This window comes from Nycticebus coucang, chromosome 10 (genome assembly GCF_027406575.1).
Source record: "Nycticebus coucang isolate mNycCou1 chromosome 10, mNycCou1.pri, whole genome shotgun sequence".
Classification (NCBI taxonomy): domain Eukaryota; kingdom Metazoa; phylum Chordata; class Mammalia; order Primates; family Lorisidae; genus Nycticebus; species Nycticebus coucang.
The window spans coordinates 1950422-2094600 of record NC_069789.1 but is presented as its reverse complement, the minus strand read 5'-3'; the positions used below and the strand labels follow the sequence as shown (position 1 = coordinate 2094600).

Here is a 144179-nt window from a genome sequence, read left to right as displayed (position 1 = left end):
TTTAGGAAATTATACATTTTCATTTTACTCTATCCCTTTATCTTGAGACTTTTATAATGTATTTTAATGCTGTTTAGTCTACTTTTACTGAATACTTTTTAAAATATGGATAAATTAAATTAATTTCTAAGTGTTCCTGATAGATAGAAAAAGAAATTGTTGGCTTGGCACCCATAGCTCAGCAGTTAGGGTGCCGGCCACATGCACCTGGGCTGGCGGATTCGAACCTGGACAGAGCCTGCCAAACAAACAGACAAAAAAATAGCCAGGCATTGTGGCAGGTGCCTAATCTCACAGCTACAAGGGAGGCTGAGGCAAGAGAATCTCTTGAGCCCAAGAGTTTGAGGTTGCTGTGAGCTGCGACGCCGCAGCACTCTACTGAGGGCGCCATAATGAGACTCTACCTCAAAACAAAAAAACAAAGAAAAAGAAAACTTTTTTGGATATTATCTCTGTAGCCTGCAATCTTTTCCAATTAAGTTATTACATTTAGTAGTTTTTTTTTTTTTCCCCTGACCTAATAATTTTCTACATAGATTATCCGGAAATAATGACATTTTTACTTTTTTTCTAATATGTATATCTGCTACTTGTTTTCTTTTCTTTTTTTTTTTTTTATTGTTGGGGATTCATTGAGGGTACAATAAGCCAGTTACACTGATTGCAATTGTTAGGTAAAGTCCCTCTTGCAATCATGTCTTGCCCCCATAAAGTGTGACACACACTAAGGCCCCACCCTCCTCCCTCCATCCCTCTTTCTGCTTCCCCCCCCACACCTTTCTGGAAGGAAGTATGGAGAAACCTCAAAGCACTCAACCTAGACCTCCCATTCGATCCTGCAATCCCATTACTGGGCATCTACCCAGAAGGAAAAAAATCCTTTTATCATAAGGACATTTGTACTAGACTGTTTATTGCAGCTCAATTTACCATTGCCAAAATGTGGAAACAGCCTAAATGCCCACCAACCCAGGAATGGATTAACAAGCTGTGGTATATGTATACCATGGAATACTATTCAGCTATTAAAAAAAATGGAGACTTTACATCCTTCGTATTAACCTGGATGGAAGTGGAAGACATTATTCTTAGTAAAGCATCACAAGAATGGAGAAGCATGAATCCTATGTACTCAATCTTGATATGAGGACAATTAATGACAATTAAGTTTATGGGGAGGGGATGCTACTTGTTTTCTTGAAATATTGCACCAGCTTTTATGGTAAAATCAGATATATTAATAATGGATTTATTTCTAATCTTATGAAAACAGAAATTTAGAGTTTTATACGAATATTTTATTTCATTGATGTTTTATTATTAATATGACATTTTCTGTAGTTTTTAAGTTCTTAATGTCACATTGAAGAGGTTATTTACTATACATGAGTGTTGAATTTTGTCTCAATTTTTCTGTATACATCGAGATGATCAAATATTTTTTTCTTCTATGGATTATCGAATGATAAATATATTTCCATTACTGAAATACAGAAACGCATCCACCTTGTTGTTCTTGTGTTTGGAAGTAGTTCTTGTTTCTCTTCTGATGGCGTACTTTATTTGAGATATTTTAAGTAACGTAATTTCTTCCACACATAACAGAAGAATTTACTAGCGAAGGCTTTTCTACCTGGTATAACTTTGGAGCTGAATTTTAAATATCACAGAAGATTTCCCTACGATTCACTGATCTATTAAAATTCAACAAAAAATAGTACTTTTACTACCTGGTTGGAGATGCAAGAACATTGTAATAGTTCAGTGTAATTTAGCTCCTTTCCACGCCTTGTGCTATGACATTCATACATCTCACTTTCACATATTTATTAATCCCAGAAGACATTATTATTATTGCAATTTTTTTTTTTTTTGAGACAGAGCCTCAAGCTGTTGCCCTGGGTAGAGTGCTGTGGCATCATAGCTCACAGCAACCTCCAACTCCTGGGCTCAAGCAAGTCTCCGCCTCCCAAGTAGCTGGGATTACAGGCCCCCACCACAACGCCCGGCTATTTTTTGGTTGTAGCTGTCATTGTTGTTTGGCAGGCCCAGGCTGGATTGGAACCCGCCAGCTCAGGTGTATGTGGCTGGCGCCTTAGCCGCTTGAGCCACAGGCACTGAGCCTATTATTGCAATTTTAAACAATCAATGTTATTTTTGATTGTATCTACCCACTTTTGAGGACAGAATTAAGAAGAAGGTTGACTCCAAAAGAGTAAACAATAAATGTTTGATATAAAATGTCATATATTTTAAAAAATGATGGTGGTATTATGTACCAACACTTTTAATATACAAAATTTAAAATAATGAAATATATTGTGGTGGATAAAAACTCACTGATACTGATTTTAAATACTACGTAATAATACATTTAAATAATAATTATATTAGTTAAATACATATCTATAAAAATTCAATATACATATTCCTGATATTTATCTATAAATGCTATGTGGTACAAGTTTATTCCATCACTTGAAGCATGGCTAGTTTTTTTTTTTTTTTTTTAGTTTTCCTTAATTACCTTGGGATTTTTGTTGTTGTTGTTGTTATTTGTTTGCTTGTTTATGTTTTTGAGATGAAGTCTCACTCTGTCACCCTGGGTAGAGTGGCATGATGTTATAGCTCACAGCAACTTAAAACTCCTGGGCTCAAGTGACCCTCTTGCCTCAGACTCCCAGGTCGCTGGGACTACAGACTCCCACCGCAGTGTTGAGCTAGGTTTTCTATTTTTAGTACAGAAGGGGCCTAACTCCTGCTCAGGCTGATGTGGAATTCCTGAGCTCAAGAATCCATCCACCTCAACCTCCCGGAGTGCTAGGTTTACAGGCATGAGCCACTATGCCCAGCTTAATTACCTTAGTTTTTAAGTTACGTAAATAATGATGTCTGATAAAATTGTTGCTTAATTCTGCAAGGCATCATATATACGACTATTGATGAGCATTTGTTTTAAAGTTTATATTTCAGAAAGTCTTAATTTCCTATTTTCATAAACTCTAATGGAGTTTATCACTTTAAAAATATAGTCTAAGTAATGAAAAATATTTTGAAAAAGTAGTAAACCAGCCAAACTGTTAATTTTTCCACTAATCCTTATATTATTATTATTTTGAACCTATGTTATACAAAGGGTGTCAAAAATAGTACACACATTTTAATGAAGAAAAAATGTATTAAAATTACAACACTCAGTGTATACTGGTAATTAAGGATGAATACAATTTGCGTTGAGCACCTCTTGTAATTGCAGAAGTCGTGTGACTTAAGTTTTATAAATCTAATAGTTCTTTTCTATTGGAAATAGTAATGCATGCATTTTGGGGCACCCTCTCTCTACATAAGAATATTTTGGGTTTTGTTCATTATTGAAGGTTAGTTTAGTCAAAATTAGAATACTCAATAGATCCATTTTTGGCATTAAAAATTTGCACTGCAGAGTGTTACCATGCAATGGAACCAAATTAAAAAAGGAAAATTCTAACGTCTTCTTCAGGATACCTGAGCGATCAGAGCAAATTAATATCAGACATAGGCAGAAAAAAAAAATGCTAAATATTCCACGGCATGTTTCTCCAGTCCTGTCATCAGACTTTTTTGAGTGAATAATGTGTTCTTGAATCACCACTATAGTTAATGAGACATTTTGCTGATTAGACAATTGTGTTCCCAGATAATTCAATAGTTCTAAGTTTACTGCAACTGAGTAGAATATAAATATACGTAATGCACTCGTATTTTATTTCACAATCAGATTCAATTTGATTTAATTTGAACAGCAGGCAGAAAATCCCATTTCATCAGATTTAAGCATATAAACACAACTGTCAACCCCAACTTACAATTTTTAACTAAAATTGCAGCGAATTTTTGATATGCCATACAAAAATTTATTCAAATAGCATATGCAGACCTTGGATGAGGTAACATCTTAAACATTTACCTTTCTTTAGACTATTTAATGTTTATAGGCCAGTCAAAATAATTAATTTTTTCTTGGGACGCATGTTTACATTTCTTGTATTATATCAGCGTTTCTCAACCTGTGGGTCGCAACCCCTTTGTAACAATGAAAATATATCCTGCATATCATATATTTACATTATGATTCATAACAGTAACAAAATTGCAGTTATGAAGTAGCAACAAAATTAATATTATGGTTTGGGGTCACCACAACATGAAGAACTGTATTAAAGGGTCGCAGCATTAGGAAGGTTGAGAACCACTGTATTATATAACAATGTAGTATAAAATTTTATTATATTAATAATGTCTTCACTGGCATTATTTAATAGAATCAGAATAGGAGATGTCTTTTAAACTAAAGAAAAATATTTGGGGTGGCGCCTGTGGCTCAAAGGGGTAGGGCACCGGCCCCATATGCCAGAGGTGGCAGGTTCAAACCCAGCCATGGCCAGAACCTGAAAAAAAAAAAAAAAAAGAAAGAAAAAATATTTGGACCTGGTTTCTCTTTGCATACCAGAAAGTAACAAAAAATATGATGCTGGTTACTACTAGAAAATGCATTTTATATCTTGTAACTATACATTTTGCTATTTTACATTTTTAATTTTTATTTTATCGCTGTTTTAGTATATATTTTTTTGGTTTTGTTTGTGAGTAGGAAAAAAATCCAAAATGTTGCCGACAACCATGTAAACCTAGTTCAGTGTGCACACTCACGTCCTTAGCCGTCCTTGCTAATAGAGTTCCATTTATTTATTTTTATTATTGCTGTGATTGACTTTGAGGCCTTCTTCATAAATGCTTTGCCTATATCAATATCTAGAAGTGTTTTCTCAATATTTTCTTCTATAATTTTTGTGGTTTTAACTTTCCATTTAAGTCTTCTATTTATACTTGAACTAAGTTTTGTTGGTTTTTTATTTTTATTATTATTATTATTATTTATTTATTTATTTATTTTTATTGTTGGGGATTCATTGAGGGTACAATAAGCCAGGTTACACTGATCGCATTTGTTAGGTAAAGTCCCTCTTGCAATCATGTCTTTACATCTTGTGTGCTATCCAATTTTCCCAGCACCATATACTAAATAAGGATTTTTACACCCAGTATCTATTGTTATCTGATTTATGAAGGATTAATTGTCAATATATGAATGGTTTTATATGTAGGTCCTCTGTTCTGTTCCATTGGGCTATGTCTCTATTTTTGTGTCAGTACCATGCTGTTTTGGTTACTATAGACGTGTAGTATAGTCTAAAGTCTGGGAAAGTGATGTTGCCAGATTTTTTCATTTTGCTTAAATTTGCTTTGGATATTCAACTCTTTTCTGGTTCCAAACTAAGCTAGAATTATTTTTTGCACATCTGAGAGAAATGACATTGGAATTTTAATGAGGAAGCATTGAATATGTAAGTCCTTTTGTGTAGTATGGACATTTTAACAATGCTGATTCTGCCAATCCTTGATCATGATTTGTTTTTGACTGAGCCTTGGGGGGTTGTGTATTCCTAGAAACTTGTGCATGTTGTCAAAATTGTCAAGTTTATATACCTGGAGATTTTTTATCATATTTATAGATGATATTTTGTATTCTTACAGTATCAGTTGTAATATATCCTTTGTCATTACCGATTAAGCTTATTAGGGTTTTTCCTACTTATGGTTAATCTAATGAGATGTGTATCAATTTTATCTTTTCAGAGAAATAGCTTTTTGTTTCATTAATCTTCTCCATTATTGTCTTATTTCAAATTTCATTTTTTTCTACTCTGACCTTAATTATTTCATTTCTTCTGCTGAGTTTGGGTTTGGTTTGGGTTTCCTTTTTAGTTCCTTGAGATAATTCATTAGATTATTGATTTTTAATCTGTCTGTGTTTTTTATGTAGGCAATTATGGCTGTGAATTTTCTCCTTAGAACTGCTTTTGATGAATCTCATTATTTTGATAACATGCTTCCCCTTTGTCATTCAGTTTGAGGCATCTTGGTTTTTATCTTAGTTTCATCCTTGACCCAATAATTGTTCAGCAGCAGGTTGTTTAATTTTTCTGACTTTATGTAGAATTGAATGTTTCTGCTGGAATTGATTTCTAATTTTAGTCCACCATGGTCTGCAAAATACAGGTTACAATTTCTGTTATTTTTTTAATTTTTGTATTTTTTGAGACCTGTTTTGTGGCCCAGGATGTAACAAATCTTAGAAAATTTTTCAGGCAGCACCTGTGGCTTAAGGAATGGGGCGCCGGCCCCACACACCGGAGGTGTTCATTTCTCATTGTATTTTTTCATTTAAATATTGTAATATTTGCAAGATCATAAGCATAGATGAGGCGATATATCTGACAATGTATCAATGCCTAAAAAATTTCCTGACATAAGATACGTGATAACTATTACACCTGTCAAGTGGAAATGAAATTGATAAATGCAAATGTGCAAACTTACTTATGTAAAGGAAGAGATGTTTACAAAAGCAAAACCTTATATGAGCTGTTCTGAATGATTAATATTTATTATCTCATTGAATCCTCACAATTACCCAATGAGCAAGGGACTAATCATTCTCATTTGATTAAAAAAAAAAAATAACCAGCCTGTATATTTTATACAATATAACACTGTCAGAGAATAGCAAAGTCAGTCTTGTTGATATTCTGATTTGAATCTCCTGTTCTCAACCATTATTTATAGGACTAATTAGCTGTTATGCATTTTAAATTTAATACCATTTTTAAGTATCAGGTAATTTTGAGAGGGCAAGAACATATACAGACATCAATCGAAGGAAATAGAAGAAAAATGAGGAATAACAATGTTAGGACAAGGCCTGGTCAAATTCATGGCCAAAAATGTAAAACAAAATGGATTTCATAATGAAAAGACACATGGTCATTGTGAAAGTTTTGAGATGAACAAAAATCAAGAAACTGAATCCACATGGATGGAAAAAAGCCTTCCTGGCAACACCAATACCAGGCAAATTGAAACTTATACAGGTGAATCAGAAAGAACGCTGTCCACTGTTTTTCTTGGAAGTGAACTATTGGACCATTATGCAGTCTGCCTCAAAACTTTCATAGTCCCCTAGATAAAAGAGTCCACGTAGAGACTCCTGAGTGAGTTCTTCCGTTCTTTCCCCCTCCCAGAAGCTCTGGTCCTTTTACTTCTTCTGTATCCCTTTCTAACTTCTCAAAAAAGTCCTATCTTACCACTGGAAAAAAAAAGAAAAACTTTCATAGTGACTCGTGTATAACCACAAAGACTAAACAACCAACTCTATATCAATTATCATAAAGGAGATGTATAATTCATAAATCAAACGTGTTATAGATACAGCTGAAATGCAAGATCTTTTCGATTCCTGTTGAAGAACTTAAAAAAATACCCAGCGAGTGGTCACAACTGCCACTTATAGTGAAGGGTTTTGAGTATTCAAACAAGAATCAAGTACTATTCATTTCTTTTGCATACTTCACAAAGAGATTAACTTCTCTCCTTCCAATATATTGTTATGAGGATTCTAAACATTTTGAAAATTAGGCAATTATATCTGAAAATATCATGCTTCCATCTTTGGCTCCTTTGATGATATTGCTAAAGTTGGAAAGCACTAATTTGTAATAAGAACTTTAATAGTTCTACATTATTCCTAGTCTTGAGGGGAAAGAGTTGGTGGGTTATAGCCAGCTGGTGGTGTGATTGTATACTTTATGGGAGGAGAAGCATAATTACGTGTGGATAGAGATGGGCATCACTTATTGCGGATGAAATTAAAAAGAGAGATATTGAAGTAGTTTGAAATCATTGCCAGTGACAATGTTATTTGAGCAAGGCTGTTGGATGCTAAATAACAAGTCAATTTTCATTTATTTGGCTTTAGCAATTATACAAGTCTGAAACATCAAAAATGTGATGAGATTTGAAGAACTTTTTCCAAAGATTTTAGCAAACAGAGTATTCATTTAGCAGATTTAAATATTAATGTAAGAAGAAATATTTGGGATGTCTCAAGAGTTCTGCTCAAAACTGAACTGTTAAAAGAAGATTTATATTCATTTTTGCCCAAAGGTGGAAACATGGTAGGACCATAATGACCCTGCTCCTGAAAATAAGTTAGCAACCATCCCTCACGTCCCTGCTATGAAGGGAAGGTATCGCTGGTTTTCCTAAGAAAGATACTCTTTCATATATTTCTTAGTGGGAAGGGTTAGTATATGAAACAGTTCTATAGGGCAGTGCCTGTGGCTCAAGGAGTAGGGCCCTGGCCCCGTATGCTGGGGGTGGCAGGTTCAAACCCGGCCCTGGCCAAAAAACTGCAAAAATAAATAAATAAATAAAAATAGTTCTGGAGGATAAGAAAGAATACTAGCATTTCATTCATTCCTATTTCTACAAGTCTTAAAGAGTTTAAAGTAGTGTTTTATGTTATCAGTCTGGGAATAAAAAATAATGAGGAAATTCTCAGGGATATCATTGCACCCATTATTTGGAACTGTCTAGGAAAGCGTATTATGTTATCATTAAGCTGACTTGTCCTGAGTGTCTTTTGATATTAGTGTGGTTGAAATGAAACCTTGTTAGTTGACGCTTGTTCAGATTAGGACCAGAATACATGAAATGTTTTAGAAAACAGAAAGAATTAGTGAATTTCTAAGCAGAATAAAGAAAGAAATTCATCTTGAAACTTTTCTGAGCCATGACAGATTCTGATGCTTCCTTGTAATGTTTCACTTTTATCCTCAGATAGAACGTAAAATGTAATGGCCCATTTTTAAAAGAACTATTTTGTACCAAGTACCACAGGGGGACTTTTTGTACACAATAGGCAGTAGATTTCTCTGAAAAGCTTCCTGTAAGCGAGTTTACATTATTATGTCAATTTTTCAATGTACAGAGGGAGGTTTGCATAGGATAAGAATATACTTTCATGATTGCAAGAACAGGGTCAGAGTTGATACTTAATTCAAAGTGTTTTTGATACCAATGTCCACACAGTCTATTTTTCATATAATTAAGCTTCCTATAGAGCATGTAAAATGTAAAAACTGAGTTTTTTTCAGAACTCCAAAAAATAAAAAAAATCATAATATTAAAATAAATAATTCCTAATTATAAGAACACATTCAGTTGGTGTACGGTATTTATCATCACCTATTGAAATTTACATCCTATTCAGAAAACTTAATACTTGATCTAGGCCAGGAATCATACATTACTCTAATTGCTGCTTAAAGACTATAATTTTCACCACAGTAGCCAAGTCACCTTGCTTATACTCAGCAATTCCCTCATACTTAAGACAGCATGAAGGACAAGTTCCACTTTTGATACAGTGGCTTTCAGCTTTTAGCCAATGCTTTAGGTCAGACTTGACTTTGGACCCACTGAACAAGATCTTGACAGAGAAGTTTCTCGGGATCCAAAAAGGTAACTCTCAAATGTTGTTGTAAGTAAATGGCATAAAATAAGTAACTTTTATAAACAGAAAAATTATCAGAATATTATATATTATATATATGATCAGAATATAATATACATAATATATATTTAAAATCCACTTACCAATAATTAAAATAACATTCCAGAAAGATTATAGGGAAATTTATTGTAGATGGATATGCATTTTAAACTAGATACATTTAAGCACAGTTAAAAACCAAAACTCTTTACTGAGAACCTGTGTTGGACCTAGCAGATACTGGGTATCAAATGAGTTATTTATTAAATACTGCCCTATTATAATTTTACTGCCAGTGAAACATGATAAATGTCTGGAAAAAGTAGCACTCTGTTTTTCACATAAGCACACAACAAGAATTTAACAAAAAATAGAAGTAATACTATAAGCAATTTTATAGGGATAACTATATTATCAAAATAAATGTTGGTATCTCTAAGTTTCCACAAAGATTCAGACTCAAGTAATGCAACCAGATTAGGTACGTGCAGGAGATTCATTAGATCCAGAGCGTCTTCAAGTAGAAGACATTAATATGGGGATCTACACAGCAGAGAATGCGTCCTTTATTTCTTCAATCCTGTAACTAAATCTCCGTATAAAATTCTTGTCTGCTAAAGCAAGGAATTTTACCCACAGTGTAACAGTCCTGTGTGCTTATATGTAAAATGCCTGGATCATAGGATTTCTATACATGACTTGGTTTAAAAGAATACAGGTGTTGTAACAACAATTGTAGAAACTCCCCCCTGCAGAATTTTTAACTACAAGGAAATAAGTCTGAAATTCTCAGCCTAGATCAGCCTAGTGCCAGAGAAAGACGTTCAAAGGAGCGAGGAAGGAAAAAAAGTATTTGTCTGCATTCTTTATTCTTTCTAAATGCCATTCTAGTTGGGTCACTGTCACAAAGCCAACTCTGATACAGAATTCCATACCAAAAAGTGTAGAATAGCAATAATCCATTCTGAACAGGTGACCTGGATATTAGCAACAGGTATTGAATAGAAAGGAAATTCTTACTGGGGCCGCCAAATGACCACCCGTGATTATTACATTGTAAAAAAGCATTTGACTGTCACCTGAACTAATTTGAAAGGCAGAATATTTGTTCGATGAACTTGTAACACTGGTATAGGAGATTCTGAAATCCCGAGTTGTAACTAGTAATCGTTTATTGCAATTAACAGGAATTTTGAAAATACTACAAAACAGAGATGCACTCAAAAAACTAATCACTAGTTTGCCAGACTTAAGAGGAAAGTTTAAAAAGTGAAAGTATTTCAACAGATCAAAGGTGCAATCATTAAAATGTGAATCTCAAGACACCTGGTGTCCTGACACCTGGTGCTATTAAAGCACCACTTCATGATGAAGACCAATTAAAAGCATGGTCATCAGACCTTTAATTAGCACCCGTTTAACATGTATGACGGCCTCTAGAGTCCTACAACTGGATAAAAGAACTCTTGCAACATTAGGATGTTGTCTGTTGCAACCTGTAGAGCCCAAAATTCACTTTCATTAACCTATAGGAAGGGACAGCTCTTAGACAGAAATGTTGCTCTAGTTGTGATTTTCATCAAATAATGGCGACAGAAACAAATCCACAGAAAACCCATCAAAGTTTCAAACCAATATTGGCAGAAGTGCTATCTGGCATAAGACAGACCATTTGTTTGACATAGAAAAATATTTTGGGACATCCAACTTTCTTGAGACAAAAGGCAGGCTGTTAATATCTTTCTTACATATAACTCAACAAAAACAAAAAAGTGGTATATCATTCCATGTCAAAGAGCACTGCTCGCTTGAGAATTTACTAATGAGGAGGATGGAAAAAAAGAACCATCTCTCACACGGGAGAAGGATGAACTGTTCTGTACCCACTGGGTGGAATGCATATCATTGCGGGGCGTGGGAAGGATCAGGTAACTTGTCTTTTTCATTCACAGGATTTTAAATAAAGTGGAACCGTATGTTTTCATGATGTAGATTATTCTTGATATTTCAGTCCAATGTGATGACTAGACACTGGAGATAGAAGGAAATATGTACTTAGGGGTGAGAAAAAAAGGGAATATTATGAATGTTGTAAAGAATGTGCTAGATTAAATTACTATTCAACAATTCTTGACTCCCTCTTCCAACACTTTCAGGGAAAGCAAATATCCTCCTGCTCTTTAATGTTAAATGATATATCCCTTTCTTCTTCCTTTTTTAAAATTTCAGATTGATATGAGAGTAAAAATATTTAGGTTACACTGTTTTCATTCCTAAGGTAAAGTTCATGTTGTAATCAACAGATGTAAAGTCTCCATCTTATGGCTGAATAATACTCTACAGTATGCCACAGTTTATTAATCCAGTCATGGGTTGGTAAGTATGGAGAACTCTCAAAGAACAAAAAGGAGACCTTCCATTTGATGCCACAGTCCCATTACTACACATCTACCCAAAAGAAAAAAACATTATTTACCCTAAGGACATTTGCACTAAAATGTTTATTGCAACTCAATACACAATTGCTATGATATGTATCTTAAGAGCAAAACATGTTGATAATATTATTAGATTTCTCAGACACCGGTATATTTTCTGACCCAAACAAAAGTATCACAACCAAATAGAAAATGGCTCCATTGCAAAATAAATGACTTGTTCAATTAATCATTCCAATCTTTACTCATTCCTCTAAATTAGCTGGTCATTAGAAAGCTCTCACAGAGCTTGTGAAAATGCACTAAAAATAAAACTTCCCCTCCATTAAAAAAAAAAAACCCTAATGATGATACCATGAAAGGTCTGAGTCTCATTTTCTGAGTTTTAAAACTATTTTGTTAGCGGTTTTAGTGAAATGGACACATGAACGTTGCCACATCAACAATTTATATGTCCTGATCCTTTGACAATAGCTGGACTTGGAGATGTGTTTCTGACACTGCTTTTCTCTCCTTCAGGGAGAGATAAGTTCTCAGTTGTGAAGCTGATGTCAGCAAACTGTACTACTTTGATCTTCGTAAAGTTCTGTCTTGAAAATTAATGGGACAGCTACATATGAAATCAAAATCAATTTACTATTTTCCACAATGGGGAACAAATGAATTATCCAATACGAAGTGTGCCGCACGGTAATGGCTGAAATCTCATCTCAATACTCTTATGTTTTTTAATAAACTGTTCATGTTTTATTCTTGTAGTTTATGACATCAAAGGGACCCTTCTGTAAAATTTCAGCAATAAATTTCACCTATGCTGGACAGATTTTCCTTTTTCTTTTCTGTCTATTGGTCATCCTGCTTTGCAAATAATCAGGACATGACAAAATGGATTAAAGATTTATCCTGCCTTCATGGAATACAATAGCTGCCTTCCTGTAAAAGCAAAGACCTAGGTAGACTAAGTTGCTACTGTGTGACATCACTCAAAGAGCCGAAATCGTGCTAGATAAGCCAAAATGGTTTCTTTTATTATCACTGAATATTTAATTCCTTTTAGTACAAGATAAAGTAGATTTCATTACTACCTCTGGCATTTGGCAAAAGTTGTTAATCAGTTATTTAAAAAGTGGATTGTTTAATACCATCTGCTGTCACATTTGTTTTGCAAAGACATAGCTCCAAAGAGATTAGGTATAGGGTTAGTGCAGACCAACATTTCTAGACATAATGTTACATACAGGCGTGGCCAAATTAACAAACACCTGCATTGTTAATATTGTTGGCACAAAAGCAAGAAAAATCAAGGGCTTTTTTTTTTTGTTGTTGTTGTTGTTCGTTTCTTTTTGTGATTTTTTTTACTTATTGTAACTATTTTATCTACTTTCTACAGTAAAAATGAACACTGGCACTCCATCACTTACTACGACTCATTATTTAATTTGAATATAAAATATTTACTTCTTATTGAAACTTCTTTCAAATTCGATGTTTATAGTTTATATTTCCCCCTTTCAGCTGTCAATGTTTTCCTATCTCACCCATCATTTCAATTCCCAAATGCCCATTCTTAAGTGTGATCAACTTCTGTGTAATTTTTTGCACCGAACTTTCCCTTAGAAAGTTTGGAACTTCCAAAACAAGCCTGCAAATATAAGCATCTCATCTTACTTCTAGATTCAACTTTTTTCTGATGTGTTTTCCTGTTTTATTTTTTTTTAATTCATGGACATTTTTCTGTGTTTTCAAACCTGTAATTAGCAAGCCCTCCCTCCTCTTGGCTCTCTGGTCACTGAAATAATCTGTTCTTCTTTTAGCCTACCGCGTTCTTGTCTCTACAGTGGCGCCCACCTTCTCTTGGAATTTTACCACCATCTGAAAGGTCTCAATGCTTCCCATTGTCCCAGTACTACAGTGCGGTAAGCACCACAGCCCTGCTACACCTAGGAATCGTTTTGCCTTCCCCTCCTGTTTCAAAAACCCCAATAAAAAAAGCCAAACCTCTCTTTAGGCTTTGAATAAAATTTAAACCTCTCTTTAAATAAAAATCTTTTATTCAAAATTCTTCGTATTGTGATTTAGCCTTTATTTCTATCCAATTTCTGAATACTTTTGCTAAAATAATAATAAAAAAGATATGAACATAGTATAAAACATCCCTGTACATAATCTAGGGTCAATGTTTCTCTCTGTCACCTCTGGTGACGGTTCAGTTATCCACCTGTTCACCTTCCTTTCATTCCAGCTGTTGGCCACATGCAGATGTTGCCCAACTCCTTCACTCCTGACCCTCTGCGTGTCCCGTGTCAGTTATGCTCATTCCAAGACAAATGTCCTTCTGGTTTTATATGATGAAGTTCAGACAAGAGAGAGGTTTAATCAAAACCCTCACCCCTCAGGAGAACGAGGTTGCAACAGGTGTACCCCAGACTTTCTGGCATTGGGAACCGGTTTCAATGAAAATGGTTTTTCATGGATGGGGCCAGGCAGCGATGCTGGGACCCAGCCTGGGTCTGACCCCAGGCCAAAGCCCAGGGGGTGGGGACCCTAAGATTGCAATAACTTGCACTAAGTGTGTGTGATGCACACCAACCATTTTTTTTTTTTTAATTTTTACTGCTGTACCTGATATTACTTTTAGCCAACCCCCTACGTTTCATAAAACAGCAGGACGCTGAAGGGCATGGCACAAATACTGGAGGGAGATGAGAAGCATTTTGCTATGAACAAAATGCTTTTTATGGGTCTCTCTTAGGAAGGAGACCCATAAAAAGAGAAACAATGAATTTTATAATAGAAATTAGATAAATCCCCTCCAGATTTAAGAGCCGGCTAACCAGGTCAGGACTTCCTCGTGGCTTGCTGCTTATAGAAGGGCGCTCCTTCCCCTTCAGCTCTACCAGATACTGGTTATTTTTTATTTATTTATTTATTTACTTTTTTGCAGTTTCTGGCCGGGGCTGGGTTTGAACCTGCCACCTCCAGCATATTGGGCCGGCGCCCTAATCCTCTGAGCCACAGGCACTGCCCAGTACTGGTTATTTTTGTGACGGACTCCCTGTCATATGTCCTGGAGGTGGGAAGTTGTTCTTCTTTATCTTCCATTAAAATATCTTTAAGAGGTGAAAAAAATTAAGAACTATGACACTTCACAGGTAAGTGGTCCAGAGTTATGACTGTTAAAATAATGTAGAAAATAATAATTATACCTCTGTTGATACTGTAACATGCTAGTAATGGAATAACTCAAGCAATATCAAATGCTATTATAATTTACTCTGAGCACAAAATCTTAAATGCAGAACAGGTAATCAGAGCTTAAGATGCTTGATGACAATTTTCTGCAATAGTTGTACCTGTCAACAAGTCTTCTGAATGAGAAATCTCGATGAAGATCCCTAACGTCTTCAAGGTTTATGATTGAAATAAACCGTTATATAATCTAGTGACTTTTTTCCACTGCTAATCAAAATATTTGAATGACACTGATGCTTCCACAGAAATTCCATGCCTCTTTAGAATGTGATTATTCAAAGGCCTTCAAATTATGGACACATTTAAAATCCGTAGTTCTCTGGAAGGTTTTCTTAGCAGGTACGTTTGGTAGAATACTCAGGGTGAATTGAAGATTTATGTGTCTGTAAAACTCATTATACAAAAAGGCTCAATAGTGTTCCAGGAAGAAGCAGTCCCTGCTTTTGTTTAACTTCTAGTTTGCAAAATGTAAATTTAATCTATTGAGCAGCTAATCCAGTAACACGCACTGGTATGAAATATTACACATAAAAACGAATTATGGAAAATGTCGACTCTGAAATCGTGTCTCTGCAAATCTTTGTTTTTCATTCCGAAACAAATGTGTTCTTGACATAATACTTATCCAAAAACATAATATTTCATGAAGATTCTATTTTAGAAAGAAACTTTATGGCTTTTATTTATTTTCAGAAAATAATTTAAACCTTAAAGATGGGAGATGCTTTTCTGAAAGAAGTTTACAGGATTACGAACCACATTAAAAATGGGGACAAAAAAGTAAGATAAACAACAGTAATAATAAAACTCTAATAACCTATAATCCCTTATAACGCTGGATTGTTCTTGAATAATAGTAAGCATTTTTAGTCAAATGCAAATAGACAAGTATAACTTTTTAAATCTAACCCTACTGTATAAGGGATGTGAGAACTTTGAAAATGGGGTAAGTTATATATAATTTATACAACTTTCAAAAATAATAAGACATATGTGTGGCTTGCTTAAAATGTGCATTTGTAATATTCTTCCCCAAATATGAATCTTCACGTGAAGTCATATCTATCTTGTATGAAAACATATTCAAGTTTAATGTGAAAATAAAATAGTTTTCTCACATTAAATGAAACACAGTTTTTGTGATAGAATACAATTTTAGACTTAATCATCGATGATGTCTGTCTAAGGAAAGTGCAGCGAACTGATTCATTTTTCATATTTTGGAAACACTTCTTTTTAAAATACTCAAGTATACACGTAAGTACAGATGACAATGACTTTGCACAGACTAATCCTTTATCTTTGTTAGTTAGCTTTCTGCTATAGAAACAAATGAACCCCCAGTTTCATCAGCTAGTATAAGGTTTGACACTTTCTGCGTTATTCATTCTGAACAACGGGTGAGGGAGACAGTTTCTATCTCAGTTTTGAAGTAGAGTTTGGAGAAGAGTGTGGCATCACCATGAGAAAGCTCTTTACTCTTTGGCTGTAAAGTAGCACAGCTTAACACTTCTAACTTTTTGTTTCCCAAAGCAAGTGGCCGAAGACACCTGTGTCTCACTCAGTAAGGTGTGAAGGTCTGGCCCACCCTCAGTGAGATAGGACAGGTCACACGGCAATGGTTGGATTATATGGAGGCCTTTCCAGAGAGCACAAGGAATATGTTATACATTTATAAATTGATTTGGGTAAAATCAACTTTTCTGAGTCTTCCTATTCAAGGACATATTTATTATTAATTTGTTCTACTCTCTGTATCTTTGGAAATTTTCTCATTTATGTTATGAAAATCTTTTCTGAGATGTACTATCCAGATAACTCATACTTTTTACTGTTATATTAAATAAGACTTTATTAGTGTTTGAATTTATGTTTAAATTTATTTTTCTTACTTAGTCTTTAATGATAAAATTTTTTAAAGAGTCCAAGCATTCTGGGAGACAGCAGGAAATGTGTAGAATACATAAGAGCGTGCTTCTGCTCCTACACAGTTTATAATAATGGAGAATGGAAGACATATACAGGGAGGTATTTTATTTCTTTTCCTTTTTTTTAGAGACAGGCTTATTTTGTCACCCTCAGTAGAGTGCTGTAGCATCACAGCTCAGAGCAACCTCCAGCTCTTGGGCTTAGGCGATTCTCTTGCCTCAGCCTCCCAAGTAGCTGGAACTACAGGTGCCCACCGCAAGACTGGGCTATTTTTTGGTTGTTGTCATTGCAATTTGTCCAGGGCCAGGTTTGAACCCACCACCCTCAGTATATGGGGTCAGCGCCCTACTCACTGAGCCACAGGTGCCGCCCAGGTATTTTATTTCTAATAAAATTTAAAATAGTAGGACGTGATGGATTTAGGCATATGTTGCTCCACAGAGCAGTCAATTTAACTGAGCTGAGTTGGTTAATGCTGTAAAGCAGCCCTTTACTACCTGAATATATCTTCTGAATCAGAAAATATAATTCAATAATACATGAATATGGAAAAAGAAAAATTTTTCTGTTCAGTGATATGATACCTAATAGTATCTGTCTATAATAAATACAACTGGGGGAGATAGACTGTAATGGAACACAAATTAAAAAATGGAATTTGATCATCATGGTTGCTAAAGTTTAATGAAAGTTATTTTAAATTGCCTGAAGCTAAACTAAGATTTTAATAATCTTGGATGATGGCTATACTTAAAATACCAATAATTTTGATCTGCTCCAAAAATAACACACGGTTTAACATATCTGAATATAGGTGCTTCAACAAAATTATTATTATTTAATTACATAGACATAGTTAAAATAATGAAAGCCCTTAGCATTTGATTTCAATTTAATACTTGAGTACTAAAAAAAAAAAGCCTGTAATCCTGTAGAAAGATTCTGACAATAACTCCACCAAATGATGGGTTAATATGTATCTCAAATATTTTATTTATTTATTTTTTTCTTCCCGTTAACATTCATTTATAATTTTTAATGTATTTCTCTTTGAAATCATATAAGAAACCAAGAGTTACAATCAAACATTTTATTAAGTACAAATGCCCATCATCTTATTTAATTTTAATAAAACCTTAAAAAATAAGAGTTATTAGTTCATGTTGAGGATGAGAAATCTAAGGCGTAAGGTTTATGCCTCTGATTTGAGAAGCAAAGGCTGAAACTCTGTTTTGACTTTTTCACTTTGGTGTGTATCTTGTGTACTGGATAGTTTGGAAGATAAAAGAGTAAAAGTTAGGAAAATACCTACCAAGAGATAATAGTGCATCAATTGAGAGAATCATATGGTCTTTGTTTCTTATTTTATTTATGTGATGTATTATAATTATAGATTTACATATGTTGAACCAACCGCGTAACACTGGGATAAAACCAATTTGATCATGGTGTATAATTTTTTGATGTGTTGTTGAACTCTTTTTGCTAGGACCTTATTGAATATTTTTTCATTGGCATTCATTAATGATGTTGGTCTATAGTTTTCTTTATTTGTTGGGTCCTTTCCTGGTGTGGGGATCAGGGTGATATTGGCGGAAACTTCTCTGATGAAGACAGGTGCATGGCCTACAAACACATGACAAAATGCTCATCATCTTTAATCATCAGAGAAATGCAAATCAAAACTGCTTTGAGATATCATCTAATTCCAGTAAGATTAGTGCACCTCACAAAATCCCAAACTACAGATATTGTTGTGGATGTGGAGAGAAGGGAACACTTCTACACTGCTGGCCAGAATGCAAACTAATATGGCCTTTTTGGGGAAAGAAGTTTGGAGAATACTCAAGGAACGAGAGGCAGACCTACCATTCAATCCTGCAATTCCTCTACTAGGTATAGACCCAGATGATCAAAAATAATTTAACAACAAAAACATTAGCACCAGAATGTTTATTGCAGCCCAGTTCATAACTGCCAAGACATGGAAACAGCCCAAATGCCCATCGACCCATGAACAGATTACCAAAGCGCGGTATATGTATACCATGGAATACTATGCAGCCATAAAAAAGACAGAGACTTCACATCTTTTATGTTTACTAGGATGGAGCTGGAACATACTCGTCTTAGTAAAGTACCTCATGAATGGAAAAAAAGTATTCAATGTACTCACTACCTCTATGAAATCAATATACAATGACCTACAAATTCATACCAATGTAAGATATAACTATAGTCCAAAAGAAGGAGGGGAGAGAGGGCAGTGCCTGTGGCTCAGTTGGTAAGGCGCCGGCCCCACATACCGAGGGTGGTGGGTTCAAACCCGGCCCCGGCCAAACTGCAACCAAAAAATAGCCGGGCGCTGTGGCGGGCGCCTGTAATCCCAGCTGCTCAGGAGGCTGAGGCAAGAGAATCGCTTAAGCCCAGGAGTTGGAGGTTGCTGTGAGCTGTGTGAGGCCACGGCACTCTACCGAGGGCCATAAACTGAGACTCTGTCTCTACAAAAAAAAAAAGAAGGCGGGGAGAAGAGAGAGAGTAGAAGGGAGGGGGAGGCCAGGAGGATGGAGGGAGGGAGGGTATTTGGTGGGACCTCACCTAATGTGCATAATGCAATGGTACCTTTCAAATCTATTAAGAGTATAATGTCTTACCACAAGAAATAAATAAACAAGGCGATGGTTATGTTAATCGGTGTGACGTAAGCATTTCTCATTGTATATCAAATCAGCACACTGAACTCCACAAATGCATCAGTGTACACAATTATGATTTAATAAAGGAAAAAGATCGAGAAAAAGAGATAAGACTATTTAAGAAACCATTCGATAACCTGAGAGAAGTTATTATTGGAAGCCTTAAAAATGAGTAAATTTCTGGGTGAACGACTATGTTAAATATTTATAAGATTGTATTTTGGTATTATTGTTGTCAACAGATGCCAAGCAGAGATAAACACAATCAACAATGTTTTCTAAAGTTAGAAAATTAGCTAGAAAATTATGCAAACAAAATGAAACACACTGATATTGTGGAGTTAAAAATGTGATTCTAGCTAGTTTGCAAGGGTTTTTAATTTAATTATTGACACAGACAATGGATGGAAAGGGTGTAAATTATAGAAAACATATGCATTGACTTTTTTTGTTGGTAAATGCCAATAAGTTAAACTATTTATATAAAGATGATTTACTTGTATAATTAATAAAGAGAACACATGTTTTCCAACTGGGGCTTTCCATTTTACTTTTAGCACATTCCTAACTTGTATCTATATTTATGGCATTACAGAGTTTGTAATTGTAAAGCATGTAAATAAAATAAAACCCTAATCTTTTTTTTTTTTTTTTTGGTTGCAGTTCAGCCGGGGCTGGGTTTGAACCCGCCACCCTCGGTATATGGGGCCGGCGCCCTACCGACTGAGCCACAGGGGCCGCCCTAAAACCCTAATCTTATATTTAAATGAAAAGTACATAGATTATTCAATTCTATCACACATAATTTCATTTTAAAAATATGGTACTAAGATTAAAAAAAACATTGCCAGACACCATAATCCCAATACTCTGGGAGGCCAAGGCAGGAGGATCACTCAAGCTCAGGAGTTTGAGACCAGCCTGAGCAACAGTAAGACCTTGTCTCTACTAAAAAATAGAAAAATCTCTCCCAGTTGACACATCTTCTCCAATAAATCCTTTCTCTTTGAGAAAAATAAATACATTAGATAGATGATAGATAAAAAAATACAAAAATTAGCTGGGCATTGTGGCAGGAGGATGGCTTGCACCCAGGAGTTTGAGGTTGCTGTGAGCTAGGCCAACACCATGGCACTCTAGCTTGGGAAAGAGAGATTCTGTCCCCTCCCCCCAAAAGACCTGGTGGTTTAGCTATTCTGCATTGCCCTTCCCTGTGGCCACCGCCATTGGAGCCTGGGCTGGAGCATCTCCCTGTGCAGTGCTGAGTTTTCCCCAGGTGGCTGTTGGGTGTGAGGGAAGCCCTTCTCTACCGAGGTGAGGACTGTGGAAGGAAGACTACCCTGCTCACGTTTCTCTGTGGCAGGAGCAGCTGGGTGAAACTGTGTGGACAGTGGCTGCAGGTGTCACAGCTGTGGCATCTGCTTGGTACAGGTCCAGGAGCGATGGTGGCAACACACGGCTGGTAGGTCTGTGGCTGGGTTCTGGGTGGCAGGTGTAGGGTCAGAGAAGGTCTCCACACAGCGACTGGGTCCACAGAGGTGTCGCAGGCCAGTGGAGGCCCACAGGAGTGTGGCCCCCCACGTAGTGCACAAGGCTAGGGCCTTGTTAACATTTGGCAAGTAGAGGGCCAGGAGACTGGACGGCTGGACACCTGGACTTCTTTCCCTGGGCAGGTCCCCCAGGACTGTTAGCATGGAGCCCCTTGAGTGCCCTTGCCACCTGCTCTGAATTCCCCAGGGGGTGGGGGGCACACTCAGGCCTCAGTCACGGGGCATACAAGGGCCTCCACAGCTGCTGCTTCCCCAGCTCAGCTAGGAAAACGTGAAGGCTGCTGCAGACAAGCTGAGCTCTGGACCCCAAAGCTGAGAATGGAGTCAGTTGTAGTGACCCCACTTGGGAACAGAGGCAAGCAGGTCACTGCCACACCTGCTTTCCAGGGCAACATCTCCTCCCAGCTTCCAGTTGGTTGCCTGACCAGCCAGGATGCTCAGATGTGAGGTTGGGCCCCTCACAGCTCAGGTGTCAGTTTCCACAGCGGGACGGTTGGAGCCCTGGGGTCTCTCCTGAGTCCCTTCACCCTGTGTGGGAATCTCCCTCAGGTACCTTCTGATCTTGGTGAGTGTATCTCCCTGGCCCCTCCCCCTCTGGTTAAGAGGTTTCTCTCTAAGAGGGTCCATCCGTCTGTACTTGAGCATCTGTTGCAACTTGCCATCCTCTCCTTAAGAAAGGCGCTGCGGGCAGCTTCTATTCTGCCATTGTGGCCCCCAGCCACACAAACTTTAAGAGAATACATTACTATTTTATTTATTATCAGTTATTGTTAGTGTCTTACCAGGCCTAATTTATAAATCATTGTTATGTGTGTATAGGAAAAACAGCATAGACAGAGTTCAGTATAACTTGCAATTATAGGAGGCCACTAGGGGTTTTGGGATGTAACCCCCATAGACAGGTGGACCACTGTACTTCATAATTTGATATTTTACATCATTTAATGTAAACTAATGTAAGAATTTAGACCTTCTTTCTTTTCTTTTTCTTTTTTATTTTTTTTGGCAGTGTTTGGCCAGGGCTGGGTTTGAACCCGCCACCTCCAGCGTATGGGGCCCGCGCCCTGCTCCTCTGAGCCACAAGCACTGCCCTAGACCTTATTTCTTAATGTATTTTTTTTAACTATGTGAACCACTGAATGTGTTACCATAAGCTGGTTACTATTATTTAAACGTTCTCCAAGAAACATGATTTACTCTAAAGGTTTTGTGATTGTATACATTTAATTTTCCTTTTAAAACTCATGAGAATAGTAACTTTGTGGGATTTGTGCATTTCAGTTGCTCCAAATACATAAAAACCTACCTGTGGAAGAAAGTGTACAATAAAATAGTTGTTTTGACCATTTTTATTACTATTTCATTCAAAATGTTCAGACACGAGAAATAATGGATGATAAGAAAAAGCTGTAAGGATGCATGGTTAAGAAATAGAGACAGTAAAGAGAAAACTCCTTATCTACATAAATCATGGCCGGACTATCATATCCGACTGTTTCTGATAACAGGAGAGGTCATTTGTATACATATTTTCTGACAGAATGAGGCCAGTCCTGTTATCCCTGATTAGTTGAATAAAGTCCCATGGCCTTTCTCCAGTGATGCAACTTAGCCCTGACGGCCACATTTGCTTTCTTTCCTGACCTTTCTTTCCTCTTCCTCCTATACCCTTCTCCACTCACAAACAAACCTAAAGGAAAAAATCGGTTTAAAGCTCTAAAAATAAAATGCAGTGTTGTCCTAGCTTATAATACAAAAATGAGAGAATGCCCATTAAATTTCTACTTACATGTTGCTTTTAAAATACACACATTTATTATTTAAAAGCTGTTAATTCTTATCAAAAGAATTATCCAGGTAGGTAAGATTGCCGAGGGTGGCGGGTTCAAACCCAGCCCCGGCCAAACTGCAACAACAACAAAAAATAGCCGGGCGTTGTGGCGGGCGCCTGTAGTCCCAGCTGCTCGGGAGGCTGAGGCAAGAGAATCGCATAAGCCCAAGAGTAGAGGTTGCTGTGAGCCGTGTGACGCCACGGCACTCTACTGAGGGCCATAAAGTGAGACTCTGTCTCTACAAAAAAAAAAAAAAAAACAATGTAATTACATTATAAATATAACTTATTTTCATGACATTTATATATACAATGTGGATCTGTCTATTATTTTTACATCTTAACTGTATTCACACAATTCGATTTCAATTTGTGATTGAAATTGTCAGGAGGAAAAAAGGTCAACATTGAGCACGTTATATTAACATAACAATAGTGATTTCATAATTTTAACAGTAACAGACACAGAAATAGCTTGCAGTGATTCTGCTCTCATTCAGTCTAATCTTGGGGGTGATCTAGGATAAACCAACCTCCACTATACTAAGTATTGGTGTTCACACAGGACTCTCATTCTTATTAGAATCCATTTTCCACCAAGCCCGTAAAGGGCAAGATAGGTAAAAAGATGATAGATTGATAAGCAGTGATGGATAAAAAGACTTCTGCTATTTCAGAATATTACTGGGTACACATGTTTTAGTTAAATAATTTGTGTTTATATATTTGAAGTCAAAGTTCTAAGTTTGCCCTTCACTTTATACACATAAGAGCGGACAGACTAGTTCCAATTTAATATTGAGCACATATTGTCTTTGCTTTCACCATTCTTAGGATATTTCACTTAAAAGATGGTATCCAGGGTTGTTTTTTTTTTATGTGTGTGTGTATAATGGTATGTTTCACATAATGTCACCTTAAAATTGTTTTCAGTGCTTTCCTAATGCTTTTATACACTCCACAAATATTGATTACAAAAATTAAAAATAATAAAGTTTTTAAGGTTATAAGCCATCTTGATACTTCAAATGAATACTGTGACTAGGTTGGGAAATAACTCATTACTAGTGAGGTGAACTAGACATTGCACATGTAAATGGAAGTTGAAGCTTTGGAAATCTGGACTATTTATATGTTTGACTGTCCAAAACCCTAACAAAATTCTAAAAGACAAAACAAAACAATCTATTAGCATCATGAAAATTAATTTCTGGAGCTCTTAACGCCTATCAGCTCATGCTCTTAAGAAGATAAACATTGAGTGCTCACTGTATTCTCTTACTGTAAATTAAGATCAAATTGGGCCACCATGACATATAGCTTTAGCAAACTTCTCAAATAAGTGTGTTTCACACTAAAAATTGAGAAACAATTTCATAATTTACAAATAATTTCATCTATGTAAATTGTATGCAAAATGTTGATCCTTTTTATGACAACTGGCTACAATTGTAACTATTCAAATTTGCTAATATGTTAGAATTTATTCTTCAGAGAATAACTTCTTTCTAATCCAGAAATGAATAGTAAATATACATTTGGAATGTATATCAAAATGTATTAATAATGACATTAACTATAAATGGAATGCTTGGGGCTAAGTATGTTTCTCAAAGTTCATAGGTTGGGAACTTAATCCTCAGATGCAAGACTGTTGATAGGCAGGGCTAACAAGAGGTATTATTGAGTTATCAGGTGACTGATAGCATTTTTAGCCATGAAATATTTTTAGTTAAGGTATATACATTATTTTTATACATGATGTTATTGCACACTTAGTAGACAGTATAATGTACACATATGTTTTCTATGCACTAGGACACTCCAAAATGTAGGTGACTTGCCTTATTGATGGCCTGGAATCTAACCTGCAGTATCTCAGAGCTATGCGTGTATTTAGATAAAGTAACTTCATGTAGACTTAACAAAAGTCAGATGAGTTTATAAATTAATAAGCCAAGCAGTCAATTTATACAACCTGGAAAGAGAGTATATCAGAAAATCCGAAAGGAGAGGAAGGCCCTGTTAAAGAATTAGGCAGAACAAATTATAAAAAGAGAGAAAGCAATAATTAAGCCAATAAAAAATGTAATAAAACAAAATTCAGGTCTTTGAAAAGATGAGTAATATTGGCAGAGTCTTAGCATGGTCTAATAAAATAAACATGGACAAAAAAATGTGTTTAACATTTGCACTACTAATCAATGGGAAAATTAAAAAATATGTATTCCTATATGATGCTGGAGAGAAATAAAGAGAAAAGCCACCAGATAAAAACAGTCCCGATGGAACATCATGTAACAAGTGAAATACAGAAGAATTACAAGCATGACCTAAGTGTGAAAATCAATAAAATGAAATGTTGGAGAACAGCTTTGCAACATGCTGCATAAAAATGGCTGCGTAAATCATACTATATAAAATGATCATGGCAAGAACACGAAAACATTAATAAAGTAGATTGAACTAATGAACGATTTCGTTCAGCAAGTGTAGTGATTTACATTTATTGATGGACACAGTGGACAGACCTAACGCCCTTAGGACTCATTGTGAAATAATTGAAAGGTATGTCGTGACACGTGAGCATTGTGGAAACATCTCTGAAAAGAGGCAAAGGATGTCAAAGCCTCAGAATGCCAGCAAAGACAGAGAGGACAGAAACGTTTACCCGAAAGCCAATAAGCTACAAGTACCAAGGTCTGCTTAAATGATTTCGTAATCAGGGAAATTTGACAATGAAATATCACTTATAAAAAATAAATAAAATATTACTTATCTTACCACACACAGGAAAAACATATAATGTGTAATCACAGCCCAATGTAAGCACACAGAACATAAGCATTGACTGAGGCACCTTTTAAAGACACTTCCAAGTGAGAGCAGATTAATGCCTGAAGAATAATTGAAGAGGTAAGAAGGAATTTTAAAATGTGAGTCGCATGTACATATGACAGATTGCATAAAATCAGAGTGTTGAGTTTGTGCAATTTGGAAGCTCAAAAGAAAGAATTTACGTCCCGGAGAAAATGAGCGAGTGGCTGAAAGGGGAATAATAAACTTAGTGGATTGTCAGATCGCTAGTCTAAATTTATTAAAGAGCATAAAATTTCAAACGGGTTAAATGCCAAAAAATGCAGAAAACTGAAGACATTGGTCATTATACATGTGTTGCTAAAAAAAAAAAAATCTAGTTCTGTTCTAGTTGTCATGAATGAGCATGCTTAGAAGAATCCTGAAAAGTTGAAAGTAAAATGATTTCAACAGATATGCTACGCAAATATAAATTAAAATATCACTTCTATGGCTATAGCAATATTATAAATATTATATTTTCTTCTATACACAAAATACTGTTAAAAAGTGAGTAACAAAGTATGACACGTTGCCTATTTTACTGTTATCATTATTATTTTGTTTTGTTATTATTTTACTGTTAACATACCAATGAATATTAACATAAATAAAATCACCAGATGAAGAACAACACAGGGGGAAGATAGGATGGTGTAAACTTGTCTGCGAACATGATTGTCTTAACTATTTATCAGCAAAAAAAGAAAGAAAAAAGATGTAGACGGCAATTTGACCTCTAGTTTGGCTGAGTAAATGCTAAGTTATTCTGCTCTGTGAACTCACAGAGTTAACTCAAAGTCAAAAATAATTTGACTACCAAGAAGTGCTGGATTTCTGGAAAGCTTTCAAAACTTCAACTGAGAGTGGAGAAGAAGGACTGCTGTTCTGTACGCGACTTTCTTATTGGAGAGACGAAACAGTCTGCAATTAAGTGCTAGTAATGGTGGGCCAACCCCACGAGTACGCTGGAAACCACTGAACAGTATACTTTAAGAGTCAACGTTATATATTGTGAGTTTATCCCAGTAAAAGTTTTATATATTATGTAATAATCATATGCAAAGATGGCCTCAACATTGGGTGAATTTCTGTTTTCTTTTCCTTTTAGCCTGAAATCAGGCCTTGGCTTCAGCACTATCTAAGGCAGATAGAACTAACATTTCACATTCTTCCCTCGGAACAGAAGACAGAATTTAGGTAACCACAAACCATGCAATGTGAGTACGTGCATTCATGAAAGGAGAGCCAGAGACTCTTTTGTACTATATAAGAAAAAAAAAATTGAAATTAGATTAAACACGGAATAATGATAAAGCTTTTAAAAGGAAATATAAGATCTTTGTGACTTGGTCTTTTTTCTAGAGAAATGACAAAAAGAATCATCATATTATTATAAATAGTAAATTAGACCTCATACAAATTATAACCTTCTGGCTCACCAAACAACTCTGTTAAACATTTTTAAAAACCAAGTCATAGGTGGCACCTGTGGCTCAAAGGAGTAGGGCGCCGGCCCCATATACTGGAGGTGGCGGGTTCAAATCCATCCCCAGACAAAAAAAAAAAAGTCACATACCAGAATATAATAAATATATTTGATAAAGGACTGATGTACAGCATTATAGAACACTTAAAAGTCAATAATATAGAAAGAACCTCAATTAAAAAATAAGCAAAATTTTAATAGATATTTGATCAAGGAAGAAAGAAATGACCATTAAGCACACGTTAAATCACCCAGCAAAACCAGATGCCAAGAATGACAAATTAAGACAATAAATCCTTCCTAACACTTACCAAAATTACTGAAGTTGCAAAGATGTTCAGCAACTAGAATTTCCACACTTTGTCGGTAGAGGTATAAAAATCACATTTCGTGGAAGAATTATAGTCATTTCTTATGAAGGCAAATATGCACTTAACCATGACCCCAGCAAATACCCTCTCAGATAGTGACCCAAGAAAATGAAAATACACTCCACAATATATTATACAAGAATCTTCTTATAAATTTGTTTTAACGACCAAAAACTAGGGGAAAAAAAAAAAAAAAAAAAAAAAAAAACCTGGGTCTCCATGAAGAGGGAAGAGAAAATTTATTATATCAGTGAAGCAGAGATTCAGAGGAAACTAAATGACCATGGAGATTGTATTCTGAGTGAAAAAAGACTTTTACATAAAGCAAATACCAAATGTTTCCATTTATATGAAGTTTCTGATGATACATTTACGTGAAACAAATTCATATAGCTAAATGCTCCTTATAAATCTAAGGGGGTAACTACATATGTGCTCACTGTATAATTCTTTCAACTTCAAGGCTTGAATAATGAGGATTTATCATGAAATAAATAATAATTTTCATCCTCATGTTTCATAAGGATGTTCAGTCATCTCTGAAGGTAGAGCGTCTACCTGGGTTCTCACTGTCACAGGTGAGTTGCTCTGTGAACTCAGAGCTGCAGGAAAACAGTCCAGATATTGTGAAGTCTCCCTGTTGCAGACACCACCTGAAGGGACCCTGAGCAAGAGACAGCCAAGAGCCTCAACTACCCCAACCCTCAGCTCCCTGATGCTTCCCACCGGACTTGAAAGTGAATGTGTGTTGAGGGGAGGATTCCTTCCCCGGTGGCTTTCAAGCCACAAGTTCAGATGCCAAGTAGGGAAGACACAAATTTTCCCTGCAGTGCCCTGGACAAAATATGCCTCACAGAATCTGTGAGCGTAAGAAATACTTTTCAACTTTGTTAAAACTGGAAACTACACTTTCCCAGATTGCTCTTTTATGACTTGACTAAAATAGTGGATAGGAATTGAAAATCAAAACGATAAAGAAGGCCACCACTTTCAAAGATCTCAGATGCCATGCCAATTGATTAAAGAAAAAAAATTATCAAAGGATGTCAAATGATCATCCGGATGACTGGTCCTGGCCCCTAGTGAAGAACCCCAATTGACGGCCAAGCCCTGCACTCAGGCAGTGTCAGGGACAGCGTCTTGCACAGATCGGTCCAGCAATTTTCTGTTCGTGGTCTCACTTTGACAAAGAGATGCGCACAGCTTCTCGGCTATTCCTTAAACCTTAAGTTGGCCTAGCTACTTTTGGGGGCAATTGTTGGCATTTATCTTCCAATAAATAAATATAGTTGTTAACCTTATCTTTCTGACTTTTATTTTACATGTTTACATGGACGAAACTGGAAAATATTCTTCTTAGTAAAGTATCTCAGGAATGGAAAAAAAATATCCAATGTACTCAGTACTACTGTGAAACCAATTTATAATAACTCACACCGGCATATGAAAAAAGATTTTATCACTTTTAAAAAATGTTTATTTTTCTTTTTGCCATTTGGCTTTGTAATGTTTTTATTCTTCTTATATCTTATAATAAAATATCTGTAGTAAATATAGATCTGTTTTTAACTCTTTAGCTTACCTTAGAAGCTACTTCATTATATAATAGATTTCAAATATAATCTATAAACAAGCAATATAGATTTAACATTCAGTGATTTTCATACTTCTAGAATGGGGGGTTGGCAAACCTTTCTTTTGTGAAAGATGTAATAGTAAATATTTAATAATAGTATCATATAATATTTAAATAAAAGAACATATAGTCTCTCTTACAATCATTCATCTTGGAAAATACAGTGCAAAATCAGCCACAGATAATATGTAAAAACAGTCTGTAGGTCAAAACTGGTTTGTGGGCTATTGTCTGCTCAACCATGGTCTACAGAGCCACCCTGATGCATTTAAAAAATGAAGAATATCAAGAAATATTCTGCTTTGGCTTATATTCAATTTCAACATATGAACCCACCCTGTATATAAAAAAAAAAAACATTTTATTTATGCTTTCTTGCTTTTTTCCCTACCATTCATGACATTGTCATTTCAATCACACACCTGTTCCTTCTGAAATAAATTACTTAGCGCACATCAACTTTTGAAATACTCATTCATTTCCAATTAAGATCTAATTCCACATGTTTGCTGACAAATTACCTTGACTTACACTCTCAATCTCAGCTCCCCATACTCTGTGTTGTTCTATATTCATTCTAGAAATCTGGAGAGTGTGTGAGATTCCCCCTATGGTAAAACACCAGTGGAAACGGTGGCCAAGTAATACAGCCTGATGGCACCCACAGTCCTGAAGTTTAGCTTGTTGTGCAAATGGAAGGATTTATTTATTCCCTTCATTCCATGTCAATGATATAACAATAAAGGACTGAGAAATAAAAAAAGAAATGAATCTGGTGTTCAAAGAGCCAGGAGAACTTGTTTACATTTGTCTCTTACAGACTTGGACTCTTAAAGGCAGTGGAATCTCAGATTTATTTGGTTGCTCTTAAAAGACGACAAATCACTGTGATATGCTTAAGACATTTGTAATTCTATCCACGGGCAGATTTAGAGCCTCCCTTTCATTATGGTTTTGCATTCTGTAGCTGACTCTGTCTGTTAAAGTCACAGTAAAGATCGTGGACAGCCAGCTGTTTCTTACACCATCTCCAAAGTCCTTAAAGGAAATCATTAGTTGGCATAAATCCACACATTATTTTTGTCACTCAATTAAAATATTAATCTATAAATATTCCTAATTGAATTGTGAATGGTGTCATAATACTATTCTGTTAGATAGGTTACATTTTCCCTTACAAAATCCATTCTCACTCAAGAGTTATATACACATATTATTTAATTTTTGTACTGCTATGTTATTTGACTTGGAGCAGAAACTGGTTACGAGAATTCCGTCTTTTTTTTTTTCTCTTCATGACACAACATTATTAAACATTTTAAAGCACTATCAACTACAGCTGTTGTGTAAGTATACTTAGAACATGATTTTTACACAAAGTGAAGGTCAGCCTTCTTTCTAACTAATTAAAGATGTTTTCCACTTTGATTTAATTCAGGCAAATATTTTAAATTTAAGTCCCAGGGAGATACATGAATGCATTTTATTATCCTCAAATACCCTTAAATTTTATGCCTTACTGTGCATGTTATTTTTTATTTCATGTTATAAAGAGGTATACAGCTATGAAAGGATTTAAAGATAGAACCACGAACCAAATTAATCATTAACAGGAAAAAGGTTTCTGTGATATTAGGATTAAAAATATAACTTTCAATTTTTCTTACTTTATAAAATAATATCAAAGCAACCACAATATAAGGAGTTTTAATTCTATTTTTATAACTTGGACTCTAAAAATTATTGTCTCTGGATTTTGAAAGGTTTAGCTATTACATAGACAATTTTTATTGTATATGCAAAAAAGATATTAAATAGAAATCAGAAGAAATAACAGAAGAAGCATGATTTTTGTTGACATGAACAAATAAGTAACCTAGTATGATGAATAGAAATATTGTAAACCAGACTTTTTTCATTATACTTAAAATGACCTTGATCTTGGGCGGCGCCTGTGGCTCAAGGAGTAGGGCGCCAGTCCCATATCCAGAGGTGGTAAGTTCAAACCTAGCCCCGGCCAAAAAAAAAAAAAAAAATGACCTTGATCTTGCAGTACTCGTGTAGAACAGCTGCAGAAACTTTTCAGGGTTGTGCTGTCATCAAGTTTTTGAGAAGTATGTTTTGAGGAAGCAAAAGTCCCCACTCTGTGCCATTTGCGAAAGCCCCACATAAGTTTTCTCCGGTTGCTTGATTGATTTTGTTGTTTAGATGACTTTTTCCTCAAAAGTATCTTTAAACCCAAAAATAAAGTCTTTGGAGGATGTTCAAATAACAAATAGGTCTGGGCTAGACTGAAGAGAACTAATACGGCATATTTCGAAGTATCGCTATAAATATTCAGGTTAAAAATGAAATAGAACGCACTTTCAGAAGAGTGAATAAAGGACAAGACACACTTAACCTTCCTAGATCTCTAGTTTTATGGTTTGTAAAATTTCTTGTAACTTGAAAATGCTATGATTTCAGTTTCAAGAAAACTCCAGCAAATGAACCAGAAAAGCAATACTGTATTGATCGGGATAGCGGATTGAATAGGCTATAATAGCATCAGCGATACTGTCTCAGGGAAACCAAGCTATTAAACACTTAAGATCCATTTCAGCCATCAGCTACTCATAGATATTTCCACGTCAGCCACCAGGTAATTGTGTGTACTCGAATCAATAATGTTGTGTCCTGAACACACCCAGGCATAGAATCTCATGCTAATGAGGTGGACAGCCAATGTTTTCCTCTAGGCATATCAAATTGACTTGACAACAATGCTTGTTAAATATTATAATCAGAAGTACTCTTTAATGCCACAGTAAAAGACACTGAGATGAGATTTTTATCTCATTTTGATTTTGATTTACGTTTCCCCTGATGGTTATGAATGTTGATCATTTTTTATGTGTCATTTTTTTAGAAAGGATGGTTTTGTGGCTCAAAGGAGTAGGGTGCTGGACCCATATACCAGAGGTGGCAGGTTGAAACCCAGCCCCAGCCAAAAACTGAAAAAAAAAAAGAAGAAATAAAGAAAGGACAGTTCAAATGCTTTGCTCATTTTTAATCAAATTTATTTTTCTGTTGGTATTTTAGTTGTCTTATGCAAACAATATTGTGAAATAGCACTGAAATTTTTTTCAAGGACCAATCCTGTGCAAATAGAGTCAACATGTTCTTCATTCTTTTAAAATTTCTACTTTTCATCCCATTGGGTTTAATTACCTCTCAATTCAGCTAAATCCTACCATTTTGTATTTTTACTGGGTAAAATATAAAATATAAATGGTAGAATTTATATTTTTATCCAGTAAAAATACTGTTGTTCATTAATTACTGAAACACAAAGTTAACCATCTTGACTAAGTCAGAGACAGTGAATTTTTCTAAAGGAGATAAGATTATTTATTTCTTCACAAGATGAGTGGAATTATCGCTGATTTTCTATGCATATATGAGTTGAATTTCTTCAGATAGATCTTATGTTTCTTTTGTGCCCATAAAGACATCTGGATACTCATCAAAAGTGTAAAAATCCCAACTAGAAGAAAAAAGAAATAATTATTACAATTTTTCTTATTTTTATGACTTATAATTTATGAGTAAGTTATATTAGAAGAAGAATCATTACCCTGTATAGTTTTTAACATACTTCTCCAATGTGGAATATTTTCTTATTAATTTCCTTACTTATACTCATTGCAGGGCATATATTTATCTATACTGCATGGATGAGTAAACATAGAAAATAAATAGCAAATTTCAAAATAAAGCCATGTTTCATATCCGACTGCCACAGAGTATTGTCAAATAGGATTTTTTTGTGTTTGAATTTTTCAGTCATGTTAGTGGTCTATACACCCCACCACATTTATAATATAATAAGCAACTTGATTGTAATTTGAAAATTTCGTGTAGTAGAACAAAGAATGTATGAGATGGATGTTACATACGTTCCCTCCACTACAGGAAACTCATGGATTCAGAGTTTCAGAACTCTGTGTGGTCAGATGCCCAGTATCCAAAATTGTACTTCATCACCTTCCCTTCACAGATACTCAAGAACATTTGAAGACAACACAGCCACATTCCTGTGGACATGCACAAGTGTTTCAAGTGAAGTGTGTTTACCATTCTTTCTTTCTTTTTTTTTTGCAGTTTTTGGCCGGGACTGGGTTTGAACTCGCCACCTCTGGCATATGAGGCTGGAGCCCTACTCCATTGAGCCACAGGCGCCACCCCATCATTATTTCTTTTCAACAAAATCTCATTGCTTAGTAATAAATTTGGGAGAGAGAGAGCGATGAATCCTAACCACTAGACCACCAGGGAATAGTCATAAATTTGGATCAACTTTTCATAATTTGGATTTAGGAGCCATTAGTCACAAAAAACAGCTAACAATGGTCCAATACAGTTTACTACTATTCAAAAACAACAACAAAAAAATCAAAATCAATGCAAAAGCACAAAATCCTCTTGCAAACTTGCCAAACTTTAGTGCTATAGTAACTTATTCTCAGAAACCGCTCATATGAGAGGTACATTTAACTTGATTAATTGCCAACAAACCGTGGTCTTACCTGGTAATGTTTGTGTCATGACTGTGAAACTAATCCAGGCTCCAAGCTGTTATATTAAAACATAAATTAACAAGTATCTATGGTTAATCTATTAATTTGTGCAGTTGTGGCCTTAAATGGGTAATTTTAAGGCTTAAAATGTTAGAACAGCTTTGGGAAAGAATAATTTCCAAAAGAAATTTAAATTACATTTACAATTCATAAGCAATCTCATAAAAAGTATTATATTTATGAGAAAATTATGTAATTGTAAGGCTTTTTATAAAAATTATAATCCTGATATCTCCCAAGACATTTGATAAGGTTACAAAATAACAACTAAATATAGACACATTTTTGTACAAATATTCCTTTATGTGCGAGAAATGGTGGTTGAAATGTTCTATTTCCTTTATTAATAACTTGAACTGAAATCTATCTCTGTGCTCATATCTATAGATAATATCTATCACATATATTAATTTACAACACATGTAAACCCATAAGCTGTATTTAGTATGTTGACAAATGAAGTTTAATTATTTACTTACATAAATAGCATACCTCATAGGTGTAGTTAGGACATGAAACTAGGAAAAATATCCATGTGAAGGGGTTGTAGTTTGGACTTGGGAAACAGGCATTATTTCCTTTTCAAAGGGAAAGTAAAATGTTAATGATACTGCATATGGTAAATTGATCATATACTTATATTAAATTCCCAAGAACTATCATATACCACATGAAATTCCATCACATATTTATAGCTATCTATTTCACAAATTACTCAGAAGAAACGTTTCAAATGCTATGAACTTTTTACTCAAATAGAATAACTGTCATTTGCTCACCATAACTATAGCTATTTTTGCACAATAATACAGAATACACAAGTATAATCAATTTTTTAAAGTTTTAAATAAAATAACATGTAAACATTGTTTGGTATATTACAATATTTGCAGCAGTATTTCATATGGAAATTGTAAAATATGTTTTAATAATTACTTGCTTCTTCAATTCTCCCTTCATGTCTAAGAAGATAATTTGGTTGAGATTATTAAATACCTCAAATCTCCCTTTGTATTCAATTAGTGAAAATAATAGGGAATTTATAAGGATGTCATTTATATCAGAAAAGTAAGAAAATCTCTTGTAAGAGGATTACATCGAATATCCACATAGTTAATATTCTGAAATACCAGAATATAAATTATTTCTGCTCAGCAATCAGAATTAGTATTTATATCACTCAACATACTTAGCTTACTATCACTTGATTTTTGTTACTTAGTTGTCCCCTTTAAATTTTCTCTGGAAATATTTTGGATGACAAATTTATAATAATATGAAGTTAAACCTTGAACTGTGACATTTGTAGAAGGATATATGAATTATAAAATTGTTGTTTTATTTTCCACAGCCAGATTAAATCAGATAACAAATCAACTAATCCCTTTTAGTTATAATTCTAAAATCATAATAAAATGTCAGCATGTGGTTTCTGAAATTGTAATTATTATTGAAATATCCAAGGACAAATATTTGCCTAAGTATTAGGCACAGTCTATGCACTACTCATTTTAAGATAAACATGTATGCCTTTTAACATTACTATCTTTTGAAAGTATTTTGTGAATATCTTTATGTTATGTCGATATGTTATTCAAAAGAAAGATAATTAAGGAATCTACCCAAGTATACATATATTGAATTTCAGAGGTGGAAGAGGCATAAAAAATAATCTGAATTAAGGTTTCCAATTTATGAGTATTAAGTACCTGGGAAAGGTGAACTGATCAATGGTCCACAAATCCATATTTATTCCAGATGTAGTTTGGAGATTAAATAATAAAAAATGTCTTATGACAGAGAAATATAATGCATAATATGTTTTCAAGTGTACATATTAACTGCTTATTGTAATACCATATTAGTTTATGGTTACTGACTTAATACTTATATTCCCCATGACGTGTTTTCACAACCTGTGGTTATGATAAAGTCAGAATTTTTCATATTATAAATCGCTGACAGGTGGCTTAGAGAAATAGGTGCCCTAGAATAGAAGGTTTACATGAGGCTAAAAATGTACACCGCCTGTCTACACAAGGAATTTTTCCCCATATTCTCGGTTCCTATGTTTTTTTTTCCCCTAACTTCTATGGAAAGGCCAATAGGATATATCATTTTCAAAAAACACAAGGAAATATGTTAGTTAAAGAGACACCACCACTATGAAAAGTGCCGGCTCTTTGCTGTATCAGGTTTGCTATGAAGGCATCTGAGAACTGTTATAACTACTATTGACCAGAATTAAAGGATCACTCCCTCTCCTCCAAATCAAAGCCAGATGGGATTACATTACTTAATTGCTATGAACCACAATGGGTGGCAAATTTGGAAGAGGCTTAATCCACAGAAATTTTTATCTGGCTATACAGTGTTCCTGGAGGCTAGAACATGGCGCTGATGCTACGGCTGAATCAATATGACAAATGTAAATTATAAGAAGGACGGCCTTCCTCCACAACTTCTGGGAGTGCCAGTAGCAGAAACCTTTCAACTGTAAGGCCCTTTGAGGGGGTGGCCCTGACTAAAGTCAGCTGCGTTATCCAAGGTCATTCTTCCTCCCAAGGGACCCCAAACAATTTACTTTGTCCCCAGACATTCCAACTTATGACTACCCTGAAGGTTTTATTCTAGTTTTGGGTACCCTACAGCGTCTACTGAGGCCACTCTTCTGACTGCCTCATAGCTCAACGCCCCACTTGGTACAATGTTCTCTCCTCCCTCTTAGCCACATTTTCTTCCCTTCCCTTCCCTTCCCTTCCTTCTCTCCCTCCCTCCCTCCCTCCTTCCTTTCTTCCTTCCTTCCTTCCTTCCTTCCTTCCTTCCTTCCTTCCTTCCTTCCTTCCTTCCTTCCTTCTTTCTTTCTTTCTTTCTTTCCTGGGTTTTGAACCCATATACTCCAGTATATGGGTTCAGTTCACATTTTCTTTTTTTTTTTTTATCTTTATACTTTAATTCATAAGATTTTTTTTTTATTAAATCATAGCTGTGTACATTAATGTGATCATGGGGCACCATACCCTGGTTTTATAGACCATTTGACACATTTTCATCACACTGGTTAGTATAGCCTTCCTGGCATTTTCTTAGTTATTGTGCTAAAACATTTACATTCCACATTTATTAATTTTCACGTATACCCTTGTAAGATGCACTGCAGGTGTAATCCCACCAATCTCTCACATTTTCTAATAAGCTTCTTTTTTTTTTTTTTTTTTGTAGAGACAGAGTCTCACTGTACCGCCCTTGGTAGAGTGCCATGACGTCACAGGACTCACAGCAACCTCCAGCTCCTGGGCTTCCGCGATTCTCTTGCCTCAGCCTCCCGAGCAGCTGGGACTACAGGCGCCCGCCACAACACCCGGCTATTTTTTTTTTTATTGCAGTTTGGCCGGGGCTGGGTTTGAACCCGCCACCCTCGGCATATGGGGACAGCACCCCACTCACTGAGCCACAGGCGCTGCCCTCTAATAAGCTTCTTTTAAACTACTTTTCATATCAAACTCTGTCACCTGGAGAACATGACTTGTAACACCTTGTTTGGACTATTAATTTTAAATCTAGAACCCAAGCCAAAGCATATTTAACAGATATTGCAACAAACTTCAATTAATATGCAACTCAGGAAATAAAAAGCCAAGCATGACAGAGACTCATTTAGAGCAGACCCAGAAACTGATAGTTTTGGATAAAGATTTTATATAAGGAAAAAGCATTCCTTTGGTGTACAGATATCTTAGAATTCATGATCTAAAGACAGAATGGTCTGAAATCTGATGAACACTGGGTATAAAGAACTGAAATGAAATTATTTGTTAGCAAAGTGAGAGGTTAGTAAAGTGAGTTAGTAAAGTGAAATTATTTGTTAGTAAATAGAAGGCCTTGTTTCCAGGACAAGAAACGTATATGCAAAGTTATCTCAGATAGGGAAGCTATTAGAGGCTTGGAAGGGAAGGGAAAGAGAAGAAAAGGAGTTCTGGGAAACAAGGGTTTAAAAAAGAGAAGAGTGTTAGAGAATTAAAAGACACAGTGAAACGGCCTTTTCAGAGCAAACTTAGTTTTTTAAAAGACTTCATTTACCCCATCTATAAAAAAAAAAAAAGATGTTTTATTTCTCTTCAAGGTCAATATGAATGCTTAAAGACAAACATAAATTGGGCAGTGCTGTGGCTCAAGGAGTAGGGAACTGGCCCCATATACCAGAGGTGATGGGTTCAAACCCAGCCCCAGCCAAAAAAACAAACAACAACAACAATAACAACAAAACATAAATTAATCAGCATTCATATGGAGCTTCTGGGTGAATTTAGTAGAAGGTATTTTTATCTATAGATCAAATTAACAAGACATATACACACCCATATGTGGAAAGACTAAAGAACATATTTAATAAGAAAGTCCAAAACTCAAAATAACTATGGACCAAATAGGAAGGCAGAAAATCAGGGTTGATTGTACTCACGAACAAAATTGTAGGAAAAGGAAAAAGTATATTTCATAGTATGTCACTTTGCCTAAGGGAAGAACATTCAATAGAATATAGAATATTCAGTAGACTTAAAAAATAGCCAAATTAAGTAGACTTAGAATGGGCAAAGAAGCTAAAGGCACAGAAGTACCATGGCCACAATTTAACTCCCTTTACAATCCATGATGTAACAAAACTAATTTTAAAATTATAACTTGAGAGAACTTTCTAGAAGTAAAAAAATACATGAACCAACCTACTAGAACAATGCCTGATGTGCTGGGAAGATTGTTCTAGAATTACAAATTTATAGGCTGTTATGATAAATAAAAATTTGCTGTGCCTCAATACAAAAAGGCCAAGTCATTTAACAAAGCAGACAAAATTAGCTTGTCTCTGATTTCTCAAGAGCTATAAACAAAGCCAGATAAAGTGTGGGGTAAGCATTAAAAGAGAAAGCCTTCTCCTCCCTCTTTTTGTCTTTGAAAGATAAGAAAAAGTAATTTTAATCAATTTCAGATTTACTACATTATTATTATTATTATTTTTTCTTTTTTTGCAGTTTTTGGCCGGGGCTGGGTTTGAACCCACCACCTCCGGCATGTGGGGCCAGCGCCCTACTCCTTTGAGCCACAGGCACCAGCCAGATTTACTACATTATTTAAAAATTTTCACTTTCCAAAGATGACTCCATATTCCAGAGAGATGAAGAACCTTGAACAAAGTTACATCGTTAGCCAGCCAGAGTTAAGACTAAAATTTGTGATATATGTAACACGGGCAATGTTGCATGATTATTAGATTCCATTCTGTTTTGCTTCTTTGCTAAAAGAACCAAAATGAACATCAGTTATTAGTAATTTTTAATTTGGGTTTGCACACCTTCAACGAGAATTCAACACATCTATAAATTTGGATTAGAGGAAAATAGTACTTAACCTCTCAATATTATGTAGGGTGTACAATTACAAATGAAGTCCACAAGACATAATGGCAATGGCACCATGTGTAATTTCTGTTCACCAAGACACAGATATTTTCAGATCATAATACAGTTTTTCTAAATATATGTATGTATATAAATGATCATCACTCCTCAAAAAGTGGGATAGACATCACAGTGTCATGCAATGATGGAATAAGAAACGTAATCTTATATACGGCTTTCTTCATCTATTCCCAGATGCTATAATGCAATACTTGACCTTTGTAATTCTATGTATTTTTATTACATACATCAATTATTCTGAAATGCATTTAATATGATTCACCAACCTGCCAGAAATGTGACAAGCAATAAAATGTTAACATAGTCTGGTAGAAGTTAAAACATACTAGAGAGATAAACATGCTTTTGGGTTTTCAACGAGATTGATAATAACATGAAGTCCAAATGCTGAACATTTCTATTTGATAATTACAATTAAAATATGTATTAATACAATGAACAGGTGGGAACCCTGACCTATAATTGAACCTAAAGGAAGTGACTGATTTACCCAAATATCATTAAATGATAGACACTGCAAAATTTTCCAAATACAGCAGGTACCAAAAAGTATATACATTTAAAGAAAGGAAAAAAGAACAATATTAAAATTGTAATACCCAAGTCATGCCTGACTTTTGCAATGACAAGAGGTGTTCAGACGTGACTTTTATTCATCTTTACTATCAGTAAGTATGTATTGAATATTATAATTTTAATGCAATTTTTATTATAAAGGAAAATTTCTACATAAAAGTTTTTATTATAAACGAAAAAACTGTTTTAAAATTGTAATACTCAAGCCACATTTGACTTCTGCAATTATAAGAGATCGAAGATACAATATACAGGATGATAATTATTATTGGTATACATTAAATATTATAATTTTTTGAAATTTTTAAAAAGACAGTCTTTTTGAGCAATTTTCGATGTGGGCCCATCACCTTGGTGAAGGATATAAGTCTTATAATTTTAATACAGTGTTTTTTCTTTATCAAAATATGCATAGATTTTTCGGCACCCTCTGTATATTCAGCTTATACTATTAAACTCACGTCCTTTCTCAGATATTGTTACTTCAGTGGCACTGAGTTTTTCAGTGAAAAGTAGATCACTCTTATTAAGAAAATAGTTAAGTCATTTGAAATAGTGGCATTTTATCAAATATTGAGCAAACCAAATCAATATTGAGAATTACATAATTTGAATGTTTGTTAATTGATTTCATTCTGCTTAGATTACTACTTAATAACTAGTTTTTTTTTTGTGTTTTTGAGACAGAGCCACACTCTATCACCCTCAGTACACTGCCATGGTATCATAGTTCACAGCAACCTCAAACTACTGTGCTCAAGGGATCGATCCTCTTGACTTAGCCTCCCAAGTGTCTGGGACTACAGGCACCTGCCAAATCGATTAATAATAATTTTTTTTTTTTTTTTTTTTTGTAAAGACACCAACTTGCTCTCTTGGTGTCAGTATGGAGGGCAGTGGTGCAACCACACGTTATTTTAACCTCAAACTCAAGATACCCTCTGGCCTCAGCCTCCTGCAATACCTAGGACTATAGACATGCACCACAACACCGGGTGAGCTTTTCCTTTTTCTTTGTAGAGACAGAATCTACTATCATATTTTGCCATGAATAATGTACATATTTTTTCCCAATTTTTTGAAAGAAAGACATGAATGTAAATTATGTATGTTTACTACAACTTGGGAGTGGCCAGCCCAGTGGATTTCCTAGTGCTGCTGTCTTCCAGCCTGGGTGCAAGGGGTTACACTCCGGAGGATTTTGGACTGGGGGAGGCAGCAAGAGCAGCCTCAGTATCAGGGATGGGGGTGGTGGCAGAGCTGGCCAGGTGGAACATGGCCATGTGGGGTGAGTGCTGAGGCCCAAGTTCCAGCCACACAAAGGGGACCAGGAGCCCCCTGCAGGCTCTGGAGACCTACCTGACTGTCTACAGGGCAAACAACCTTAGTGATACAGGGTTCCCCCCGAATTAGGAGCTGGACAATGGCCCCATTTTCTAGGCCTAAACAAACAGACTTTTTCTCTCCAAACTGTACTCTCTGAATAACGGCAAGAGAGGAGAAAAGCAATTTTTCTGGGATTTTTTTCTGGAATGGACTCCCTTCTGTTTTGCCTGAAGCAGGAAGAACTACATTCACTTGTTAATATACTCATTACTTCAGTCATCAACATGGAAGTCTGTGGAGTCCTGGCTAAATGTAATTCTAGAGATCGCCCTATTTACAAAACAGTATATGACCCCTAGACAAAAGACACACCCAGGGGACTTCCCATGTGGATTTCCCCCCTTTGCCAGAGGCCAAAGGAAAGGTGACTTTCCTTTCTTCTGTTCCTTTCTACCTGATAAATCCTGCTTTGTCACTGATCTATGTGGTCCATGGGTTTATTCTTCTAATCTCTGAGACCAAGGACCTATTGCAAAATGAAATTCCTTCAATATTCAAAGCTTCCACCCACCAGCCATGTGTGTGGCCATCTTGGCCAAGGTCCCCAACATGACAGGGAGAGAAAGGCTCCTCAGAGGGGGCAGATTCCACAGTGGAGCAGCTGGGGAAGGGTGCCTCAATCTCCAAGTTTACCAGGGGATCATTTGTGCTCCCCAAATGTGTCTGTCCCTGCTGAGAGCTAGCCACTTGCTCAAGGGTCATTTTCCTGAAAGTTTGGGCTAAGGACATGGGTGCACATTCTACATAGGAGTGTATTTTATATGGCAAATCCAAGTGGGTCTTAACGTCCTGGCCTAAAGTTATCATCCTGCCCTGGCCTTCCAAACTACTGGGCTGGACATGAGCCACCATTCCCAGCCATATTTTTTCATATATTTAAGAGAGATAGTTGTTTAGCTTGGGGAGGTATGTGAATGCACACTTATTTAACACAAAATCTTTATCAAAGAATTTGAAGTAATTCAAATATTTGGGAAAATTAGACATAAAAGGGCAAAAATTATGGCATACTCGGTTTCCAACTATTGCTATTTTCCTTTTTTAAAAAAGTTTATGATGTAAGGCTTTTTATAACAATTCGTAACATAATCCATTCTAGAATAATGAAAAGGAACAAGCAACCAACCTGTGTGACTGGGATGAGACAGCATCACATTGATGAAATGGTTTCCAGCTTCACAAATCTGCAAAACATTTTAAATCTTTTCAGTGTGACATACCCCTTCCTGTATTTTTTAAAATATGTATTCTACAGGTACATAAAATCACATAGAACATTAATTCCAATGATTCAAGAGACATTTTTATTTTCATTCAAACAGGAAATTTCATATTATGACTATGAAAGAAGCTGTTTGTTGTCATGTATTGAATCAAAATAATTAGTGACAATGAGTTTGAAAATGTTGAAGATATTCTTGGCTGCTTTTGATTACCAGGTCAAATTTCCCTGTGAACCGGATAGTACAGATTATCTGCTTTGTACTTCTGACCCCAGTTAGGTTTAAGACCATGTACTGACATGTGTGCTGGTCCAGACAGATGCCGCCTCAGGTCATTACATACTCAGGTCATTAACCCTGTAACTACCTTTTTAGTACAGGGGTGATAGTTGGACAGACAGTAAGTTTCAACTCAGTTTAGAAAACCTGTTGTAAGCAGTACACTTGCTGCCTGAATAAACATGAACCTTTGACCATGGCCTTACCACTAGCAGTAACCTTTATTTATTTATTTTATTATTAAATCATAGCTGTGTACATTAATGCGATCATGGGGCACCCTACACTGGTTTTATAGACCATATGACACATTTTCATCACACTGGTTAACATAGCCTTCCTGGCATTTTGTTAGTTGTTGTGTTAAGACATTTATATTCTACATTTACTAAGTTTCACATGTACCCTTGTAAGATGCACAGCAGGTGTAATCCCACCAATCACCCTCCCTAAGCCAATCCTCCCCCCTCCCTCCCCTCCTTTTCCCCCCTTCCCCATATTCTTAAGTTACAACTGGGTTATAGCTTTCATATGAAGGCCATACATTAGTTTCATAGTAGGGCTGAGTACATTGGATACTTTTTCTTCCATTCTTGAGATACTTTACTAAGAAGAATATGTTCCAGCTTCATCTATGTAAACACGAAAGAGGTGAAGTCTCTATCTTTCTTTAAGGCTGCATAATATTCCATGGTGTACATATACCACAATTTATTAATTCATTCGTGGATCAATGGGCATTTGGGCTTTTTCCATGACTTAGCAATTATGCATTGGGCTACAATAAACATTCTGGTGCAAATATCTTTGTTATGATGTGATTTTTGGTCTTCTGGGTATATACCTAGTAGAGGAATTATAGGATTGAATGACTCATCTATTTTTAGATCTCTAATGTTCTCCAAACATCTTTCCAAAAGGAATGTATTAATTTGGATTCCCACCAGCAGTGCAGAAGTGTTCCCTTTTCTCCACATCCACGCCAACATCTCTGGTCTTGGGATTTTGTGATATGGGCTAATATTACTGGAGTTAGATGATATCTCAAAGTAGTTTTGATTTGCATTTCTCTGATGATTAAAGATGATGAGCCTTTTTTCATATGTCTGAAGGCCATGCGCCTGTCTTCTTCAGAGAAATTTCTCTTCAAATCCCTTGCCCAGCCTGCGATGGGATCCCTTGTTTTTTTCTTGCTTATGCGTTTGAGTTTTCTGCGGATTCTGGTTATTAAACCTTTGTCAGAGATATACCCTGCAAATATCTTCTCCCATTCTGAAGGCTGTTTGCTTGCTTTACTTACTGTGTTCTTAGCTGTGCAGAAGCTTTTTAGTTTGATCAAGTCCCAGTAGTGTATTTTTGAAGCTGCTTCAATTGCCCGGGGGGTCCTCCTCATAAAGTACTTGCCCAGACCAATTTCTTCAAGGGTTTTCCCTGCATTCTCTTCTAGTATTTTTATAGTTTCATGTCTTAAGTTTAAATCTTTAATCCAGTGAGAGTCTATCTTAGTTAATGGTGAAAGGTGTGGGTCCAGTTTCAGTCTTCAACAGGTTGCCAGCCAGTTCACCCAGCACCATTTGTTAAATAGGGAATCTTGTCCCCACTGAATGTTTTTAATTGGCTTGTCAAAGATCAAATAACAGTAAGTAGCTGGGTTCATCTTTTGGTTCTCTATTCTGTTCCAGACATCTACTTCTCTGTTTTTGCGCCAGTACCATGCTGTTTTCATAAAATTGCCATTTTGCAAAGAATTGGCAAACCATAATTGTTTCTGTGAAAGTAAAATTGAGAGGTAAAGTAGAAGAAGGAAATAGGATTGTTATTTATGTAAAATGTGTTTTGTTTTGCAATTGTGATGTTAGTATCTTTGTTGTTTTTTAGGTTAGGATGGATTCAGAGAATGAAGACAGATCATGGAAATATAAAGAGGTTAAATTACAAAGTGTGTTCGTGATATTTACATCAGGAAAACAGTTCTAAATAAAATTTGTAGGGAAAGTATTCTTATGTCTTTATGAGTGCACCTATATTTGAATCTAATTTTTCCTGTGGATTTGTGATGCCTGAACATACCTAAAGGACTAAACTTGTGGCGGTGCCTGTGGCTCAGTGAGTAGGGCGCCGGTCCCATATGCTGGAGGTGGCGGGTTCAAACCCAGCCCCGGCCAAAAACCACAAAAAAAAAAAAAGGACTAAACTTATGTTGAAAGCCAGAAAGAATTCAAGCAAAGGGAGAAACGATGAAATACTTCTAAGAAAAGAATACTCATATGGCAAAACTCAACAAAACAAAGCATTTTCCACCCAAAATGGGAAACGTGATTTTGAAATATACTGTGTATACATTATGAAGTATTTTTTTGCTAATGGTATATTTTGCTCAACATATTAGGAAAATCAGAATAGCAGTAGAAAAAGAAAATCATAGGAAGGTGAAGAGAAAATTATAAGTATTAATAGCCCACAAAACAGATAAATCATGTATTAGCAATTGAGAATTAACTATAATTGCACTCAGCATAGTTCTAACACGTCATCTTTTTTTTTTTTTCCAAAAAAGGTGTGTGTATTGTATAGATGAAAAGGGAAATGACATGGATAACATACACATTCATACACATAGATACATACAGTATATATACATACATTTGTTTTAAATTTTACCAATAGAAAGAACACATAGTACACAATTTACAAATACAGTATACACTGCATAATGACATTTTGGTCAATCTTATGATCCCAAATGATTATAATGGAGCTGAAAAATCTCTATCGCTGAGTGATGTTTATCATGATGTCATAGAACAATGCATTGCTCACTGTTTTCTGCTGTTGCTGGTGTAGACAAACAGTACACGGTCAGCTATATAAAGAACAGTACATATAATTATGTACAGTGCGTAACACTTGATGATGATAATAAATGGCCAGATTCCTGGTTTATATATTTACTATACTATACTTTTTGTTATTTTCGAGTTACTTCTTTTATTTACCAAAAAAGAAAAAAAAAGGTAACATATAAAACAGCCTCAGGCAGGTCCTTCAGGAGGTATCCAGAAGGCATTGTTCTCATAGGCAATGACAGTTACTGCCCCTGAGGACCTTCCAGTGGGGTAAGATGTGGAGGTGAAAGACAGATATTGATAATCTTGACCCTGTATAGTTCTGGAAAGTAGGAGAAATTATTATTATTATTATTGTTTTATTATTATTATTTTTTTCTTTTCTTTTTTTTTTTATTGTTGGGGATTCATTGAGGGTACAATAAGCCAGTTACACTGATTGCAATTGTTAGGTAAAGTCCCTCTTGCAATCATGTCCTACCCCCATAAAGTGTGACACACACCAAGGCCCCACCCCCCTCCCTCCATCCCTGTTTCTGCTTCCCCCCCATAACCTTAATTGTCATTAATTGTCCTCATATCAAGATTGAGTACATAGGATTCATGCTTCTCCATTCTTGTGATGCTTTACTAAGAATAATGTCTTCCACTTCCATCCAGGTTAATACGAAGGATGTAAAGTCTCCATTTTTTTTAATGGCTGAATAGTATTCCATGGTATACATATACCACAGCTTGTTAATCCATTCCTGGGTTGGTGGGCATTTAGGCTGTTTGCACATTTTGGCGATTGTAAATTGAGCTGCAATAAACAGTCTAGTACAAGTGTCCTTATGATAAAAGGATTTTTTTCCTTCTGGGTAGATGCCCAGTAATGGGATTGCAGGATCAAATGGGAGGTCTAGCTTGAGTGCTTTGAGGTTTCTCCATACTTCTTTCCAGAAAGGTTGTACTAGTTTGCAGTCCCACCAGCAGTGTAAAAGTGTTCCCTTCTTTCCACATCCACACCAGCATCTGCAGTCTTGAGATTTTGTGATGTGGGCCATTCTCACTGGGGTTAGATGATATCTCAGGGATGTTTTGATTTGCATTTCTCTAATATATAGAGATGATGAACATTTTTTCATGTGTATGTTAGCCATTCGTCTGTCATCTTTAGAGAAAGTTCTATTCATGTCTCTTGCCCATTGATATATGGGATTGTTGGCTTTTTCATGTGGATTAATTTGAGTTCTCTATAGATCCTGGTTCTCAAGCTTTTGTCTGATTGAAAATATGCAAATATCCTTTCCCATTGTGTGGGTTGTCTCTTTGCTTTGGTTATTGTCTCCTTAGCTGTACAAAAGCTTTTCAGTTTAATGAAGTCCCATTTGTTTATTTTTGTTGTTGTTGCAATTGCCATGGCAGTCTTCTTCATGAAGTCTTCCCCCAGGCCAATATCTTCCAGTGTTTTTCCTATGCTTTCTTTGAGGATTTTTATTGTTTCATGCCTTAAATTTAAGTCCTTTATCCATCTTGAATCAATTTTTGTGAGTGGGGAAAGGTGTGGGTCCAGTTTCAGTCTTTTACATGTAGACATCCAATTCTCCCAACACCATTTATTGAATAGGGAGTTTTCCCCAAAGGTAAGTTCTTGTTTGGTTTATCGAAGATTAGGTGGTTGTAAGATGATAGTTTCATTTCTCGGTGTTCAATTTGATTCCAAGTGTCTATGTCTCTGTTTTTGTGCCAGTACCATCCTGTCTTGACCACTATGGCTTTGTAGTACAGACTAAAATCTGGTATGCTGATGCCCCCAGCTTTATTTTTGTTACTAAGAACTGCCTTAGGTATACGGGTTTTTTTCCGGTTCCATACAAAACACAGAATCATTTTTTCCAAATCTTGAAAGTACAATGTAGGTACTTTGATAGGAATGGCATTGAATAGGTAGATTGCTTTGGGAAGTATAGACATTTTAACAATGTTGATTCTTCCCATCCATGAGCATGGTATGTTCTTCCATTTGTTAATATCCTCTGCTATTTCCTTTCTGAGGAGTTCATAGTACTCTTTATAGATGTCCTTCACCTCCTTCGTTAGGTACATTCCTAGATATTTCATTTTCTTTGAAACTATGGTGAAGGGAGTTGTGTCCTTAATAGCTTCTCATCTTGACTGTTATTGGTGTATACAAAGGCTACGGACCTGTGGACATTGATTTTATATCCTGAAACATTACTGTATTTTTTGATGACTTGTAGGAGTCTTGTGGTTGAGTCTTTGGTGTTCTCTAAGTATAAGATCATGTCGTCAGCAAAGAGGGAGAGTTTGACCTCCTCTGCTCCCATTTGGATTCCCTTTATTTCCTTGTCTTGCCTAATTGTATTGGCTAGAACTTCCAGCACTACGTTGAATAGTAAAGGTGACAGAGGACAACCTTGTCTGGTTCCAGTTCTAAGAGGAAAAGCTTTCAGTTTTACTCCATTCAGTAAAATATTGGCTGTGGGTTTGTCATAGATAGCTTCAATCAGTTTTAGAAAGGTGCCACCTATGCCTATACTCTTCAGTGTTCTAATTAGAAAAGGATGCTGGATTTTATCAAATGCTTTTTCTGCATCTATTGAGAGGATCATGTGATCTTTCTTTTTGCCTCTGTTAATATGGTGGATAACGTTTATGGACTTGCGTATGTTAAACCAGCCTTGCATCCCTGGGATGAACCCTACTTGATCATGATGAATGACTTTTTTGATGATAAGCTGTAATCTATTGGCTAGGATTTTGTTGAGGATTTTTCCATCTATATTCATGAGTGAGATTGGTCTGAAATTCTCCTTTTTGTTTGGGTCTTTTCCTGGTTTTGGTATCAGGGTGATGTTTGCTTCATAGAATGTGTTGGGGAAGAATCCTTCTTCCTCAGTTTTTTGGAATAGTTTCTGCAGTACAGGAATAAGCTCTTCCTTGAAGGTTTGATAGAATTCTGGAGTGAAGCCATCTGGATCAGGGCATTTTTTAGTTGGAAGCTTATTTATTGTTTCTTTGATCTCAGTGCTTGAAATTGGTTTGTTCAGGAGGTCTATTTCTTCCTGGCTAAGTCTAGGGAGAGGGTGTGATTCCAAATATTGATCCATTTCCTTCACTTTGTCAAATTTCTGGGTATAGAGTTTCTCGTAGTATTCAGAGATGATCTCTTGTATCTCTGTGGGATCAGTTGTTATTTCCCCTTTATTGTTTCTGATTGAGCTTACTAGAGATTTTACTTTTCTATTTCTAGTTAGTCTGGCCAATGGTTTATCTATTTTATTTATTTTTTCAAAAAACCAACTCCTTGTTTCATTAATTTTCTGAATGATTCTTTTGTTTTCAATTTCATTGATCTCTAATTTAATTTTGGATATTTCTTTTCTTCTACTGAGTTTAGGCTTAGATTGTTCTTCTTTTTCCAATTCCATAAGATCTCTTGTGAGATTGTTGATGTGCTCTCTTTCTGTTTTTCGAATGTAGGCATCTAAAGCGATGAATTTTCCTCTCAAAACTGCTTTTGCAGTATCCCACAGGTTTTGGTAGCTTGTGTCTTCATTGTTGTCATGCTCAAGGAAGTTAATGATTTCCTGTTTTATTTCTTCCTGCACCCATCTGTTATTCAACAGAAGATTGTTTAATTTCCATGCCTTTGGGTAGGGTCGAGCATTTTTGTTAGAGTTGAGTTCCACCTTTAGTGCCTTATGGTCTGAAAAGATACAAGGTAAAATTTCAATTCTTTTGATTCTGTTGATATTTGTTTTGTGTCCCAGGATATGATCAATTTTGGAGAATGTTCCATGGGGTGATGAGAAGAATGTATATTCTTTATCTTTGGGGTGGAGTGTTCTATATGCGTCTATCAAGCATAGTTGTTCTAGGGTCTCATTTAAATCTCTTATATCTTTGTTTAATTTCTGTTTAGGGGATCTGTCCAGCTCTGTAAGAGGTGTGTTAAAGTCCCCTGTTATGATGGTATTATCAGATATCATATTGCTCAGACTGAGTAAGGTCTGCTTCAAGAATCTGGGAGCATTTAAATTGGGTGCATAAATATTTAGAATTGAAATGTCTTCTTGTTGTAGTTTTCCCTTGACCAATATAAAGTGACCATCTTTGTCTTTTTTTGACTTTAGTTGCTTTAAATCCACATGTATCTGAAAATAAGATTGCAACTCCTCTTTTCTTCTGAATTCCATTTGCCTGAAAAATTGTCTTCTAACCCTGACTCGGAGCTTTAATTTGTCTTTTGAAGCCAGGTGTGTTTCTTGCAGACAGCAAATGGATGGCTTGTGTTTTTTAATCCAGTCAGCCAATCTATGTCTCTTCAGTGGGGAATTCAAGCCATTAACATTTATGGAGATAATTGATAAGTGTGGTAGTATTCTGTTCATCTTATTTGGTGAGAGTCCATTGCTTAGTTTTATCTTTTGCATCAGTATGGAGGTTAGGTTCTATCCTTTGATTTCTGAGTTCTTACTTTGTTGCCGATCCATTGTGGTGGTCAGTGTGCAGAACAGGTTGAAGTATTTCCTGTAGAGCTGGTCTTGTTGTGGCGAATTTCCTCAATGTTTGTATATACGTAAATGATTTGATTTCTCCGTCAATTTTGAAGCTTAGCTTAGCAGGGTACAGAATTCTGGGCTTAAAATTGTTCTGTTTAAGTAGATTAAAGGTAGATGACCATTGTCTTCTTGCTTGGAAAGTTTCATTAGAGAAGTCTGCGGTCACTCTGATGGATTTGCCCCTGTAGGTCAACTGGCGCTTACTCCTGGCAGCTTGCAGAATCTTTTCTTTTGTCTTGACTTTGGACAGGTTCATCACAATGTGTCTTGGAGAAGCTCGGTTAGAATTGAGGCAACCTGGGGTCCGATAGCCCTCTGAAAGCAGTGTGTCAGAATCTTTGGTAATGTTTGGGAAATTTTCTTTTATAATATTCTCTAGTATGGCTTCCATTCCTCTGGGGCATTCTTCTTCCCCTTCTGGAATTCCTAGAACTCGTATGTTGGAACGCTTCATAAAGTCCCATATTCTGACAGTGAACGTTCTGCTTTCTCTCTCTTCTTTTCTGCCTCTTTTACTATCTGAGTTATCTCAAAAACTTTGTCTTCTACCTCTGAAATTCTTTCTTCTGCATGGTCTAACCTGTTGCTGATACTTTCCATTGCATCTTTAAGTTTCCTGATTGACTGTTTCATTTCTTTCAGCTCTGGTATATCCTTTTTATATTCTTCATATCGTTCATCTCTGATTTGATTCTGTTTTTGGATTTCCTTTTGGTTATTTTCCACTTTATTAGCAGTTTCCTTCATTGTTTCCATCATTTCTTTCATTGTTTTCAACATGTGTATTCTAAATTCCCTTTCTGTCATTCCTAACATTTCTGTATAGGTGGAATCCTCTGCAGTAGCTACCTCATGGTCCCTTGGCGGGGTTGTTCTGGACTGGTTCTTCATGTTGCCTGGAGTTTTCTGCTGATTCTTCCTCATGAGTGATTTCTTTTATCTGTTTCCTTGCCCTAATTTTCCTTTCACTTCCTCTTGCTCTTTAAGTTCTTGTGCCTGTGGACTAAGGGTTACAGGACCAGAAGGGTGAAATGGTTGAAGAGCAAAAAAGGGGGATGAAAGAAAGGAGGACCGAGTGATAAGAAAAAAAGGAAAGATAGAGAAAGGAGAGGGGGTGGGGATAAGGAATATTGACAAAAAGAAGAGAGGCACAGAAAGAGGGAGACAGGGCAATATAGGTGTACAGTACGGTACTTTGACACAACCTTAAAAAACCCCACCTTCTGGGAGTGCCCAGTTGGGTGGTTCCCTTGAGGTCAGCAGCTCTTTGCTAACCTGATCAGACACAGTACCCCACCTCCACCAAGTAGAGAGGAAAGACAAAAATGGTATAAATCAAACCAAAACAAGCAAACAGAAAACTTTACGGGGATAAAATTGGGTGAAAAACCAAATGATAGCGGTAGAAACACTAGCAAAAATGAAGTTGTAGTTGTTAAAAAAGGCAGCAATGGGAAATTATAATTAAACTAGAAAAATTGAGAAAGAAAAAGGGACCTGTATGGAAAAGATTGAAATTAAAAAACGAAAGAACATCAACAACATCAAAATAAACAAACAAAAACAAAAAAAAAACAAACAAAAAAAAGAAAAAATACACAACCAATAACAAAGCAGTTTGTATATGTTATTGAATATTATCTGGGCAACACGTGGTCTTCTGGGGTATGAGATGTTAGTCACAGTTCTGATACGACTGGAGGCTGCTGATTTCTCAAACCCCAGCAGGTAGACACCCTAAATCTCTCTTCAGCCCACTTAAAAGGCACTTTGCACTTGTAAACTTGCTGAGCAGAAGCTTTTCCAGCTTTCTCGCTGGAATCACTGCTGAAGTGGCTATCCACTTACCCAGTGTGCCAAAACCGGTCTCACTCTGCCCCTGAGGGTTAGGGCTGTAAGGCCGCTCAGACCCCGCCCTTAGGCTACTTGGTCGCTGGGTTACCAGCTCCCACCCGTTTCTAGCTCTGCGACCCTGAGGGCGGAGCTTGCCGGGGCAGATCACTGACAATGGTTCCGTGTGACCCACCTCCAAACACTATTAGCTCCGTCTGGCTCAGCGGCTCAGACTGGGGCCCTAGACAACGGCCAAAGTTCTCCGCACTCCCGCTCAGGCCTTCCCCAAGGCAGTTCAACTCAGTGCCAAGTCCAAGGACATCAAAACAGTTCACAGGTAAGGCCTTTCTGGTTTGCAGTCTCGCTGCTAATGAACTTACAGTTGCAGGCGGGTTTAGACGGATTGAACACACGCGACCACTTGCCGGTTTTCCACTGTTTTAGTCCTCCTCTTGGGGTCCAGAAGTCTCTCGCTGACTCCCTGTATCCTCATAGGAGTGATGATAAACAGTTCCCACCAGCCAGAGATGCCCGGAGTCCTATCTCCCCAGACTCACGGTTCCCAGATGCAAGGAAGCTGTTACTCGGCTGCCATCTTGCTCCACCTCCGATTTACTACACAACACATCATCTTAATGGGTGATAATGTGGTTCTACACAACCACAGAAGCAACACCAACTTCATGTGAATAATAATTTTTTCTTCTTCTATTCTAAGAGTGTATAGATCATTGGTTTTTAACAGGTATGTGACACACACTGGTGTGCTGTGAAAGGATCTTAAGTGAGCTGTGAAAATTATAAAGACCAATCATTAAACTATTTCTGAAAGAAGTTCCAAGAAGAGTGTTTTTTTTTACTCTTTATTTGGATCAACATAACTTTAAGAGTGCCGTGGAAGTTTAGCTATAGGTGCCAGTGCGCTGTGAGATAAAAAGGGTTGAATACACTGGTCTAGATAAAAAATAAGACTAGGATGTTTGTTAACATATCATGTTACCAGTAAGAAATTTATAACTCGCCATTAAGACAGATATTTTTTGGTTGAATTCCATATTGTATAAGATTAAGCCATTAATTTTTCCTTTGTTCCTTCTGTATAATAATTGATTGTTATTTTTAATATAAAATAATTTGAAATGCATTGGACTTGAAATAGATTGTGTGGAATTTCTAAATCATTTGCACATGGTTATTTATAATACAGTTCAAACATACATAAACACGCTCAGTTGTTATAAACAATAAATCAATTTTGAATTACAGAATGTTAATATGTACAATGAATAGTAGGGTTATTTGATTTAGGCGCTTATATGCAAACTCGGTCAACTCATTAGTTACTATGCCTTGTATTAGAATCAATTTCCTAAAACCTATAACTTAATATCATGTATTATTTGTGAAAGTTAAATGTGGCTTGCTTACGCTGATCAGTAGTAAGGAATTTGAAAACTACCAGGCCTTCTTGATTCCTTATCAAAATTTGCGTCTGTGAGAGAGTCGCAATGATCCTTCTGTCTCATCTCTAAATTTCAATTTTATGTGGAATAAAATTACATTCAGTATTTTTATTTTAAGGTAAGATTTTCACATATACTTAGTGCTACTTACAGTTAAAATCAGTGTTCATTAGGTGCTTAGGAACGTGGCATTAATGTCATCAGACTTATCTGCTGTCTGTACTGGATGTGGTCCATTCTATTATTTATCGATATTTGTGTAATTTATCAACTTGGGCTTTATCAATTTTTGATAAATTGGGGATTTGATGGGGATGTATATAATACTATTGACTAGGGGAGGTGTGTGTGAAGGGAAAACCAGTAGCTTAACAGTGAGGCAGGGTTTGGAAAAGTCCCTGGGTGGAAAAAAACATATAATTGTAAGCTATGAGAATTTTGTTATTTCTTCTCTTTTCTTTTCTTTTTTTTTTTTGCAGTTTTTGACCAGGGCTGGGTTTGAACCTGCTACCTCCAGCATATGGGGCCAGCGCCCTACTCCTTAGAGCCACAGGTGCCGCCCGAATTTTGTTATTTCTTATTATGCCTCTTTTAACCTTTTAAGAAAATATTTTAACATCTCTTGTGAGAAAACTTTTAGAGAAGAACTATTACTTTTACTAAGGTTTTTGTCTTATGCTGATGCCAAATACATTTGAGACACAGGAGGAAATTCATAGCATACCGTATTTGAGAAAAGAGAAGACATCAAGAACATTAAATGCAAAATGGAATATCCTTAATAAATACCCGGAAAAAATTATGGTAAATAAATTGTAAAAAAGAAAGAGAGCAACATCATAAGGAGGAAATCAAAGGAATAACTGGATATTAATCTAAAACATGCATAAGTAAGGACCAAATCTGCAGTTATTATTTTCTTTGTCCATGAATTCATTCTTCCATTTGGTCAGATTTACTGAGCAGTTAATAGGAAGAGAACATTCACTTTGCTAAAATATGGATTAGCAATAAAGTCGTTATAACAAATGAACTGCAGGATTACCCTCCATGAATAATTTACACACATGGAAAATTAAAAGGCTGTGGTATATTTACAGCATACTAAATAAATAAATGATTTCTGTCATTGATTCTGTTATTACCCACGCTGTTAGCTTACACACACACACACACAGACAGGGTCAAGTGAGAGCTCAGAACATGTAGTGAGTGATTTACGTGTTACATAAAATGATCAGAGTTAAGTAGTTGGATACAAATTTCACAAGGATATAGACTTGTATGTGAATTGTGGGACTTTATGAATTTAACAAAAGAGAGATTAAAAACATGAGTGAAGGGTGAAAGTTGGCATTATACTGCATAGCACAGCTAAATAAATACATATGTGTCTGATGGAATTGATGCATTTCAGAAATAATAAAGATCTGATACACCCAGACTGATTTTATACAGTTAGTAAGTGTATCATGTTTACTTACATAGATGATATAAGGACTGGAATGAGAATAATTTGGAAAGAGCTATGTTCTCTAACATAAGCAACCTTTGTGTTCATCCTACATTCAATTCACAAAGTGAATTGAAGAGCTTAATCATGCAAATTAACAATAGATTCCATTTGTATGTTAAATAATTAGGTTACTAGAAGAAAATGTCAAAGTGTTTTTGGATGTTTACCTGTTAGACATGTAAAAATTTTTTGCCTTTAAAGATGGTAAATAGGTAAATGTGTACTGTAGACAAGAAGAATAATTACTGAGCATATTTTTTTCAATATTCAGTACATTTCAAATAACCCTAATGATCTTTTATAGATGATTGCATTTTGACTAAAAGATGTATAGAACAAAAGATTTGACTATCAGAAATTATTTGATTTACCTCATTTTCTATTGTGTATATGATATAAAGATAGGTCATATTTTCTACATGACAGATCCTCAAGTGAAATGTTTTATATTCTTACTACTATCAAGTTAAAGGAGGAATAGCAAATAATAAATGTGATACTTACCAGAAAACTGATAGCAGATACCAGGATTTGCCTGTTTCCAAATGCTAGAGGGCAGGAAAGGAAGATGTCATGTAAATACTCATGTTTTTGTTTTTTGTTTTTTTTTTCCAGTATTTCTTTTTGGCTGGGGCCGGGTTTGAACCCGCCACCTTCCGTATATGGGCCGGAGCCCTACTCTTTTGAGCCACAGGGGCCGCCCAAATACTCGTGTTTTGGATCGTCAACTATGTAGACATAATTCACGCAGTATTTATTGAATGCAAATATCTTATAATCGGCAGTACCATGTGACATGTAATTGACCTTTTGGGATAATACTTTTGCAATCTAAAGTACAAAAAATATTTTTGCCTTCTGCATGCACTTTTCTTCTAGTAACCTAATTATTTAACATACAAATGGAATCTATTGTTAATTTGCATGATTAAGCTCTTTGAAGCACATGTAATATCTCTCTCTCATTTTAAAAGTACGCTTAGTATGGCCTAAGATATAACAGCACCCTAAATATCTATTCTTTCTAATAATTAAAAAACATCAATAATAATAATTTGTACTTTTGCATGAATGAGTTCAAAAAGGCAGAATTTTAAGTATTTTATATTTTTACTTCAATAACAAATATGTGAGGCAAGTACTATTTTTCTTACATTAAAATAAAAAAATGGGTTGTGTATTTTTCCAAGATGGCATAAAATGTAATGCACAAGCTGTGTTTAAAACAATGTCTCTGGCCGGGCGCAGTGGCTCATGCCTGTAATCCTAGCGCTCTGGATGGCCGAGGCGGGTGGCTTGCCTGAGCTCAGGAGTTCAGACCAGCCTAAATAACAGAGAGATGTGTCTCTGCTAAAAATAGAAAAATGAACTGGTGCGACCGCAGGTGCAGGAAGCCCAGCTACTCAGGAAGCTGAGCCAGGAGGATCGCTGAGCCCAGAAGTCTGAGGTTACAGTGAGCTGTCATGATGCCTCTGAGCTGCAGCCAGGGCGGCAGAGAAAGACTAGGTCTCAACAACAACAACAAAATGCAATGTTCCTAAAGTCACCTAGAAGATGAAGCTGAAATACACAAAAATATTAAAACTACAACTATTTGGTAAGCTCATCATGTGTTTGCACATCTTTCTTCTTGCTTAGTATGTACATGCAGGTGACCTGTGTTTATTTACACAAACACATTTACAGATAAAGATTGATGTTATTTACCTGTTCGTTTGAATAAGAATCTATTTGAAGACTTTCCCAATATTAATGTGCATTAAACTTCCGTTATCATAACTGTGATAGAATTTGCATAGAAATGTCTGATGGCAAACTCTTTAAAAAACTAAATATTATCAAGATATGCACAATTAGGGTCACTTTAATTCTATAGATCATTAATAATATTGTTTATCACATATGTACAAATCTTTTACTGATGTTCTGTTTTGGGGGGATAGATATTTAAATTTTTTTTTAAAGTTATATAAGTGTTTTTGCATGGAAATATGTACATTGAAGGTTATTTCTACTCACTTAAAAAGAATGCAGATTGTACTGTTTTTGCTTTGTGAGCACAGCATTGAATTTTATGTAGTCCATTTTAATTTAAAAATGACTGTGAGAATTCTGACCAAAGACTTTCAAAGGGAAATCAGTACTCTATGAAAGTCTGAAAATTGAAATAATCTTAAATACATTTTATCTTCATTTATATTAAACTTTGTGAATGCCAGAAAACAGACTACAAAATAATTGTCACTTAAATGAGGAACCATTTAATTATTGGACTGTGTTTTGTGTGCCTTATGGGATACAGAAAAGGTTGAGGAGAAAAAAAATTCCACATGGAAGAAAAAAATGGAATTCATGGGTCATAGCAGGCCTTTTCTTCCAACCAAATTGCTCACCTGAGTCAAAGTCCAACATATTTAATAAATTAAATTATAAGTAGAAACCAATATGTCACAGAAAAATATTGCTTCATTTTGTTCCTTGAATGATATTTAAAAGAGCATGATTTGTTCCTGTACTTATTACTTAACTCTTATTACTTTTAAAACATCTGATAGCTGATTAGTACGTGATTCTAAAATTATATAAAATTTCTCCTCTTCCTCTTTGCCTTTTTCATTTTATTATCTAGAGTTTTAGGTATTTACAATAAACTAATATTTCTTATAGTACTTATACAAAGAAAATAAATCGAAATATATGAGTCAAATTGGTCTTTTAAGTCTACATCAACATTTAACAGATAGATATGAAAGTAACTGAATTGACACTTTTTATTATTTCCTTATTCTTTAATTGCACTATGTTGTTTCCCATTTCTACTGGCTTAGAGCAAGGTTTTGATTTTGGTCCTTTATTTAATAGTGATAGTTAAGAAGAAACCCCACATACATGGTGGTGTGTACTGGGGGTGGTTGATGTAGTAGGCCATCCAAGAAGTAAATCCCCAGTAAAAGGCACAACTCTACAAACAAAACAAAACAAAATAAAGGTTAGGAAGATTTGTGTGTATATGACATCATAGGAAACCACCCCCTCTGTAGTCACACACTGCACCTTTTCTATGAATAATAATATAAATTGTCTATGCTGAGTAAATGGAATGTTTCTTTGCCCAGTAAAGTAGCATTTTAAAAGGACCATTTTGTTCTCACCAAGGAAATGCAATCCTTTGCACCACTCTTATTTATTTATTTATTTATTTTGAGACAGAGCCTCCAGCTGTTGCCCTGGGTAGAGTGTCATGGCATCACAGCTCACAGCAACCTCCAACTCCTGGGTTCAAGCGATTCTCCTGCCTCCACCTCCCAAGTAGCTGGGACTACAGGCACTTGCCACAACGCCCGGCTATTTTTTGGTTTCAGCCCTCATTGTTTGGCAGGTCCGGGCTGGGTTCGAACCCACCAGCTCAGGTGTATGTGGCTGACACCTTCTTATTAATGTTAAGGGCATTTGGAATATAAGTCAAATGTAATCATATACTTTAGAAAGATTTGTCAAGAAATCATTTTGTCAATCAAGTAATACAGAAGTAAATAAGTTATATTTTATAAAAGATATACTAATATTTTTCTAGGACTAACTGGACAAAAGAACGAATTATTTAATCGTTGGTAGTAACAAATCCTGACTGACGGGCACGGGTTCAGGGGTCTTAGGCTGTAAGGCTGGCCTTGCCCAGATGTGAGACACTTCAATATCTTCTGTCAAAAGAGAAGTGGGTCTAAATAATTTCTTAGATCTCAGAATTCTAGAGCTTTCTGTTTTACTACAATGGTAACAATAGGATAACTGCCTTGTTGAATTGTATTAGAAAGCAGATATTTTCAAAGAATGAGAAAACTTTAAAGACGGTAATTCCTTTTGAAAATAGATTTTAAATCGAAAGTGCATTAAAATAAATTTTAATTTTAATTAAGAAATGTAAATGCAACATGTTTTCTAGTGTATTTTTCCACTTTGATGTTTCACAAGTTTCCCATTTTTGTGACCGTTCTTTGATGGTTGATAACTGTTGCATTCAACATACCCAGGAAGAGCAAAGACCACAGCATCACAGACAACTGTCAGAAACATGGGTTATCACTTAATCATTTCACACACATGTATAATATATTTGTTGTATTGTTCATTTGTGAGATGCTTCCTTTGCACGTGACACTTAAAGAATCTGAATTCAATGCTATGTATTTCCAAAATTAAAAGGCCCTTGGGAGTATCTAGCTCATCTTGAAACATAAGGTTACAGAAAAATCTTTCTGTCGGTTAAGTTCGAATGCAGCAGATCACTTCGGAAATGGCATTTACAGCACCAGAACCTTTAAGGTAGGCTGATGCAATTGAGCAGGAAAATCTAGACGTCAGGGGAAAAAATGTTTACTTATTTTGCAAAGGGTCTAATATACAAGATGCCTTATTAACAACTAAAAATAGAGAACATGTTGATCCTTACCTTCATCAGATTTTTCAAAGGTGTATGCCCTGCAGAAACTTTGTGAACAAATAAAGTTTCCAAAAGGCATCGGAGGTAGTGCGCGCAGTGACAGACACAAGCCAAGCTGGAAAGAAAATAAAACACGACATTTAAATTCCCTTTCAAAATCCTGGCTTGCCTTCTGCGTGGACACTTCGTGTCTTTTTAACGTACTAGGATTTCCTATTTATTAGAAGGTATTGTTTCTTGTAACCAAAATAAAAGTGTTTAACGTTTTATTCTAGAAATGGTCTAACTTTTTTAAGAAGTAACTGTTATAAGAGTCTCTGTACATTTCCTTCTCGTGACACTAGAAATATTTTATAATACCAGTCATAAACTGCTACACTCACACCTGCCCCAGGAGCAGGGATGAATATGATAATTAACAATGTGTCATATCAAAATGCCTCCCCTGAAGCAATTTACAAGTTTTAAAAATATCCAAAACCTACTGAGAATGCATTTGACATTTTTTAATATTCAGAACGACTTTGTAATTGTTTGGTTGTCCTTTAGCAAGTACCAAGATGGAGAAAGTTTAAATTCCATTTTCTGTGCAGTCTCATCACACAGCCTTTTGTTTTGTTGTGTTCTTGTTTTAAGATCCTGCAGGAGACAGGTCCTGAGTCTCCTCTAAAAGAGCCAGGGAACTGTGCATGGTTGAGTCACATATAGAAATCTGCCTACCATATGAACTCAGCCTGTAGTTCAGACTCTGCAATGTAATGGAAAGGGATTTTGAAGAGCTGACATTTGCCTGTATGGCAATCGGATGTAGCAATAGAAAATCAGCCTTCTTAATCACGAGAAACAACCGTCCTAGAACTGGGGAGCTTTTCTGGCCTTGGGATTAGTTCATAAATGCCTACTAGATGCCGAAATTCCAAAAGCTGTGTGTTTGTATCTGTTCTGAAACTATTTCTTATAAACTTAACATATTTGCTATTTAGAAAAAATGTGGCACAAATACATTTATCACTGAGATGTTTAAAATATGCTGTGTTTGTATTTAAGAATAATAACTACCTGTCAGTCAATTCCTTTGGGAATGCCACTGGAAAACAATGTTCTCTTTTCATGCTAGCACTATCTATCTGGTAAAAATTACATATTTAATCTAAGAAATGAGTGCTGCTACATTCTCCTTCCAATCTTTCCACCCTGGGAAATGTCTGCTTCATTTATAAAGAAAGAAATAGACCTTTATAAATGAAGTGGACATTTCCTTCACTTAAGAAAAAGAAACATGTGAATATTCTTTTTTTTTTTCTTTTTTGCAGTTTTTATCTGGGGCTGGGTTTGAACCCACCACCTCCAACATATGGGGCCGGTGCCCTACTCCTTTGAGCTACAGGCACTGCCCAACATGTGAATGTTCTAAAAGGCCCTAGACAACTTGACCTCTACTGATGAGCCTGTTATCACTGAGGGCCAAACTCCCCTCACCTCTCCATGCCTTGGCTACCCCAGCTGACCGTCTTCTCTTACAACGTACCAAACCGCTTTGTACCATGGATCATTTCCTTATAAAAATGCCTTATTTCTTAATTGAAATCTAACATACCCCTACAGGAAGCAAAGAAAACATTTCTAATGTCACTTTCCTAGACAAGCCATCTCAGAACTCCCATCCATGTCAGATTACCCTCTTTTATGTTCGCAAAGCATCCAACTTAAAAGAAAAATGCAGAGGTGCCAAAAATAGGTATACACATTTCAACAAAGAAAACAACTGTATTAAAATTGACATACTCAGGCTCAGCGCCTGTGGCTCAAGCAGCTAAGGCACCAGCCACATACACCAGAGCTGGCAGGTTTGAATCCAATCCGGGCCTGCCAAACAACAATGATGGCTGCAACCAAAAAAATAGCTGGGCGTTGTGGTAGGCACCTGTAGTCCCAGCTGCTCGGGAGGCTGAGGCAAGAGAATCACTTGAGCCTAGGAGTTGGAGGTTGCTGTGAGCTGTGATGCCACAGTACTCTACTCAGGGCAACAGCTTGAAGCTCTGTCTCAAAAAAAAAAATTTGACATACTCAATATGTACTGATAATAAAATATGGATTCAAGTCATGTTTGAGCACCTCTTGAAAGGGCAGAAGCCAAATGTGACTTGAGTATTACCATTTTAATACGTGTTTTTCTTTTCTTAAAATGTGTATATATTTTTTGGCACCCTCAATACCAGAGGTCCATAAAGTTCATGTGCAATTTAAAATTTACCATTATTATTTACAATTTTAAATATTATTTACAATAATTTATAAACGATTATTCACAAAAACTTACAACTATTTTAAATTGCACATGAACTTTATGGACCCCCCGTATAGGTAGTTTGTTCACTGAACTATTCATTACAAATATTTCTGTGTCTTTTTTTAAGTCTGCTATACACGGCTAATGTGTGAAGCAAGGAAACCGACTGGATATCAAAGAACATTCATTATAAAATTTATACTCTGTTGAAGGAAGCCTTCAAACTGATGTCACGTGAGTCTATAACAAAATCATTTAGTAGGATGTTTTGTTATGGAAGAATTAGGAACGGCTACTGCTGAGTAAGAGACATTGAACTTGTATGTGAGATTTGTAGGCGAGGAAGGGAAGAGAGGATGGAGGGTCCTGAGGAACGTCATGTCCATGCCCCTGAGTGAGAGGGACCTGGTATGGAATCCACGGACAAGAGCAAAGGTGGTCTGGTTAAGGGTGGGGAAGGTTGATCTGAGATAAGAAAGTTTTTTTGTGTGTGTGTGTGTGGTTTTTGGCCTGGGCTGGGTTTTGAACCCGCCACCTCTGGCATATGGGACTGGCGCACTACTCACTGAGCCACAGGCACCACCCTGAGATAAGAAAGTTAAGGTCAAATTTATTCTCTGTCTTCTAGCTTCCACATGACCAAAACACATACATTTTGCTTCATAATTGATGTCCAGATTATTTTTCTTTTTGACAAACTTCCGGCCCTACATTGTAATCTAACACAGGGGTATTTGCGAAACTTGGTAAATGTAGAATGTAAATGTTTTGGCACAGTAACTGAGATAATGCCAGGAAGGCTATGTTAACCATTGTGATGAAAATGTGTCAAATGGTCTATGAAGCGAGTGTATGATGCCCCATGATCATATCAATGTATACAGTTATGATTTAATAAAAAAAAAACAAACATGAGAAAAAGAAAAAAAAAAAGAACAGAGACAGGAAAAAAAATAACATATTGAATAGTTATTCTTTTTCTCTTTAATTTGGCAGCTTTTCTGAGACAGAGTTGCGGAGGGGAGAGGCAAAGAGATGAGGTTTCCAATCCTCTAGCTCCCACAGTTACAGAACATTCTATGATAACTGCCCTATTTTATTTTTTTTTAAGTGCTATTTATTTTGGAATTTGACTTACTGAGGGTAATCTATATAACTTTCCCCTTATTTACTGGTTAATAACTGCTGATGTGATTCAGAGAAGTATTTAAATCTTGAATTCTACCCACTTTAACTTTGTTATATTAAGATTGTTTTAATGGTATTTCTGAATTTCCCAATTTCACTTGTAAACTGTGATCATTATCCACTTACATGACCTCTACTTCAGCCACACCTACTGCTGCCTTGGTTATGAATTTGCACGCTAGTTTGTATAGACTATTCATGGTCATCTCAAGGACATTTCCACAAAATTGAATCTATTTTCATTGGATCTAAAGGCCATCTTCATTAACACAGTATTTGCCTCCTGGTTCATCTCCTCCTTATGCATCACTTACTGCACCACTGGGTGGCGTGAATTTCCAGCGCTCTCCTTCACATCATATATATACGGGATCCTCAAATAAAAGAGGAAGTAGATAAGCAGAGGTCCTGTGTACTCAGCCAAAAATACCTAAAAATAAGAGGGTGATTTAGATTAAGCAATGCATTTTTATAGATTTTTTTTTTTTTTTTTTTTTTTGTAGAGACAGAGTCTCACTTTATGGCCCTCGGTAGAGTGCTGTGGCCTCACACAGCTCACAGCAACCTCCAACTCCTGGGCTTAAGCGATTCTCTTGCCTCAGCCTCCCGAGTAGCTGGGACTACAGGCGCCCGCCACAACACCCAGATATTGCATTTTTATAGATTTTTTGAAGCTTGCTTATAACCATGAACTTTAATGCACCACATAAGGTGGTGAAATAGACTGGTGAGAATCTCTTTTCTTTTAAAAGAATTAGCCTAGGGGCCAATGCAAATAATGTTTTCCCTGAAACTGCCAGCCAGAGTTAAAGAGACAAGATAAAAAAAGAGAGAGAGAGAGAAAAAATAATACATAAATAATTAAAAATGAAAAGAAATATTTAAGCTAATAAATAAATTTCTTTATATACCGTACAAAGAAAAGTTTATTTTTGTTAAAAAAATATTATGAATATATGATTTACATTTCCCTAACCCTGTACACACCTCATTTTCCATATGAACTGTCCTAATCAGTGAATAAAATGGGCTATACTACCTTTATTTTATTATTATTTTTTTATTTGTACATATACATGTGTTTATTAGGTTTCCATTTTTTTTGCCTTCACAAAATTAAAAAGGCTTAAAATTTAATAACAATAACAATGTTTAAGATAAGGACTTGAAACAAAAACCTCGTAAAGAACGAATGAACATAAATACATTCAGAAAAGGAATCAGACAATTGCTACATCAAAATATTAAGAAATAATAATAATAATGCAAAGAAAGTAACATTCACATGCCACATATATTTTCATTTTCTTTTTTCTTTCCATAGCCCAGTCATCTTGAAATCAATTGTATTGACCATGATTCAAATTTAAATTAGTCCTCTCTATATGAAATTTTATACTTTAATTCTAAGGAATTCATTTGTGTAGTTAAAAGAATTACTTATGATTACTAGAGCTGGTGGTAACCATATGTGTGGATCGAGATGTCTGAACTGATTCAGAATGATAGGCCGGGCTCAGCAGCTCACGCCTGTAATCCCAGCACGCTGGATGGTGGAGGTGGGTGGATAACTAGAGCTCAAGAGTCAGAGACCAGCTTTAGCAAGAGCAAGGCCCTGTCTCTACTAAAAAGAGAAAGGAAAACTAGCTGAGCGTTGTGGCAAATGCCTATAGTCCAAGCTACTCAGGAGGCTGAAGCAAGAGGATCACGTGAGCCCAAGAGTTTGAGGTTGCTGTGAGCTGTGATGCCATAGCACTCTACTAAGGCCCATAGAGTGAGACCATGTCTCAAAAAAAAAAAAAAATCAAAAAGATAATTTAAAGCAAAGCTGTGTGACTACAGAAAGATTACTTAGAAGACGAGCTTTAGAATCTGATGACTGACCAATGTTGGTTGTGTTTTGATGCTAAAACCAGGTTAAAAATACTTCTTCTAAAATGCAGAGAAGAGAAAGTAATTTACTTCTTAGTGTTCCAAGAGAAGATAAAAAATACATACCTAACAGTAATGAACGTGACTACTTTTAACCAACTTTGCTTGCTTTCATCTGTAGTCAGCACTTGTGGAGGTAGAGAACTTGAACATCCACTTTTTGCTCAAATATACAGTTGTGCATGTTGACTGGGAATTAACATCTACATTTCTGGTCTGAATTTTGCACAGAAGATAGTGAGAATTTGTGATACTTGGGCATGGTTTTACAAACATGTATGTGAACACGCATGTGTCTTTGTAGATTTTTAGCCCATACATGCGCTTATGCATATGTATAATTACACACACATACATAGGGTGGGCAAAAAGTTTGTGTGCAATTAAAACAGTGTGTGGTTTACAATTGAACATGGATTTTATGGGCACCATAAAATATATCTGTATAAGAAGTTATCTATATAGGGAGATTCTCCAGTTATAATCCTGCCTTTTAGAAATATATATTATCTTGTGAGCCAAGAAAGATTTGTATGTGAGAATAAAACCAGACATCTGATCAATTAATTATAAAGGCAACCTCCTATGAGAAACTGCCCTAACTTATGGTTCAGAGCACGCCTGATTATTCTGGCATGAACCATATGTTTACCGCTTGTGAACGTGTAATGGCAGAATGTCAATACTCTGGAATAATGGAGAAGGAGAATTTTTCTTTTTAGAACAATGTTTAAAGTATTTATTTCAACAACTCTTAATCTAGTAAAGTCAAATGTGAGCAAATTCCCTAGGAATATATCAGGAATGAAAAATGCTATGAACAATAGTTAACTTGGACCAAATATCACTCTTTATTAAGTTAATAAAAATTCTATTACAGATATAAAAGTTCTTTGGATCAGAGGAAATTAAACTACGACCTTATCTCAATCATCTCTTAAAAATAATCCAGGAGAGGCTACAGCACATAGAAATATATTTTAGGAGGCCCAATATTTTATTACAAATATTGCTTGGGCTGAAACACGGAGGTTAAAACGGTACCAAGCTATGAAGAACGTATCCCGAAAGCGCTGGAGGACGATAATGAGAAACTTGGACAATGCATCTTTAAGAAAAAATCCATTTAAGTTCAAACAGAAGAATGAAAGATATTTTATTAAACTTAGAAAGCAATCAGAAAGTAGTTTCAGAGTAAGAAATACACAGGCTAGATAGATAAATATTAAGACAGCCTTCTGAAAATGAAATTGCTCTTCTACCAGGAAAGAAAAAGTAAATACAAAAACAAAACTGAATAAACAAATAGATAATATAGATACAGGCAGCCCAAGAAAATCATAAGAACTGCAAAGAATAGGAGCTCCATTTTAATCCAAAATTCTAGTAGAGAATTTAGATTCTAAAAAGGTGGAAACAACTTTTTCTTATTTTGAAGATAGAGCCTATATTTAAGTTCTAATTTATTTCCATTATCAAATTACATTCACATGTCTCCTTCCTGAAAATTTCTCTCTATTAAACTAATCAGTTGCTTTCAATAACCAATTTATTACTTCTATGAGGCAAGGAAAGTTCTTGGGTGTATTTGGAATCTTCATGAAACCCTCAACTTTGTATATGTCTAAATTAAAAAGGGAAGAAAGCAATAATCCGTTTAAAAATATGAATTGCTGAGGACCAAGTGCTTAGTGTACTTCATACAGCTCATTCTGTTCTGAAAAAAAAAAAAAAAAACCTTATGAAGGTGATAATTATTAAGGTGTTTTTGGATTTGCCCTCTTGTTCTCTAAAATTACAATTGGTATTTGACAATCAAATAAATTACGTACTTCTGAGTTGTTGAAAATTAACAACAAAAATTAAGTAATTCTAATTTTAATTTCCTAAACGTAAAAGAACTATAAAAATAACACTCTGAGAGTATTTCCCGTAGTAATATATTAACATCACTTTGGTCCCAAAAGTACTCCCTAAAGTGGGAAAAATACATAGGGAAAAATGGAAAATTATAGCTACATGTACCTTTATGTACAAAATATTCATTACAAAATTTTACAAGTAGGTGGCCAACATGTAGAGAATAATTTTAAATTATTTTTAAAATTGTATACTGAATGTTTTGTAAATAAAAGTACATACAGCTACAATCTCTCATTTTCCATATATACGGCCTCTTTAGGGGACAATTTGGGACACCTGTATGGAAGTTAGCATCTACGAGATGAAGACTGTGTTTTATTTTTTTCATAGTTTACTAATAAATAAATATAATGAAGAACTCTATTCTAGGTAATTCCAATACAATGTACCAATGGGTCCAGTGAGAAAAACTGGTCAAACTCTCTTTTACCAAATATTTTCAGCATTTGGAGCATTTCTGCTGGTGAAGATTAGAAGGTCGACATTGTTCAGTGGAGGCTATAAAGAAGTGATTGAACTTAGAACCTGACAAGATCCTAAGAAGAAGAGCAGATCTTTGGACCAGGTGTAGAAAGAACTAATATTATTGCTGGTCATCTCCAGAGGAAGAAGGTGGCCTTTGGAAAACTGTCTTCACAGGTGTGAAAGCTCAACCTGAAATCAGTTCAGTCACTGATTGGATCAAGACGGGCTGAGCCCGATAATGCAGTGAGTCATTTTAGAAGGTGAAACATTACCTTTGAAGGAAGACGATATCCCAGGTCTCAGTTAATCTTTAGCATTTTTCACATAAAATTCCCTGCATCTATTTACAAATATCCAGTGTGCCAGGACTGAAGATATTGTGACCAAAATCAAGAGAAATAGTGTAAATTCAAAACAAATAAATGAGGGAGTCATATAACAGGATTAGCAAATGTAAAATTTTGAAAATATATAATTGATATGTTCAAATAAATATAAGACAGGGTTGACAAAATGTGAAAACTTTAAAAAGAAAATATAGAAATTTAAAATGAACTTAAGGAGAATCCAAGAGAATAATGGAGAAGCAATAGTTGAAAAGATATTTGTAACTAATTTTTCAAATTAAATGCATATATATGTATATATCCCAAACACAGTCTCAGATAACATTATACACTCAAAGCAGGAAAAGGAGAAATGTGATCGTAATTGTACATATCACAGCCAAATTACTGATAACTGCCCTTAAAATTAAATGTCAAAGAGAAGACATTACTTTTAACTGGCTTTTCAACATAAACAATGGGCATCACACATTAAAATACTAACATTTTGTGATATGAAGATCAAATAACTCCCAGTATGAATTTTTTATATAAACATAATCCCAAAGAATAAAAGTCAAATAAGGATTTTTTTATTTGTTTTTTTGAGAAATCTTCATATTGCTTTTTGCAGAATTTTACTAATTTACGTTTTCACCAGCAGTGCATAAGCATTCCCTTTTCTGTACGATCCTTGGCAACATCTGTCATTTTTTCCTTTTCATTCAATCTGGCAGTTCAACTACTGGGTCTTCACCCCAAATAAAAGAAATTGTTACGTTAAAAGACATCTGCAATTGTATGTTTATCACACTCACACCCCTATTCACAACAGCAAAGATACTGAGGCAAATTAGGTGGGTGCCCGTCTTTGGATGGCTGGATAAAGAAAAGGTTACCTATTTACACAGGGGAATACTATTCAGCCACAAAGAAGGATGAAATCGTGCCTTTGGAGCAAAGTGGAGAGAATTGGAAGCCGCTCTCTTAAGTGACTATGATTCAGAAATAGAAAGTCAGATACTACATGCTCTCATTTATAAGTGGAAGCTAAAAAATGTGTGCATATGGACTCGGCGTGTGGAATGGGGGACAGTAAAGACCTGGCAGAGTGGGATGGGTGGGGGTGATGTGGAGTTGCCCAGTGGGTCCAGGCCCCGTTATTCAGGTGACCTATACACCAAACGCCCAGACTTCACCTCTGTGTAATATATGCAATTGTGATCAATTGCACTTGAGCTTTCTCAGTGTATAAATATATAAATAAATATGCAAATAAATTAGCACATTTGAAGACAGACAAGAATTGAAACACTTTATGAATGGCAGACCTAGAATAAAGGACTAAAGATGTTCTTCAGGCAGGAGGATATGAGATGTAAGCTTAGCGTTAGAGGAAAGGACCGAATTGCAGGAAAAAGGGAAAAATCTAAATAAACATTACTCAGATAAAATTACAGTACTGTCTTTTTGCTTTAAAATGTAAAATACAGCACCACTGGGAAAAAAAATGCGTCAGGAAGAGTACAGATAGGTAGTCATCCGACTACTTATGAAATATTTTTATATTCCTAAAATAAAATTAGTATTCCTAAATAAAAATTTATATTGGTATTTGATATTCCAAGATGTGCAGTATAATCACTTTGGATCTCTTCACTAACCACTAAATTGAATAAAAAAGAAAATATAACAAATAATAGAGGGATAACAATAAAGAAATTTGGGGTTTTAATCCAAAATGAAGCAGGGAAAAAAAAGAAAAGAATTATAGCGCACACAACAATAATTGAAAGAAAATATGAAGTCTGGAGGTGAAAAGTGCATAACTCTTTACAATAATAACAAACAGATATTTATTAAAATTTAAAACTTAAAACCATTAAACTATTAGAAGGAAACATAGGAGAGAACTTCCAGAACCTGGGACCAGGTGACAGGTCTTTATAGATCACAGCAAAAACAGGATTCTTAAAAGAAAACATTAATAAATTGGATTGACCTTCAATTGAAAATCTTTTTTCATAGTGAAAAATCCTATTCGGTGGAAGAAAATACATGTTAAAGACTGGAAGAAAATATGTGCCAAGTACATACACAAGGACTTGTATCTATTATAGAATATATAATGCACTTTTAAAATTTAGCATACCCCAGAAAAGTAAAATAAAATATTTGCACAAAGACCTGTACACAGGTGTTCACGAAAGCTTTATTTTTAATAGTAATATACTGAAAAACACCCAGATACATTTCAAAGAGTAAATGGCCAAACAAATTCCATTACATCTATGTAACTAAATACTGCTCACCAATGTACAGAACAAAATAATGATAACTATACTTCATGGGATAGAGTTAAAGTTCACTAAGCTTAGAGAAAAATAATGATCTGGCTCAAAAAAACGGTTTGATTACATTTCTGTAATTCCCCACAGGACTAAACTATGAAGATGAAGAACAGATTGGTGCTAGTGCAAGGACAGGAGACAAGTGTGAAAAAAGTGTGCAAATATCTGAAGGAAACATGGATGAAAGTGTTCTATTGATCTGGGTGGCAGATGTTTGAAAACTTACAAGGGGTGAATGAATTACAGAGACGTTTCCCTTCACATACACACACGTATGGCTGTAAAAGTAAGATCTTTTGTTAGTAGTATTTAACAGATATTAAAGAGGAATGTTATAATATTTAATATATAATATTTATATAAAGAGGAATATTATATCATCCTATTCACCATTTGTCCTAAGATTTTCATATGTTAAATAAGGCAAGAATTTTCTCAATATGTTTAGACACACAATAGTGAAAAAAATTATAATTTATATTTTGACCTTTTTAAGTTAAATGGATGGTTTCCCAAAGTAATCCACATGAGGTTTTATTACAGGAACACCTCTTACTATTTTATAAATGCACAGGATATCATGTGTGTTAAAATATTGCCTTTGCTGTACTATTTAGTTGGTGGAAAGTAGGTGATTGTCACATAATGTGTGTATTTTTAGCATTTAATAGAACAGACTCATTTGGAGCAAAAGGACATGTGAAGTTGATTTAAAAATATCTCCCCTGTTTCCAGTATTTTCTTTGTCACACACATGACCGTCCTCTAAAATATGCTGTAATTTCCTTGTGCAATTGTTACAGAATTCCACCTGTAGGCTTTTTCTTTTCAGGGCTGACCCAAATGATGCTGCTGGAATTTCCAATGACTCACAGTTAATGCTGCTCATTCTGACAACATTTCTGTAAGCAGAATTTCCTTGTCATTACAAATGTGGACAGAAATCCTCTGACTATTTTAACCTCTGAAGACCAAATTTACCTGTCTGAAATATCTTCAAGCAAAAGTGTGCAGACATCGCATTTAAATACAGTATTAAAAACTTTGTTTACACAATGCAAGTATCAATAGGTTGTTTTCAAAGCATTATAATATGCTTCAGGGTAATGCAGAAGTTTCTAAACTCAGTTTAGAACGATAAGTTAGTACTTAAGCACTGAAGAACTCGTAAAACGAAATCAACTATTTAACTAGAAAACACCTCAAAAAGACAAAGAGGTGAATACTAAAGTAAATACGCCTCAAAAGGAATGATTATTTTTAAAAAGTAATGTATGTGGCCATATGTTAATTAATAAATATAAAGCTGAATTTCTCTTTTAGAGAATTAAGTGCTAATGTATACATTAGCCAACCTCTGTAATAATTTTTAACATTGGTTGTTTAAGTGCCAAGGAAAAGCTCAAAGCTCTGTAAACGGTGATGTTGACAATGCTGGCAGAAAGAAAAGCCATTACGAATTTAAAATATTAAAATTAGTCATCACAGATATGAAGTGAAATGTGATTGGAAAAAAATGCATGGTTTAAACAATGCACAGAAAAAAAGAGTTAAATTTAACTGAAAGAATTAGAATGTACTATACATTCTAATTCTTTCAGTTAAATTTATTTATTTAGATTAATGATTTCATTGCATCGGTTAATAAATATCATATTCAACTTGCTGCGGAAGCCTATCCCATTGATTTATTGAGTGATCCATTACTTGTGAACCAGTACCAAGTGTTTTCACCACCTCTTATACCTCTGTATTTTTTAATGGTGATTCTCATTCTTATAATACGGTGGCATTCAGATGTTTTAAAAATGTACTCAAAATAGAGATCTCTAATTTCCCTCCGAAAAGAGTCCAAAGGACATCTTCAGAAACTGAAAGTCTTGCTTTTTAACAGTCAGAATTTCCAAAACTTCCCTCTTCTGCCTGAGGATGCTTTTTACTGTGGATTTATTCCAGCCTGCTTCTTTCACGTGTCAAGAGGGAAGGTTCTTTGAGGTCCCTAGCATACTTGAAGAAAAATGTAAACAGATACCATTTAATAAAAAAGATTAGGAAAAGCAGAGATGAATTCTTCATTCCCAGGGTGGATGAGATAAAAAAAGAAATTTGTCTTGCTTTTTCTCACTGAGGATGTCTATTGCTTCAATTCTTGCATAGAATTTTGCTCACTAATCACAGTGAGCTCTGAAAATTAAAAACATTGTTCAGTGTGGTACTTTATTCCACCATGAATTTACTTGAAAGAAACTGTCAACACATTGTTTCAAAAGAAATGTGGGATGTGTACGTTGCATTTCAAGGGGACACCTACCGTGACCCAGCGGACCTGCTGGCCCAGGTCTGTGAAATAGAGGGTGACAATGGAGGAGCTTGCGACACTGTGGATGGTGACGGAGTCCCTCAGAAAAGGCCCACCTGAAATAAGGATGAGAAGGAAAATACTAATGGAATGTAATTTCAAGCCTTAATGCAAAATCAGGCAAACCTAAAGATTAATTTTATATAGAAATTGTAAGGCACAATATATCTTCCAAGTAAAATAAAATGTGAACAAACCCATTGTGTAAAATGTTTCTAGCAACTTGCTTGAGCTCAAGAGTTCAAGATCAGCCTGCGCAAGCATGAGACATGGTCTCTATTAAAAATAGAAAAATTAGGGCGGCGCCTGTGGCTCAAAGGAGTAGGACACTGGCCCCATATGCTAGAAGTGGTGAGTTCAAACCCAGCCCCAGCCAGAAACTGCAAAATAAATAAATAAATAAATAAACACCGACAACAACAACAACAACAACAACAACAAAAAATAGAAAAATGAGCTGGGCGTAGTGACAAGCACGTGTAGTGCCAGGTACACACAGGACGCTGAGACAGGGAGATGGCTTGAGCCCAGGAGTTTGCAGTTGCTGTGAGCTATGATGATGCCAGGGCACCCTCCCCAGGGTATGAGTGAGGCTCTGTCTCAATAAATAAATAAATGCATAAATCAAAAAATAAATAGAGCTAGGCAGTATTCCTGAGACTAGACTAATGTGTTGTAGAATAGGGGATTTAAACTGATGCTAATAGGGGTTTTAAACTGTTGCTAAAGGTTTGTAAACAGAAAGGTGTTAGTTCAGATCCTGCCTCCAAAACATCTGGATGGGGAATCTGTGAAAAATATCCTTTGAGACCAAAATTCTTCACCTGTAAAAGCAGAGCCCTAGATGGTTGGGTAAATCAAATTTGTACATTGGCTAACTGATGAATAAACGTCAGCTCGGGATCACAGAGAAGGGAAGCTAAGTCACATAAACAGGTGAAAACCGCTTCTTACCGCATTCCAGCTGCAGACCAATTTGGGAAGGGCACCACTTCGGACCTATTTGATGAAAAAAAAAAATTGTCAGAGCAATTATAAGTATAGTTGATAAAGTGAATAGTCACCTTAGGAAGACAGATTAGATCTTGGGAAGCGAACCAAATGGCTATTCAGTGTTCAGAAACACTAACAGGGACGCCCTTCGCAGGGGGCTGACCCGCAGTGGTGGACAGTCCTGAGGGGACGTGACGGTTGGGCGTTTCGTCCTACCTTGTGACCTTGCACTGCTTCAAAGGGGTTTTCGGGTTACCGGACATTTACCAAACTATGTGACCTACAACCTCTGCACTTTACTTGGTGTGAGTTATTCTTCAACAATAAGATTCAACATAGTCCAATAAAACTGGAGACTTTTGGTCTTATGTAAAATTTATCTGATATTAGCACCTAAAAGTGGGTTATTTTCTCTACTGGGAGTAAAGCACTCTATCTGCAAGATATGTGCCCTTGACTTCTAATATTCTGAGTGTATTTATCATGGCAGGAACATCACTTCGGTTTGTCTCTTTATAGTACCACCAGAAAAAAACGATACTAAATAATCCTGTCTGTATAGGAAAACTAAATCACCTGTATTGAAAGCTGCCATCCTGAGGAGTTGATTCATAATTACCAGAATATAATTCTTTCCTCCTAACCTTTTCCAATCTTACGTTGGACTTCCAAATATGATTTTTTTGTTTATAAAAAAATCTTTGGGGAGGGGTGTAGGACCTTGGTGTGTCCCACACCTTTTGGGGGCAAGACACGATTGTAAGAGGGACTTTACCTAACAAGTGCAATCAGTGTAAACTGGTTTCTTGTACCCTCAATGAATCCCCAACAATAAATTAAAAATAGTACTACTACTAATAATAAATCTTTTATTATTTTTTGTAATGCAATATAGATAATAAAAGCATCTGATGAGTTCATATTTACATTTCTTCTCTTTTAAAACTGTAGGATAATTACAAGTAACACACCAACTTCTTTCCCACCCCAAATAAATAAGAGCTGGGGAGTATGTGGGTGGCAGAAAAATTGGATTGGAAAGCATTAATTTCTATATCGTTATTTTAAAACATCTACTGAAAATGTACTTTATATCTTTGAGATCTAATGTTAAATAAATGTGTATGTGGTACAAAATAATTTTAAAAAGAGTATCTTTCAAGCAAATGTTCTATAATTATCTTTTTTGTTTCCAAAACATTACATTTTAAAATGTTGACAAAAGTGATGATAATATGATACAACTAAACTATTAGAATCGATCCACCTTGAATCTATCACAAAAAGTCAACTTACATGTGGATGTTATCATGAAAAAATAACTCAGCAAAAACTAAAGGCTTTTAAGGATTATTTCTACACAAACTTAATAGTATGCCGACTGAGAAAGACACAAAGATTGACCTTTGACTTTTAAAAATTCTGCGGGAGAAGTATGCAGATAAAGACAATATGTTTGCATTTTATTTTTGTATTGCTATTTACTAATATAACCGCTACTATTAGTAAAGCTATTTGCTGTTCTGAAATGTATGCTAACATTATTTGTTGAAAAATACTTGAAAATAACTATCTTTTCACTCACAGTGAAAATCTGTCAAAAACATACAATCATATAACATAAAGGGATGCAACAGGAATTCTACAGTATTAATTCAGTTCATGAACAAACTATAGGTATTGGGTGAAATACAAACTTTGAGAATCCATTTATATTTTACAAAAAGTAATTGAGTACCTATGATGGGTATATATGTGTGTGTATATATATTTATATAGATAGATATGCTCTTAAATTCTCAAATGTGTATATATGTACATATATATATAAAGCTCTTGAATTCTGTCCATTTACATAATATTTATGTAAGACATCATTTTATTTTTATTTATTTATTTATTTTTTTCTGGCTCAGGCTGGTCTGCAACTCCTGAGCTCAAGCAATCCACTGGCCTCGGCCTTCCAGAGAACTAAGACATCATTTTAAATAGCACTTCATGGATTCCTTTTACCGTGAAAATGCAAAAGTAAAACTGTGATTCTAAACAAATGAAAAGGCCTGTCAACTAGGTAGGTGAACACTGGCATCTTCAGTTGCTTATGGAGGTAGGTGGATTAGACTGGAAACAATGGCAGAAAACGTTTCTAAGTCATAAAGGACAGCTATTACACAGGGATCCTTACATCTCTGAATAGCCTACGGGGTTACTAGATGATGTTGAGTGCACTGAAGCTGGAAAATTGGCTCCCAACTGAATCAGGACCATGTAGGAGCTCCAGAGATAATAACATTATCTTACATCACTGAAAATATTGAATTTAATTTTTGTAATTTCTATCATATTCTTACTTAATAATCGAGGATATCCATATTACCAAATAATAACATTCTAAATAAGTAATACTTTGCAGTAATTCAACAATGTTCATTTCAATAAGTTAACTTCAAAAACCTATTTGAAAATTTGATACACACACAGAGACATACATGTATCATTATATTGTAGTTTCATTTTAAAAAGCAAAGAACGTTTAAAAGGGTGTACAGATGAACACATGTGCAGACATTAATATGAAAAAGTCGTTAATACTTTAGAATTTTATCAGGAATAATGAAGCATAACACAAAATGCATACAGAAAGAGTTAGAATGACATTGATTGTATGAAAAAGAATGAAAAAATGAGGATAAATGAACAGATTTTGAGGGTAAATGCTTGAATAGAACTGCATCTCAACTTCAGTGGGTTTTTTCTCTTACCAGTAATAATACCATTAATAATATAAATGCTAAAATAAACAAAGTTATGAGAAGATAAATATTCTTTAAAACTTTCTTCAGCTTATAAAATGAACATGATTAAATCTAAAATAATTTCCTGAAGTGACATTTCAAAATAATTGCCAGTTTAGTTGAAAATCAATTATGAGCCTGACAGGTGTATTTTAATTGATATACCATTTCAAGATCATCTCGTAAGGTAAGCAAATAAACGAAGAGTGTAATAACATGGATGAATTAAAGGAATTATAAGCATGAGGTAAAATAAATTGATTTTCCAGAAAAGATAAGGTAATAATCTTCTTGTGCTTAAATTTAATGAAAGCAGGTTTGAGTTTTGCATATACTGCAAGAGACAGCACTTTAAGAGAAAGATAACAAACAAGAGGCCATTTATAGTTGTTAGATATGAAGGTTTGTCTTAAAATGTGGCTTACTGTGCAATGATTCTGGAATACTGTGAATATTGTATCTAATGAAGGGCAGTGTAAATTGGATCATCTACTGACTTCATATTAGTATTGGGTACATTGGATATTTGCTTTTCCATTCTTGTGATACTTTATGGAGCAGAATGTGTTTCAACTCCATCCAGTTTAATATAAAAGATGTGAAGTCTCCATCTTTTTTATGACTGAATAGTATCTGACAATTAAGTTCACAAACTCGCCGCTGTGAGCTTATGTGGGCAGCGCAGTGCAAACAACTTTGTAAGGTTTCCTAACTTTGGTTCATCAGTTTCTCACAGCTGTGTGCATGTCCAACTATGGCAGTGTCTTGCTGGGTGGCGTTCATTTTCATTGTGTGTGTGTCTTTATTAAATCATAGCTGTGTACATTCATGTAATCATGGGGTACAATGTGCTGGATTTATATACAATTTGAAATATTTTCATCAAACTGGTTAACATAGCCGTCACAGCATGTAAAGACATTTATATTCTACATTTAGTAAATTTCACATGTACCCTTGTAAGATGCACCGTAGGTCTGGTCCCACCGATTACCCTCGCTGCACCCTACCTGTCCCCCCTCCTCCCCTCCCTTTCCCCTTTCCCCATATTCTTGAGCTATAATTGGGTTATAGCTTTCATATGAAAGCTACAACTTGGTTTCATAGTAGGGCTGAGTACATTGGATACTTTTTCTTCCACTCCTGAGATACTTTGTGAAGAAGAATATGTTCCAGCTCCATCCATGTAAACATGAAAGGGATAAAGTCTCCATCTTTCTTTAAGGCTGCATAAAATTCCATGGTGTACATATACCACAGTTTATTGTGTATTTTTTGTGCGGCCATCATGAGAATGCCGGAGCCTGAATTAGAGCAGTGAATAAACATTAAATGTCCATTTTAAACTTGGCAAGAGCAGAAGTGAAATCAGGGTTATGTTAGTCCAAGCTCATGAGGATAATGCCATGAAGAAAATGGCAACTGGATTAGATGTTTTTCTGAGGAAAGAGAAAGTGTCATGGATGAGGAGTGGTCATGGCACCCAGTAATGAGCAGAACTAAGGAAAACATGGCAAAAAATCATCAAATTATGTGTTAAAATCATTGGCTGACTGTGAGAAGCATAGCAGGCCAAGTAAACACGGATGGAGTAACAGGAAAATCTTAATCTCAATCTTTGCTTGAGAAAGATGTGTGCAAACGTGGTCCTGAAGGAGCTCACTGATGAGAAAGGGTTCAGCTGGGAAATAGATAACAGTATTGGGACACCCTCCCTGCTCACCTGATCTAGTTCCCAGTGATTTTTTTCTTTAACCTAAAATAAAAGAAATATTGAAAGGAAGACATTTTGGTGACATTCAGGATATTAAGGGTAATATGATGACAACTCTGATGGCTTTTCCAGAAAGAATTCCGAAATTGCTTTGAATTTGGTGAACTAGGCATCCGCATGCGTGTATAGGTTCCCAAGGGGAATAATTTGAAGGTGACTATAGTGATATTCAGCAGTGAGGTATGCAGCACCTTTTCTAGGATAATATTGCAAACTTAATACCTCATAAAGTAAAATGTTCATAAATTTTAACTTAATGCATTCATGATTACGTTCCAGAATCTCATTCACCTTGTGTGTGTATATGCAAAAAAGAAAAAGTCAATAAAATGTACACACACCAAAAAATACAAAGGTAAATGGCATTCTCAAATCTTGACTAGCTGCTGACATTTGAATATATAGCAATATAAATGGATAAGTGTTTTAAAGTAGTCACAATGAGAAAAGTTCCATTTTCAATCCCAAATAATAGAATAAAATTTTGTAAATTATCAGACATTACTGACTTTCAAAATTATAGTAATCTTTTCTTTAAAATTGAAGAAAAATAATAATGTGACCCCTGATTACTATAGAATGTACACAGTAGCATAAAAGAGAATATAAATTCTGAAAATCTAATTATATTTTAAATGTGTGAAATGTAATTTTTTTGAAAATGCTTTAATTTTTCCTGAAACATTGATTTGGCCTTCATTCGAGATGCAGCTGACAGATTTCAGCTGACAGTTCAGGAGAGGAAGTCATATAGCTCAGTTTCTCTGTCTCCACTGGACATATTTGTAAGAATTTCTTCAATAACCAGCGTCAACACTACCAGGTGTTGTTAACATATCTAAATCTTGAAATCTAAAGATTTCAAAGATTTCATATGTACTATGATAAAAAAAATGACAGTATTTCTGTTCACTAGTAAAAGGGTCTTATCAGACATCCTAAGTTCCTACAAGACTCATAGAATGACCAGTCAGTCGCCATAGCTTTTGCAAAATGTAACCATACCTTTTACCAAAGAATAATATGAATAACCTGCCAAGTGATCCCATTTCTTCATCTAAATTGTTGACAAAGCTCTATTTTTCTTACTGAATCCACCATTATAGAAAGAAACACTTGCTATTTCTGGAGTAGGAAGCACTGGACTTTTCTGGGAGAAATCCAAGCATTCTGTCACTTCTTTCATTAGTTGCATTTATCATTTTTCGAGCTTCCTTTGTTGAGAGCTCAGGGAATTCTACAGCCTCGTCTGGGAGGCGCCTTCCCCACTGCCTGAAGAGACCCCATTATTCTCAGCTTTATGCAATAAATCCTTCTGCTCCGTTATCTTTGTCCTGAGTTACTCTCCTTGAATCTTTCAAAGCTTAGAATTATTTATACGTCCCCAGCCTTTTGCAAAGATTTATATGCATTGCAACTGCAACAATAAATTATTTTTTCCTTCATGTAACTGAAACTGCAGCAGTCCTGCTAATTCTGTTCTTCCTCTCTTTCCTGTGGCTCTTTCTGGGAACTGGAAGACAATTACCCCAACAGATGATAAATATCATGGAAACTTTTGATGTTTCTGTCATCTAACAGATAACACAGAGTCCTGGGTAAAATGATCAAATGATCCCCCCACTTTTACAGAAATTTCTTTTATGACACAGAATCAGTGTACAAATTACATTTCAGACATTTCTCGCTCATCAATTTTTCCTTCAGTTCATATCCAACTGTTACTGGTTCTCAGATCAATTTCACAAGAAAGAATATTTCACCAGCAAATTCACTGCACATTTGCATTCTTCTTTTATACATAGATTAACTGTGGTTTTTAATTCCATAGTTTTCCTTAAACGGCCAATTGACTTTTTCAAATTATTATTTATATTCACATATATTTTATTTTGTCAATGAAAAATATTACACTCATTTCATCTTCTATAGAGGCCTAGACTTAAGTACTTTTCTATTTTTCTTTGTAGGCAGAAGAGTGTTCCTCTAACTGTACATATTTAGATGATTATTTTTCTTTCTTTGACGGAGTAACTTCAAGAAAAAAATTTTTCTGAATTTTTTTTACTCAGTGCAGAAAGCTGAACTTGTGTCTTGCATATCACCAAATAGAAAATATCTAACAATTTTTTCATGGTTGCCAGACAATTTTTAACCAATAATGAATCTATCTTTTAGTTTCTATTTTTCTCTTATCTGAGCTCATCGTAGAAACCTTAAATAATTTTGAGCATGTAAATCATAACTAAATAAGTTTTAACATGTAGATAGAATCTGTCCCTTGCAACATATTTGTTAACTTTGGTAAATATTTTAATTGTTTATAAATTAAAATCACCAAACGCAGTACATCATTACAGATTCTAATTAGCATAGAGTCAGTTGACTGCAAATTTACTCTTTGTAAGTTCCTCTATTATTTTACTAATATTGTAAAATATTACAATATTAATTGTTATTCACTGAATGAGATTTTTAGGAGGTTATTGTTGTGGACTGAGCTCCTGCACCAGGCCCCAAGAGACCAAACCAACATGGAGGCCCTTGTGCTAAGTGCCATGAATTAAACTTTCAGGAAGCAGAGAAACCCTCAAATAGAGCATTCTTCTTTTTTTTGCAGTTTTTGGCTGGGGCTGGGTTTGTACCCACCACCTCTGGCACACGGCACCAGCGCCCTACTCCTTTGATCCACAGGCGCCACCCCCAAATAGATCATTCTTTTCTGAAAGCAGGCCAACGAGGAGACCTGTGAACTTGAACCAGCAGTAAGGAATCCCCACTTCTGCTTAACCCTTACAAGACGTGTGACATGTGACGACCTGATGCTGACAAGTCTACTTTCATTTTGCTTGTCCCTGCTCTGACCTGGCACTTCATAAAAAAATGACTGTTCTGCCGTGCCCATTGGAGTGGTTACCTATTCTTCAGATGAGATACTGTCCAATTCATGAGGAGCTAACAGAGCCAATTACTTTATGTTAAATGTATTGGGATTTTTTTTAACATGTTCCGATAAAGACACATCGTATCATAAGAGAAAAATAAATTGCATTTAAAATTAAAAAATAATAATGAGATATTATTGAATTGGGTAACAATGAACTGGGATAATGCGACTCAGTTAGACTATGTAATAAACACACACAGTGTTTGTAAAAACACAGGAGAATCTCCAGAGTTGAACATCTCTCTGCATTGATCACCTTCTTAAGTTGCCCTAATTTTCAAAGACTAGACATCACCCACTTTTGCTTTTGAGTACAGTACACTTAGCTCCTTAATGTTAACCACCTCTGTATGCTGACCAGTTACAATCCAGTGACAGGTTAAAAACAGAAATTCTACTGTATCTTGAAACTTTAGAAACTGTCCACATAGTTTTAGTCAGAGCGTCAGCTGTAATTTTTTATTTTGCAGCTAGATTGTCACCATAATGTTCATTTGCTCTATGCAAACGTTGTAAGATGCAAATGAATAGAGCATAATATAAAGAAATATGAGTGTAAAAATTGCTGAAGTTCTCCGGAAAAGACTTGACTATGCAAAAAAACAAACAAACAAAAAAACCCACAATAATTCCAAGTGGTAAAGAGCAGGGGTGGATATTAAGACATGTGGAAGATGGAGGTGGAGCAAGATGGCGGCTGAGTAACAGCTTCCTTGCATCTGGGCACCATGAGTCTGGGGAGATAGGACTCCAGGCATCTCTGGCTGGTGGGATCTGCCTATCATCACCCCTGCGAGGATACAGGGAGTCAGCGAGAGACTTCTGGACCCCAAGAGGAGGACTAAAATAGTGGAAAACTGGCAAGTGGTCGCGTGTGTTCAATCCATCTAAACCCGCCCACAACTGTAAGTTCAGTAGCAGCGAGACTGCAAACCAGAAAGGCCTTACCTGTGAACTGTTTTGGTGTCTTTGGATGTGGCACTCAGCTGAACTGCCTTGGGGAGAGCCTGAGCAGGAGTGCGGAGAACTTTGGCCATTGTCTAGGGCCCCAGTCTGAGCCGCTGAGCCAGACGGAGCTAATAGTGTTTGGCTCTGGGTCACAGGGAGCCATTGTGAGTGATCTGCCCCGGCAAGCTCCGCCTTCAGGGTAGCAGAGCTGGAATTGGGTGGGAGCTGGTAACGCAGTGACCAAGTAGCCTAAGGGCGGGGTCTGAGACGCCTTGTAGCCCTAACCCTCAGGGGCAGAGTGAGACCGGCTTTGGCACACTGGGTAAGTGGATAGCCACTTCAGCAGTGATTCCAGCAACAAGCACTTTCCTGGGAAAGCTGCTGCTCAGCAAGTGAACAAGTTCAAAGTGCCTTTTAAGTGGACTAAAGAGAGATTTAGGGTGTCTACCTGCTGGGGTTTGAGAAATCAGCAACCTCCAGTCGTATCAAAACTGTGATTAACATCTCATACCCCAGAAGACCACGTGTTGCCCAGACAATATTCAATAATATATACATACTGCTTTGTTTTGGGTTGTGTTTTTTTTTTATTTTTTATTTTTTTGGTTTGGTTGTTTTTTTAGTTTATTTTGATCTTGTTGATGCTGTTTTGTTTTTGAAGTTCAACCTTTTCCATACAGATCCTTTTTCTTTCTCAATTTTAATAGTTTAATTATAATTTCCCATTGCTACCTTTTTCAATAATTAGAACTTCATTTTTGCTAGTGTTTCTACCGCTATCATTTGGTTTTCCACTGAATTTTATCCTGTAAAGTTTTCTGTTTACTTGTTTTGGTTTGATTTATAGCATTTTTGTCTTTCCTCTCTACTTGGTGGAGGTGGGGTACTGTGTCTGTTCAGGTTAGCAAAGAGCTGCTGACCTCAAGGGAACAACCCAACTGGGCACCCCCAGAAGGTGGGTTTTTTTTTAAGGTTGTGTCAAAGTATCCTATTGTACACCTATATTGCTCTGTCTCCCTCATTCTGTGCCTCTCTTCTTTTTGTCAATATTCCTTTTATCCACCCCCTAACTTTTCTCTATTTTTCTTTGTTTTTCTTATCACTCGGTCCTCCTTTCTTTCATCCCTTTTTTGCTCTTCAACCTTCTCACAATTCTGGTCCTGTAACCCTTAGTCCACAGTCACAAGAACTTAAAGAGCAACAGGAAGTGAAAGGAAAATTAGGGCAAGGAAACAGATAAAAGAAATCACTCATGAGGAAGAATCAGCAGAAAACTCCAGGCAACATGAAGAACCAGCCCAGAACAATCCCACCAAGGGACCATGAGGTAGCTACTGCAGATGATTTCACCTATAAAGAATTGTTAGGAATGACAGAAAGGGAATTTAGAGTATACATGTTGAAAACAATGAAAGAAATGATGGAAACAATGAAGGAAACTGCTAATAAAGTGGAAAATAACCAAAAGGAAATCCAAAAACAGAATCAGAGATGAATGATATGAAGAATATAAAAAGAATATAGCAGAGCTGAAGGAACTGAAACAGTCAATTAGAGAACTTAAAGATGCAATGGAAAGTATCAGCAACAGGTTAGACCATGCAGAAGAAAGAACTTCAGAGGTAGAAGACAAAGTTCTTGAGATAACTCAGATAGTAAAAGGGGCAGAAAAGAAGAGAGAGAAAGCAGAACGTTCACTGTCAGAATTATGGGATTTTATGAAGCATTCCAACATATGAGTTATAGGAATTCCAGAAGGGGAAGAAGAATGCCCCAGAGGAATGGAAGCCATACTAGAGAATATTATAAAAGAAAACTTCCCAAATATCATCACAGATTCTGACACACTGTTTTCAGAGGGCTATCGGACCCCAGGTCGCCTCAACTCTAACCGAGCTTCTCCAAGACACATTGGGATGAACCTGTCCAAAGTCAAGACAAAAGAAAAGATTCTACAAGCTGCCAGGAGTAAGCGCCAGTTGACCTACAGGGGCAAATCCATCAAAGTGACCACAGACTTCTCTAATGAAACTTTCCAAGCAAGAAGACAATGGTCATCTACCTTTAATCTACTTAAACAGAACAATTTCCAGCTCAGAATTCTGTACCCTGCTAAGCTAAGCTTCAAAATTGACGGAGAAATCAAATCATTTATGGATATACAAACATTGAGGAAATTTGCCATAACAAGACCAGCTCTACAGGAAATACTTCAACCTGTTCTGCACACTGACCACCACAATGGATCAGCAGCAAAGTAAGAACTCAGAAATTAAAGGACAGAACCTAACCTCCACACTGATGCAAAAGATAAAACTAAGCAATGGACTCTCACAAAATAAGACGAATAGAATACTACCACACTTATCAATTATCTCAATAAATGTTAATGGCTTGAATTCCCCACTGAAGAGACATAGATTGGCTGACTGGATTAAAAAACACAAGCCATCCATTTGCTGTCTGCAAGAAACACGCCTGGCTTCAAAAGAGAAATTAAAGGTTCGAGTCAAGGGTTGGAAGACAATTTTTCAGGCAAATGGAATTCAGAAGAAAAGAGGAGTTGCAATCTTATTTTCAGATACATGTGCATTTAAAGCAACTAAAGTCAAAAAAGACAAAGATGGTCACTTTATATTGGTCAAGGGAAAACTACAACAAGAAGACATTTCAATTCTAAATATTTATGCACCCAATTTTAATGCTCCCAGATTCTTGAAACAGACCTTACTCAATCTGAGCAATATGATATCTGATAATACCATAATAACAGGGGATTTTAACACTCCTCTTACAGAGCTGGAAAGATCCTCTAAACAGAAATTAAACAAAGATATAAGAGATTTAAATGAGACCCTAGAACAACTGTGCTTGATAGATGCATATAGAACACTCCACCCCAAAGATAAAGAATATACATTCTTCTCATCACCCCATGGAACATTCTCCAAAATTGATCATATCCTGGGACACAAAACAAATATCAACAGAATCAAAAGAATTGAAATTTTACCTTGTATCTTCTCAGACCATAAGGCACTAAAGATGGAACTCAACTCTAACAAAAATGCTCGACCCCACCCAAAGGCATGGAAATTAAACAATCTTCTGTTGAATAACAGATGGGTGCAGGAAGAAATAAAACAGGAAATCATTAACTTCCTTGAGCATAACAACAATGAAGACACAAGCTACCAAAACCTGTGGGATACTGCAAAAGCAGTTTTGAGAGGAAAATTCATCGCTTTAGATGCCTACATTCAAAAAAACAGAAAGAGAGCACATCAACAATCTCACAAGAGATCTTATGGAATTGGAAAAAGAAGAACAATCTAAGCCTAAACTCAGTAGAAGAAAAGATATATCCAAAATCAAATCAGAGATCAATGAAATTGAAAACAAAAGAATCATTCAGAAAATTAATGAAAAAAGGAGTTTGTTTTTTGAAAAAATAAATAAAATAGATAAACCATTGGCCAGACTAACGAGGAATAGAAAAGTAAAATCCCTAGTAACCTCAATCAGAAATGATAAAGGGGAAATAACAACTAATCCCACAGAGATACAAGAGATCCCACAGAGATACAAGAGATCATCTCTGAGTACTACCAGCTATGCCCAGAAATTTGACAATGTGAAGCAAATGGATCAATATTTGGAATCACACCCTCCCCCTAGACTCAGCCAGGAAGAAATAGAGCTCCTGAACAGACCAATTTCAAGCACTGAGATCAAAGAAACAATAAAAAATCTTCCAACCAAAAAATGCCCTGGACCAGATGGCCTCATTCCAGAATTCTATCAAACCTTCAAGGAAGAGCTTATTCCTGTACTGCAGAAATTATTCCAAAAAATTGAGGAAGAAGGAATCTTCCTCAACACATTCTACGAAGCAAACATCACCCTGATACCAAAACCAGGAAAAGACCCAAACAAAAAGGAGAATTTCAGACCAATCTCACTCATGAATATAGACGCAAAAATTCTCAACAAAATCCTAGCCAATAGATTACAGCTTATCATGAAAAAAGTCATTCATCATGATCAAGTAGGCTTCATCCCAGGGATGCAAGGCTGGTTTAACATACGCAAGTCCATAAACGTTATCCACCATATTAACAGAGGCAAAAATAAAGATCACATGATCCTCTCTAGATGCAGAAAAAGCATTTGATAAAATCCAGCATCCTTTTCTAATTAGAACACTGAAGAGTATAGGCATAGTTGGCACATTTCTAAAACTGATTGAAGCTATCTATGACAAACCCACAGCCAATATTTTACTGAATGGAGTAAAACTCAAAGCTTTTCCTCTTAGAACTGGAACCAGACAAGGTTGTCCTCTGTCACCTTTACTATTCAATGTAGTGCTGGAAGTTCTAGCCAATACAATAAGGCAAGACAAGGAAATAAAGGTAATCCAAATGGGAGCAGAGGAGGTCAAACTCTCCCTCTTTGCTGATGACATGATCTTATACTTAGAGAACCCCCAAAGACTCAACCACAAGACTCCTACAAGTCATCAAAAAATACAGTAATATTTCAGGATATAAAATCAATGTCCACAAGTCCGTAGCCTTTGTATACACCAATAACAGTCAAGATGAGAAGCTAATTAAGGACACAACTCCCTTCACCATAGTTTCAAAGAAAATGAAATATCTAGGAATATACCTAATGAAGGAGGTGAAGGACCTCTATAAAGAAAACTATGAAATCCTCAGAAAGGAAATAGCAGAGGATATTAACAAATGGAAGAACATACCGTGCTCATGGATGGGAAGAATCAACATTGTTAAAATGTCTATACTTCCCAAAGCAATCTACCTATTCAATGCCAACATCAAAATACCAACATCGTACTTTCAAGATTTGGAAAAAATGATTCTGTGTTTTGTATGGAACCGGAAAAAAACCCGTATAGCTAAGGCAGTTCTTTGTAACAAAAATAAAGCTGGGGGCATCAGCATACCAGATTTTAGTCTGTACTACAAAGCCATAGTGCTCAAGACAGCATGGTACTGGCACAAAAACAGAGACATAGACACTTGGAATCAAATTGAAAACCAAGAAATGAAACTAACATCTTACAACCACCTAATCTTTGATAAACCAAACAAGAACATACCTTGGGGGAAAGACTCCCTATTCAATAAATGATGTTGGGAGAACTGGATGTCTACATGTAAAAGACTGAAACTGGACACACACCTTTCCCCACTCACAAAAATTGATTCAAGATGGATAAAGGACTTAAATTTAAGGCATGAAACAATAAAAATCCTCCAAGAAAGCATAGGAAAAACACTGGAAGATATTGGCCTGGGGAAAGACTTCATGAAGAAGACTGCCATGGCAATTGCAACAACAACAAAAATAAACAAATGGGACTTCATTAAACTGAAAAGCTTCTGTACAGCTAAGGAGACAATAACCAAAGCAAAGAGACAACCTACACAATGAGAAAGGATATTTGCATATTTTCAATCAGACAAAAGCTTGATAACTAGGACCTATAGAGAACTCAAATTAATCCACGTGAAAAAAGCCAACAATCCCATATATCAATGGGCAAGAGACATGAATAGAACTTTCTCTAAAGACGGTAGACGAATGGCTAACAAACATATGAAAAAATGTTCATCATCTCTATATATTAGAGAAATGCAGATCAAAACAGCCCTGAGATATCATCTAACCCCAGTGAGAATGGCCCACATTACAAAATCTCAAAACTGCAGATGCTGGCGTGGATGTGGAGAGAAGGGAACACTTTTACACTGCTGGTGGGACTGCAAACTAGTACAACCTTTCTGGAAGGAAGTATGGAGAAACCTCAAAGCACTCAAGCTAGACCTCCCATTTGATCCTGCAATCCCATTACTGGGCATCTACCCAGAAGGAAAGAAATCCTTTTATCATAAGGACTCTTGTGCTAGACTGTTTACTGCAGCTCAATTTACAATTGCCAAAATGTGGAAACAGCCTAAATGCCCACCAACCCAGGAATGGATTAACAAGCCATGGTATATGTGTACCATGGAATACTATTCAGCCATTAAAAAAAATGGAGACTTTACATCCTTCGTATTAACCTGGATGGATGTGGAAGACATTATTCTTAGTAAAGCATCACAAGAATGGAGAAGCATGAATCCTATGTACTCAATTTTGATATGAGGACAATTAATGACAATTAAGGTTATGGGGGGGGAGTAGAAAGAGGGACGGAGGGAGGTGTGTGGGGCCTTGGTGTGTGTCACACTTTATGGGGGCAAGACATGATTGCAAGAGGGATCATGCAATTGCATGATCTAACAATTGTAATCAGTGTAACCTGGCTTATTGTACCCTCAATGAATCCCAAACAATAAAAAAAAAAAAAAGACACGTGGAAGACTTGTAGCTGTGTGCGCAGACAGGTACGTAATTTATGGTACCGTCAGTATTTCTTCTTTATGAAAACCATTTCTCTCTCTGTCTTTGCCCTTAGCAGCCAGTGTATTTACTGTGGTCTCCTCGTCTTTCTATAGTTTTACTTCTCTGATTTGCTTTGATGTCACTAGGCTAATGTAAAAGATGACTCTCAAAACAAGCAGAACTAAAAAATTAAGAACCTTGGAAGAACATGAAGGTCGTTATTACACAGAAAGAAAAATAGCAGTGAAGAAGACACGAAAATAGAACCAAGAAAAATGGAAAGCGGACACAAGTCAGAGACCAATTGGGAAGGGTGCTTATCAACATCAGTAGTCAGGACCCCTGAGAAAACTCGGGACAGAGATAAAAGACGGGGCATGTGAGGACATTGCTGCCTCGAGGAAACACAATCTCCTGATAAAGAGGTTTGTTTTTTTTCTTTGCTTTCTGAGATTAAATCCCTGTTACAACACAGGAACCTGAAAAAAAGCTCAGAAATGGCATAAAAACTTAATGTGGTGTTGTAACATAGTTTGTGAATGTTTGACAATTGTAGCTTTATAGGAATGTGATTAATCCCTTCAGTACGTATTTATGTATTTGAATATGTATTCAATGTTATCTACTTTTAAATATGCTAGAAAGAGATTTTAAGGAACTAAACATACCTTTTTTTTTTTTTAGCACTGTCAAATGGTCACAAGTTTTCAGCGTTAGCAATATTTTTACAATTGAGCAAACACATTAAATATAATATTCCACTGAACTGACTTCTGAAAGTGGGAGTAATTTTGAGAAAATGGATAAGATCACAATTTATGCAAAGCTGTTAAACACTTACAACTGTGCTTACAAAGGAGAGTGAAATAATACTTGTCGATAAAGCTATAAGCCTTGATCTAGCAATTAAAACGATCTGTAGTATTTTGAAATGGCCAATTTTCTAATTTTCCATATCTGCCAAGGGTAATTTCTAGAATTTTTTATAAGTCTACTAATTTCACCATTCTAGCGGGCTCTGAATCACATAACATAGAAATCAAGAAATTCTAGCTTTTAAGTTTTAAGTTTCCCTATAATTGTGACATGTCTATGTTGGACACAAATTATTGCAAAAATAATTATACTCTTTAGCAAGGTGACTGCACATTCTTTTGAACAGAGAGGAGCTTTCATGCATGTAGTCATTTTCCAATACTAGAAATAATATATTTATGATGTCAATACTGTTTAGAATATATTTTTTGTTGTGTCCTTCTATTTCATAGTAAAAAAAATAATTTTCACATGTCTTCTTACTTATTGCTACAATATAAATGATCTGAAGCCACTTGATTACATGGAGTTGGTCCATGCATTTTCAAAGATGGCATTTGAAGCACTTGTTTAATAAGATCCATGCTTATGCTAAGATAAAAATAACTCAGAAGAAATGCATTTAAAATAGAAGTAAACTCAGGCAGCACCTGTGGCTCTAAGGAGTAGGGCGCCGTCCCCATATACCGGAGATGGTGGGTTCAAACCCGGCCCCGGCAAAAAAAATGCAAAAAAAGTAAAATAAAATTGAAGTCAACTGGAAAGGAATCATCAGGGTAACATGGCTCACAAAGATTGTGTGGTTAAAATACAGGAAATTTAATAATTATGCCTAAAGCTAGAATATCCATCCATGAGAGATGCGTACACTTGGCTTATTTCTCTTTTTCTCCTAGTATGATGCCTTTCCAGCATACCCAAATCCTACATGGCTTTGTTTTTTTTAATTAACATTTTTAATTATTATATGTACATATAATTGTATACTGTTATGAGGTACATGTGATGTTTTGAAATAGAAATGCAATGTGTAATGATCATATCAGGATACCTGAGGGGTACTTTATGGTAAAATATCAGAACTTATCCTCCTTAAGAATTTTACTGGGCAAGCATATTTCAGACGATTCAATTACCTCCTGTACATGCTATTGTATTATAAATTCTAAATAGATGGCTCCCAAAATGTTCACAAGTTTTTGGTACATTTCAAACATTTGAAATTTATTTCTATATTCTTCCGATGTCTAGTTTGACACTGCTTTTGGATGGTTGATAGCACATGATCTTCCTTTACTGAATTAGTCCCTACTCCAGCATAATACAGCATTTCAGAAAGTAGTTAGTTAACATTCTATGTTCTTCCTAAAAGAAAATAATGCAAAAGTAGTACTTTTTTTACGCTCAGGGACTAATAACTCATTTAATGCATTAAGTTTTGATTTTTAAGATTATTTTTACAAAATAAACACTGTTCAACCAAATAAAAAAGTATTAAAAATGCCTCCTAGCTATACCTTTAAAATATACTATACCAAGAGTGAATCTTAGTGTAAAGTATGGAATTTAGGTTATTCTGATGCTCCAGCAGATACGCGTTAACTGTAACACATGTGTCACTCTGCGAGGGATGTTCATCATCATCATAGGAAAGGCTATGCAAGTGTCGGGGCGCACGGTATATCAGAAAACCTCTGTACTTCTGTTATTTCTGTAAACTAAAAACTGCATATCCTCCAGAAATTATAAACATTGTTAATATATTTAACATCGGGGTAAACGGTATTGAAAAAGTGTATAAATAAAAATTGAATTGAAATATGCTAAGTCTAAACATGTGTAAATAAATCATCATAGGATATTTTACTATGGTAAATTTAGCTACCAATAAAATTAAACTTTATAATTTAAATGTATTAAGAATTTCTATAGGAATGAAATTTGACCACTGTAAATACTATAAGTAAGAATACACTTAGTATTTTGTTCAAATAGAAGTATTTATATCAATTAATACTTTTGACATATAGGTAGTTTACAGTTAGAATAGAAGAAACCTCAAATATGAACTAAAAATAACTTTGTGAGAAATCAAACAAAATGGAGATTAAAGAATTTATTATAAAGTTAGATGTGATATTATATATGGTCAAGATTAACCATAATTTTACCTATGAGTTCTATGTAAAAATATGGTTTCCATATACTCTTTACACCAACATATTCCAGATAAAATCTAATTATTTTGAAAAAACACCATATTATACATGCTAAATGATACGTAAAACTTACATGCTTTGTGAAATTTCTGTTTAACATCATGAATGGTGGATGTTTGTGTCACCTGAAAAGGGAAAGAAAATAGAATTATAAGGAAAAAGTATAAATTTCTTTTCTACAATTTAATAAAAAAAGTTAATATATTTCAATTATAAAATTCCTACAAAAGAGTCATTTTGTATTTTGTTTAGCTTTTTGTTTTATATTTCATTTGTAATTATTCGGTTTAAATGACAATTGTATACATTTTGGGAGAATATACGATGTTCTCATACTAGCAAATATTATTTTCATTAACTTGAAATAGTACAGTCATTAACAGTATAGCTTTTTAAAAAATTATATTTGCATGTAGAAGTAATGGTGTTATTATGTGGATCCAAAAATAATTTTAATCCAGAAATTCTTCTGCTTGCCCTAGTCTATTATTGAAGCTCTTGCTTATATTTTTGTTTCATTCATTGTACACTATATTCTTCAGTTCCAGGAGTTTGTTGATTATACCTAGTTCTTTTTTTATTATTATTATTAAATCATAGCTGTGTACATTCATGCGATCATGGGGCACCACACACTGGTTTCATAGACTGTTTGACACATTTTCATCACACTGGTTAACATAGCCTTCCTGGCATTTTCTTAGTTACTGTGCTAAGACATTTACATTCCACATTTACCAAGTTTCACATGTACCCTTGTAAGATGCACCGCTGGTGTAATCCCACCAATCCCCCTCCCTCCGCCCCCCTCCTCCTCCCTCCCCTCCCTTTCCCCCTTCCCTATATTCTTAGGTTATAACTGGGTTATAGCTTTCATGTGAAAGCCATAAATTAGTTTCATAGTAGGGCTGAGTACATTGAATACTTTTCTTCCATTCTTGAGATACTTTACTAAGAAGAATATGTTCCAGCTCCATCCATGTAAACATGAAAGAGGTAAAATTTCTCACTCAGATGGTGAGCTGTTTGATTTCTTTTATTGTTTATCTGCCTTCTTTTGCATCTCACTGAGCTTCTTTAATTCATTATTATGAATTACTTTTTCAGACAGCTCAGAGATTTCCTTTTGGGTTAATTGTACCCCCAGGCCCCTGGAGAGTGGGCTCACATTCCAGCAGTGGTGGCAAGTGGGGTCCACCTATCCTTGGGCATATTGATAGCACACGATGTTGGTGGTGGGTGGAGGGTAGAGTGGGCATTAGAGGTAAGAGGGGCAGAGCAGGAAGAATGGGTCAGCCCTCTACTTTCAGATGGTGTGCACATAAGCAGGTGGCTTGGTGGCCACGTGGTCCTGCCCTCAGACCCCTCCAGAGGTGTGTGTGGGGACCAGCTGTGGCAGGCAGGATGCATCAATCCCCAGGCACACTTGGGCAGCGGGGGCAAAGGCAGGGGGGCCTGGGATGGTGTGCAGGTGGGCTGGGGGTCCTGTTTTCAACCCTTGTAAGGAGCATAAAAGTTCAGGGGCCTTTCTGCTGAGGGCAGCAGGGTTGCAGTCAGCGGCAGGGTCCCAGGCAGGCTTTCCGGCTCAGGAGAGCTTGCCCTCCAGCTCGGCTGCCTTTGTTCTGGGCCAGCACGCCTGCTGTGCTGTGCTGCCCCTTCCGGCTGGAGGGCCCTAGGAGACAGGCTGGCTCTGTCCATCCAGCCTGCTCAGGGACCTCAGCTTTCCAGGGGGTGGGAGTGGGAGGTGTCAGCAGGGGCCCAGGGGTGTGGTGACACAGGGGTTATTGGGCCCCAGGACAGGATGAGAGTTTTGATATGTTGTTGAATTTATAAGCTAATATTTTTGAGCATTTTTGCATCTGCATTTTATTTCTGAGTATTTGGGCTTATACATTTCTTAGAGGTCTTCATTCACTTTTCTTTTTTTGCAGTTTCTTTTTTCTTTGGCCGGGGCCGGGTTTGAACCTGCCACCTCTGGTATACGGGGCGGCGCCCTACCCCTTTGAGCCACAGGCGCCGCCCTCTTCAGTCCCTTTTCTTGTGAGGTGCTGACTGTGTTTGATGTTATGCCTATACTGGCCTTGTGGATACTCCCTCGCTATTGTCTCCAGAAAAATACTGTAGAGATTTGGTGTAATTTCTTCCCAATTCTTCCATCTGAGTGTGCTGCTACTGTTTGACAGATTATTAATTATGGATTCAATTTCTTTAAAACACCCAGTCATTTTTTTTTTCTTTTTTTGCAGTTTTTGTCCACGGCTGGATTTGAACCTGCCACCTCTGCTCTATGGGGCTGGCGCCTACTCCTTGAGCCACAGGCACCACCCAAAACACCAGTCATTTTTAAATGACCATCCAAAATATCTATTTCTTCTTGTGTGAATTTGACAGGTTGTGTTCTTCAAGGAATTGATTGGTACCTTTCAATGAAATGTAAACACTTAGGAACATATAGTTATTATTCTTTTTCCTTTCAATATCTGTGGGAACTGTAGTGATGCCCCTTCTTTTATTTCTGATATTAGAAATTTGTATTTTTTCTCTTTTTAATCCTTAGTTGTCTTGCTGGGTTATCAATTATACTGATCTCTTCAAAGAATCTGTTTTTGTTTTTATTTTTGATTTCAATGATCACTGCTCTAATTCTTATTTTTCTTCTACTTACTTTGTGGTTAATTTGCTTTTTGTTTGTTTGTTTGTTTCTTTCTTTTTTTTTGTAGAGACAGACCCCGCCCTCTGGTATAGAGTGCCATGACATCACACAGCTCACAGCAACCTCTAACTCTTGGGCTTACGCGATTCTCTTGCCTCAGCCTCCCAAGCAGCTGGGACTACAGGTGCCCGCCACAACCCCCGGCTGCTTTTTGTTGCAGTTTGGCCAGGGCTGGGTTTGAACCTGCCACCCTCGGTATATGGGGCCGGCGCCCTACTCACTGAGCCACAGGAGCCACTCTGTTTGTTTCTTAATGTAGAAACTTGCATGGCTATTTTAGATCTTTCTTTTTTTCTGATACATGCATTTAATGTAATAACGTTCCCTGCAAACACAGCTTTTGCTGTATATCACAAATTTTGATAAACTGAGGGGTTTTTTTAATCACTTCATGTTTTAACTTTCCTTGAAATTTCCGATTCCTCTGTTGTGCTTTTTAGAAGTGTGTTGCTTAATCTCTAAGTATTTTGCTATTTTCTAACTATCCTTTGATTATCTATTCTTACTTTAATTCCACTGTAGTCAGAGATGTCCCAGGATTTCTATTCTTTCAAATTTGTTTAAGTGTGTTTCATTGCCCAGGTAGTACTTATTTTTGAAGTTTCATTTTGTTTGTAAATCTCCTTGGAGAGAAACCTTGGTCTGTCGTCCATTCATTTACCTTTTTATTTCTACTTATATTGAAGTAAAATATGTATCAGCTTTAATTTTTTATTTGAAAAAATAAACTCAAGTTTCAAATACTTTATAAAAATAAAACTTTCAGTATATCTGAAACTTTAATGTTTTATTTTAAAAAATAAACTCGTTTCAAATACTTTATAAAAATAAAACTGAAACTAATTGTAATTCCCACACATATTTAACCTTAATATTCGTGATACCCACTATTTGCTTTTAAAAGATGCATAATGCAATTAAACTGAATTTCAGCTCTGCTTATAGGCATAGTTATTATATATAAAATCTTAAATGTGTGATTTGTTCCCTGGATTACCCAAGATATCCCATATTCTAAGGAAATAAGTTATCATAGATAACTAGTTTTCTAAAATAGAAGGATTGTATCAGCTTCTTTAAGCATCGAGTATTTTAATCTTTTCAATCTGAATACTCTTCCCCATTAAATACTTTATATACCCTGCTCCACTACAACTTGTTCATAGAAAATAAGGTTACTTTAGTAAATAGTCTATTCTTCATCTTTATTTCTTTAGAAAGTGATGCGGATTGATGTTGTACTTGGATTCTTAGCATGTTTTAGCCAATGGAACATGGACAGGAAAGAAAGTGTATCTGTTTTAGTCCAAGGGCTTAAAAGGCAGTTCACACCTGTCCAGGAACCAAACCTCTACAGGACGGGCACATGTTCTCCCAGCTGGTTCTTATATTTTGCCTGTTACAAGTTTCACTTATTACACCTGGTAGTCCTATGTAAAAACAACTTACTATTTAACAAGAGTGCTGATCTGATTCACACCCATGATTTCAAATGCTACGTATTTTCATCCTCCCAAACATACATCTCCAATACCGACTTGTTTTCGTGGTTGCATCTTACACACGCCACCGCAGCCACAACTGAACACTGTGCGTGCTGAGCCACGAGCTGCCACAACTCCTCTGATCACACTGAACTCTGTTTTACAAATTAGAATTTTTATATCAACTATGACAATTCAGTTTTATTTTCCAGGAAATCTCAGAGTTCTATTATTCAACCTCATATTTTTAGAATCAACTCCCTTTGGCTGCAGTTTATATTCAATGTCATTCCTTAGAAGTTCTAGTATAAATCAGGCACTCAACATCTATGGAAGAAAATAACACACAGTGAAGAGAGATGGTGAGCTTCACAGAGTCCATTTGTTGAATTGCCTTCTACAAATACTTAAATAGTTTGTAAATAAGACATACATTTTTAAAGAAAGGTTTGGGCTTTTAATACACAGGCATATATTTAATGAGAAATATTTTACAATGATATATTCATAGAAGAATAACTGTTTCCCTTTGTTGTATGTTTTTTGTAAGGATTGAAAGATTTTTAATTTTTTTTTTTTAGACTAGTCAAGTGCAGTAGTGAGAAGGGGGGAAAGAGTTGAACAAGAAGCTCAATCTGTAACGGACTGTGAACAGTCAAGGGAGATCACTCACTATCTTCGGACCAGCAAGGATTGAAAGAGTTCTAATAATGAGCTGACAAAATCACAAAAGCTGTCCTTAATTCCAGTGTAATTGAATGCATGTGCTAGCAGAGTCTAGGTAGTGCCACAAAATTCAGTGTTCTGAAATAGCCCATGTTGATTTTCCACACGACCTCCACGTATCTGCAGACCTCCCAGACTGGCAGGTGTCTCTGCTCTGCATTAGCCTCACTGCAGATCAACACTGACAAACAGACGTCTGCAACACAGCAAGACTCAGTGCAGAGGAAAAAATAAAATAAAAATGTGTAAATTAAGTTAGATTCTTAAGCTTCCAACTAGTAATAAATGCATGCCTTCACTTCTAGCTCCCAGCACGAAACGGGAGGGGGGTCCGGGGAATCCCACCATGCTCTGGTGTGAGACCCAAATAAAAGATCTTAATACAAACATTAAATTTCCCAGAGTCTACTCTTCAGACATTCAAACATTTGGCCCAATATCCTTTATATTTCAGAATACACACGCTCCGTCTTCACGGAAGCACCTCAAAGCTCTTTCTAACCATGTGTGGTACTCAAAGCCCAGAGGCCCCGGGTGATGTAAGGTACACCTGTTTAACCTGGTTAACAGACTGGGAGAGCAGAGAGCAAGTTAAAAGAGTTTAAGTTGCTCTCTGCTCTCCCAGAGCCCACTTCCTCCCCAAGGTATCATGAAGACAACAACTATTTTAAAACTCATAAAGACATAGTATTTTTTTAGTCCAGACTTAAACAGAGAGATACTTTGATAATAAGACTGTGTGTTTTTTCTGTCAGCTCCACCTGCCCATTTCTCCTAAAATCCATTGCTAAAGTCTCCGATAGCAACACAAAGGTACTATCAGTGATTTCCAACCAGTGTGCCATGGAGCTTAGGTGTGCCGCTAAAGTCTTTAAAGACTATTAATTAAATTACTTTCCAAAGAAGTCCAAAGCACAGCAATTATATTTATTATATATTATATATATATAATTACTCTTTTTTTTTTGAAATTGACATAATTTAAATGTGCCAAAGTAGTTTAAACTATAGGTTCCCATGTGCTGCAAGATAAAAAAGGTTTGAATACAAATATTCAAACCTTTGTATTTTGAAAGGGCTGCACTTGTGGCTCAAAGGAGCAGGGTGCCAGCCCCATATGCCGGAGGTGGTGGGTTCAAACCTGGCCCCAGCTAAAAACTGCAAAAAAAAACCAAAAAAAACAAAGAATTGAAAACTCTGGTACTATGGACAGATGTTTACATCCTCCTCTTCTAGATCACCAACTTCTTTAGGCCCATGCTATACTCAATAACTCACTCTAGGCTACACTTTCATAAAATACCTTTTCATGGTGAATTTTCATATTTCCCTCTACTGTTTACGTCACTACCCACCAATGAATCATTAATACATTGGCACATTATTTAACTATTTCTTGCAGCAGCATCTCATTTTTAGTACCAAGGTGCATGCTAGTCAGGAAAGTATACGTTATACTTGGTGAAGGAGCAGATCCTCACATCCTAGAGTCTCCTTGATAAACACACTGCCTGTCCCTCATGGCCTCATTCTTTTCCCATTATCCAAATTTGGGACACAAGCTGCTGGTACACCCAACACCCAGAGGACTATTGACATTTAAACTAGAGGCAATTGGAAAGTTTTCAAAATCCACCCAATATAAATCTTTGGTATAAAAATGATATATATCACAATTTATATTTCCTTCTTTGCAAAAGCACACTCATGTTCACACCTAATTCCAAAAGGATAGAGAAATGTGATTTAGGACTGCAAAGACCGTCCCCCTATATAGGAAGAAAAATATTGCTCCTGATTTACCCGTTACAAATCTGCAATCACAGAATTTTTTAGGTGGAAAATTCTGTGGAAATAATAAGATACTAATTCTATAACATCTTATTTGTAGAATGGATTAATTTACTCTAGTTATACAACATTCCTAAGGACACTGAAAATTGGAAAAAAAGAGGATATTTTCACTTATTAAAATATGTGAGATCAGACTTAGTATCCATAGTTTTCTCATTTTTCTTCTGTGTTGAATGCATACACTTTCTGAAAGAAAAAACATATTACTATAGTCAATCTAATATAAGCAATGTTTGTGTAACCTATTATGAATATATCTGGGAATTAGGGGCCAAAAGAAGAATTATTAAAATTCCTTGTAGAGAAACAACTGACTTATATGAGGCTTGATTTATATTTTGAGGCTAATTTTTTGATGTCACTATGTAAATTATTATCATATAATTACAATAGACAACATATTGTGATACGTAATTCTAATATAATTATAATATTACATTCAACAAGACCGTACAACGAGATGATTCCCTGCTTTCTCTGTGTCTTAAGTAAGAGTCCATCTTGCATATTATTTTGCTTTCTGGGTAGCTAACTAGCTAAATGTATAATATTACAAACATCACACAGTTCAAACATTGTATGTAGATCTGTATAATGCTGTAGTTACAGCATTCAGGCTCCTCTGTAATGAGGAGATTGGATAAGAAATATAATTCAGTTTTCCCTCCTTCAAAAAAAAAAAAATGTGTGTTCTTTATAATTGACCAAGATATTCTTTTCTTGGGCAAAATATCAAAGAAAGAATTGAGAATGGTCAGCACCTTTGATGTTAAAATATGAAGTCAACTATTTGGTTATAAGAATTATAATGTTATTTGTACCACCAACATGACTTGCTATGTATAATGATCATACAGTCATCATTGCAAATATACATATTTGAAAATGTATATGTAACTGTATTGTATATGTATTTGCAAATGTAAATACACATATGCATATTTGCAATGATGACTGGGACCTCGCCTACTGGGTATATTGCACAGTGTACATGTCAAACATATGACCAGTTGAGTATAAATGTCTAGACACAACAATTGAATAAGTGAGGTGAAGAATATGTTGACCAGTTTGATGTGAACATTCTAGATTGAATATTTAGTCAGCACATTGCATCCCATGAATGCAGTAATGTACACGGAATGCAGTAATGTACACAGTATAATAAAAAAAGAATAAAGCTCTCTCCCTCTCCTCTCTGTCTCTGTCTCTCTCCGTCTCCTTCTCTCCCCTGTCTCTCCCCCCCTTTCCTCTCTCTCTCTTTTCTCCCCCTCTCTCTTTCTTTCCTCACTCCTCCTTGGTGTTGTCCTGCAACATCCCCCCCTCACCAATAAAAACCTTTTGTACAAGCAAAAAAAAAAAAAAAAAAGAATAAAAATTCCCCAGCCATGCAACATGGCAGCCAGCTTAGCCTCATGGTGTAGAAGTGGCAGATGTCACGCCATCCTTCACGCCATCCTCCTCATTGTTGTGTCGCAAGCTTATTTTTGTTTGTTTTTATTTTCATTTAAATATTTACTGAGTACCTATTAGGTACATAAAAATGGAAGGCTCTATGAAATAATGTATTTGTATTTCCGGTGTGATTGAGAAAAAATATGAAAATAAAATATAAATTATTAAAAAAGAGTCAGAAGACAGCTCAGAAAACACTAAAAGATGCCTCAAAGTGATCTGTAATTGTCAAGGACAGAAATGACAGGGTGCAACCATCTACCTTCTTTGGGAGGTGAGTCGCTGACTCCCTTTTAGAGACACACCCATTCCTTGCCTCGCTGTGCTTCACGTTACTGCCCTCCACAGGTACGTGTAGCTGGGTTTTTACAAAATAATTTTTATCAGTCTCTTTTGAAAGTAGAAAAATTAATCATCAGTAAAGTGGTGGAGGACATAGGCGTCCAGAGTGTATTCACCCCACAGCCATGAGTAATGATAGAATTCATGGTTCAAAGCAAGACAGCATTGAAAGAAAATGAATTGTCAGTAAATGTGACAGAAATGAGGGATGCAAATAATCACACTGTTAAGGGGTTTACGTTTTGCTGTTCTGGACAAAAAATATTCTAAAATGACTATTATTGACTTTTAAAGAAATGAATATTATTAAATCCTATAAGTTTGATCAGTTTCAGTGGTTGACGTATACTATATGTTATTTTCTATTACACTGATAGGGATTGGAATTTTTCATCACAGTTGTGAGTGTCCTTGCTAGTTTTGTTACACAATTGATCAATTCACTTATATGAAATATATTTTTTTTTTCAGCAGTTTTTGGCCGGGGCTGGGTTTGAACCCACCACCTTTAGTATATGGGGCCAGCAACCTACTCCTTTGAGCCACAGGCACTGCCCGATATATGGAATATTTTTTTTAAGAATTGTAAAGTAAGCACTTTGCCATTTTTCAAAACAATTTTTCTCATATTTGTTTGCGTTATTCTTTTTAATTAATACAGTATAGAGAAAGAACACTGGGTGATTGATAACAATGCTATCAGTATTAACTAAAATTATACATAGTATTGAGTGCTTAATAAGCATTTGGGACTGTTCCAAGAGTTTTACCTTCATTAAATATCATTTAATGTCATTTATATGTCATTTATAACATATATATCATTTATATATGATATATATATAACATTTATATATCATTTAAATGTCATTTAATTCACATGACATTGCTATGGCTGAAGATATACTTGATTTCCATTTTACAGATGGGAAAACTGTGACGTAAAGCAGTTAATTCATTTATCAAGCTCATGTAGCTAACAAGCTACAGGCAGAATTTAAGTACAAATGGACTATCCAAACCTAGTTCTTAGACACTATGCTGCACTCTGGTGGAGGGTGAGAGTGAAACAGACCAAAAAGTGAAGAAAAATTAATTACTATTTGCTGCTGAACACGTGTTATGTTAAGATCAATACGGAGGGGCACTTCTCAGGAAGCACGTGACGCTGAGTCTCTCACAAGAAGAGAAAACTGAGATTGTGAAGCACAAATATCTTCCAAAAGTCACACAGCTGTTAACTAACATTATGTTTTTTATTTTATTTTATTTTACTTTATTTTTTGAAATTTTGGCCAGGGCTGGGCTTGAAGATGCCACCCCTGGTATACGGGGCTGGGGCCCTACTCCTTGAGCCACAGGTGCCGCCTAACATTATTATTATTTGTTTTTCTTTCTTTCTTTTTTTTGTTTAGAGACAGAGTCTCACTCCATCACCCTCAGTAGAGTGCTGTGGCATCACAGCTCACAGCAACCTCCAGCTCCTGGGCTTAGGCGATTCTCTTGCCTCGGCCTCCCGAGTAGCTGGGACTACAGGCGCCCGCCACAATGCCTGACTATTTTTTTTGTTGCAGTTTGGCTGGGGCCGGGTTTGAACCCGCCACCCTCCGTATACGAGGCCAACACCCTATTCACTGAGCCACAGGCACCACCTAACATTATTTTTTAAAAAAACTTATAAACTATGTATCTATGCTAAATTTCATTTAAATACTTGAACTGTAACCTGGACCATTCGCCTAAATTATGAAGTTATGGAAGTTGTTGTCTTTTCTTTCTTTCTTTCTTTTTTTTTTTTTTAATGACAAAGACCAAAGCAAAGATCATCTACACATTCCCAGAAACACTTTGCTTCAAAGATAAAAGCAAGTAAGTTAATTTAAGGCTCTATTTTTTTACAATTACAAAAAGTATCCGATTTTTCTTTCCATTTTGAAATGAACCATATTTAATTTCACCAATCGAGAGCTCAGGGTCTGTTGCTATTTCTGCTGTTCACATCCTTCTGACCATGTCAAGAGTTAAAAGAACTCTGCTTAAAAATAGCTCTTGAGATAAAGGTAGTTACCTTATCAACAATGTTAGAGTGACAGATTTTTGAAATGTTCTGCAAAACAGGAGCAGCACATTATCCGTATTAATGTCTCGGGATTCTATGTTAGAGTCCCGAAGGACTCCAGTTCACGTTATAACAGTTTTTATTGAACGAATTTTATGAGTAGCAGAGAATGAATTTGGTTTCAACGGCACATGGACTCATATTGACAAATAAACGACTCAATTAGACAGCCAGTGATTCATTGTGTTTTGCTAAAAGCAATTATTAATTAAATTAGATTTTGATTTTCAAGTTCCAATAATCAGTAAGTACAAAGTCAGAAACACCCAAATGCAAAGTAATATTAAATGATTATTTGAAAAACAGTAAAAATGTTTAATGGAAGACTTAAAAGGCAACAACCCAAAAAGACAGGTAATAATTAATTATAAGAAGGCAGAAGTACGGCATGCCTTAAGAGTAAGATCAATTCCCAAATACATTATCTGTTACCTAGATGCAGTAGGCAGTTTAAAATAAATGTGTCTAAAGTTTGAGTTATAGACATAATACACAATTTTGAGTGCAGCATTATTACTAAGATGCACACATCTCTGTCAAGAAGGGCTCAACTACAACTTGAACTTTAGGAAAGAAAACAATGAGCCTTAAATGTTTGTACCCTCACACTAATCTGAAATTTAAATGTATTCATACGATATTTATTAAAATTATAAGAAATGGGAAAGAAAAAATGCAAAGATTATATCTAACAAAAGAACTCAGATATAACGTGATTGTATCTATCAAATCACGTCAATGTATAACTAAATATAGGAATTTTATTTTTAGAACAACATGAGCCTTAATACATCTGTAAAACAAATTAAAGGTGCATTTTATTCACTGTACAAATATCAGTCTTTGTCATAAGTTAAATTCATAATATCTGTGAAATGTAAGAAAAACTGAACATATTTGTAATATGGTATATGCATCTGTACATCTAAAATGCACACACTGTTTTAATTTTCTAACGTAAGAAGTATATATTTTTTATTTCCTTAGTAAAATATCCGTGCATATGAATATTAATTAAGAGCATATTAAACATGACATTATTTTCAGGACCTTTAAGACTGCACTTTTGAAGCATATAAACTTTCACACATAAAAAAGTGAGATGGTAATTCTTAAGACAAGTAATTCAACAAATTCAAAACAGTTTTTTAAATGACTAGATTGTATCATGTGTTATTCAATATTGCGATTAGCAGTTTCTGCAGCTTTTACTACAAATACTATTAAAACTCTCCGAGAATTTGGATACTCAGTAAAGTGAATGACAATTCTGGAGACATATTTCATGCAGGCTAGGAAGTTCAGCTTGAAAATTTTACTTCTGCACAATAATTTGGGAAAACCAAGAGAATCAGAAGTTAATTATTAGCTACCATTTAATTCCTTTAAAGTGAGTATGAAAAGTGCAGGGAATGTCTTCTGGTGGAAGAGTGTGAAAAGTATCTGTCCTGTTCACCGTAAGGTTAAAAGTGAGAAGAGCCTTCATGTACCATCCTGGTAGCATTTAATAAAGTGATCAATAATCTTGGATGCCGATCAGCAACATTTAAATAAGTAAATAAATGTGACTCACTTTATCCACGATGCAGATCTGTTTTCTGGTGTGTGCATCAAGTACTTCAATCTCAAAGTGGGAAGATTTTGAGCGTTTGACGGCTGTCGTTGGACGTAGAGGGCCCACGGAGAGGACAAATCGCGACAAAGAGTGAAAATTTCTCATATCATTCTTCAATAGGGACTGGGTACCTCTCTGGGGAAATAATTCCCTCTTGCGTTCTGAAGCCAGGAGCTTCTGCCTTCTGAACATGGTGTGAATTCCCAGTAGAATCTGTCATGTCAACAGTACGCACAGGCAAGGGCGTCCCTTTTGCACCAGTTAAATACAGTTCACAGACCCCCCCCAAAGGTCAAATGGCATTCCATTCCAAGAGTTCAGTTTTATTTAGCAGGCTTGAACACAATGTCTGATCTTGTTTCTATATATAACACACTATTGTGAAGGGTTGCGCTGTAGAGTATTACTTTACCAACATTTGAATTATTTCTTGCTTTCTTCTTTTATCTCTGCTTCTTAATATGACCACTCTTATCTCAAATTCCAAAGCAAGAATAGACTGAGTGTTTTTATTATCTCTGAACTGTTGGATGCACCTGTCTCCCCACACACACACACACACACATGCTTGCTGTGACATTCACATTCACATTTATTTGTATTTAACACTAGCATACTGGTATTTTTATACTTAAATTATTTTTTAAAAAATCTAGCATGTTATTATATACTATTTTCTAATTACAGATTAATATAAGGTAAAAATGATTAGGTTACAGTGCACAAGGTCAGGATTTACAGCACACCCCGTCTCCATGAAGGGTCGACTACAACTTGAACTTGACCCTATAAACGCAAACAATGTAAACCACTTTTAAATGCCACTAAGGTGAAGCTATCTGTATGTCTAAGTGAGCATTCTAAGATGTGGAATTTATTTACTTCAGTGCTAACTATAAATCCAAGAAACTTAAGACAGCTGTTACACACTAGAGAATGATGAACATTCCCTCCATATAGGGAATAAAAGATGACACTCTGTGAGATCAGGGTAGGTAGACAGCAGTTTTATAACTTAGGGAAGAAGAAATCAACCTTGTCTTAAAATTTAGACACATTCATTGTACTACTCATTTTTTTTTTTTTTTTTTTTTGAGGCAGAGCCTCAAGCTGTTGCCCTGGGTAGAGTGCTGTGGTGTCACAGCTCACAGCAACCTCCAACTCCTGGGCTCAAGCCATTCTCCTGCCTCTGCCTCCCAAGTAGCTGGGACTACAGGTGCTTGCCACAACGCGCGGCTATTTTTTGGTTGCAGTTGTCGTTGTTTGGTAGGCCCCAGCTGGATTCAAACCCGGCAGCTCAGGTGTATGTGGCTGGTGCCTCAGCCGCTTGAGCCACAGGCGCTGAGCCTGTAATACTCATTTTTTACCAATCCACCTTATATTAATAATTATATAGCAGCACTTTGTTCAAATATTAACATATACACTTTCTTCTCTAAAATTACCCTGTCTTTTGTATTTCACCTCTTCCTCATTGATGCTTCCTGGGTTGAAAACAAACTAAATGATTTACTCACACTGTTACTGTCAGGAAGAATAAACCTGAATAGAATATTGACACACAAAAATATTGAAATGCTTCCCCCAACACACACACACAAAAATATATATATATATATATATATATATATATATATATACACACACATACACACACATATATATATATGGGTTTTTTTTGTTTTTTTTGCAGTTCTTGGCCAGGGCTGGGCTTGCACCCACCACCTCCTCATTACTTTGAGCCACAGGCACTGCCTGAGTGACATTATATTTTTAGAGTAAAAACTAATAATGAGGCCTGCTTCAGAAGACGGAGATTCTGTTTTCACTGTAAAATTGCTTTTCCTTGCATATTCTGCCCATACTGTTTTTATGATACACAATGTCATCGTATTATATGATGTAACTTTAGATCAGTAAAACACAGACTCTCCATCCCACAAGCACGCCGCTCAGACCCCCACATCAGTTCTACGCTGCTTTGCATTCGACTTCATGAAGTCTGGCTAATTTTCCAGATACTCTTCCCATTACTAGAACAGTTAATGGCCATTTCTATTGCTTATTATAAATTCTGTGTCTGAAGAGCTTTCAGAAGAGACTCTTCAAAGTCATTGGATATTATTCCGTGGGTTCATACTTAACAAAAACTAAACTTGCCCCCAACAATGTTGCTTGATCATTGTGACATGGTCATGAATTCTATTTTACCGAATGCATTTTTGAGAAACTGGAATAATATGCTTTTCTCATTTTCTATTTAATAATCACATAGACTTTAATTGGAGACTCAGTGTCAGCATGAAACAAATAAATTGACATTTACCAGAAGTTCTTTGTTGCTGTAATTAGTTATACTGTTACCCTGCCTCCGGCAGGTCAAGCTGTGCTTCCGTGCACCGTTGTCAAGAAAATGTCCCAGCGACTGGATTATTTCGGTTATGTCACCATTATAGCAAATACCTAAGTCATGTGCTATGAGATAATACTTGCATTTAATACACAAGGATAGTTCATCAAGAGTTACACTCTTGATTCAAATTCTGCTAATGGATTTCAAAATGTATTTTATAAAGCATATGGGTCTGTATGCATGTTGCAGAGTTTGGAGACTCCCCCAGAGTTTGGAGACATACTATATGCTAGAAAACAAGAGCAAACAAACAGCTCTATTTTTTCGGAATACTATGTATTTCATGTACTTTCCCATAATCTTAGTTGCTTCTGAAAATAATCATGGTTGTAATTGGTTGTAATTTTCATTAATTAGGAATTGATGGCAGCACAAGGCAGTTGATGACATTGAGCTTGGCCTCAGATCTTCTGAGGACAATTTAATGACAACAGGACAAAAAGTATTAGGTTATCAAGAAGGGATTGTCCAATTTCCGTAAGTAATGAGTTTGGAATTTGATGTCTGTATCATTTCACTCTGATACTCACATTTCACATTGGTAGGGCTTGTTTTTGTTTCTTTTCTAGTGAAGGTGCATCCTCATTCTTTGAAACACATGTTCAGATTGTGATTCTCTTTCAAATTCTTTTCTGTAGAGCAATTTGTGTGAATCCAGGGGTGAGTCAAAAATTCGTGTTATTGTTGAACATGGGTTTCATTATGGAACCAAGGCCGTCCAGACAGCTAGGAATATCAATACCTCCATGAAGGGCTTGGGAGGGAGGTGGCTATAGACACACCGCATGTTGATGGTTTGAGAAATGCCATTCTGATGATTGTAATTCTGAATATGAGTCACGTGGGTGACCTGAGACCCGGGTGGATGATGATAACCTGAAAGCTGTAGGGGAAGTGAGTTTGCAGTAAGTTTTGTTGTTACGATTCCAACAATATTAGACTATTTGAAACAAATTGGCAAGGTAAAGAAGCTGATAGATAAGTTCCACATGCATTAAATGCATTTCGGAAGATAAAAGGTCTTGAAGCTTGTCTTTCTTTACTGTCATGACATAAAGGTGAATAATTTCTATACCATGTGGTGAGACGGGATAAGAAATGGATTATTTTTGACAATTGTAAGCTGTTGGCACAGTGGTTGGATAACGATGAAATGCCAAAACATGGTCCAAAACTATATTCTTTAAAAAAACTAACGGTGTCTGTTTGGTGGTCCAGTGCTGGTATCATCTGCTACAGCGTAGACCAGCTAATGATAGCAGATGGTCAACTAATGACATCTGGCCAGCTAATGACAGCAGATGTCAGCTGAAACCAAGAGATGAGGATGCTTGTGATTACGCAGCTGAGGCTGATCACTAAAGAAAGGCCTCTTCTCTCTTAAGACAACACGTCACACAAAACAACGCTGCTCAGATTATAGAAGATGAACGTGGAAACTCTCTATCATCCACCACATCCACCAGACCTTGCACCAACAGATACCACTTCCTCCAGGCTTTGGACCACTCCTTGCAAAGAAAAATATTCAATTCTCAACAAGCGGTGGGAAACACCTTTCACGATTTCATTGCTACTTGGTCTCCAGGCATACACCAGCTGCCATTATGATGGCAAAACTGTGACAATAATTAAATGCATACTTTTATACTTTGATCAATTGCACTGCTCCTTGTTTGAGATATAGTAAAGTTTTGATTTGAAATTGGACATTTTATATTTAATGCTCTAATAGTTCAACCCATATGCTAAACGCTGGAAGATAGGGATGTAAATAAAAATGTTTCTAGGCAAAATAGAGACGTTTTTCTTGTACTGTATGTGTAGAAGTGTCCAGGAGCTGAAGCCTTGACGCTTAGTGAGAGAAGGGACAAGACAGAAAAGGAGGGGTCCCCAGCTCTGATAAACAACCAGATGTCCTGTGAAGTAACAGAAGAAAGACTCTCTTCTTCTAGCAGGGAGGACACCAGCATGTTCACAGGGGGTTCCGTCTTCATAGGCTTCTCCCAGGACCCACATCTAATACTGGGGACCAAATTCCAACTTGAGACTAGAGGGGCCAAGTCTCCAACCTCTGCTTAAAAGACTAAATACTGTGTGTTCCCTGCAACAGTGTGAGCTGAGCCCTGGACTTACAGACACTAAACACTTGGAACAGAAAGGTTGGGAGGTGGGTGTGGAATGAAAAATTACTACTGAGTATAGTGAACACTATTCAGGTGACAGGTAAATGAAAAGCCTAGACTTTTGTACTATGCAACTCAACTGCATAATAGAAAACGACTTTTACCTTCTATTTTTACTTATATAAAAAATGAAAGAGAAACAGATTAAAAACTACTTCTCCTGCCTTTAATGATCTTTCTGATTCTCCGTCAGATAATTCCACTTTTTGCTTACTTCAGCCAGAGTTGAATTCTATTGCTTGTAAAGCAGAAACTCTGAGGCTGACGGCCACACTCCATTAGGCTCAGAGTGATGACTGCACATTGTCGTAGCTTAGCGCTTTAGAAGGCAGGAATATTTCTAGTCATTAGAATCCATCTTGATGGGAGCATCGTGTATACAAGGAAGAAATATTCTGTTCAGCCACTAGAATGAAGGATAAGATATTTACTAAATAATTATAAGACAATAGAAAATTGGGTTTCCCTTCTGACAGGGAAAGAGAACTCAGCTAATCAGAAGTCACAGGGCTGTGAGCTGTACAATGCAATGTTTTCCTATTAAATTGAAATTTGATTTTTCTGTCAAAATTGGCAAGATGGGGAAAGAAGACGTATCTGTTGAAGCAGGAATAGAATATGTAATGCATCAAAATGATGATTTAAAGGTAGAATAATAAGTAACTGATACCTACACGGTAAACTAAAGCAACTAAGAACCCTTCAGATATTTGCTTATAGATGACCTTTTAAGACTTTTGTCATTATCACTTATTTTTTAGCTATCACAAAAAATAACCAAGGCACATCAGAATGAAGTCTTTTCTTTTCGGAGGCTGTGTTATGTAGATGATGTTGGTGGATGCCACATCTTTTTGGTTACAGTTTACTTATTCGTAATTTCTTACTTTGAGATATATGGCACATGGCTATGAAACATCTGAGTAGAACTGGGTGGATGTAGATGCTATGGTTTCCGTGGGTCCGAGTAGAATATGTCATTATTTCCGCAGAATATTTCTTTCTAGTATCGGTAAGGACTATTTCAATTGCAAGTGATTGAAAAGAACAATTTTAACTAAGAAATTAAAAAAAAAATGAGGTAGGAGTCATTTATAGTTTGCATACTAAAGTATTTTATAAAATGTAAATAGGGAGCTGAGGAAGAAGCCTCTGGATAAGTTGATGTTTAGCTGGGAATCTGACAACTTGAATTAGGGCTAAGGAGTGCTTGAAGAATTTATCACTGTGGGCTGTGGCTCAAAGGAGTAAGGCACTGGCCCCTTATGTGGGAGGTGGTGAATTCAAACCCAGCCCCGGCCAAAAAACTGCCAAAAAAAAAAAAAGAATTTATCACTGTGGCCAGGCTTGGTTGTTCACTCCTATAATCAATGCACTCTGGGAGGCCAAGGAGAGAGGATGCCTTGAACTCAGGAGTTGGACCCCAGACTGAGCTAGATCTGTCTCTACTAAAATTAGAAAATTTAGCTGGTGGTTGTGGTGGGTGCTTTTTGTCCCAGCTACTTGGGAGGCTGAGACAGGAGTATCTCATGAGCCCCCAGGAGCTGGAGGCTGCAGGGAGCTAGACTGATGCCACAGCCCTCTAGCCTGGGCAACACAGTCAGATTCTGTCTCAAAAAAAATAATAAATAAATAAATAAAAAGTATATATTATCGTGTTGTCTTTATTTCTTCCAAATTGAAGCACTCTATCTCTTTTGCAGTTTTAATGATATGTACATAACAATTGACAAACACTTACATGTGCATACTAATTATTATCAAAAATAGGTACTTGTATAAAGAACTCTTAAATAAAGTAGCTTGAAATTAATCATGATTTTAGCTAAAATTTTTAACTCTCAAAACACATTTCATACACACCTTCTTCAAATCTCTGATGTTAACCGTGTATTATTTATGGTAGTACATGTCCTAATTTCTTTGTTTTTAAATATCTAATTCTGCTTAAAATTTAAGGAAGATATATGAGGCATTTTGCATTTTCAGGCAAGCTTGTACACTTGTACTAATAAAAGTTTAATTCATTGTCCTGCCTCTACTTCTTGACAAAGAGAATATTTTCAAGGGAAACTCAGAAGATCAGTCATCTGTCTACTCTCCTAAAAATGCAGGATGTGAAAGGAACTAACGGTAAGTTTACAAAAAGACCCCCATGTGCATGATCCATATGGTAGTGATTTTTTTTTCCATCAAAGTATCAGTACAGAAATACGAAATATATGCATCAGTGAATATTGGTACCAAAAAGTCTTCTAAAAAAATCCACTTCAAATTTTTATGAAAAGATACTGCATAAGGAAAAATATCTTCCAGCGCTCAAAGAGAGAAATGTGTATTTTAGATTGCAACAGCTATTCATTCTGCATGTCTTGTTATTATGGAAAAATTCATTCCAGATGCAAACTTTCCCCCACTCAAATCCCAGTTCCATTCTCTCAATTCAAGTGGCCACAGAGGTCCCCATCTGAGTTCATCCATGTTTCACATCATCAACAAAAACAGCTTCTGCAAGGTAAGTTTATTCATTATTTATTAACATAAATTTCTTCCAACTGATGACTGGATGTACATAATTAAATCCTAAAGGATTAAGAAAGAGTAACCTTATACCAGGAAAGAGCAAATGTAAACATGATAACAGACTTCTGCAGAGAACAAAACACAGTGACTAATGCCTTCTCGTCAGCATTAGTGTTTGGAGCAGAGAAGTTCACATAAAGGATCATCATGTGACTGCCCTGTGGGGTCAAGGTCTCTGTGAGAGAGTTAAGGACCTATTGTGAGTGGTCATCTGCTGGAAGGATGACTCCTCCTGAGTGAAATAAAGGTGAGAGATCCCTCCAAGAGGACGGATTCTGAAAAACCCATAGACCATTCAACAAGAAATAAGGTCCAATTATCCCTGAAGGTGGAGAACACCATTGATGGATCAGCAAACACCCAGCTTGCTCAGTGTCCTAACAGTGGAGGGGTCGTAACTGGATTTAACAAGCCGAGGAGTCGTGGGGAAAAGAAGTATGAGACTGGAGGGGAGGAAGCCAAGTCCACCTGCTTCTGGTGTACAGAATGGGGTGGGCTGGAGCAGACAGAGGGCACGTGTATGAATTTAACTTGAAATAAAGTTCAGAGGGCGTCTATGATACGTTTAGAAAAATAGAGCCAATAGATGTATATATGGGTGTGTATGCATAGAACAGGTGGAAGCTGACTACCCAGGGACTGTAACAAACAGGTCAACATCTGGAGGTGGTGAACATCATGAACTAGGCCCCCCGTACTGATAGTGATATGTGGTGCACGTCCCGTCTATGAAAATTAGGTCAACTCCAGGAGGTGTCAGTGGAGGAGGTGGCCATCTATGGTGGTTATTCTGTATTATACTGTACGTTTACACATGTTATAGAAATATATGTATATATTTCTTATAATTCTCTCTATATATGTATACACATATGTATGTATATGTACATATATGTGTGTATATGTGTGTGTGTGTATATAGAGAGAGATAGATAGAGAGAGAGAAAATTATAAGAAATTGCCAGGAAAGTCCCTTTAACAAAGCCCATTCAAATTTTTGTGAAAGTTTCTAAATAAGGAAAAATACCCATTGGCACTCCAAAAGAGAAATGCACACGTTAGATTCCAACAGATATTCATTCTGTATTTCTTTGTACTGGATAAAAATTATATATGAAAAAATAAATATGATTCTGAGAATGTTACTGCAAAAAAGTAAAAGGTAAACTTGCGGGATTCCTTTTAAGTTGCATCCATGAAATTAGGAAAATATTATCCCCATGGGTCAGGTCTGGGAATAATATTGATGAAAAATAAAACACTGATTCCCGGCTGGGCCATTATCTGTGTGGAAGTTGCACTTGCTCCCTGTATCTGTGGTTTCTTAGGTCACTCTGACGTCATTCCACATATCAAAGATGCTTCCGTAGGTTCATCAGGGGATCTAAGTGGTCCCAGTCTGATGAGTGAGAGGGTGGGTGGGAACAGACCCTGTGATGGGCAAGTGTCCTGTTCAAAGCTGGCTCCTGCCTCGTGCCCTGAACTCCCGGGATATCTAAGGTCCCCCAAGACCTTGAATTATAAATTCAAATGACCTTGAATTATAAAAAGGAAATAATTATTTTACTTTTTTTTTTCTTATGTTCTTTAACTTAAATGTATTATAGATCCCATTTACCTATAGTGTAATATTAGAAATGTTTGGAGTCTTTTTGAGACATTTGATGATGCTTTTGTAACCAGAAATAATGTCATAAGAACTTAGTACTTATTTATAACCATGAACCTATAGTAAAATTGCTTTTATTATATGTTCTCTCCCTTAAAATCAAAATTTCCAAAAATCTATAGATGAGGTTAAGAGAGGACTTACTGTGCATGTTTTAATCAAATGCTAAAATAATAGTAAGTAAGGGGCGGCGCCTGTGGCTCAAAGGAGTGGGGCGCTGGCCCCATATGCTGGAGGTGGCAGGTTCAAACTCAGCCCCAGCCAAAAAAAAAAAAAAACTCTTCGATAGTATGTAAGAACAGAAGTAAAGAGAGGAGGAAGTTCTCTCCCACTTTCTCTCCATCTCCCCTTCTCTCTCTCTGTATGTCTCTTTCCAAAAGCTATTATGGATCCAAATTTAGGAAAGGGAAATTCTATCTTCACTAGAAAAAATAATCTCATATTCAGTTTAAACATAAAAAATAATATTAAAATATCAAACTGTATTTACTTTGGCCTAAATAACTGTTGTTTGGAAGCCATCAGTGCCCATTTGACTGTGCAGGGAAAGGGTTGTGGCTGGACGCAGAGCACTCTTCACCATCACTAAGGAGAGAGGGAGTATCTATCTCCTAAATTAATTGAGCTGCCTTATAAATTTCAGCCACCCTTCATCTCTGAAACAAACATTGGCACTTCAACAATGATAATGGAAGTGTTTTAGGAATAATACTGTTCAATAATTCGATCAGCTTCAAACAATGTGCATGTTGCAAGCTATCGGAAAATGCTGTCACGAAAATAAGATTTTTATAGGTCATAGATGAACTTTTATCCTCTGTTGGCCTTGAAGTGGTTGGACTTTTTCACATTGATTAAATCAGCTCAGAGGAGCAAGGGTCTCGGGGAAACAGAAAATCTAGTTAAACACTTGAGGTAATTGGAACTGAGAAAGAAATATTTCTCACTTTCATTTCTGTCTCTATTTCATGAGGAGAAATAATAAAATCCCCTTGTTTGAAAAGGACAACAAGAGCCAATACCACGAGGAGGAGGAATCCAACAGGTGCAATTACTCCAGTGTCCCCTGCGGCCCAGTCCCCACAGGAAAACCCACCTGCAGTCCCAGCTCCTCGGGAGGCTGAAACAAGAGGATCTTTTGAGCCCAAGACTTTGAGGTTGCTGTGTCCTATGATGACACCACAGTACTCTACCTAGGGCGACAGGGGACTTTATCTCAAAAAAATAAAAAACATGAAATGTTGAAATATTGTTAAAATAATGGATGGACAGATGGAGATATGAGTGCTGTACTATGTTATCTTTAAATTGCTCCAGAGTTTAGACACGAAGAACTAAGTAAAACTTTTAGAAACATTTATGGGATTTGAAACAGAGAGATTATTCCACGTACATGTGAAAGCCTGAAGAATAGGCAAGATTCTAGAGAAAAGTCGGTTTGCATTTATGAAGAGAGATATTAACTCACAGGATTACGAGTGCTGAAGCAGAAGGAAAGTTATAATAAGCCTAAAAGTAACACACACAAATAACAGGAGAGCCAGCAGAGCCCAAGTGGTGGTGGCAAGGTGGCTATCAGGTAAATTCCCTGAGATTTGCAAAAATTAACGATGTAAGTGAGGGAGTAGGGAGTGGGAGGCGATGGATTTCCCAGAGAATCTTTTAAGGCGTTGATTAATGTTAAGTACAGTAGAGGAAATTTTCCTGCAAACATGGGCATAGTAAAACCATATTTTCCAAGGTACAGATTGAAATGACTGTCGATTGTCTTTCCATTTTTCTAGCTATTAAATTTCAGAACTCTTCCCAGAGGCCCGTTTTAAGGGAATGATTTTAATTGGCTTGATGAAAACCTCCAGAATCTATCTACCGATTTAATGTTAATAAATTTTATGAAATTACAAAGATAATAATTTAATTCTACTGTTTATCCCATGGCAGCTAGTATTTTGCCTTATCCTTTCAACATGACTTCTGATACAGTTTGCTTAAGTTAATAGCATTACCTTCAAGGCTGCTGTGGAAATGTGGGGTATTTTGCTGTTAGTCTCTTTTTTGAATCAGAACACAATCTGTAATAATTTAGAATAAGTCTTATACATATGCCCATTCATTATTCTGGTGGGACATTGAAAGGAAATTATGCTTACAAATCTATTGATCTGAATGGGAGGCATTGTATCAGATTTTCCCAAAGATAAAGAAAAAGAATATTCAAACATTTAGAAGATGAACCACCAGATATGAGTGCGTCCTTTCAAATATTATATTTCCCTATCAAAAAGATTGATAGGTAGGGCGGTGCCTGTGGCTCAAAGGACTAGGGTGCCGGCCCCATATGCCAGAAGCGGCGGATTCAAACCCAGCCCTGGCAAAAAAAAAAAAAATTGATACGTAGTTTTATTTAGCAAAATAATTACTAAGGCTAGTTTACTGTTGTAAAAAATGTTTATTGGATAAATAAACATTAGTGTAATTTTTTACCAGCTACACTTCAATATTGTTAATAGATTGCTGTCTGTTACAATATTAAAACATAGACTCCCGTGTTTTATAAGTAGTATTCTCCTAATTATACTAAAAAAAGGAGGTATAAAGGTTTCATCTTTGGGTTTTTAACATAATAACTATTCTTCATGGATAATAAGCCTGCCATCTTGAGCCAAGAAAGACTGTGTCCAGAGTAGTTTGATCTCATAAGAGCAGAGATAGATGGAACATTTTGATAAATGATATCCAAGCTGCTTCAACTTCAAATCTATACAAAACTCCCAACTTGTATTCGACAAAAATTAAAACTGTGTGCAAAGGACAGGGAAACATATGATTCATCTTATTTTCATTGACTGATAGATTTCTCATTTTTGCCAGGAGAGAGCAACAAAATTGTAATCTATGTGAGTAATCAATTGGGTAGTGTGGTTATTTTCCTTTCTGACAGGAATAAATAAATGATACTTAAGTTTCTTTTATCCTCTTGCTAACATTTCCCTATTTTCTTTTCAATTAACATGCAAACGAAAGTAGTTTCCCTAGCACTCCCAAATGGATTTCCTAACCAAAGAGAAAGGGACTTGGTACCTTTCTGCTGTGCATAAGAAATAAGTCATTTTTACAACTCAGGGAAAATAAAGGTGATAGTATGTATTCTTTAGTTTAATAATTAGATACTTACTAACAGATCAAGAAAGCTGGCATATGTGAGATTAATTTAGAAATGTTATAACCACAAAACATTCTGACTGTTATCTTTCATTCAGTAGACTAATATAGAGCATTTTAATCTAAAATATTTTCCTGAAAAAAATTATTGATGTTCTGCTGTAATATAAAAAATAAAATACTGGGTGGCGCCTGAGGCTCAGTGAAGAGGGCGCTGGCCCTGTACACCAAGGGCAGCGGGTTTGAATCCCACCCCGGCCAAACTACAACAAAAAAAAAAATAGCCGGGCGTTGTGGCGGGCATCTGTAGTCCCGGCTACTCGGGAGGCTGAGGCAAGAGAATTGCCTAAGCCCAAGAGCTGGAGGTTGCTGTGAGCTGTGACACTACAGCACTCTACTGAGGGTAATAAAGTGAGACTCTGTCTCTAAAAAAATAATGACAATAAAATAAAACATTTACTGAATTAATTTTTAAAATATAATTAAAAAATACTTCTTGAGGAGGCTACATAGCAAATTACTTATAAATTACTTAATCATTTCCAATGGTTAATCCTTTATGCTTAATATATTTTGAGCATGTTTGTGTGTGTTTTTTATAAATACTCTGTTAGTCTTTCTTATTATATGTATATAAAATATAATATAATGTATCCACATTATAATTTTCAGTTTTCTCACTTGCTCAACTAGACAAAGTTGAAAACCAGCTCTCAAAATTAAGGTGACTCTTTAAACAGAAACTTTAAATTTCTTTCCTCTTTTGGCATTACCAACACCAAGGCATATTCATAATAAATATTCCTGGCATCCTCAACAGTCAAAACCAAAATTGGTAGTCTTTAATGTTCCTGAGGATGAGATGAACACATCTTTTCTATTTTTAAATATCTCCAAGTTACATGAGATTGATGCAGGGCTATGTGCAGAAATCGTGAAATAACAGTGAGTCATATTTAGCAGGTGAATATTTATTTGTAACCACAACTAATTGCAAAAACAAACAAACACAACTCTGGATAAAAGATCAGAACCAATGATCCGATGATGGCTAAAAATACAGTAGTAGATGTTCTGTAATTGGTACTCTAGATTTTGTATTTAAATTTTCTTTTCTTTTCTTTCTTTCTTTTTTTTTTTTTTTTTGAGACAGAGTCTCCCTCTATCTCCCTGGGTAGAGTGCTGTGGCATCACAGCTCACAGCAACCTCAAACTCCTGGGCTCCAGTGATCCTCCCAAGTAGCTGGGACTACAGGCACCTGCCACCACACCTGCCTAACTTTTCTACTTTTAGTAGATATGGGTCTGCTGTTGGTTAGGCTGATCTCCAACTCCTGAACTCAAGGGATTCACCCACCTCGACCTCCCAGAGTGCTGGGTTTACAGATATAAGTGCCCGGCCTGGACTCTAGATTAATAACTGGGACACTGAAGCTCTGGATTTGTCTGCCCCACATTATCAAATAATAGGCCTTAAATAAACGTATTTCAAAAGTATGCATACGTGAATGGATAAAGTTGCAGATTTATTTCTTCAGATATAAAGTTCCAAAATCATTGCATCTCCTATTAATTTTTCTATTAATTGTTGTGAGATCAAATATAATATATGTATCAGATACATTTATCATTGTTAGAAATAATATTTTACCCCCAAATTCATTTCTATTATTTGTGAAAACAAAAACAAGAGCAAAAATCCAAATCTTCTTTCTCGTGAACATGTTCAAGTTGTTATCTGCAGAAGACTTACCAGGAAAGTTGCATTCTACCCCAGTTGGCTTATATAAGAATATAAAAAGAAATAATACAAAAATTATTTTTGTCACATATAGCATGTGAATTCACTTAAAGTGAAAACTACAACTGTGGGTAGAGACTGTGGGATTAATATTCTCAAATACAAGCAAACAATAAAAGAAGATTAGCTGTTACGTGACCAAGAAGCTTCAATTTCTCATTTATATAAGGCAGCAAAATGAAAAATTCAGAAATAGATATGAAATGTTCAGAACTGGACTAGCTCTTGGGATGGACTTGAAATTGTAAAAGCAATAGTTTCATTTTTTAACTTTCACTTTTCATATTTACACTTTTTTACTTTCGACTGATTTTTTGCGGTTGAGTAATATCTAACAGAAGAGAAAAACAGACATTATGATCTATAGGCAATACTATAAGATGAGAGGCAGGGGAATTAATTAATCATGGTAAATTAAAAAACATGTGAAAAGATGCTCCAGCCTCAAGTTACAAGTTAACGTAATTCGGGACAAGGGGGCGTGTGGAAAAAAACAGCAGGACCCAGGAAGGCTGGGGTTCAGGGCGAGGCTCCGGTGGGAAGGACTATGAAGTGACACGGAATGAGATGACTCCGTCAGCGTGTGGTCAGGACCCCACGTCAGGCTGCTGGCCTCTGACCTCCGTGGGTCACCACCAGCACAGGAAACACCACGTTTGCCACACAGAGACTAAAGCCATCTCCAAATCAGAATCTGAGGACACAACTAGAACACAGCTCCTAACACACGCCCCGTCTGAGTCCAGCTGTTTTAGGAGTGTGGGATGATTGAACGAAGTTGAATGTTTTAATTTTAAAATATTTTAATATTTTTATTAAATAGTAAAAATATATTTTGAAAAAGTTTTTGTCCCATGGATAGCTTTTATAATGCTTAAGTCACACCTCTTAGTGTGACATCACCAGGAAGTTATTCATTGTACCTGGGAGGTTGGGTTCCACCTCCCTCTGGTCCCTCAACACTTCTGGATTTCTAATGACTGTCACATCTCTGTGTCCCATGTGCCCGTCAATTAGTTCCCGATTATCACAGAGTGAATGCATTGGTTTTTTTGTTTGTTTGTTTTATATTCTTGTGATGCTCCACTTAGGATAATGGTCTCCAGTTCCATCCAAATTATTGCAAAAGATATTACTTCATTTCTTTCTGTGGCTGAGTAGCCCTCCATTCTCTGTGTGTGTGTGTGTGTGTGTGTGTGCCACATTTATTAATCCATCATGAATGGATAGGCCTTTAGTTCACTCCACATCATTGGGGTTGTGAATTGTGCTGCAACAAACATTCAAAGGCAGGCGTCTTTTTGAGAAAATGACTTATTTTCCTTTGGGTAGACACCCAATAGTGGGATTGATTTGAGAGGCATTATTATTCATTATACTGATAAAATTTGAGAACCCTACACCTGATGGAACTGTGACATCACCAATTTTAAATGTCAAAAAGTTACTCAAAAAACGTGTCTTAGAATCAGTGTAACAGAGTAAATGAGGCAAGATGGCATTTTTCTAGGATGGAGTGACATCATCAAAATTACATCAAATACTGTCAAATATACTTTATATATACACATACATACATATATATAATATATTTGTTGACATAAATTCTAAGTAAAATTCTGGAGTTTTTGACATTGGAAAAATTCCTTTGAAACATTAATCACGTGATGAAAAAATTGTTTTTATATATTTAATAGAACAAAAATTAAAATGGGTTTGTCCTATTAAGTATTAAGGAAATTATTATAAAATGGCACTTTTAGAAAATGGCTTTTTAGAAAAAATAGCTATACAAGAAAGGTACCGACTTTCAGTGAGAGAGGAAGTCATCAGCCCAAAAATATGCCAAAGAGAGCTTCATCCAGAATGTTAAACCCATGATAAACAATAGCAGGATCTCAGTCATGCCCATTTTTCGGAATATTTCCTCCTATTTCATTTTCCCAAATTTAGCTATACCAACAGACATTTTCATCTTGCATTGTATTATTTACAATTATGTAATTACATTGTATTATTTACAATAATTTAATTAATAATTAAATTACAATTATTTACTCTCTCTCTTATCTAAATATTTCCCCTTAGACTGCCTTTCACATAAGTGGTTTCCAAACTCTTTATCACATGACTTTCTCTGTGATTTCTCTATGTCACCTCTGGGTATAAGCCGGGGTCAAGTAAACAGAAGCTTAGACACCCTGGGCTGTCTGCTTTAGTTAAGGCAGCTCCGCACTTTACATTCAAGTTTAAAAAGGTGGAGAAATTGACCTTTGCACAAAGATTAAAGTATTATTATTTAACAGGGCATAAAAATACATATTTCTGAATTGAGGAATTAGCAGTAGCCTTTTTTTTTTTTTTTTTTTTACCTAATGGTAATCAGAAATTTCATATGACTGCACATGTTTTCATACGAAATGAAGGAAAGAATCTTATTTAATGAGTAACATTAGTAGAATAAGGAAAGCAAGATAATAAAAATACACTGCGTATAAAACTTGTTAGTGCTCAGGGTGCAGTTATATTAAATTAAATCACTGTCTTCTTAAAATCCTTTTCTGAAATTAATGGCCAAAATCTTTAAATGAATTAAAAGTCCTCAAGTCTGGTCTTTGCATCCTCAGTAGTCTGATCTTGGACCATACTTACCTTCATATCTATGTGCCAGCCACACTGTCTTCCTTTCTTGTCACCAAGACCCCGTCTTCAGTGTGAGGCTCGAAGTCATGTTGCTGCCCACTTACACCTGTCTGGGACATGAGAACTTTAGATACGTCTGGTTCTCTGACAACTCCTCTTCAGCAATTTGTCTTAGAAGATTCTGCGAAAAGAACCCTTTCACACAAAAGCTCAAGCTTCCCGAGCTTATTCTATAATGCTTATGATCAATCATTTAATTCATTATCAAGTATCCATCTCTATAAACATGAGAATATGACTTATAAAAATATCATGAAAGAACATAACAGGTGATTTAGAAAGAGTTTGTCTAGTTCTGAATTCTCTGAATATTCACTAAGAATATTGCATTAGCTTAAAAACATGGTATTTTGAGACTCTGGGAAGATATTTTACACAATTGTTTTTCTTCAAAGTAGTGCTACAAAAGATTTTTTAATCAAGTTTGACTGAAAACATGGAGATAAAGGAGGTAGATTTTTTTTTCAAGTAGAGTTTCATAAGGAAAGAACTAGTGGGCAGAGTTACTCAGGGGCTCTTCAAAAGGTAGGTTTTTGAAGTTAGGTAAAATGTAAGACATTCTACAGGAAAAGGGTGGTTTACAAATATTTAAAAATGAAATACCAAGATGATATCTCAATATAGTCAGTATAGAAATTAAATATAGTAGCCATATAAGTGGAATACTGTACTCAGAAATTATTAAAATTACCAAGCCCAAGTGTCCATTGATCCACGAATGGATTAATAAATTGTGGTATATGTACACCATGGAATATTATGCAGCCTTAAAGAAAGATGGAGACTTTACCTCTTTCATGTTTACATGGATGGAGCTGTAACATATTATCTTAGCAAAATATCTCAAGAATGGAAGAAAAAGTTTTCAATGTACTCAGCCCTGCTATGAAACTAATTTATGGTTTTCACATGAAAGCTATAACCCAGTTATAACCTAAGAATATGGGGAAGAGGGAGAGGGAGGGGAGGGAGGGGGGAGGATGGGCGGAGGGAGGGTGATTGGTGGGATTACACCTGCAGTGCATCTTTCAAGGATACATGTGAAACTTAGTAAATGTAGAATATAAATGTCTTAACACAATAACTAAGGAAATGTCAGGAAGGCTTTGTCCACCATTGTGATGAAAATGTGTCAAACTGTGTATAAAACCAGTGTATGGTGCCCCATGATCGCATTAATGTACACAGCTATGATTTAATAATAATAAAAAAAATTACCAAGTATTCAAATGAGCAAGGTGTTCTTTTCAAAATTTTTTTACTTTTAATTAGTATGAGTACACAATAGGGGTACATATTTATGGGATACATATGCTTTTAATTTTTTCTTTTTAATTATTATGGAAATGTAATAGTTGTGTATCTTTATAGGGTACATGTTTGTAGACACAATTTCTATGACAAGTCTTTGATTTCAGAGTTGGGAAAATGAAAACACGGACCATGCAGATAAGCAAAAGGACAGAGTTTGTTGACAGAGAAAGGAACAGAAGGGGACCAGAGCATCCAGCAGCAGAGCGGGGAGCCCAGGTGAGAATCCCCTGTAAGGCCTTTTGCCTAAGGGCTCATATACTGCCTGCAAGCGGGGGACAAAGAAATGACCTGAATATGTCACAACTTTCCAGGGCCCTCAGGTAGAAAATAATCCTAAATTAGCAAATGAATGTGGTACTTGCCATGTCTGTCCCAGGTGAGGCAGCAGGGTGCAGGCTTTCCACTCCAGGAAGGACGTCCAAATGAGACACTGGTCAGTAAAAGTTAATAAAATATTTTAGTAATTCTTCATATACATTTTCTCAAATCAATGTGCTGCTCCCTGCACAAAGTGTGGGGAAGATGTAAATTATGGCACAGAGTGCATTAAAGTTGAGAAAATAAGAGAAATGCTTGAGCACTAATATTGTGATTTAAATGCCAAGTGAGAACGTTTTGGGTTGTCCTCCTGTGACAAGGTTGTCATTTCTATTGATAAAAGATAATTTAAAAGAAAACAATTGATAGGCGTGCAGGCATCAGCAATGTGTTACGATTTCTTAGACATCTGAAGACGTGACAACTTTCTTCCTAATTACTGAAACATTTACTAGGCCCTATCTCTGAGTACTGTATTACATTCAAGAAAACCATACGTAGGATTATTTTGTGTCAAAACATTACCTTTGCAACAATCATATTCCTTTGCTTTATCCCATTCTATTTAATCTGTTTTCCAAAACATTGCCCCCATATTTATCTTTTCCACCAAATTTCAACGTATGGTGCTGAGTTCTTGTATACAGAGAGTTTCTCTGAGTTACTCAGGGGCTCTTCAAAAGGTACCTGTATGAAAATTCTTTGACAAGATAAAAAGTCTTTTACTCACAGACAATTATCTAAGAACAAGAGTGTATTGCCAAAAACGTGGTTAGTAATGTGCCTTTTTGGAAGACTTTCATATTGTTTGAAATTAATTTTTCCATTGTTTTATAGTGTTTACTTAATCACAGGAATCTTATCCCTTTATGTACTGAGTTCTAAAAAGGGACAGAGGAGAGTTGGAATAATTAATGAATGAAAGTAGGTAATAGAATATTCTTTATATTTTTTCATGGGGAATAAATAATATAAAAACGTGTGTGAGGATGAGAGTAAGTGGGTGGACGGTGACGGCTCTGGAGGACAATGGAAGTTCACCTGGCCAGTAGGCTCAAAAAAGAACCACCTGGAAGAGAGATGTTGTATAAGATGCGTGTTTAGGGCTGTGCCCGTGGCTCTAAGGAATGGGGAGCTGGCCCCTTATGCTGGATCGGAGGTGATGGGTTCAAACCCAGCCCTGGCCAAAAACTGCAAAAAAAATAATAAAAACAAAATGCGTGTTTATACTGCTGAATTTAGTTTAACAGTACAGAAATACATTGCTAATCCGTGATTCTAATGCAAATTCTTAACACTGGCAAAATGAGTTTGCTTCTCTCAGAAATTATCATGATCACAACAAAACAAGAACATTTTCCTCCCACATTTTCCAATTATCATTTGAGGCATGAAGTTTTCATCTAGAGTAAAACAATAAGTGATTAATGTTGCTTCATGAAATTTGTTTCCGTAACTGTCACCAATATTTTTCTAAGACATTGATGGATTTTCAAATCCACAAGTGCAGCGCCACCTAGTGGTGATAGGCGAGCCACGTTGTTTTAAAGGAATCAAAGAGACACGTGATTATTTTTTAGGTGACCCCACGTGGACCTTCAAGGACAGCTTAGAATGCATATTGCAAGGGTACATGTCAAATCTATTAAGTGCAGAGTATAAATGTCTTAACACAATAAGTAAGTGAGGTGAAGGCTGTTAATCAGTTTGATGTAAGCATTCCAAATTGTGTATAAGATCAGCACATTGTACCCCATAAATGCATTAATGTATACATGATGTATGTATTTATGACTTAATAAAATTTTTTTAAATAAAATAAAATTTTGGTAGGTTTAATATTGATGAAGAAATCTAATTAAATTTATTCGTTTTTTTCCCCCCTGTGGTTATATCATTTATCCTATTTTACTTGATGTATCTTTCTTTATCAGAAACCCATGGCATCACTTCCCTGCTTTAGCTCAGCCCTCTGTTTTCAGAGTTCTCGTGGAATAAGACACACCTGTAACTAAAACAAATTTAAAGACCTTTTATAATCAGGGAATATAATTTTAGATCTATTTCTACATTACACATTTATATTAAACTTGAGTTCTTACACTATATGTATTATGAATGGACCTGAAGACATGATCACATGAAGGCCATGCTATTTTCATGCACTTTTACATGTGACAACTGACTCTATAATGGCCTTTATCATCCATTCATCTGTAAATTCTAATTAATTGACAAGTAAATATATTCCAATATATTAAATTGGAATTGGCAATTCCAGTTCAAATAATTTAATTTGGAATTATTCACAGATAATAAATGCATTATCACTGAATCTTTAGAATATCTAAATGTCTGGAGATTTTATATTAAAACCTAAATTCAGGGGCCGCACCTGTGGCTCAAAGGAAGTGGGAGGCTGGCCCCATGTGCCAGAGGTGGTGGATTCAAACCCCGGCCAAAACTGAAAAAAGAAAAAAAGTCTAAATTCAGGAGTGCCCAACCTGTGGCCTGCAGACTGCATGCTGACTTTGGGAAAGCTTTCTTTGAGTGTCATACTTTTTTGTAAAAATACGCATGAACCTTTTGCTTGCTAATCAGCTCTTGTTGGTATTTGTGCATTGAATGTATGACACACTATTCTTTGAATGTGCAGCAGAAAAACAAAAAAGGCCGGACACTCCTGAAAGTGTCAGCATTCAGTAAGAGGAATGAGCCATGTACACAGAGATATAATGTGGGGTCTGCCACAAGGACTTGACCTAACAGCACCGGGGACGCAGGCCAAGCAGTCACTGTAAGGCTGTTCTGCCCGGGTCTGCCCCCGAAATCTGCGCTAGGCTGGAAGAAGAGATCATATAGGACAGGAAGAAAAGGCAGAAACCCAGTGCACAGACTGAAACCCTCTGAGTCAGTGGTAAGAATGTACGTCTTGCAGGAGAAGCTTGCCCCGTTCCCCATGCTGCTGAATATCTGGCCCAGACTTGAAAACTTGGAGAGCGGTGCAGTTACAGACCCAGCTGCTGCCTGATGCCAGGAGGTGAACCAGTGGAAAGCAAGAACACGTGTGAACTACAGCAGCTGGCTGCTTCCTGTCGGCACTCCACATCTCACACACAACCCTCTCAATAGCTGGTCTTAAATGGAAACATCCAGACACAGGAAATCTGGGAAATGTAGACCAGCAAAGCCAAGTGGAGGTTACAACGTCACCGCAACTAATGCCATCCTACTCTTAGGTCTCTGGATTCTGATCTCCAAACCATCCATTTTATTAATCTCATTAAGTTTCCTATTTGATTGAAGAAGAAATTCGTTCACTAACACTTGTGGCAGTTATTCTCTGTGATATGTACAGATGATTTCTTTTTAGCTCTGAAATGATGGAGAATAGCTTTACTTATATTAATGAGGTAAAGAAGGAACATCCAATGTTTAAATAAGCATGGAAAAAAAGGTAATCACAGTTTTCATTGATTGGAGAGAAGAGTTAAAAAAAAATCTCCTTTCTGCTACAAGGAGCAAGTTTAAATAAAAGAGAATATGAGAAGCTAAAAATAATGTGGCAGAAACTTTATTACGCATATCTTAAAAGAGCTGTAAAATAGAATCATGCTTCTTAAATACATAACACTCTCTACTTCATGTATATCATAATTAATCACTTACCCTTTCTCACGTGCCCTCTATCAAAAATAGAACATAACATTTACCTTATTTTCCATAAAACTTTCATTTTCAGATAATTGAATAAATATCAGGATTTTCTGGTTTCAAAAAGTGTCACGAAAGGAATGTTTATTGTTAACTTAGTACCCACTATATGTAAAGTACTTAATAAGCATTTTAGAAAGTTACTAATGAAACAACAGCTTACAATGTCCCAAGGTTTTGTGTCCCCACACTATTAAAAAATTGCTTCATGTTCATAAATTCTCCTTAATTGGAAACATTTTTGAGCTTATTAATAAGAAGCCAAATATTGCCATTCTGATATTTTGGGCAACCAGATTAGAATGTTATCTAATTAAACATATCAATATTGAATCTCTCCAAAATTTTTGGGTGTGTGAATAAAACTAAGATCAAATGATATGATTTGAATATGCCAGTTAAAATCTCCAATATTAATCCAGACTGATAATTCCCCAATGCAAAACGGGAATCTCGAAACAGAGCCTAATGTGAGCTCAGAAAGCGAACTTGGTTTCTGGCTGAGTAATTGCTGGACTCAGTTGCTTCTATTTTTACCACTTCACCTCATCCCTGACCTCTGGGCCTGAGATTTCCTGTCAACACTGGCCCTCCACCCACGGCTCTGTGTCCTGGGTCAAGGTACTGATGTCCTCTGCTGACCTCCACCAGAGACACTCTCGAGATGTGGTCTCCAATGTCTTGGGACCAAGCAGCCCTTCTTATAAGGACTTTAATCAGGTTCAGAGCTTCCCATGAAGTTTTTCATAGAATGCATTAATTGATGTAAATACATGTAAATTACTCAGCAAATGCCAGTTATATTACAGAAAAAAAAATTTTCAGTATAGTACATTTTTATTAACATATGTAATTTGCTGGGAAAAGTTGATACAAAATCAACAGTATTGGAATTAGTGATTTCATTCAGAACCTTATACAATGTAAAATTTCAAATTCTTTATTCATCAGGTTTGAAATTTGATGCAATTTTCCTAATTACTTCATATTTTAAGGAAGTTATTTTTATATTTCAGTAAAATTTACTTAAAGAATTATACTTTCCAATTATGTATTTCTTATACTCAATTAAAATATAATTCATTAGTTATATAAGTACTGATTATTTAAAAAATTGTTATTTATTTACAAAATTTGCAACCATTTATAAATTCTTTAAAAAATATTATTTTATATTAAGTAGTATAAATTTTCCATGGACTGCTCTGTTCCCGAAATGTTTTTTGAAAACACTAGCCCCCAATTCATAAAACTGAAAAATAATAAACTGCAATGGTGATAAAATAATAATATATAATTAATATTGATAGAATAAATTCAATGTGCTGTGACCTATTCGAAAAAATTTATATATATTAGCTTAGGATTGCCATTTATAGGAAAAAACCATCCAGGTCCAGAGAGGTTAAGTAATTTTCCCACAGTGACAGAGCTGTTAGTAGAAGAACCAGTTCTGACTCTTGGTATTAGGGCTCCAGACTCCGTGGACTTAACTACTGTACCCATTGCCTGATAAACACGTTAACATGTTGCATGGTATTTACATTTTTATGAAATGTGTATCTTGGTAACATTAAGCATAGGAAGATGGTAAGACTAAGACTTCGGAGCAAAAGTCATTTTTTTTTTTTTTTTTTGACACCAAGTCTCACTCTGCTGCCCTGAGTACATCACAGCTCATAGCAACCTCAAACTCCTGGGTTCAAGTGATTCTTTAGTCTCAAGTTCCCGAGTGGCTAAAACTACAGGCGTCCGCCACTTTGCCAGCTAATTTTTCCCTTTTTAGTAGAGACGGTATTTCACTCTTGGCGCAGGCTGGATTGCAGCTCCAGCCCACGGCCTCGGCCTCCCAGTGCGCTTGGGTTGCAGGTGCGCACCCCACGAGGCCTCACGTTGCAGGTGCCTCCCCGCCCGCCCGCGTCCGGTTGCAGGTTGCAGGTCTGCGACCCCGCGTGACCTGGTATGTAGGTGTGTCCCGCATGGTCTGGAGTCATTTTTCCAACCTTTGTGTCTCCAGCATACAGCATCACTTCAAGTGACCTCAAAAAATTAATCCGCTCTACATTACATGCTGGGAGGGTTTCAAGGCAGGGAGTCCAGGTCACACAACTTCTGGATTAAAGGTCTCAAAGTAATTGCGAGAAGTGCACGTTTCACCCCAGAGACCCTGGGAGTCTCCTGGAGTTGGGGAGGACCCAGCGCTGAATAGGGGCCACTGCAAACCAAAGGAGTCCCAAGACGTCCCTCTGAGAGCAGCCGTGGTGCTAAAGCTGGGGCCTGCTGAATGTCTGATTCCAGTGATCTCTAGACAAGGCTTTCCTAGTTCTCCTGCGTTGCAGATCTGCTAGCATCCGCCATATGATATTGATAACACGAATCTATTACATGCTGTAAAGAGCATTCTGAGAAATAATTCCAGACACCACCATTGTGAAAGAGAAGTGAATATGGAAGAGGATATAGCAGACCTTAAGTTGGTAACAGACAAATGTTAATACCCAAGACTTGGCATAAAACAAACCCTGTGTATTAGGGTTCTCCAGAGAAGCAAAAACAAAATAATATAAATACAGATGTAGATTCAGACATTAATATAGCAATATGGACAGAAAGATAATTCTTAGGAAGTATGGGCTCTGGTGATTGTGAAGGCAAGTCCAAATTCTGCAGGGTCAGTGGGCAGGTTGCAGACCCGGGGAGTAATTGATGCTGCAGTTCTGGTCTGAAGAACTCTTCTTTTGGCGGGGTCGGGGGTGGTAGTCTTTTTCCTTTTAAGGCTTCAACCGATTAGATGAAACATACCCACAGTATGTAGGGCAACCTGCTTTACTCAAATCTGCTAATTGAAATGTCAAAAAAAATACATATATCTGTATTAAAAATACATATGTACATATATGTATAAAACTATTTATATATATTCACACAGCATATAGACTAATGTTTATCTATCTATCTGGGCGCAATGGCCTAGCAAGCTGCCACTTAAAATCAGTAATCACATATTTCATAAATAATTTTAAAACAAGTGATCAAATAATGGAATAATTAGTGTTAAATTCAACTGTCACATTAAGTTAACATTGTAAGATACACATTCACACAAAACACATCTGTGTTTTAATTGTCCTTGATACAAATTTCCAGATAGAGGAATTTCAGCCTGCATTCACCTGTGGAAATATAGTACAGCCCCAGGCTGTGCAAAACAAAATCTTCAAAAGCCTTTTCAATAAAGTAATCTCTTTTACATATCAATAATACTTTTAATTATTTTCATAATCTTATCTAGTTTGTGCTTGGTTTTGTACACAGAGTTTCAGAAGTTTCCATGTGGGTAGATTTTTATGGAGGAATGTCACAGAAAAAGAAACAATTAAATTCAGGTTATTCCTTGTCAGTTTCTGATTCTTTCCGGCTCTGACAATATGGTCACATGCCAATTTGTAACTTTATGTTAAATAGAAGTAGAATTTAACACTTATAATTTTTAAAGTAATTGCTTGTTTTCTGCATGAAAAAGATCATTGTGATTGTCGCCTTTCAGTCAATATTGATTAAGCCTTCACAGGATACATTGAAAAGGGAGACTAGGAGCTTAGGTGCTTGAATTTCTGATCAATTAGAACACAAACTTTTTTCTTTTTGTGATTATAATTGGAAATTTTAAAAAGGACTGGATTTTAAGGAAGAAAAGTAATTTGAGAATAATACTATAAAGGTATCTAAAAACACATGCAGATATTATTTTTAACTAATTTTGCTGATGTGTTTCTTCATTTTATCCATAGGTTCTATTCAAGGAGTGAAAACTTACAGGGCTGATCTCCGTCATTTTCTCTGCTGGAAGGAAGATGCCACTTCGGTATAGAGCGACCCACTGGGATAAAAGCGTGTCCAATAATGAGTCTTCACCATTTCTCTCTGCATCCACTGTCTGTTCATTTTAATCAGTCTTGCCTTCTCTTCAATCTGCCAATTATCTACTCTTTTACTTTCATACTTTAAAGCAAAAAACAGAGACAGGGCGGAAGGGCAGCCATGCGTGCCTCAGCCTCTGGAGTAGCCGGGATTACAGGCACCTGCCACAAGGCCTGGCTATTTTATAGAAACGGGTTCTCCCTCTTGCTCGGGCTGGTCGCCACCCTCATCTCCATCTTCTCTCCTGGGGCTGCGATGGCCAAATTCAGGGGCTCCTGGGATTCAGTTTCTACCCAAACTGACAGCGTGAGGGAATTTCCTGACCTCATCAGTTGTTTTATATAAAAGCGATGCCGAGGAATTTCCCTCCTTGGGAACAAGAAGTCAAGTTTACTGTCATCTATAAAGTTACATGACCAATTTATAATGTATCATCATGTAGAAAAGTAAAACAGTTCATCTCTTGGTGACAGCTGCTTTTAGATAATAATTATCATTTTGTCACAAATACTCATCTACTTAGAAACAGTGAATGAAGAGCTATGGAAGAGTCAGAATCGCAGACCTTTACTCACATGTAAAGGGCCCTAAAATACAGTTCGGAAAAGATGAAATTAAAAGCTGTGAAATGCCAGGGACAATGGACGGTGTACATCTAAGCTGGGCAGTGTCCAGTAGTGGAAACTTCAGTCAGAAATAGCCTATTATGGGGCGGTGCCTGTGGCTCAGTGAGTAGGGCCCCGGCCCCATATGCCGAGGGTGGCCGGTTCAAACCCAGCCCCGGCCAAACTGCAACAAAAAAATAGCCGGGCGTTGTGGCGGGCACCTGTAGTCCCAGCTGCTCTGGAGGCTGAGGCAAGAGAATCGCGTAAGTCCAAGAGTTAGAGGTTACTGGACTCTACCTCAGCCATCACATGTGATGTGATGTGATGCCACGGCACTCTACCTGAGGGTGACACAGTGAGACTCTGTCTCTACCAAAAAAAAAAAAAAAAGAAAAAAGAAATAGCCTATTATGTTTTCTGTTTTTACTTTGAGCCATCAACTCTTGTGTTCTTAAAATACAGCTATAGAAAGCAGCTTCAGGGCCGGGCACAGGCTCTCACCTGTATCCTCGCACTCTGGGAGGCCGAGGACTATGGATCCCCTGAGCTGAGAAGTTCAGGACCAGCCTGAGCAAGAGTGAGAACCCGTCTCTATAAAATAGCTGGGCACTGTGGCAGGTATGTGAGGTCCCAGCTACTCCGGAGGCTGAGGCAGGAGGATTGCTTGAGCCCGGGAGTTTGAAGTTGCTGTGAGCTATGATGCCATTGCACTCTACTGAGGGCAATAAAGTGAGACTGTCTAAAAAAAAAAAAAAGAAAGTAGCTTTACCCTTACACGATATTTCCCCAAATTGTTCTGATTATTTCTGTTTGCCCCCATTCCACCCCTAATCCACCCTCTGCCGTCATTGTCCTGTGTGTGCTGGGAGACTGACTGTCCAGGACTACACTCTTCTTTGCCACTCGGCCTGTGCTTGGGCTTGACGATGGGACACAACGATTGAAGGCTGGAGAGCAATACCATCGCCTACCAATGACAGCCACGTTGCCTGCCCTCATTATCCGCCTCTGCCCTTCAGATCCGGACTGTTCTCCCTGGCATCTGGCAGTGCTGTTTCTCCCCTTTGCCTTTCCTGGGTGGTTGCCACATCTCACAGCTGTTTTTCTTGGTGTGAGTCAACATCTCTTGGTCGGTCACCTGACCCAAGATATCTCAACATCATCCCCTGGCCTGTTGAGCCAGACGATGGTTTTGTGGGGCTGCACCGTGTGTTGTAAGGTGTTTGCCCACACACCTGTGTCTCACAGGATGCCAGTAGCACCCTTGTCATGATAACCAAAAATGCCTTCGGTCATCGACACTTATCCCCTTGGGGAGCAAAATCAAACCCCTCAAGCAGTCCTTTTATTAAAATTTTGTTTGTTTGTTTCATTATTGGAATTTGATTTTGCTTTCTGGCTAGTGCCCAATATATAATATTACACTTCACTCTTGAATACTTTAATTCTTATCTCCTTTAAAAATAATCCATGCTTGACTATCTGTAGCTGATTTTTCTGTCCTAAGTGTTGGGTGTCCAACTTTTGGCTTCTGTGTGGCACAGCGGATGGGCTACACATTAAATACGCAAACACTCAGCAAAGCTGATGAGAAGGAAAAAAAGGGTCTGTGCATTATTTTTGTGATACCCACACCTCGCGTAAGCAAAAAGTCCTCACATGATGAGCATGCAGCTGTGGGCTGAGGGTTGGACACCCTGAAAGAGTTCATTCATCCTCTTTCCTATCTTCCACTTTCCCAATATATTACAATATTGTTATCAAAACAGAAAATACACAAAGAACGGTTTCTTGTGTATTCCTGCTGATTATCAACGAGATGCTGTAGGATTTCCACTCAGTGGAAATATCTAATTAGGTGCATATTTTTCATTGAGTTTGATTTTAAGGCTTCCCCATAAATAATATTGAACCAACTTAGAATGTGAGACTCTACAAATGGATTTCTTTGGCTTTGTTTATAATTTTAAATGCTGTGAGACATTAGACATTTTAATACTTAGTATTTGTTTTTCCAGCAAGTTACCTTAGTGATTTTTTTTCTCATGAATCTTAACATAAAAATGTTATAACATTTTTCCACAAGAAAGTTTAACATGTAACCACTTTATTACCACCATGGAAACGGAGCAATTCTTACAAGTGTCTAGATTTCAAAATGCAGAGCAGATTAGAATGCTAGAAGAAAAAAAAAAAAAGGATAATAGTGACTAGTCAACCTTGTTTAAACCATTTAACTAAGCTGCTGTTACAATATTTCTCATGCAAATAAAACATCACTTTGACACTAAGTATAAATTCTAATTTTTTTTAGTTTTTGCATGGGTTGTATTTGCTTATTGTCTTTGCAAATAGATTTGAAGCTATATATAATTTTCAACTTAAGTGAGTCTTTGAAAAAAGTTTTCTTAGAGAAAATAATTAGTTTGAGAGAAACAGATCATAGGCATATAGCATAGAGCTGGGTACACATGGCTTCTGTATCATTCTAATATTAAAAGGATATCACACTAAAATGCATTGAAAAAGAATGTTTGTTAAAGTTACTGAGCATTAGGAATAAATATCATTGTTAAGTCCAGGGAGTGGAACTAAAAAAAATTACTCTAATTACCATACTTGAAGTTTATATGACAGCCCTAAAAACTCCATAGACCTTCATGTGTATAAACAAGATAAGGTATTCGATGCATCAGGGTTGCAGGAGAAACCAGAATTCACTCCAGATGATTCAAACAAAAAGACTCCAATAAAGAAATAACTTTCAGAGATAGTCAGGCATAAGGAACCAAGGAAGGGGTTGTGAGGTGATCAGAAATTCGCAGTAATTCGCAGTGTCCAAGAGCCACTGGAGGACTAAGAAGACCAAGGAAAGTGATGAGGTTACTGGAGGCTGCTGAGAACTGGAATTGGAGAGAAGGAACTACAGTCTGGGAAAGATGTAGGGATTGCCAGAGATGCTGTGATCAGAGGGGAAAGAAGACAAAAAAATAAAACAAACCAAAAGAGCAAAAACTTTCATTCTAATTACAAGAATGTTAAAAAATATTTTAAGAAAACACTTCTCTTTTTTGTGATGCCAACCATCACCTGTACACACCTGCCAATTCTCGAACTTCCAGGAGCAGGCACGTTAGCCTCAGCAACCCCCCAGGGGCTCTGAAATTGAAATAACCCATCTACATTTCTCTACATTTAGCAGGAATGACTAGCCCTGATTACACTCCTCCTCTCTCCACCCTCTGTCAACCCTCGGTCCTTAGTTATGGGCCACCCCAGCAGGGGCAGGACCTTCATCAAGGTCCATCTTGCAGGGGAGGCCATTGGGAAAGTTCCGAGGGCTGAAGGCTGTCAACAGACCGCTTGTCAGCTGATAGGGCTACACATTCTCTCCTGAAGGAGAGGCTGGGGCGCACCTCCTCATTTCCTTCACAGATGAGTTTTCTCTGGAGAGGTGCAAACTAACCACGGCAGCAATTATTAACCTTCTTTTTCCTTCTTCTTAAACTTGAACATATTTTGTCCTAGAAGCAGCAGATCACACAATGTGTCTGCATATTTTTTGTAAGTCCATGGGCTTATAAAAGATGTCTTCTTTCTAGCTCGACCAAATTCATTTTATATATATATATATATAAACCTACATATAGACCATAAAATACAAACCATATGTATATACAATATATATGGTTTGTATTTTATGGTCTATATGTAGGTTTATATATATATATATGTATATATAGAGAGAGAGACAGACAGACTTTGTGTCCTAATTATAGAGAAAGAGTCTATATATATATTTATAGAGACAGAGAGAGAGAGAGTATATATATGGAGAGAGAGAGAGACACTATTCACTCAGGCAAATTAAAATCAGTCTTTGTTTAAATTATTCAAATATGTTGACAATTGCAAATATTCTTCTTTCCTTTCCAATTTGTAAATACACACACACACACATATATATAAACTTTTCAATGTGCAAGTAGGTTTGTAGTAAATTTGTAATTTTTCAGACAAAACTTCATTTACACAGTACCGAAGTTGAGAATGAAACAGAAAGCTGTTGTGATCATTGGAGCTTGAAAATCGGATGCACCACTGTTAAAACAACATAGCTCCTCCCTGTGGAAAAAGATTTCACCTTCCTCCCTGCAGCAGCTAAAACAGAATGTAATTAGGACACAAAATGGAAATCCGATCTCACACAAAAGGCTGTACTGTTATGAAGTTTAAAGGTGAGTTTGTCCAAATATCAAAAACTAATTAAGCAGAACAGGTGATATTTAACTACTTTGAAACTTCAAAAAAGAAAATTGATTTTTGCCTCATTGGATTAAGTTACATTTTCATATTGATTGACACACACCTTGCTTCTGTCACTCGTCCGCAGACAAGGCAAATACACCAGCTACTATTTATTCATGAAACTCTGTCTCTCAAAATTACAGAGAATGTTATTCTAGCATTTTATTATTGAGCAAATATTTTGACAGGTGATGATATTTTGGAAGATAAACAGAAATATACCTCTAATCATTTCCACTATGTAATTGAGACAAAGAAAGTAAGGCATAGCCATAGCAGAATAAAATCACAGGTCAATCCTCTCTGTCTGATGTAGATTAAGATCAACGGGACCAACAAAGCTTAATTAAAACTTTGACCAGTCATATTTTTGGCAGCCTCAAAACTAAATCATTGCAGTAAGTACTGATCCTAGTTCAATAATCTTTTCATTTACTCACCCACAGTTACAAAACAGCTAAGAACTTTGTGTAAGACCAATAAAACTATTAAGCTGCAAGTATGCACACAAAAGTTTCCTAAGAAAATGGGTCAGAGAGAAACATAAAAATATAGAAAGAATCTTATTCTCTGAAGCAAAAAATATCCTGCCCTTACAGCAAAATACCAGTTATAAATAGTTTGTTTTGTTTTGCGTTTTGTTTTAGAAAGTAAACAATGCAATAAAATGCTTGGAAAGAGGGAGAAGGTTCAGTGAACCAAACACAGTTTTTTTTTTTTTCAAAACAAAATAATGCCTCCGTCACAGTTCTGGGCTTTTATTGTGTGGGTGGGAAATAGAAGCTAAAAATATCATGGAATTTCTGGAGACAGTAGATGGGATTTGGAGGGTTCTATAGGGTAAGATCTGGAGGAAAATGGAGTAAATCAGACAAAACACAGATTAATCAAACCAAAGAAACCTCATGAAAAGGCCAGGCCATTTTACATGGAATTTTGTTATTCTATTTTGGAGCTCAAACTATCAAGAAAAAAACAACTCGCTTCACTCTTTAAAACTTTGAATGGCTGGGAGGCGGAGGCAGGAGAATCACTTAAGCCCAAGAGTTGGAGGTTGCTGTGAGCTGTGATGCCACAGCACTCTACCGAGGGTGACATAGTGGCACTCTGTCTCAAAAAAAACTTTGAATGGCCTTTCTCTGCCTCATTTCATAGCATTAGTGATTAGCACTTGTCAGTAATATGACACTTACCCTTCCTTGTTTATTGCAATTGTCTGCCTTCCCCCATAGAAATGTCTGTCTTCTCCACCAGAGCATGGAGTTGGTTTTGTACCCACATCCTAACTTTGGAAGGATCTTAATAAATATTTGCTGAATAAGTGAACAAATCTCCTTTCCTTCCTACAGAACCTTTAGCATGAAATATACTTTCGTCCATACGAAGTTGGACATCTCTTAGGAATATACCCCCGACCTTTCTGGCACCAAAGACCATTGTCTTTCTTGGAAGACAGCTCTTCCACCAAGATGTCTGAGGCCTGGGGTGGAGTTGGGGTGCACAGGAGGCGGAGCTAGGCGGGGATGCAAGTCAGGGGGCTGCAGTGGATAGGAAGTGAACTTTACTTCCCTAATCACCAGCGCTCACCTCCTGCTGAGCTGCTCAGGTCCTAACAGGCTGCCAACTGGAACCTTTTCAGCACAGGGACTGGTTTCATGGAAAACAATTTTTCCAGGGGGAGGAAAAAGCTGGGGATTGGTTGCCACAATGTGAAACATTTACTGGAATTCTAAGAGTAACAACAGCTCACCTGTCTCCATGGTAATCACTAATCAGTTACTCTAAGAAAACAGAAAAAAAAACATCTTAGAGGATATTTATATTCTTTTGTTAGTGAAGTGAAAAGAACAGACCTTGAGAATTTTAGGTACTTCTTACTAAAAGGATGTTTGTAGGGCCAGGTGCAGTATTGCACACCTGTAATCCCAGGCCCAAGCGGGGAGATTGCTCGAGTTTCGAAGTTTGATACCAGCCTGAGCAAAAGCGAGACCCCCGTCTCTCCTAAACCTGGAAAAACTAGCCAGGCATTATGACGAGCTCCTGTAGTCCCAGACACTGGGGAGGCGGAGGCAGGAGGATCGATTGAGCCCGAGGTTGGAAGTTGAGGTTGCTGTGAGCTGTGATGACACTGTGGCACTCTACCCAGGGCAACAGGGTGAAATTCTGCCTCATGTAAAACACAGTGACATCAATATACTATAAAGGAATTTAGTGAAATTTTCCACATTAGAAACTGTATAACACAGTTCAGGCCTATGGCTTTGTGTTGGCTTCATATAAACAAAAGATACACTCTGAGACCTTTGCAAATATGGATTTGAAAAGCAATGATGTCTAGATCATCCCAAACTATTTTGAAACCTCTATGGATAAACCAGGGCAAAGTTAATTCTCCACTACCTTTGCCACTTTCCAAGTGTGTTCAAAGCATTGTTTTCAGGTGGTGCCTGTGGCTCAAAGGAGTAGGGCACCGGCCCCATATGCCAGAGGTGGTGGGTTCAAACCCAGCCCCAGCCAAAAACTTCAAAAAAAAAAAAAAAAAGCATTGTTTTCAGGAAAATAAGACCAAACCTAGTCTTAATATTTCCCCAACTGTAGCAGCGCAGATTTTCTCCCAAAATATAGAAGACACATGGGGAATTAAATTTTCTTCTTCAGGCCATTAACATGTATTCAAAAGAATGAAATAAAATCACTAAAAGAAAAAGAGACACTATGCTCTAGACCATGCCACTAAATCATTGGTTTCATTTAACGAAGTGCAAAAGTATTTTATCACCCTCGCCTACGAGTTCTTAACCAGTACGATATTCTAGGACCAACAGGAAACAGGTATTTAATCTACCCATGTGCCTAAAGTCAACTATTCAACATGTAAATTTTTTACTGACTCTGCAAAGATTATAGCAGAGTTTGTTAAACACTTTATGCTTTGGGCTTGGCCCCTGTAGCTCAAGTGGCTAAGGTGCCAGCCACATACACCAGAGCTGGTGGGTTCGAATCCAGCCCAAGCCTGCCAAACAGCAATGACAACTATAACCAAAATAGCCGGGCATTGTGGTGGGTGCCTGTAGTCCCAGTTACTTGGGAGGCTGAGGCAAGAGAATCGCTTGCATCCAGTTGGAGATTGCTGTGAGCTGTGATGTCACAGCACCCTACTAACCAGGGCAACAGCTTGAGGCTCTGACTCAAAAAAAAGGAAAGAAAAGAAAAGAGAAGAAAAAGAAAGAAAGAAAAAAAGGAACACTTTATACTTTGAAAGCACATTGAGGGGTGGATTGAAGGGGAGAAGTCACTGCCTGAATGAGTGCTCTCACTAGAAAAGGGGTGTATTTTAACTTCTGTTGCATTAATAGGAAAATTAAGAACATTATATTTTTGTGACGAACTAAAACAAACCCACATATCTCAAATTCCATTTCTTGGCTTAAAGAAATACAGAAATCTGACCTGATATTTCACTTCCTATTTCTCTAATACTTTTATATTAAAACCCGAGTAAAAGCTTATTTCACATTTCACGTTAACAATGTCTCCCTAGGATCATGTGTCATAGTGAAAACATTTAAAAGTTTCAAAAGGGTGGTCTGAAGTAATAATGTTTCAGAAAATGTGGTCCATGGACCATCTGTATAACATGTACCTGGGGAGACTTCTTTTTTTTTATTTTCTTTTTGAAGTTTTCATTGTTGTTTAACTGGCCCGGGCTGGGTTCAAACCCACCAGCCTTGGTGTATGTGGCTGGTGCCATAACCACTGTGCGGAGCCTGGGGAGACATTTCTAAAGGCCGCCTTTTAGTTCAAGCCCATACCCAGCACAGCTTCAGGACAAAGTTATTCTTCAGTTTGAACACACAATGCCCAAATCACAGTTGCTTGAAAATGGGAAAAGTTATTTTTGTTTTTATTCATCCTACTGTTTAATATAGTTGTAATGGGAGAGGAGGCATCTGTATCAAATTAATGTGTGGAGAGAAAGGAGCATTCTTTTTTTTAGAGACAGTGTCTCACTCTGTTGCCCTTGGTAGAGTGCTGTGGCATCACAGCTCACAGCAACTTCCAGCTCTTGGGCTTAGGCAATTCTCTTGCCTCAGCCTCCCGAATAACTGGGATCACAGGCACCCACCACAAAACCCAGCTATTTTTTGTTGCAGTTTGGTAGGGGCTGGGTTTGAACCCTCCACCCTCAGTATATGGGGCCAGCACCCTACTCACTGAGTCACAGGTGCCGCCCCCAGGGAGCATTCTTAACTAAATGCTGTGGCCCAGGGTGTCACAGTTGTCCACAATCGGTTGGTAAGAAGCCATCAGATGGTCTGAAATAACTCAAAGTTTAGGTAGAAAAGTATAATCTCCAATGTACTTGAAATAGAAGGCAAAAAATGTTGGTGAATACCATACAAAATCCAGATCTCTGAGTAAAGGGGGTAAAAATCTTTTAAATATTTTCAATCAATTCCATAAGCACGAGGAAATTGATAACCACTTATCTGAATCAGCTTCAACCCTAAAAGTGCTGGAGAAATTTGACTTGACTGAAGTATTAGACTTCATCCCTTTATTTATTTAATTTAAAGTATTCCGTTCTGTTTCAATTTGTCATATGAATAATATGAATAGTCTCCTAATTTTTAATGTTCCTATCATATGTCAGGAAAACATATGTCTCTTTCCTGCTCCAGAGTGTTTTTGTTTGGTTGTTTTTTTTTTTTTCTTGCAGTTTCTGGCCGGGGTTGGGTTTGAACCCGCCACCTCTGGCATATGGGGCCAGCACCCTACTCCTTTGAGCCACGGGCACCACCCTGGTCCCCAGTGTTTTGTACACAGCATCATGAAAACATGACACTCATTAGTGTTTAACCCTGATGATGGACTGACTGCTTACAAAGATGAAGTGGAAAAGGAAGTGGCCGAGGAAAGAAATACAACCTTGATGGTGAAGTTCCAGAGAGAGCGAGCCATTCGCACCGTGCGGTATTTACCAAGGTAATCTTTTTGAACTTGGAGTCATCCATTTTGTGACTTTTACATTTATGTTTCCAGAGTTGTCTCAGGCGCCACAATTGAAACTATATATATATATTTTTTGTTTGTTTGTTTTCTTTGCAAATCTTTTAAACACAAATGCTAAAACTAAAGAGACCGACCAAAATAGGTCGGTTCCATCCTAAGTAGAGTCCTTTGATAATGTAGTCCCATGTTTAACATAATAGACTGGGTCTGCTAATGTGTAAGGAAAGAAAGACTTGGAGCAAGTGGAATGATGACCAAAATGAGCTTTCTCTAAATCTTCATTGTCTGAGATGAGTATGAGAGCAAAATACAGGAACAGCTTTATGTGAGTCGCCAGGCGGGATTCCAGAACTTTGTGACTCGAGGCAAGCCTCTCAGTGAAGGGAACAGCACATCAGACTCATTTTTTGATTGAGCCTTTGACAAGCTGGATGGCAGGTCACAGCTGAAAAGACAGCTGGTGTTAGGCATTCCCCATCACTCATGTGCCAAAAAGTACAGTGAGTTCAACTTTGCAATGTTCAACCAAATGCTGACTGGGTTCTGTACCTACCATTGTATCAGAAATAGAACAGAGTGTTTTCATCGAGCAAAATAGAGTATGCCCACACCACATATGGGACAGTTTGAGTTAGGCTGTCAAAACCAATGCCTTGATTAACGCTGACAATCAGTTGAATAATTCAGATACTCTTCCATGTGAATGAGGAGAGAATATGGAGATATCCAAGTTCATTGATAACAGTTGCCATGACGATCGTCAACTTTCCATCTTCTTTTATTGTTTTATGTGGGCAATTAATAGCTCAGTGAACACTGATTTCTGAATCATGAAGATGGAGGCTTGAAAGAGAGAGAAAAAGAGACAGATTGGTAAATAATACTGTTTTTACTAAAACATGTGATTACTTTTATCTTTTACATTGTGTTTGTGGTTTCAGTATCATACCTATACTAACTTGTTTTTTGCTTTTCTTTCCAAAAATAAGGCAATGTAGAAAATATTTTAGCAAAAGACTATTTGATTCTATTACATGAAGTAGAATAAAACCACAGTATATAAAGGGTATAGATGTTGTTTATAAAGCAGATTTTATGAGGGTAATCGGTGGGACCTCACCTGTTGTGCATTTGAAGGTCATTTACTTTCCCTATTTTTATCTTTTTTTATCTAAATAGAATTATCAGCCATTGTTTGCCTTTTTTTTTTTTTTTTTTTTTTGCAGTTTTTTTTCGGGGCTGGGTTTGAACCCACCACCTCTGGCACATGGGCCGGTGTCCTACTCCTTGAGCCATAGGCACCAGCCACTATTTTTTGTCTCGTGAAAATTTTTTTTTAAGATCACAGGCCAGTTACTGTAGAATTTCCCTTAGTTTGGCTATGTTAGCACTATTAGCTCAATTATTAGGAAGACTTCCACCTGTTAAGATGCTAACATCAGGCCAACTTAGAGTAGTTGCTGAATTACAAAGGACTGGCTAGTCTAGTATTTAGTCTTCAAGAAAGAAACCACTCTGGGAAACAGGAAGTATGTAGCACAATTCTAGGTTGGGAGGGAAAGTGGGCGGAATGAATAATAAGAAATGTGTGGCCTCAACATAAACCAGTTGATAATCAAAGAATAAAATGTCTTATATTTGAAGTGACACAAATTTATTTGTGAAGGATAACAAAAAGAGATAAGTCATTGTAGAATGAAGATACTTTACAATAAAAAGTCATAAAGACATGAACTCCTATGACAGATTCCAGGAGACCAGATGTTTCAGAGTGTTTGTAGTTTTTGTTAAGGAAAGGAAAAGCTGAATTCAAATTTTACCCCAAGTCATTTATTCAACTATTTACATTAACTTGGTCTTTGCTACCAAAAACAATGTCTTCAGTTCTATTATATAGATTATCTACTATAAAGATTAGAAACTTTTCTAGTCCTGTAAATTATTAAAGTTCTGAATTCTTTCTAAATAGTCAGGTTTTTTTTTTTCTGAGAAAATCCATTTTTTGCAACATCTTGCCCGCAAAAGTCATTCGTAGCTGGCATACACTACTGAACGTTCCATTTCCTAACTCTTCTCTTAGAGCTGCCAGGCCAGTAAGTTCATTTTTCCACTTTGACACTATTGCAGATGACAAATTTAACAAAAGTTATGCCTCTGCATGGCATAGAATGTGGAATTTCTGGCCTGGAGTACTACTTTTCCTAGCTCCCTGCTGCCTACATGCTAAGCCATTGCTATATACTTTAGTTTTTGGTCAAAATAGCACTCTGATCTGTTACTAACCTCTGTTTCAGTCATGATATTCTAAGCTATGTTCCCGTAAGAGACAAACTCACAATTTTCAATGGCTTAACTTAATAAAATGTAATGCTCACTTATAACACTGCCCAAAGGAGAGTTAGTTGGTCTCTACCACTCGCTGCGACATCTTTCCTAAAAGAGTCGACACAGGTATCTGGATAACCCCGTGCTTTTCTAAGATCTATAATTTCTTCCATTTCAGTATGAACAAGCAGAGAGAGAAGACGCAGAAGCTTGCCAGGACCCTGGGGAGCCTTGTGGGGGGACTGGGCTACACCATCCCCTTCACACACCACTGGGCAGAACCACTCACAACACAAAGACACAGTGAAAGACTCGGAGAATAGAGGCTTGGGACATCTAGAGGGAAGGGAAAACTATTGGGTGACCAGTTATCACTGTCTTAGTCACATAAAGTAAGGGAAAATGTTCTTTACAATCTTCATAGTATAAAAGCAAAAATCAGGGGCAGTGTCTGTGGTTCAATAGAGTAGGGCGCCGGCCCCATATGCTGGAGGTGGTGGGTTCAAACCCAGCCCTGGCCAAAAACTGCAAAATAAATAAATAAATAAACAAAAAAAAAAGAAATGTTAAAGAAAAAAAGCAAAAATCAGTACATTGTAGACGGGGAACTTCAGATGAAAGAAAAGAAAAATGAGTACATTTGTTTGTGTCTTTATAAGTGCCCAGACAAAAGTGAAATAAATTTGAAATTTATGACATAATAAGAGACATGGGTAGTAAATTTCAAATATATCATTTTTTTGTTGTTGTTGTTGTCGTCGTTTTTTTCTAATGCTCTGGCTGGGTTTGAACCCACCACCTCCGGTATATGGGGCCGGCATCCTACTCCTTGAGCCACAGGCACCACCCTCCAGAGGTATCATTAAAGAATAGTTGTTTTAGTAGAAGACTGAATGAAAAATTATGTAAGGGGATCAGAGATATATTCTCTGATTTCTCTCTCGGTGGACAGGTAAATAGCTTGCTGTGGCAATATGTAAAACACATCTCATCTTTACACAGACAAACTTCAGTTTATACCTGTTGGATTACAATTTCCTACAAACTGTCATCATCATGAATTGACGGTGGATCTGTAATTTCAAAATTATGAAGACAAATGAAGTAAAGATTTTTAAATTGTGGGTTAAAGGCATATAAACATTAGTTAAAACCTGATTAATTGACACAGTCTGCTTATTCTGTTTTCCATTTATTCATTCATCAAATACATAGTTAGGACGGTGCTCCAAGTAGGCTAATAAATACCAGAGATTCAAAATTTAAAAACAAAAGACCCTCCAACATGGGGGATCTCACTTACATTACTAAAATAAAAGTAATTTAAAAATTAAAACACAGGCTGATAAATACTAAATAGACACAGTAGTAAATGACACACCAGATAATAAAAATGATTACCCCTGGTGTTCCCTGAGGGATGGGGTTAGACGTGGGTTTGACTTTTTTTAATCACACATCTTATATTTTTATTTATTTATTTTTTTTTTTTTGTAGAGACAGAGTTTCACTTTATGGCCCTCGGTAGAGTGCCGTGGCCTCACACAGCTCACAGCAACCTCCAACTCCTGGGCTTAGGCCATTCTCCTGCCTCAGCCTCCCGAGTAGCTGGGACTACAGGCGCCGGCCACAGCGCCCGGCTATTTTTTTGTTGCAGTTTGGCCGGGGCTGGGTTTGAACCCGCCACCCTCCGTATATGGGGCCGGCGCCCTACTCACTGAGCCACAGGCACTGCCCTATCACACATCTTATAAATTAACACTTATGCAATGTATAACAAAATAAAGCTCTATTATAAAATTCTGTGTGACTTATTGAATTGTTGAATATTTTGGGGTTGCCTAAATATTTTTGTTTCTTTGCTTTTTAATTTCTTTTTTTTTTTCTGCAGTTTTGGCCAGGGCCGAGCTTGAACCTGCCACCCCCCGTATATAGGACTGACACCCTACTCCTTGAGCCACAGGCGCCACCCTTTAATTTCTTTTTTATAGAATGGGAACTAAGAGTAAAGAGATTTTTCAAACATAATCCATAAAGTAAACACTGAGATCCAGATGTGGCCCCTCACACTTGTACTCCCAGCACTTGGGGAGGCTGAGGTGGGATTGCTTGAGTTCAGGTGTTCAAAACCAGCCTGAGCAAGAGGGAAATTTGTCTCTACTAAAAATAGAAAAACAAGCAAAGTCCCAGCTACTTGAAGGCTGAGGCAAGAGGATCGCTTGAGCCCAAGAGTTTGAGGTTGCTGTGAGCTGTGACACCACAGCACTCTACTGAGGGCAAAAGAGTGAGACTCTGTCTAAAGCAAACAAACAACAAAGTAAAACATTGAATTCTAAAGCAAGGACCATGAGAAACTGTGGGATTTATGAGTAGGTGAAAGAG

General features: G+C 36.4%; 1 protein-coding gene across 2 annotated transcripts; it reads right to left on the bottom strand.

Moving 5' to 3' along the window:
• Window positions 1-32547: 32547 nt before the first annotated feature.
• On the bottom strand, window positions 32548-103971 carry TECRL (trans-2,3-enoyl-CoA reductase like). Of its 2 annotated transcripts, none has more exons than XM_053606760.1 (12): window positions 103721-103971; window positions 91528-91579; window positions 73497-73541; window positions 72495-72598; window positions 63501-63616; window positions 59718-59823; window positions 58157-58229; window positions 55772-55815; window positions 42666-42723; window positions 34593-34678; window positions 34050-34095; window positions 32548-33007 (listed from the first exon to the last, which is right to left on the bottom strand). In XM_053606760.1, exons 1-12 carry the CDS (start codon window positions 103952-103954, stop codon window positions 32880-32882), a joined length of 1092 nt encoding a protein of 363 aa, XP_053462735.1. In that variant the 5' UTR covers window positions 103955-103971; the 3' UTR covers window positions 32548-32879. The 2 variants fall into 2 exon arrangements, with proteins under 2 accessions (XP_053462735.1, XP_053462737.1); XM_053606762.1 differs by having other exon boundaries at window positions 32873-33007; window positions 34580-34678.
• Between the last annotated feature and the right edge of the window lie 40208 nt (window positions 103972-144179).

What these genes read in the sequence shown, in the direction of transcription:
- TECRL (XM_053606760.1), bottom strand. Translation starts at nt 103,954, where the DNA reads ATGTTCAGAAGGCAGAAGCTCCTGGCTTCAGAACGCAAGAGGGAATTA. An exon ending in TGGTCTGCAGCTGGAATGCG is followed by an intron (nt 72,599 to 73,496) that starts GTAAGAAGCGGT and finishes TCCTTATTTCAG; the next exon opens with GTGGGCCTTTTCTGAGGGAC. An exon ending in TATCTGCTATCAGTTTTCTG is followed by an intron (nt 42,724 to 55,771) that starts GTAAGTATCACA and finishes AATGTTTTGCAG; the next exon opens with ATTTGTGAAGCTGGAAACCA.